The 144179-nt window shown below is 42.3% G+C and overlaps 1 protein-coding gene across 1 annotated transcript; it reads right to left on the bottom strand.

Annotated features, from left to right (window-relative positions):
- Nucleotides 1-50364: 50364 nt before the first annotated feature.
- LOC110533363 (gamma-aminobutyric acid receptor subunit beta-2) lies at nt 50365-142502 on the bottom strand. Its single transcript, XM_021617491.2, has 10 exons — nt 142304-142502; nt 142092-142183; nt 141317-141384; nt 100604-100824; nt 86963-87045; nt 66232-66369; nt 61150-61302; nt 59718-59962; nt 58266-58406; nt 50365-54690 (listed from the first exon to the last, which is right to left on the bottom strand). Exons 1-10 carry the CDS (start codon nt 142384-142386, stop codon nt 54346-54348), a joined length of 1569 nt encoding a protein of 522 aa, XP_021473166.1. The 5' UTR covers nt 142387-142502; the 3' UTR covers nt 50365-54345.
- Nucleotides 142503-144179: the final 1677 nt, after the last annotated feature.

Raw genomic sequence — 144179 nt, 5'->3', positions numbered from 1 at the left:
GAGGGAAAAGTTTGAATTGGGACCCAGAAGTTAGATGTTTGTACCGTTGGGTGTGGGTTTTTTAAATTGTGTGTGAAGATTTGAGAATGTTGAGTTGTTCCAGGAATTGTGTCGAAGCAATTGAGAGAAACTGTAATGTAGTATTTTTCCAATCTTAAACCAATGTTAAATGCCCAACCAGAGGGGGAAAAACTCTAGATCACCTTTACTCCACACACAGAGACATGTACAAAGCTCTCCCTTGCCCTCCATTTGGTAAATCCGACCACAACTCCATCCTCCTGATTCCTGCTGATAAGGAAACATTAAAGCAGGAAGCACCAGTGACTTGGCCTATATAAAAGTGGTCAGATGAAGCAGATGTTAAACTACAGGACTGTTTTGCTATCACAGACTGGAACATGTTCCGGGATTCTTCCGATGTCATTGAGGAGTACACCACATCAGTCACTGGCTTTATCAATAAGTGCATTGAGGACGTTGTCCCGACAGTGACTGTACGTACATACCCCAACCAGAAGCCATGGATTACAGGCAACATTCGCACTGAGCTAAAGGGAAGGGCCTCCGCTTTCAAGGTGCGGGACTCTAACCCGGAAGCTTACAAGAAATCCTGCTATGCCCTGCAACGAACCATCAAACAGGCAAAGCGTCAATACTGTGCAACGATTGAATCATACTACACCGGCTCCGACGCTCGTCTTATGTGGCAGGGCTTGCAAACTATTACAGACTACAAAGGGCCGTGAGCTGCTGTGAGCTGCCCAGTGACACGAGCCTACCAGACGAGCTAAATCACTTCTATGCTCACTTCGAGGAAAGCAACACTGAGGCATGCATGAGAGCATAAGCTGTTCCGGATGACTGTGTGATCACGCTCTCCGTAGCCGACGTGAGTAAGACCTTTAAACAGGTCAACGTACACAAGGCTGCGGGGCCAGACGGATTACTAGGACGTGTGCTCCGGGCATGTGCTGACCAACTGACAGGTGTCTTCACTGACATTTTCTAAATGTCCCTGATTGCGTCTGTGATACCAACATGTTTCAAGCAGACCACCATAGTCCCTGTGCCCAAGAACACGAAGGCGACCTGCCTAAATGACTACCGACCCGTAGCACTCACATCCGTAGCCATGAAGTGCTTTGAAAGGCTGGTAATGGCTCACATCAACACCATTATCCCAGAAACCTTAGACCCACTCCAATTTGCATACCGCCCAAACAGATCCACAGATGATGCAATCTCTATTGCACTCCACACTGCCCTCTCCCACCTGGAAAAGAGGAACACTTATGTGAGAATGCTATTCATTGACTACATTGACTACAGCTCAGCATTCAACACCTCCCTCTGCAACTGGATCCTGGACTTCCTGACGGGCCGCCCCAAGGTGGTGAGGGTAGGTAGCAAAACATCTTCCACGCTGATCCTCAACACTGGAGCCCCCCAGGGGTGTGTGCTCAGTCCCCTCCTGTACTCCCTGTTCACCCACGACTGCATGGCCAGGCACAACTCCAACACCATCATTAAGATTGCAGATAACACAACAGTGGCAGGCCTGATCACCGACAACAACGAGACAGCCTATAGGGGGGAGGTCAGAGTCCTGACCAAGACTAAGGAGATGATTGTGAACTACAGGAAAAGGAGGATCGAGCACGCCCCCAGTCTCATCGATGGGGCTGTAGTGGAGCAGGTTGAGAGCTTCAAGTTCCTTGGTGTCCACATCACCAACAAACTAGAATGTCTTGGTGTGTTTGGACCAATCATGAAGAGGGTACGACATGTCTATTCCCCCTCAGGAAACTAAGAAGATTTGGCATGGGTCCTGAGATCGTACGGCCCAGTACATCACTGGGGCTAAGGTGCCTGCCATCCAGGACCTCTACACCAGGCGTTGTCAGAGAAAGGCCCTAAAATTTGTCAAAGACCCCAGCCATAGATTGTTCTCTCTGCAACCGCATGGCAAGCGGTACCGGAGTGCCAAGTCTAGGACAAAAAGGCTTCTCAACAGTTTTTACCATAACACTCCTGAACAGGTAGTCAAATGGCTTCCTGGACTATTTGCACTGTGACCCCCCCAACCCCTCTTTTATGCTGCTGCTACTCTCTGTCTATCATGCATGCATAGTCACTTCAACTATACATTCATGTACATACTACCCCAATTGGCCTGAGCACTGGTTGCTATCTGAATTGTGACCCGCCACCCGCCACCCACCACCCGCCAACCCCTCTTTTACACTACTGCTACTCTGTTCATCATATGCATAGTCTACATGTACATACTACCTCAATCCGCCTGACTAACCGGTGTCTGTATGTAGCCTCGCTACTTTTATTGCCTCGCTAGTGTATATAGCCTCACTACTGTTTCTCACTGTCTTTTTACCTTTGTTTTTTATTTCTTTACTTACCTATTGTTCACCTAATACCTTTTTTTGCACTGGTTAGAGCCTGTAAGTAAGCATTTCACTTTAAGGTCTACACCTGTTGTATTTGGCACACGTGACAAAAACTTTGATTTGATTAAACAGTCCAATTCAATCTCTCTGAGTTGCAATATGCACCATGTATAACACATTCTTCAGTCTAGTTACGACCAAGTTCTGTCATGGGAGAACATCATGGATTTTATACTTGAAAAATAGCAATTACATACAGCTGTGAATTTACACATTTCCCCGTCAGGATTGCATAAAATTATAGCAAACTTAAATCAAACTGTGTAAAAGAGTGTATGAACAAATATTCAAATCAATGATTGATGGTGTGGAGAATTGCTTCATTTACTGAAATGTACATTTCATTATTTGATGTGGCACCTCAAATAAAATCCCTGAATATTTTAAATCAACCAAATATCTTTTGAGTAGAGGTATGCACAACAGTAAGACTTTTTTCATTCTTGCAAAACAGTTTGCTGCTGAGTGGGATATGCATCGGCTTTTTATGCAGAAACAAGCTTCCATGTGACCAGAAGGAATTAGTCTAGTCACAAAAGGCTGTGGTTCTCTCTCGGCACAGATGCTAGTTTTTTTCCAATTGCCAACAAGCATCGGTCAATACTGAAGCCACTTTTTCAAAACTCTTCACACAGTCTGCATTACCAACATGCATCTTGGCCAAACAGTTAAATTCATCTCCAAAACTCACTCAAACCACTTCATACATGACTCAAAATAAGTTTGTTCGACCGTATTACTGGCAACAATTCTCACTCAGAAAGCATACATTGTCAGTCATAACACACTGACCTAAAAAACACTAACAAGGAGCATTACATAAACACCTTTTCACTTTATTGATTGTACTAAGGTATATGTAACAAGAATGAATTAGAAAAGCAGCAATTTGCTATCTTTGCATATAGTAATTTACTTGTGAAAAATAAAAAGTTGAAACAAAAACAAGAATTCCCAGGCTGCAATAATAATTATCGGGAAAAAATAGTATAATCACTCATACTGTACAGTACTGTGAGGGTTCTAGTTCTCCCTGTCTTGCATTTGGCCACAAGTTCTCATCAACATCACATCTTAGGCCTTCTCTGGTGGTGCATCTTGGAAAGTATCTCCTGGAATGTCTAATCCAACCCTGGCAGTCTTCAGAATAAGTGTCTCCACACCCCGCATTCATGGCATCCAGTAAGGACATCTGGTCATGATGGTGGTCATTAACCTTCCACCTCCAGGCAGAGAAAAACTCCTCTATGGGGTTTAGGAAGGGGAGTACTGACATCCTGGGATGTGCAGCAAACCAGTCTGACTGCAGCAGATTGGTGGAATGCCACATTATCCCACACATCAACGAAGGTAGGGGAGTCTCTTGCCCCTCTTTCCTCCGCTGGCACAAGTCGATTATGCAGGTCATCCAGAAAAGAAATGAGCCTCTGCATTGCAGGGGCCAATGAATGTTTTGTGTAACAGCAAATCATCATTGGACAGTGCTGCACACATTGATGTTAGCTCCTCTCTGGCCTGGGGCATCCACAGTTGCGCTCTGTCCAATCACATTTCTTCCCCTGCGGTGTATTTTTGCCAGGTTGAATCTAGCTTCATCCATAAAGATGAATGTATGTGCAGTTTGCCTGGCTTCCTTCCCCATTACTCTAAAATACAGTAAATCCACAGTTGTACAGTATTATACATTATGCATAGCTGTGTATGTTCCCTGTTTGGTTATTGAACAGACATCTTACCTGGACATGTTGATTACGGTGTACTTTCACACGTTCACCGTTTCTCTCAAAGGGTACAGTGTACAACTGCTTCATCCTTATTTGGTGTTTCTCTAGGACTCTGGCAACTGTCGTTGTGCTGACCGTATTCACATTCCCAACAGTGATATTGTCTGCCAGCACTCTGTCCTGAATTTCCTGCAGTTTTATTGCATTGTTGCCAATTACCATGTCAACAATGGCAATTTCCTCTGCATCTGATAATATTCTGCCTCTCCCTCCTGTGGGAGACAACCTTTGGATCCTACTGAAATACACAAACCAATCAATATATTTCAAAATGTCAGTACATGTAAAAACGTGAACATACTGTATTGTACTGTAATATGTAGTTCAATTATCATTGAAGGATGCACATCTCACCTGTTGTTTCGCCGGAAAATTCGTACTATTGATGCAACTGTTGAAAGCTGCAGATTTGGTTGCACCCTTAAACTGGCCTCTCAGAGAGAGACCAGGGTTTACAACATGGTCAATAATTGTGGCCCTTATCTCATCAGAGACCACCGCTCTTGGTCTACCTCTCCTTTGTCCTCCACGCATTCTCCCTCTCCCTGCCACTCTTCTTTCCCCACCAACCTGTCTTCCTTGATTCATGTTTCCAAACTAAATCATTCCGAAGCCGTCCTCTTTTGTCTGTTTCGTAATGAGACTAAAAACAGGACACTTGGGCAGGGTTTCAGCTGAAATTGCAATCAGCTGTGTTTGGAATGATTAAATATTCTGCTGAGATTTTCTATATGTTTCCATCTGGTAACTGCAGAAATGCACAACATTTGCCATTATTCTGTTTTGAATGTGTTTTTAACAGTTTTGGAAACAGTGTGTTAGTATTTGAAAACATGTGGTGCAAATCTATAGTTTTGCAGGTGATGAAGTATGAATGATAAAAGAGTTCATGGATTTCGGAGAATGTGGTCACTGAATGTGGTCATTGTGTAAAAGCAATGAAAAATTATTCACAGTTTGGTCCACTTACACTTCTGTTTCGCAGACTGTGTGAAGAGTTTGACAATGTGACTTCAGTTTTGACCAACGCATGTTAGCAATTGAAAAAAACTGTAAGAGCACCGAGGCTGCGATTACACAGGCAGCCCAATTCAGATTTTTTGACCAATTATGGGAAAATCTAATCTGATTGGTCAAAAGACTAATTGGTGGCAAAAAAAACAGTATTGGGCTGCCTGTGTAAACACAGCCAATGAGAGCCCTTAGTGGAACGCTGAAGGTCACCGTTGTCTCATAAAGGATTGTGACAAGAGGAAATTAGGTTTGGCCTGATCTATTCAAAAGTAATGTTCATTCCATTAGTGCTAGTCAGAAAAAATCTGAAAAGGCGCCACATCAAATGATGAGATGTACTTTTCAGTAAATGAAGCATTTCTCCACATCATCAATCATTGATTTGAACATTTGTTCATGCTCTCTTTTATACAGTTTGCTTTCAAAGAGGCCAAATAATTATATAATAATTTTATACAATCCTCCGCCAGTACAATCATTGTAACTTAATTGTTGAAATTATGCTGGCTATTAACTGTTTTCTGTGTTATTGATAAGGATAACTATAATACACACTACTGTTCAAAAGTTTGGGGTCACTTAGAGATGTCTTTGTTTTTGAAAGAAAAGCAATTTTTTTTGTCCGTTAACAAACAAGATCAAATTGATCAGAAATACAGTGTAGACATTAATTTTGCAAATGACTATTGTAGCTGGAAACGGTACATTTTTAATGGAATATCTACATAGGCGTACAGAGGCCCATTATCAGCAACCATCACTCCTGTGTTCCAATGGCACGTTGTGTTATCTAATCCAAGTATATCATTTTAAAAGGCTAATTGATGAATTAGGCTTTTAAAATGATAAACTTCGCATGTCGTAAATATTGGACAGGCATGTGAGTTACATTTGAACTTAGTAAATCTTACATCTTAGTAAATGTACAGTTGAAGTCGGAAGTTTACACACACTTAGGTTGGAGTCATTAAAACTCATTTTTCTACCACTCCACACATTTCTTGATAACAAACTATAGTTTTGGCAAGTCGGTTAGGACATCTACTTTGTGCATGACACAAGTAATTTTTCCAACAATTGTTTAGAGACAGATTATTTCACTTATCATTCACTGTATCACAATTCCAGTGGGTCAGAAGTTTACATACATTAAGTTGACTGTGCCAGAAAATGATATCATGGCTTTTGAAGCTTCTGATAGGCTAATTTACATGATTTGAGTCAATTAGAGGTGTACCTGTGGATGTATTTCAAGACCTACCTTCAAACTCAGTGCCTCTTTGCTTGACATCATGGAAAATCAAAAGAAATCAGCCAAGACCTCCGAAAATAATTGTAGACCTCCACAAGTCTGGTTCATCCTTGGGAGCAATTTCCAAATGCCTGAAGGTACCACATTCATCTGTACAAACAGTATTATGCAAGTATAAACACAATGGGACCACGCAGCCGTCGTACCGCTCAGGAAGGAGACGTGGTCTGTCTCCTAGAGATTAACGTACTTTGGTGCGAAAAGTGCAAATCAATCCCTGAACAACAGCAAAGGACCTTTTGAAGATGCTGGAGGAAACGGATACAAAAGTATCTATATCCATAGTAAAATGAGTCCTATATCGACATAACCTGAAAGGCCGCACAGCAAGGAAGAGGCCACTGCTCCAAAACCACCATAAAAAAAGCCAGACTACAGTTTGCAACTATACATGGGGACAAAGATTGTACTTTTTGGAGAAATGTCCTCTGGTCTGATGAAACAAAAATAGAACTGTTTGGCCATAATAACCATCAATATGTTTGGAGGAAAAAGGTGGAGGCTTCCAAGCCGAATAACACCATCCAAACCGTGAAGCACGCTGGTGGCAGCATCATGTTGTGGGGTGCTTTGTTGCAGGAGAGACTGGTGCACTTCTCAAACTAGATGGCATCATGAGGGAGGAAATTGATCTGGATATATTGAAGCAACATCTCAAGACATCAGTTAAAGTTAAAGCTTGGTCACAAATGGGTCTTCCAAATGGACAATGACCCCAAGCATACTTCCCAAGTTGTGGCAAAATGGCTTAAGGACAACAAAGTCAAGGTACTGGATTGGCCATCACAAAGCCCTGACCTCAATCCTATAGATTTTTGGGCAGAACTGAAAAAGCGTGTGCGAGCAAGTAGGCCTGCAATCCCGAGTCAGTTACACCAGCTCTGTCAGGAGGAATGGGCCAAACTGCACCCAACTTATTGTGGGAAGCTTGTGGAAGGCTACCCGAAACCTTTGACCCAAGGTAAACAATTTAAAGGCAATGCTATCAAATACTAATTGAGTGTATGTAAACTTCTGACCCACTGGGAATGTGATGAAAGAAAGAAAAGCTGAAATAAATCATTCTCTCTACTATTATTCTGACATTTCACATTCTTAAAATAAGGTGGTGATCCTAACTGACCTAAGACAAGGAATTTTTACTAGGATTAAATGTCATGAGTTTAAATGTATTTGGCTAAGGTGTATGTAAACTTCTGACTTCAACTGTATATACATACACAACACACAAGAGGCTAGGCAAAATAAAACAAACAGGGATTGATTTGACAGATCCTAAAGCAATACTGTAGACTCTGTAAAAGCCTCTCCATTTCTTCCCTGTGACTGTGTTCCAGCTCAGTATAATTACTCTTAGAACAAGTCTTTGAGAAACATTTCAATAAAACCATCACATAAAAGCGTGCTTCAATAAAATAAATTGACAATCCAGAGAGGGACTTGCTCTGTGCCAGACGTCTTAGTGAAAACCTTTGCTCCAGACTTACATTTCCAATCCCACGACACCCTAAGCGTATTACTGAAAACATTATTTCACTTTCAGACTTAGACTAAAATTGGGATGGGAGAGGGACTGTTGTGTTTTGACAAGCTTCTCTGGGTCTATCCGGACTGCCTTGCCAGTTATCTAAGGTCAAGGAATGGCACAGTGCAGTGTTACATGCGGTATATTGCAACCATGGCAGACTGATTCCCCAAAGTGACAGGCTAATTAGGTATAACGTGTCTAAAAGCATTCTGAACACTCTTGGCTCCATGGAGAGTAAAGGCCAGGTTTAAAAGAGGATCTCCCGATCACAGACCTCCAGAGGGAACACAATCTTTAAATAGGACTTCAGATACTTTTCTCAGAGTATAGCTTGGCTGCTACAGGTTTTCAGAGACATTGTGACAGTCAGGTCGTACCAGGTCATGGAAACTCCTTTAGCCCTTGTAGCTCAAATGCTTTAGCTACAGTGTGGCCCTGGTAGTGAACATTGTTGTTTAAGCCATGCCCTGAAACCACATTCTACACAGGCCTAATTGCTTCCTCTATAATCTATCGGGATAGCAAGTCATGGAGAGCATTATCAGATCAACCCCAATGCCATGCCATTCTCCTACATACAGATCTATACAGCGGGTCAATGTCTAGAGCACTTGCTATTTGCTACTCTCAAACAGAGAGAAGATGGAATGTACTGTATTGTACTGTACATGGCATATCCAGTCATCCCGGAGTCATCTCTTCACTGTTGACGTTGAGACTGGTGTTTTACGGGTTCTATTTAATGAAGCTGTTAGTTGAGGACCTGCGAGGCATCTGTTTCTTCAACTAGACACGCTAATGTACTTGTCCTCTTGCTCAGTTGTGCATCGGGGCCTCCCACTCCTCTTTCTATTCTGGTTAGAGCTAGTTTGCTCTGTTCTGTGAAGGGAGTAGTACACAGCGTTGTATGAGATCTTCAGTTTCTTGGCCATTTCTCACATGGAATATCCTTAATTTCTCAAAACAAGAAGAGACTGACGAGTCTAAGGTATTTGATTCTGGCCATTTTGAGGCTGTAATCGAACCCACAAATGCTGATGCTCCAGATACTCAACTAGTCTAAAAAAGGTCAGTTTTATCGCTTCCTTAGCAGGACAACAGCTTCCAGCTGTGCTAACATACAGTAATTCCAAAAGGTTTTTCTAATGATCAATTAGCCTTTTAAAATTATAAACTTGGATTAGCTAACACAACATGCCATTGGAAGGAGTGATGGTTGCTGATAATGGGCCTCTGGATGCCAATGTATAGTTGAAGTCAGAAGTTTACATACACCTCAGACAAATTTAAACTCAGTTTTTCACAATTCCTGACATTTAATCCTAGTAAAAATTCCCTGTCTTCACCACCTTATTTTAAGAATGTGAAGTGTCAGAATAAAATGTGCTTTTCTTTCAAAAACAAGAGCATTTTTAAGTGACCCCAAACTTTTGAACGGTATTGTGTATACATATATATATTATTTTGGGGGGGTTTGTTTTTTAAAGATAGTTGTCAAACTTACTGGCACCCCTAACAATTCTTATAAATAAAATCAAACAAAATGACATCTGCATTAACATTGTACTTTTTAACATTAATGTAATGGGTGCGTGTTGGTGGCAGGGAAGTCAGGTGCAGGAGAACAAACTTGGTAAAAACTGAGTTGTTTAATAAATGCTGATAAAACAAACAACAACAAAAAAACGTACAAAATAACAAAAGTGGGTTCAAAGCCTGTCGCACACCAACATAGTATATACACAACCACATAAAATCAAACAATCTCCGACAAGGACATGACGGGAAACAGAGGGTTAAATACACAACATGTAATTGATGGGATTGGAACCAGTTTTGAAGGAAGACAAGACAAAACCAATGGAAAATGAAAAATGGATCCACTAGGCTACCCTGCCGCCCAATACTCTACCAACTCAGCCACACGGTACTTTATTAAGTACCAGGACATTTTTGCCAAAAACCTGGTTGCCTCTGCCAGGAGATTGAAACTTGGCCACAAGTGGATCTTCCAGCAAGACCCACAAATTCTCAAGGTTATGGTTAATTGTTCACAAAAGAAAAATTCTCATCTCATTCTATGAACTTGAACCCCATTGAAACCCAGTGGTTTGAATTGAAGAGGGCAATCCATAAGCACAGACTGAAGGATATCAAGGATCTGGAAAGATTCTGTTTGGAGGAATGGTTCCTCCCAATGTGTTCTCCAATCTCAGAAAACATTTTTGAAAAAGGCCCTGTGCTGTTATCCGCGCAAGGAGAGAGTGCCTGAGTACTGAAAAAGGGTTGCCACCCCTTTTATCAATTCTCAAGCACTCTCCCGGTATCTTTTTTTAGATTTAATTGTATCACTTGTTAAACAAAATCTCCTTCTCTGAGCAATTGTATTCGTATAGTATTAATATAAAATAATATATATTGAATACAATATAGCTCAATATTTGTATTATTTATTTCATACAGTCTTTTTTGCTCATCTTTATCAAGGTTGGCAATCATTTTGGCTGACATTTTGGCTGACCTGACTGTAAATTCAAAACTTGTTTTATGCCTCATCGTGGTTTAGTTTTTCTTTTTTTATGTAGTGTCATGAATCATGACTGAATCAAAGCATTGAAGGGACAACATAGGGTTTGTGATGTGAGGAGAGAGAAAAACCTGCAGATGCTCAGCTAAGAGCACACGCTCCATGGGCAGTGTCTGCGCTGTGGGCAGTGGCGCTGTGGATGGCCAAATGGCCAGGCACCACCACCAATATGGCCTTTAGTAAGAGCCAACAGAGACTGACTCATCGCTAAAGGTTTAATCAGAGGAAACACATATGGGTAGAAAATACATCGTATTAACTTTTGCAACAATCAAAGTCCCCATGCATGGAATGGACAGATCACCATACTGACACAAGGAATATCATGGCTCTGGGTAGCAGTGGTTCAATCTTCTCAGTGCAACACTTGGGATAATGGAACAAAACTTATTTCTCACCCCTGTATTGAGGTACATTTTCCAAGCCATATCTTAGTCTTCACAGTAAATCTGTCTGACCCCACACTCTTGGAAAAAGGGTTCCATAAACGTTATTCAACTGTCCCCATAGAATAACCCTTTTTGGTTCCAGATAGAAACCTTTTGGTTCCAAGTAGAACCCTCTAGGGATAGCTTTCTACATGGAACCCAATAGGGTTATACCTGGAACCAAAAAGGGTTCTTCAAAGGGTTGGGGAAGAACCCATTCACGTTCTAGATAGCACCTTGTTTTCGAAGAGTGTGGTGCAGCTGTAAGCAAGTGGATCAGCTGGTTAATCATCACCAGACCTACAATAACACCCCTCCCTACTACTGGCTAACATACAACTTTAATTCACAGAAAAACAGTGATGTTTTTTAAGTTATTTTATTTAACCTTTATTTAACTAGGTGACTACTTTATTTATGTCAAGAAGAATAGCATGCAGAAATCACTAAATGGCCTGAGATGGCTAAAATAACACGCCATTAGATTGCTCAATGTTTCAAAAAGCCTGACGGCTATGACACATAGAATTTCTCAATGTTTCGTAAGGCGTATAACGGCTGTCACCAGGGCAACACAGCATCCCAAAATGGGCACACTACATGCAATAGAAATTGTGCACTTGTAAGGAAAAGACAAAAAAATACAGCATTGGCAACAGGGAAAAGCTCAACAATTGAGACTCATTTCAGGAAATTAGGCGTATGTCGCTCATCAATACTTCGCAGGTTAGGAATTTGAACGTAAACTTTTTTTAAATCAAAATGCAGTTTTTGGCAAAAATGCCTTCTTGGAAATGTGAACTTTCATGTGCCTTAAATAACAAACTCGAATGCCATCTGTAAATATGAATTTTTAAAAATGATTTCAAGCCGAGTTGGTTTAGTTTCGGATTGGTTTGCCACGTAGCTGCTCAGTATGTGTAGGTGATCCTTTCTCACGCATATTGTTTTGAAAGATAGCTCTCCACTTTCTGGAGGACCGAGCTTTGAAATCAGTGGAATGCCTGGTGAAAGCAGAGTACGATAGCTAAAGAGATGGAGAAGATTCAGGCATTCAGGCATTTGATTGCAAATGTGGAAGGAGTCGAAAAGAGAAAGGCTGTTGTATAAAACACCTATCTCTGGATTACATCTTTAAACTAAGGGCAACCATGGCATTCGTGACAGAGAGGGAGAAGCATTCATCCATGTATACGGGTAAGAGATACATTTTGAGATATTATACATTTCTTATTTTGTCAGAAAGTTGTTTTCATTGCAAGTTAAAGCGTACTGTTAGCTAGCTAGCTAACGTTAGCTTGCTGGCTCGCTAGCTAATGTTATGTTTACGATCTGTGTAGTAGTATTATTCGTATCTCAGAGCAATTTGCATTGCTAGTTATAGCCTACTTGGGGATCGGCGTCTTGGGACAGTTGTAAATCATGCAGCGCCTTGTGTCATCATCGCAGATTTTAGAGAAACAACAAAGTTTGTTACATATAAGTGTCTTATATCGGCTTAAAGCTTAAATTCTTGTTAATATAACTGCACTGTCCAATTTACAATAGCTATTACTCTGAAAAAAGATGCCATGCTAATGTTTGAGAACAGTGCCTAACAACAAAAAACTTTTTCACCGTGATAGGTTTGATAAATTCTCTCTGAAGGTGACATGTACTTACATTCTGAAATTTTGATCCGATGACACGGGCAGTCTTCACTTGAACGACTCTAACTTTGTCAAAGAAGCACCAATTGTGGTCAATCAAAGCTAGCTAGATAGCCAATGATCTGGGCTTTACGGGAGTATCTGGAAACCATGTATCTGTCGTAAAATGTAAAAATGCTAAAATTATAAGAATATTCAGTCATGAAGTTATGAAAACTTATAATATGGCCACTAATACTGGAAAAGCTCAATCAAAGTCCAAGTATACAGATTTGACGATATTCTTGCAGGAATATGTAATATGAATGTAAATGTGTTCTTCACGATTTACCCAAATGGAACTGGGTGACTTCACACTAAATGTCATGAAACTTTGCACATACACTGCTGACATCTTGTGGACACCATCGGAATTACAACTAGTGATGGGTGGAACAGGGATCTTTCTGCTGCATTTCAAAGATGGTGGTAGAAAAAAAACGATTGTTTTTTTTCTTTGTATTTTCTTCTACCAGATCTTTTGTGTTATATTCTCCTACATTTACATTTACATTCACATTTCCACAAACTTCAAAGTGTTTCCTTTCAAACGGTGCCAAGAATATGCATATCCTTGCGTCAGGGCTTGAGCTACATGCAGTTAGATTTGTGTATGTCATTTAGGCAAAAATTGAAAAAAGGGGGCTATCCCTAAGAGTATAGCCTAATGTTAGTTAGCTAGCTAACATTGAACCTACTAGTTGATTAGCGTTTAGTTACCCTGTTACCATACAGGTTAGTAACAGTATGAGTTCGGACTATGATTAATTGTTTAGCTACATGTCTAAACAAAAGACTCCATAATGCAAGTAACTATTTTACTGTACTGTACACCTTCTGTATCCTCTGCATGTGACAAATACACTTAGATTTTATTTGACGTTGTGTGTGTTTACCAGAGACGGTAATGTGAAGGACAACATGACCTGCAGCATAGTCAAATTAGGATATAATTTAGAATGGGATCAGAGTAGAATGGGATCAGAGTCTATGGTGATCTCCTTATCAGAAGAGACTGTGGTAATGGTTTCATCCTTGTTTCTCTTTGAAGATGAGGACTGGTCTTCTGCCTCCAGAAGATATATACAGATTCCAAGTTCTAAGATTCTCTGGTAGAATTCATCACACTCACAACCATATTTTCTGTAATTAGCTCGCCAGTAACTTGTAAATAATGATCTTGTTGTGAGTTTAATGACAACTGTATACAGACATGTCGATGAACATAGTATGAACCAGCCTTTAGTCTTGAACTGTTTGGTGCTTTAGTACACGAGCATACTCACTCTTTGGTGCTTTAGTACACGAGCATACTCACTGTTTGGTGCTTTAGTACACGAGCATACTCACTCTTTGGTGCTTTAGTACACGAGCATACTCACTGTTTGGTGCTTTAGTACACAAGCATACTCACTGTTTGGTGCTTTAGTACACGCGCATACTCACTCTTTGGTGCTTTAGTACAAGAGCTTACTCACTGTTTGGCACTTTGCCTCACATGGGAATCCTTAAAGATATGGGTGGGGTTAAGGCTTAAGAGGGTGTGAACGATGCTGAATGGGTGTATACAAAGAGGAGCACTCCAGTAAGTGTACAAAAACATTCAAGGGCCATTTTCTCAGAAGTGGGGTTACAAGTTTATCAACATTCAAAGTAGGATCACTTTCCCATTGTTCCTCAACTGTAGTGTATGATATACAATTTTCTAGCTCTGAGTCTCTACTTTTATCCTATATAAAAAAAAACACTCTCACATTTTCCTACATAAGGCTAAATTGAGCTGGTCAGTCACAATTAACACAGCAAACACGGAGAGTCAGTTAACGTAGGCAAAAAAAAGTCAAAGTTAGTCAAGAATGCTCTAGACAACATGTGATCAGCCTAGCTAACCAGCTCTACTAGAGTGAGTAAAATGTTCAGAGTGAGGTGTTCTCTCATTGACGGGAGGTGGCTAGCAAGCAAGCTAGCCAACTTCAGCTAGATAGCTTGGGTGCTTGGTTGCAGGCAAGCTGCAGAAGAACAAGTAGACTACAATTCCCCATAGTTTATCAGTTAAATTTTGATGGCCAACTAGCTGAAACAGTTTCAGAGATCTGATTGGTTATAGATCTGATTGGTGTAGATCTGATTGGTTATGGTGCACCGGTCTGCGTAGACTCCGGTCCTGAACCAGACAGATGTATTCGGTTTTAATTTCTTGCAGTGTCTATTAATTGTCCAAATGCGCGGCAGCTTTCCCATTCTATATTTCTAAAGATTTTTCCCAAATGCCTTTGTGTACCTGATTCCCAAACATGCTAAGAATTTATGAAGATGTGACCATTTCTTAGTGCTCGATTGTCAGATAAAAAAAAATGTAAGTGTCATATTCTTCCTGGGGGTATATATGAACATATTTCAATAAGATTTCATGTTTCTAAAATGCTGTCAGTTCCTCTTTAAAGACATGGAAGCAACCATTCCTTTTATGGATGTAGATTGCGTGGGTCTCTCTTTCTTTGGTGTCTTGGTAAGCCTGGAGGTCTGGGAGGTCCAGGAGGTCTGGGAGATCTGGGGGTCTGACCAATACCATCGCCCCCCGAGCAGAGGGTCTAGCCACCCAGCTTGCGGCACACGCTCAACAGGAACAGAGGGATGAGTACTACTTGAAAAAAGTTACATTTGGCATCCCACTCACTCAGAAATAGGACTCGGAATCAACCGTTCCTTTTACAAATGGTGGAAGCTTAGAACTCCCATGGCTCCGTTTACGTCCTGCGTAGCCCCAATGAGATCAGCAGCAGCTCCTGAGTGGTACTCCGACACGATCAACCTCGATCTTCAGTTGCGGACCCTGTACAACTGAACTTGTACGCTTTTTAACCAAGCCATAGTCCAGCCCCAACTACCGGTTGGAACCTCGCCTTGTCCATGGAGGCCGACAGACGGGTGTGGCTCCTAATCAACAAGCTATGAAGCTTAACTACAACACTGCTAGCTATGCTCCTGCCGGTACACTCTTACACTGAACAAAAATATAAATGCAACATGCAACAATTTTATTGACTGAAATAAATTAGTAATACATTTAATCTATGGATTTCACATGACTGGGCAGGGGCGCTCCCACTGGGGAGCCAGGCCCAGGAAATCAGAATCAGTTTTTCCACACAAAATGGCTTTATTACAGACAGAAATACTCAGTTTCATCACCTGTCTTGGTGGCTGGTCTCTGACGACCCCGCAGTTGAAGAAGCCGGATGTGGAGGTCCTGGGCTAGCGCGGTTACACGTGGTCTGTGGTTGTGAGGCTTGTTGAAAGCACTGCCAAATTCTCTGGTGGATATTCCTGCAGTCCCCATGCAAATTGTACGCTCCCTCAAAACTTGAGACATCTGTGGCATTGTGTTGTGTGAAAAGACTGCACATTTTAGAGTGGCCTTTTATTGTCCCCAGCACAAGGTGCACCTGTCTAATGATCATGCTGTTTAATCAGCTTCTTGATATGTCACACCTGTTAGGTCTATGGATTATCTTGGCGAAGGAGACATGCTCACTAACAGGGATGTAAACATATTTGTGCACAGAATTATAGAGAAATAAGCTTTTTGTGGATGTGAACCATTTCTGGGATATTTTATTTCAGCTCATGAAACATGGGACCAACACTTTACATGCTGCAATCATCATTTCTTTCTGTATAGAAAAAAGGGTTAAAACATTTTTTTTTGTCTGTCCCCATAGGAACCCAATAGGGTTTTATCTGGATCTAAAAAGGGTTCTTCAAAGGGTTCTCCTATGGGGACAGCCGAAGAACCCTTTCAGGTTCTTGAGAGGACCTTTTTTTCTAAGAGTGCAGGTCCATCGTAGCTTTAAGTCTTTGGGGAAGTGCGATCTGAGTCTCTGGGGAGCAGTTATCAATGACATTTCAATAAGATTCCCTCACATTGTCCAGGCCCCACGTGAATGTGTACAAGTCTATTTAATGTTTGTTCGTGTGACATAGTGTCATAAATCATAAATTAATCAGCATGTGGAGAGTGAACAACATAGGGGTCATGATGTGTGGAGAGAGAGCCTGCTGCTGCTAAGAGCACATGCTCCATGGGAAGCATCCAAAATGGTCAGGCCCCACCACCAATATGGCCTTTAGTAAGAGCCAACAGGGTCTGACTCATCGCTAAAGGTTTAATCAGAGGAGACAAATATGGGTAGAAAACATGTCCGATTAACATTTACATCAGTCAAAGTCCCCATGCATGGAATGGACACATCACCATAGTAACATGAATAATATCATAGGTCTGGTATCAGCAGAGGATCACTGATATAATATACTGATGTGATCCACTGATGTGATCCACTGATGTGATCCACTAATGTGATCCTCTGATGTAATCCAAGAGGTAAACAATTATTTTAGGGCCTGTAGTAAAGCAATGTAATCTGTTTTAACAATTCGAAAGAAAACAGATATAGAAGAGCCTAAGATTGTAAGGGCTCAATAAGTATAGTTATTAACATGTGGTAACATCTGAGGCTTTCAGACAGGTCCAACCCAGATTGTAAAATGTAACAGTAACTGTTTACATGCACCTCTGTGCTAATAGCACGCATGGGTTGTATCAACAATCAGTCTGTGCATGGAACTCTGCATTGTTGTGCATTATCCTCGCTTCTCATTCTCCCAATGCTCAAACTATGAATAGTTGTTTAAATTCAATCTACATGATTGCTCCATGGTTGGCTGGAGGAGACAGTGCATATCAAATCATTCAATGTGTGTGTTTTATGCTGCAACGCAACATCAGTCATTTTCTAGACACTATTTCTTCAGAGAATTTTCATACCTGTCAACCCTATCAAAAAACAGCTAGCTTGTTCCTGTTTGTAATAATTGCTTAAATCTGTCAAGAAAACAACGGTAAAATATAGTATCTTAATATTGAATGACTTGCAAAGTGCAGTAGGAAGCATGTGCATGTTTAAGCTTGTGCATGTGCACATGCATGTGTGCGTGCATGCGTGGTCTTACTAGTGCATGTGGATACCCTGGTAAAGCAAAGAGATTACAGAGATTCCTTCCCACTCACTTCTGTTATGATGGATCTGTTCTCTTCTCCTCTCTTGCAAATCAAATCAAATTATATTGGTCACATACTGTACACGTGACTAGCAGATGTTATTGCTGGTGCAGTGAAATGCTTGAGCTTCTAGCTTTGACAGTGCATAAAGGGAATCTTCCATTCACAACATCCTTCATTCGGTTTTGATTCATTATAGAAAGACCCAATCAGGCCACATCCATATCATTCTGTATGTGATGGGACTTTAGGAGGGTGAATATGTCACTTGGCAAGATTTTTATTTTGTTTGCTGTAAATGAACATGGTCGGACACCCAGCATCTCCCAGCAAAACCAGCCACATGGAGCAATTCCATGCATGACATCAGTTTTGTAAACATGAGTAACTGCTGCCGTATTAAGAAGGGCAGATGGCTATTCTTAGTCATTTTCACATATCAGGAGTCCAGGCTCCTGGCCTCTGCAGAGCAAACAGGTTAGTTAGAGTCCTGCCTCTCCTCTCCGCTTTGGCAGATTAACCTTTCTGATCTCCCCATCCCGGATCCGGGTTCGTGAATACAGACTCAAGCTCATTACCATAACGCAACGTTAACTATTCATGAAAATCGCAAATGAAATGAAATAAATATGCTAGCTCTCAAGCTTAGCCTTTTGTTAACAACACTGTCATCTCAGATTTTCAAAATATGCTTCTCAACCATTGCAAAACAAGCATTTGTGTAACAGTATTGATGGCTAACGTAGCATTTAGCATTAGCATTCAGCTGGCAACATTTACACAAAAAAACAGAAAAGCATTCAAAAAAATCATTTACCTTTGAAGAACTTCAGATGTTTTCAATGAGGAGACTCTCAGATAGCAAATGTTCAGTTTTTCCTGAAAGATTATTTGTTTAGGACAAATCGCTCCGTTTTCTGCGTCACGTTTAGCTATGAAAAAAACCCTGTATCCAGGATTGTGTAAATCTATCAGCAAGCTCATTAGCATAACACAACGTTAACTATTTATGAAAATCGCAAATGAAATGAAATAAATATGCCATCTCTCAAGCTTAGCCTTTTGTAAACAACACTGTCATCTCAGATTTTCAAAATATGCTTCTCAACCATAGGAAAACAATCATTTGTGTAAAAGTAGCTAGCTAGAGTTAGCATTTCGCGTTAGCATTTAGCGTTAGCATTAGCGTTAGCATCCAGCACGCAACATTAACAAAAACATAAAAGCCTTCAAATAAAATCATTTACCTTTGAAGAACTTCTGATGTTTTCAATGAGGATACTCTCAGTTAGATAGCAGATGCTCAGTTTTTCCACAAAGATTCCTTTTGTATTAGAAATAGCTCCGTTTTATACATCACATTTGGCTACCAAAAAAAATCCATAAATTCAGTCCTCAAAACGCAAACTTTTTTCCAAATTAACTCCATAATATCGACTGAAAACATGGCAAACGTTGTTTAGAATCAATCCTCAAGGTGTTTTTCACATATCTCTTCATTGATACATCGTTCTTGGAAACATGCTTTCTCTCCTGAATCCCAGGAGAAAATGCCTGCACCTGAAGATTACGCACAAATTTAGACAAAGGACACCGGGCGGACCTCTGGAAAATGTAGTCTCTTATTGCCAATCTTCCAATGATATGCCTACAAATACGTCACAATGCTGCTAAGACCTTGGGCGAACGACAGAAAGTGTAGGCTCATTCCTTGCGCAATCACAGCCATATAAGGAGAGAATGGAAAACAGAGCTTCAGAAATTCTGCTAATTCCTGGGTGATGCATCATCTTGGTTTCGCCTGTAGAATGAGTTCTGGGGCACTTACAGACAAAATCTTTGCAGATTCTGAAACTTCAGAGTGTTTTCTTTCCAAAACTGTCAAGAATATGCATAGTCGAGCATCTTTTCGTGACAAAATATCGCGCTTAAAACGGGAACGTTTTTTATCCAAAAATGAAATAGCGCCCCTAGAGCTCTAAGAGGTTAACACATAATTATAAACTTGGTGGTAACAGATCGTATACCACGGGTATGACAAAACATTTATTTTTACTGCTCTAATTACGTTGATAACCAGTTTATAATAGCAATAAGGCACCTTGGGGGTTTGTGGTATATGGCCAATATATATCCAGGGACTCCACATTGTGTAGTGCCTAAGAACAGTCCTTAGACGTGGTATATTGGCCATATACCCCCCCCCCCCCCCCCCCCCCCCCCGTGACTTATACAACAGTTTTTAGCGAGAGAGCTCACTTGTTCCCACCTGTAAATGCTGTCCATACAGGAGCTTCACAGCATCCCTCTTCCTTCCACATGCTCATGACAGGATATGGACTCCACGTCTCAGAGTGACCTCATCCTCCCCCCAGTGCACCATGGGAGTTTAACTTGGCTGATTTTACACTGTAAAACTTTTCACAGGCAGTTTGAACTCTGTAACATCATGACTTGGAGTTGATGATGATGATAATACTAATTTTGGGGGTGCTTGTATTTGTCCTGTTCCACAAAAGTGTCTAATGGAAATGTGTTTTTTTGCATATCCCAACTCCCCCTGAGACACCGGCAGGGAGTGGGGTCATCATTGTACAGTGCCCCGGAGCAATTAGAGTTATGTGCCTTGCTCAAGGGCACAGCGACAGATTATAATAAAACATTTTTAAAAACTCACCTTGTCGGCTCCAGTATTCAAACCAGCAACCTTCCAGTTGCTTGACCAACGGTCTAACCTCGAGGCTACCTACCACTTGAAGTCAAGATTATTGCGTGTTCACATGTTTATGACAGAATGTTCTGTAAAATGTACAGTGTGTACATAGAGCATTCCAGGGATAGACAGCATAACCAACATCAAACACTACCAACAATTCATTAAGAATCTATCCTTGGGACATCTTTATCTTTATATCTTGTTTTATGAGCTGAAAGAGGCCCTATCATCCATCTTGTTCTTCCTCATGGGGAGGTTCTTATGGTAACTAGACAAAATAATTTTCCTCAAGGACATGTGCTCAGAGAGGAATACTTTCTTACCATTGTTGTCCAATCTCCTCTTTGATTCATACTTCACAACTTAATAGTACAATTTCCAACAATTGCTGCATGCAATTGAATCATCTTTCCATATGTTCTCTATATTTTGTTACCTTCTCAAATTCAGCTGGAGAGAACTGCTATAGAAATAGTATTTCATAGTATTTCATAAGGCTGGAGCTGGTCAATTATCCCAGTAACTGCCAGTGCCTCCACTCCTCAAGCCTCAGTGACCCAGCACCTGGCAGAGTTGGCGAGGAAAAGGGTGCAGTGATCCTGTAGGAGTGAGGCGGACTTGCCCGCATATGGTGAGGGATCGCAGTGTGAGAAATAATGGATTGACAGCCATGCCTGGTGAATAAAACACACAGGGGAGAGGTGTGAGTGTGTCGGCCCATGACACGCTCCCAGTCCTCTAGCCCTGGTGGCCATGGAGAAATATCTCTGTTGGCTTTGTGCTCGCTTCCTCTATTAAAGCACCATGACTCATTTTCATAAACCACGTGTGTGTGTGTGTGTGTGTGTGTGTGTGTGTGTGTGCTACCATCCACCATCGCTGCCATGGATGGAAGCACATACGTAAAGTACACCGACACACATTAGTGTGCATAGACATTCACATTTAACATAAAAGGACACATGGTTCACATGCATGATGTTGACCGGAAAGAGGTCGAAGATTAGTAAACAGGAGGTATTTGCAAAGACACCATGCTGCTGCCACACGGCCTCCTGGTCTTTCTAGTCGAGAAAGACCAGGAGATTTTAGAGTATTTTGCATCAACTATAGCCTTTTATCCCATAAATGAATTTGGCAAAAATGGCTATTAGTCAATCTAAGAAGTAATTTAGTATGATCAACACATTAAATGTCCTCTTGGCCTTTGGTGATATCAAGATTAAAGTATCAGTGGCCTACAGTACGAACCCCTAGTAAAATAAAACCTACTTGAGGTTTATGAGGTTTCTTCTGTGCCATTCACACATGGCAGGAAAGCTGAAGACCTGTGGGGTGGAGAAGAAGACATGGTATGTGAGCTCACATCAAGAGCATGCGGCTGCTTAATGACAGCAAGACTTTCTGCATCAGCCCCTGTCTCTGGAGCGGAAGGAACAGTTGTCTGATGTGTGGGGAGAATTCTGGGAGGTGATTATGATGAGAGGAGATCCAGCAGGGGGTCCCTACCTCCCCAGGTACCCTGAGGAACAAGCCCCCAGGCAGGGTAGGATCAGTGTCCTCACAGTCTCTCTCTCCCACACCAAGTCCTGACTTTCATGGCTTTGAGGTGGATCCCATTTAACTTCAAACGTACAGACGAAAGGCTCTATTTCCATATTGGGTGTAATGTTTTAGTGACTAAAATGTCTGGTTGTTAGAAAAGTTCTGTACATGCATTGAAGTGTGCTGTAAATGCAAATATACAGGTTGTTTAAATAAACCTGTTTTTCTCGTGTTCATCATTCTTCATAATCAATGCTGTTACCAATGGTTAATGATGTCAGATGTATAGTAATATGCTCTTAGAAAAAAATGTGCTATCTAGAACCTTAAGGGTTCCCGTTACACAGAGGGTTCTACATGGAACCAAAACGAGTTCTACCTGTAACCAAAAAGGGTTCTCCTTTAGGGACAGCCAAAATAACCCTTCTGGAACCCTTTTTTAAAGGGTGTAGAATTACCAATTGAGATCTGAATTGACACTTTGTTCACAGGTGAGTCAAGTGCTGTATGTGCAGAGGAGGACAACACATCTCCTTTCCTATCCACCAGAACAAGCCCATACCTCAGACAACAATCATTTACAGAATCACTAATTCAAAGCACCACTATCTATCCTGGGTTTCCAACGGGATGTGAAGCTCCATTGGTTCTCTTGTTCTTCAGTCATGAGGAGTATTCCCTGGGTTTGCAGTGGTTTAAAAAGTCCCCCCAGCCTTGGAAGGAAGATAAATTAACATTAAATTCTCTGGCAACAGCTCTGGTGGACATTCCTGTAGTCAGCATGTCAATTGCACACTCCCTCAAAACTTGAGACATCTGTGGCATTGTGTTGTGTGACAAAACCACACATTTTAGAGTGATCGTTAATTGTCCCCAGCACAAGGTGCACCTGTGTAATGATCATGATGTTTAATCAGCTTCTAGATATGCTACATCTGTCAGGAGGATAGATTATCTTGGTAAAGGATAAATGCTCACTAACAGGGATGTAAACAAATTAGTGCACACAATTATAGAGAAATAAGCTTTTTGTGCATATGGAATATTTTTGGAATCTTTTATTTCATGAAAACAGAAAGCAAAATGCAGCACGCTGCTGCTCAGGTGATATTTATTTACAACAACATTTTGATCCTTAGGTCTTCATCAGGCATCCAGATCCTAGGTATATCCCATATCTCCAGGGTTCGAAGGTCCTATATATAGGGGCAGTACTCAGTGACATCACTTTCTGAAACAGGAGGTAAAAATATATAACATAGGTTCACAATATTAACATTCAATATTAACCTTCAATGTATCCAAATATATGATCATACACAAGGAATGTGATCAATATTGACAGTAATATATATATATATATATATATATATATATATATATATATATATATATATATATATATATATATATATATATACGTATATACAGTTCCAGTAAAAAGTATGGACACACCTATTCATTCAAGGTTTTTTTTATTCACTTTACTATTTTCTACCATGTAGAATAATAGTGAAGACCTCAAAACTATGAAATAACACATATGGAATAATGTAGTAACCAAAAAAGTGTAAAACAATTCAAAATATATTTTATATTTGAGATTCTTCAAAGTAGCCACAGCTTTGCACACTCTTGGCATTTTCTCAACCAGCTTCATGAAATTTAAAGTTAATTTGTGGAATTTCTTACCTTCTTAATGCATTTGAGCCAATCAGTTGTGTTTGAGCCAATCAGTTGTGTTGTGACAAGGTAGAGGTGGTAAACAGAAGATATCCATATTTGGTAAAAGACCAAGTCTATATTATGGCAAGAACAGCTCAAATAAGCAAAGAGAAATAACAGTCCATCATTGCTTTAAGACATGAAGGTCAGTCAATACGGAACATTTCAAGAACATTGAACATTTCTTCAAGTGCAGTCGCAAAAACCATCAAGGCTATGATGACACTGACTCTCCTGAAGACCACCACAGGAAAGGAAGAACCAGAGCTACCTCTGCTCTAGTGGATAAGTTCATTAGAGTTACCAGCCTCAGAAATTGCTGCCCAAATAAAGGCTTCACAGAGTTCAAGTAACGGACACATCTCAACATCAACTGTTCAGAGGGGGCTACATGAATCAGACCTTCGTGGTCAAATTGCGGCAAAGAAACCACTACTAAAAGGACACCAATAAGAAGAGACTTGCTTGGGACAAGAAACACGAGCAATGGACATTAGACCGGTGGAAATCTATCCTTTGGTCTGATGAGTGCAATTTGAGATTTTTGGTTTCAACCGCTGTGTCTTTGTGAGACGCAGAGTAGGTGAATGGATGATCTCGGCATGTGTGGTTCCCACTGTGAAGCATGGAGGAGGATGTGTGATGGTGTGGGGGTGCTTTGTTGGTGACTGTCTGTGATTTATTTAGAATTCAAGGCACACTTAACCAGCATGGCAACCACAGCATTCTGCAGTGGTATGCAATCCATCTGGTTTACACTTCAAATCAAATCAAATCAAATTTTATTTGTCACATACACATGGTTAGCAGATGTTAATGCGAGTGTAGCGAAATGCTTGTGCTTCTAGTTCCGACAATGCAGTAATAACAAGTAATCTAACTAACAATTCCAAAACTACTGTCTTGTACACAGTGTAAGGGGATAAAGAATATGTACATAAGGATATATGAATGAGTGATGGTACAGAGCAGCATAGGCAAGATACAGTAGATGGTATCGGGTACAGTATGTACAAATGAGATGAGTATGTAAACAAAGTGGCATAGTATAGTATAAAGTGGCTAGTGATACATGTATTACATAAGGATACCGTCGATGATATAGAGTACAGTATATACGTATGCATATGAGATGAATAATGTAGGGTAAGTAACATTTATATAAGGTAGCATTGTTTAAAGTGGCTAGTGATATATTTACATCATTTCCCATCAATTCCCATTATTAAAGTGGCTGGAGTTGAGTCAGTGTCAGTGTGTTGGCAGCAGCCACTCAGTGTTAGTGGTGGCTGTTTAACAGTCTGATGGCCTTGAGATAGAAGCTGTTTTTCAGTCTCTCGGTCCCAGCTTTGATGCACCTGTACTGACCTCGCCTTCTGGATGATAGCGGGGTGAACAGGCAGTGGCTCGGGTGGTTGATGTCCTTGATGATCTTTATGGCCTTCCTGTGACATCGGGTGGTGTAGGTGTCCTGGAGGGCAGGTAGTTTGCCCCCGGTGATGCGTTGTGCAGACCTCACTACCCTCTGGAGAGCCTTACGGTTGAGGGCGGTGCAGTTGCCATACCAGGCGGTGATACAGCCCGCCAGGATGCTCTCGATTGTGCATCTGTAGAAGTTTGTGAGTGCTTTTGGTGACAAGCCGAATTTCTTCAGCCTCCTGAGGTTGAAGAGGCGCTGCTGCGCCTTCTTCACGATGCTGTCTGTGTGAGTGGACCAATTCAGTTTGTCTGTGATGTGTATGCCGAGGAACTTAAAACTTGCTACCCTCTCCACTACTGTTCCATCGATGTGGATAGGGGGGTGTTCCCTCTGCTGTTTCCTGAAGTCCACAATCATCTCCTTAGTTTTGTTGACGTTGAGTGTGAGGTTGTTTTCCTGACACCACACTCCGAGGGCCCTCACCTCCTCCCTGTAGGCCGTCTCATCGTTGTTGGTAATCAAGCCTACCACTGTTGTGTCGTCCGCAAACTTGATGATTGAGTTGGAGGCGTGCGTGGCCACGCAGTCGTGGGTGAACAGGGAGTACAGGAGAGGGCTCAGAACGCAACCTTGTGGGGCCCCAGTGTTGAGGATCAGCGGGGAGGAGATGTTGTTGCCTACCCTCACCACCTGGGGGCGGCCCGTCAGGAAGTCCAGTACCCAGTTGCACAGGGCGGGGTCGAGACCCAGGGTCTCGAGCTTGATGACGAGCTTGGAGGGTACTATGGTGTTGAATGCCGAGCTGTAGTCGATGAACAGCATTCTCACATAGGTATTCCTCTTGTCCAGATGGGTTAGGGCAGTGTGCAGTGTGGTTGAGATTGCATCGTCTGTAGACCTATTTGGGCGGTAAGCAAATTGGAGTGGGTCTAGGGTGTCAGGTAGGGTGGAGGTGATATGGTCCTTGACTAGTCTCTCAAAGCACTTCATGATGACGGATGTGAGTGCTACGGGGCGGTAGTCATTTAGCTCAGTTACCTTAGCTTTCTTGGGAACAGGAACAATGGTGGCCCTCTTGAAGCATGTGGGAACAGCAGACTGGTATAGGGATTGATTGAATATGTCCGTAAACACACCGGCCAGCTGGTCTGCGCATGCTCTGAGGGCGCGGCTGGGGATGCCATCTGGGCCTGCAGCCTTGCGAGGGTTAACACGTTTAAATGTCTTACTCACCTCGGCTGCAGTGAAGGAGAGACCGCATGTTTTCGTTGCAGGCCGTGTCAGTGGCACTGTATTGTCCTCAAAGCGGGCAAAAAAGTTATTTAGTCTGCCTGGGAGCAAGACATCCTGGTCCGTGACTGGGCTGGGTTTCTTCCTGTAGTCCGTGATTGACTGTAGACCCTGCCACATGCCTCTTGTGTCTGAGCCGTTGAATTGAGATTCTACTTTGTCTCTGTACTGGCGCTTAGCTTGTTTGATAGCCTTGCGGAGGGAATAGCTGCACTGTTTGTATTCGGTCATGTTACCAGACACCTTGCCCTGATTAAAAGCAGTGGTTCGCGCTTTCAGTTTCACACGAATGCTGCCATCAATCCACGGTTTCTGGTTAGGGAATGTTTTAATCGTTGCTATGGGAACGACATCTTCAACGCACGTTCTAATGAACTCGCACACCGAATCAGCGTATTCGTCAATGTTGTTATCTGACGCAATACGAAACATCTCCCAGTCCACGTGATGGAAGCAGTCTTGGAGTGTGGAGTCAGCTTGGTCGGACCAGCGTTGGACAGACCTCAGCGTGGGAGCCTCTTGTTTTAGTTTCTGTCTGTAGGCAGGGATCAACAAAATGGAGTTACCAGCCTCAGCCTCGTGGGAGTATAATTCGTTTTTTAAAAGGACAATGACACAACACAACTCCAGACTGTGTAAGGGCTATTTGACCAAGAAGGCGAGTGATGGAGTACTGCAGCAGATGACCTGGCCTACACAATCACCCAACCTCATCCCAATTAAGATGGTTGGGGATGAGTTGGACTGCAAAGTGAAGGAAAAGCAGCCAACAAGAGCTCAGCATATATGGGAACTCCTTCAAGACTGTTGGAAAAGCATTCCAGGTGAACCTGGTTGAGAGAATGCCAAGACAGCGCAAGGCTGTCATCAAGGCAAATGGTGGCTACTTTGAAGAATCTAAAATGTATAGTAACCCAAAAAGTTTTAAACAAATCAAAATATATTTTACATTTTAGATTCTTCAAAGTAGCCACCATTTGCCATGTGTGTTATTTCATAGCTTTGATGTCTTCACTATAATTCCACGATTTAGAAAAATAGTACAAATTAATAAAAACCCTTGAATGAGTAGGTATGTCCTAACCTTTGACTGGTACTGTATATATGCACATACAATATTCAATTAGTATAAAAAAACAATATTTTTGAAACTATAAAAACGGTTTCAAATCGAACTCCTCGTTAAGGCCAAGAGGAGGCATTGTGTTTAGCCTTCGGATCCAGAACAAATCCCTTTGAAGAAGTTTCCTGGTAATGAACCCTACCCTGCGTGACATCTTGACCATTTCTATTCCAATGTATCGCAGAGAACTAATTTGTGTTTATTTTTTCACCTTTATTTATCCAGGTAGGCAAGTTGAGAACATGTTCTCATTTACAATTGCGACCTGGCCAAGATAAAGCAAAGCAGTTCGACACATACAACAGCACAGAGTTACACATGGAGTAAAACTAACATACAGTCAATAATGCAGTAGAAAAATAAGTCTATATACAATGTGAGCAAATGAGGTGAGATAAGGGAAGTGGCGAAGTAAATACAATGTAGCAAGTAAAACACTGGAATGGTAGATTTGCAGTGGAAGAATGTGCAAAGTAGAGATAAAAATAATGGGGCGCAAAGGAGCAAAATAAATAAATAAATACAGTAGGGGGGAGAGGTAGTTGTTTGGGCTAAATTATAGATGGGCTATGTACAGGTGCAGTAATCTGTGAGCTGCTCTGACAGCTGGTGCTTAAGGTTAGTGATGGAGATAAGTGTTTCCAGTTTCAGAGATTGTTGTAGTTCGTTACAGTCATTGGCAGCAGAGAACTGGAAGGAGAGGCGGCCAAAGGAAGAATTGGTTTTGGAGGTGACCAGAGAAACATACCTGCTGGAGCGTGTGCTACAGGTGGGTGCTGCTATGGTGACCAGCGAACTGAGATAAGGGGGGACTTTACCTAGCAGGGTCTTGTAGATGACCTGGAGCCAGTGGGTTTGGCGACGAGTATGAAGCGAGGGCCAGCCAACGAGGGCGTACAGGTCGCAGTGGTGGGTAGTACTGTATATGGGGCTTTGGTGACAAAACAGATGGCACTGTGATAGACTGCATCCAATTTATTGAGTAGGATATTGGAGGCTGTTTTGTAAATGACATCGCCGAAGTCGAGGATCGGTAGGATGGTCAGTTTTACAAGGGTATGTTTGGCAGCATGAGTGAATGATGCTTTGTTGCGAAATAGAAAGTCAATTCTACATGTAACTTTGGATTGGAGATGTTTGATGTGAGTCTGGAAGGAGAGTTTACAGTCTAACCAGAGACCTAGGTATTTGTAGTTGTCCACATATTCTAAGTCCGAACCGTCCAGAGTAGTGATGTTGGACGGGCGGGCAGGTGCAGGCAGCGATCGGTTGAAGAGCATGCATTTAATTTTACTTGTATTTAAGAGCAATTGGAGGCCACGGAAGGAGAGTTGCATAGCATTGAAGCTCATCTGGAGGGTTGTTAACACAGTGTCCAAAGAAGGGCCAGAAGTATACAGAATGGTGTCGTCTGGAGGGTTGATAACACAGTGTCCAAAAAGGACCAGAAGTATACAGAATGGTGTAATTGGATGTCCAGCTTGTACAAAATGAATGCAACCAGATTTTTTGTCTCACCTGTCCATCTTTTATTTCATCTCATGAAACATTGGACCAACACTTTACATTTTGCATTAAACATTTTGTTCAGTATAATAAATATCATTCTATTTGCATAGTGGCATAGAGCAGTAGAGTATAGGAACTTACAGAAGTTGCACACATGGGGATCATTTTTTGAATCCTAGGGTCTGTGAAAATGTTTTCCTTTTATAAATGCATTTCATGCCATTCTGTTTAATTTTACATGACTGTAGACTTAGGTGAATCTTTTTTAATACTGCACAAATAATTGAAATGACAGGCTACTTTGACAATGATAAACTGAGAATATGAGATCAATACAAACAACCTTGTCTTATATCCATCAATAGCCCAGGCCTAGGTGTGTGGTGACACACATATTGTAGACTAGAATATAAATTATATTCCTAAAAATGCTTTCCAGTTCACTGATTCAGTTCACTCGCTGGTGGTGGTTGTTAAACAACATTTGGAAGTTGATCAAATATTTCGGTGGCCTACAGCAGACAGATTAGACTATTGTCTTTACAGCAGGAGCCACTTGCTTTCCAACCTGTGTTTTCCCATGACTGTATTTGAAATATTGCGAAAGGCCTGTTTGTCTGCATGCTGTTCACTGACATTTGCTGCGCGTTCCAGACTGTTGGCTATGCCTTATTATTATAATTTTTTTTAAAGAAGTTATCTCACCTCTGTGGCTAAATTGTAGGCCTTTTCATGGTAGGCTATTCTGAATTATTTAATTTATTTCTGAACAGACAGCAGTAATTTCAGAACTTTGGCAAATGTATTTCAATATATCAGGGGTGTTGCAGCTCCTTCAGAACCCGCCTTGCAGCTATGATTCTATAAAGAAATAAATGACCAAGGTGCAACACTGGAGAGATGAGAGTTGCAGGCTCATGTCTATCAGAGCAGAGAGAGGGAGAGAAATTATAGAAAGTGAATCTCATTCTACTTCTGTTAGATAGACAGATGTGCGTCTCGCACAGCCACTGCCACGTGTTGGTCTCAAACATAGTTTTCCATGTTGTGCAAACTATAATTCCGGGTCGGCCCAACCGCAGTGTTGAAAAAGTACCCAATAATCGTACTTGAGTAACAGTAAAGATATCTTCATGTAAAATTACTCAACTAAAAGTAAGTTAGGCAGTAAAATTCTACTTGAGTAAAAGTATAAAAGTAGTTGGTTTAAAATTTACTTAAGTCTAAATCATTTTGAATTCCTTATATTAAGCAAACCTGATTGCACCATTTTCTAGTTTTTTTTATTTACGGAAAGCCACGGGCTAGTCAGGGTCACACTCCAACATTCAGACATCATTACAAATGAAGCATGTGTGTGTAGTGAGTCCGGCAGATCAGATGCAGTAGGGATGACCAGAGATGTTCGGTTAATAAGTGTGTGAATTTGACTATTTTCCTGTCCTACTAAGCATTCAAAATGTAATGAATACTTTTGGGTGTCAAGGAAAATGTATGGGGGAAAAAGTATAATATTTTCTTAAGGAATGTAGTGAAAAGTAAAAGTAGTCAAAAATATAAATAGTAAAGGTAAGTACAGATACCAAAAAATAACTGCTTAAGTAGTACTTTAAAGTATTTTTTCTTAAGTACTTTACACCACTGCCACACCCAAATCAACTCTTAGAATATCAGTCCCGGGCTGACAATCTACTTTTTCACATAACTTTTTCGGAGAAGAATTAACAAATGGTGAACTAGAATGGACTTTGATAACTTTTATTTGAATTTGTAAAAAACTTTATTTTTACGTTGTAAAAAGTTAAAATGATTGTTCATGTCACTAAAGGTAACGGATCCATTTAAATAGGTTCCGGAACGAAACAGTTAGAAACTGAGAGGTGCCGGATCCTTAAAGTAAGAACTGGTAATACATACAGTGCCTTCGGAAAGTATTCAGACCCTTTCACTTATTCCACATTTTATTATGTTACACCTTTATTCTAAAATTGATTAAATTGTTTTTTCCCCCTCACAAATCTACACACAATATCCTGTAACGTTGAAGAAAAACACTGAAATTTCACATTTACTTAAAGTATTCCTTTACTCAGTACTTTGTTGAAGCACCTTTGGCAGCGATTACAGCCTCAAGTATTCTTGGGTATGATGCTACAAGCTTGACACACCTGTATTTGGGGAGTTTTTCCCATTTTTCTCTGCAGATCCTCTCAAGCTCTGTCTGGTTGGATGGGGAGCGTCGCTGCACAGCTATTTTCAGGTCTCTCCAGAGATGTTTGATCGGGTTCAAGTCCAGGCTATGGCTGGGCCACTCAAGGAAATTCAGTGACTTGTTCCGAAGCCACTCCTGTGTTGTCTTGGCTGTGTGCTTAGGGTCGTTGTCCTGTTGGAAGGTGAACCGTCGCCCGAGTCTGAGGTCCTGAGCGTTCTGGAGCAGAATTTGATCAAGGATCTCTCTGTACTTTGCTCCGTTCATCTTTCCCTCGATCCTGACTAGTCTCCCAGTCCCTGCCACTGAAAAACATCCCCAGAGCATGATGCTCCCACCACCATGCTTCACACTAGGGATGGTGCTAGGTGTCCTCCAGACATGACGCTTGGCATTCAGGCCGATTAGTTCAATCTTGGTTTTATCAGATCAGAGAATCTTGTTTCTCATGGTCTGAGAGTCCTGCCTTTCGACAAACTCCAAGCGGGCCTTTTGGCAAACTCCAAGGTGCCTTTTACTGAGGAGTGGCTTCCATCTGGCCACTCTACCTGACTGGTGGAGTGCTGCAGAGATGGTTGTCCTTCTGGAATGTTCTCCCATCTCTACAGAGGAACTCTGGAGCTATGTCAGTGTGACCATCAGGTTCTTGATCACCTCCCTGACCTATGCACTTCTCCCCTGATTGCTGGGCAGAATTTTAAAAAATTATGACAAATTACATGGTAGCCTACTCTTCTCACACTGACTAACATATCATTAAAGACAACATTGTCCATATAGTTGGCCTACGAGAAGGGGAAACACAAATAGATGACTTTTAAGTGGCACTGACCCAATGATTATAAGGAGTGAATATGGCGCAGTGTGCACTCACTGGGGATATGGCCGATGCTCTCCGCTGGTGCCAATATGTCTACTTTTGTTCGCTCAAATAAGTTAAGAAATTTGATAGCTAAAAGACAGATGACTAAATTCTACAGGGACTTCAGGTTACACTATGAAGTGGATATGAACACACACATACTCAATTACATGCTCGCTTACACATTCGGACTTATACATACACCAAAACACACCTGATCTCACTCTCTCTATATTTTCTCTTGTCTTCTCTTCTCTCCCTCTCTCTCTGTTGTTGAGAACTGTTTTATAATGTAATATGTTTATTGTTTGTCTATCATTTTTATGTATTTGTCTACAAGTTTATACATGTTTACAACAAGCAAGGGGAATATATCAGAATAGGGGCGTTGGGGAATAATAACATATTGTACGGAATACATTTGTACTGTAGTGAAGCCGTCTCTAGAGTAATGCAAGGTCTCTTTCATGATCACGTGAAACGTCAATTGCTATGGAAATGCTGGGACGTGTTTTTCAATGATATTAAAGGTAATTGTGATGCAACTATGACGATGATACGATATGGATTACAATTATCATCATTAATATTAAGGCTATACCCACAACATGTTACACACGTAGACATTCAACCATGCAAATTGGCGGAGTTATTATTTATTTGGACATCAACATTATAGTCTTACTCTTATACAGACATTGTACATACTCTCACTAAATCACATCCAATATCATACACATCAACCTACTCAGATTTACTACACACATAATATCTTGTCTCAATTTTCTAACATCTGTGGCATTGGCTCACAGGCAAACAGGCAAGGGAATAAAACAAATATTGCTAGAACCTATTTCTTGAATTCAAAATATCTGATATTTGAAAGGTCCTTTTTATGACTGTCATAATAAGTCTGATGGCAGTAACTTTACAATCACTAATTATGGTCAATTTAGACGGAATAGTATCTAGTTATGGTACGGGGTGAAATAAGTATAGCCAGTTATAATTGTAACGGTTTAGCAGATTATAAAAAAATAAGATCAGTCTTTACATGGCTAAAAGAAAAGGAATATAACATATACTGTTTACAGGAAACTCACTCTACATCCTTAGATGAAGTTGCATGGAAAAGGAATGGGGTAGGGAAATAGTTTGATGTCATGGACAAAGGAACTCAGAAGTTGTGATGATATTAATGAACAAAAACGTTGATCTGAATGTGCAAATAGTCAGGAAGGATTCTCAAAGAAGGTTGATGTGACTATAACACAGTGTGACTATAACACAGTGTTAAGTACCTCAATGGACCACAAAGGTAATCACTCTACAAACTATCATCACCGTGCACTTAAGGAAATCACAAATATTATGGACCCATTAGAAATAGTGGATATTTGGACGCAGAGGAATTTGAAGATTTTCACCTTCTCCACTGCAGCCCCGTTGATGTGGATGGGGCCGTGACCACTCTGCTGTCTCCTGAAGTCCACAATGAGCTCCTTCATTTGTTGACATTGAGGGATTGGTTATTTTCCTGGCACCACTCCACCAGGACCCTCACCTCCCTGTAGGCTGTCTCGTCGTCTTTGGTAATGAGGCTTACCACTGTTGTGTTGTCTGCAAACATAGAAAGGGAGGAGCAGGATGGAGGCATGATCTGATTTGCCAAAGGGAGGGTGGGGAGGGCCTTGCAGCTGTCCCGGAAGGGAGAGTAGCAATGGTTGAGAGTTTTTGATGCGCGAGTGGCGCAGGCAATGTGTTGATATACCTTCAGTAGAGTTTTCCTTGGATTTGCTTTATTAAAGTCCCCAGCTAAAACAAATGTGGACTCAGGATATGCAGTTTCCAGTTTGTACAAAGGCCAGTGTAGTTCCTTAAGAGCCATTGTGGTATCGGCTGAGGGGAACTATACACGGCTGTGACGATGACCAAAGATAATTCTCTCGGGATGTAATGCGGTCGGCTTTTGATTGTGAGGTATTCTAGGTCAGACGAACAAAGGAGTTGAGTCCCTGTATGTTATCACAATCACACCATGAATCAGAGAGTTCTTTATTCCTGTCTTCGCGATGTACTGAGAACCCAGCTGGCTGTATGGACGGGGACAGCATATACGGAGAGAGCCATGATTCTGTGAAACAGAGAATGTTAGCGAGTAATATACTCAGAAGCAATGGATGATATGCACACCTCCTGAGTTGGACTAAAAGTCCCTCCCGAATACCTCTTCTCCGCCGGTGGCGCCTTGGAGCAGTCTCTGGGATAACCGAATCTGCCTTGGGGGGAACTAACAAATGGTCCGATTCAGGAAAATTGTATTTCTGGTCAAAATGCTGGTGAGTTATAATATAAAAAATATATTAAAAAATACTTAAAAGTTGCTTAGGAGCCATGAATAGGGCCACCATGTCTATGTAACAGCTGACATCTACGTAGCAGTTGATGTTGTGACTTCCTACAAGCCTCTCAGGCTGGTGTTTACAGAACATTAGGTGCTGTGGGATAAATATATAAGTGCCTTCTCAGAGAAGGACCAGGAGTCATTTGCTCTGCTTCTCTCTTGGATCTAGTCTCCCTGTTGCAACATGTATCAAACCAGATAGATTTTTATTGACTCTTTAATTCTCCTGTCTCTTTAATTCACCTGAAAAATTGCATATGTCCAACATTCGCTACTTTACATCCGCAACCTTGCAACACAGGCTCATACATCAAGGCACAATGGCCATTCAAGCATATATAAGATTTATTTGAATGATTATAGAGGCAGAGATTGAACCCTGCCACTTTGTGCATCTCTGTACCATTGTTCTGGATCTTCAGTGTGCAGATGAGAAGCTTAAGGGGGAGGAGTGGCAGCCGCTGTAGACCACTGAAGACTAACTCCAAGCAGCACAGACACGTGTCACTACATGTTGCAACTTTATTGTTGTATTTAAGATTTGTGTGACTGTTCTTGTCTATCAGTGTATCAATGTTTTGTTACTTGTCGTGTTTTATGTTTTTGTGTGGACCCCAGGAAGAAAAGCTGCTGCTTTGGCAAGAGCTAATGGGGATCCAGATAAACCAATACTTCTGCTGCTGAATTTCCACGGAAGGTAGGAAATAGGAGAAGTCCGTCAGACTGTGAAAAACATGATGAAACAAACTAAACCTGAAGGCGCAAAGAGAGAGAGAGAGAGAGAGAGAGAGAGAGAGAGAGAGATAGAGAGAGAGAGAGAGAGAGAGAGAGAGAGAGAGAGAGAGAATCTGAGACAGCAGCTTTTTTTTCTACTGTTGCTATGCTGGCTTTATCAGGGAGAAACCTTTGAATTTCTCATTAGTGGGAGGAAACGTGGTCTGCCTGCACATTGCAGCCTTCTCTACCCAATGTGACACCCTCCCTCCACAGCAATGTGACTAAGGTAGCTCCACATCTCATTAGGAAGCAGTTCAGGGCTACTGTTTCCATGATGCACTGATGATCACTTAAATAATATCATCTGGTTGTTTGAACAAGCTTTAGCCAGGGTGCCACACACACACTCACACTCACAAATTACATACAGTATATTTATGTCTATCATCTCCATCTAACTAATTAATTCACAAGCTAATGTATTATGTAAGTCAGACTTAAATGCAATTGAGAATTGAGCAAACTGCAATTCACAGAGAAATCTGGAAGAGCGTATGCAGTTGCTGAGTGCATGGACTTTCAATATTGTTGAATCAGAAAGGATGATATACAGCCATATTTTACAATGGCACTTTATACTGTAAAGGATAACATTACATTTCCACCTACATTTCACCACCAGGTTGGAAACACCTGCTTTTCTATTACATTTAAAATTGTTGATACAATACATGACGGACAAACGATGTGAATCATGTCTCATCTTTTCCCTTTAGTAGAAGCTCTGCCTGTAAGCATCCAGTTGACGTCATGTTGCTGCTGTAAATGTCAGCGTCTGGATGATTACCCTAGCACCAGACATGTTCTGGCAGACAGTATCTGTGCTCTAATCACAATCTTAATTATTCCGCTGGAGGCAGCCCATTAACATGTTTTCTTCTTAATTAGAGAGGTACAGAGGAATTATAAGAAGCTGCTTGATGTTCCTAGTGAGAAATAAGGACATAAATAAACAAGAGCAGGGAAAAAGACAGAACATTTACATTGTTGCCATAAAACACTCCTTTTTCGGTGCAGTTGCCGTACCAGGCGATGATACAGCCCGACAGGATGCTCTCGATTGTGCATCTGTAAAAGTTTGTGAGTGTTTTAGGTGACAAGCCAAATTTCTTCAGCCGAGTAACTTTCCACTTTCCACTTTCTCCGCTACTGTCCCGTCGATGTGGATGGGGAGGGTGCTCCCTCTGCTGTCTCCTGGAGTCCACAATCATCTCCTTTGTTTTGTTTGCCATTGCGTGAGAGGTTATTTTCCTGACACCACACTCCCAGGGCCCTCACCTCCTCCCTCTAGGCAGTCTCGCACGCCATCACTCTCCTTGATCAAATAGCCCTTACACAGCCTGGAGGTGTGTTTTGGGTCGTTGTCCCACTAAGCGCAAACCAGATGGGACGGAATATCGCTGCAGAATGCTGTGGTAGCCATGCTGGTTAAGTGTGCCTTGAATTCTAAATAAATCACTGACAGTGTCCCCAGCAAAGTACACCCACACCATCACACCACATCCTCCGTGCTTCACGGTGGGAACCACACATGAGGAGATCATCCGTTCACATACTCTGCATCTCACAAAGACATGGCGGTTAGAACCCAAAAATTTTTTTTGCGACTGCACTTGAAGAAACATTGACTGACCTTCATGTATTAAGTAATGATGGACTGTCGTTTCTCTTTGCTTATTTTAGCTGTTCTTGCCATAATATAGACTTTGTCTTTGACCAAATAGTGCTATCTTCTGTATACCACCCCTACCTTGTCACAACACAGCTGATTGGCACAAACGCATTAAGAAGAAAATAAACAAGACACACCTGTTAATTGAAATGCATTCCAGGTGACTACGTCATGAAGCTGGTTAAGACAATGCCAAGAGTGTGCAAAGCTGTTATGAAGGCAAAGGGTGGCTACTGAAGAATCTCAAATATGAAATATATTTTGATTTGTTTTTGTCACGCGGGACTAGGTGGGTGAAGTAATCAGACGCAGAGAGTTCCACTGGGGAAAAGTGCTCTTTATTCCGGCACACAAAATGATAAGCCCAACAATACAGGGTGCGGACAACAACGTGACAACCCAAAAAACACAGGGTGCCAAGTTAAGAAAATAAATCCACCTCTATCTAAAACGCACACACGTAACATAAAGACAATCCCGCACAAAACAAGGGCGGGTCCAGCTACTAAAAATAGGGAAGCTCATTAAACCAAACAACAGAAACATAGGTGAAACTAATAAGACAAAACAAACAGACGAACGAAAAAGGGATCGGTGGCGGCTAGTAGGATGTTGACGACAACCGCCGAGCACCGCCCGAACAGGCAGGGGAGCCAACTTCGGCGGAAGTCGTGGCAGTTTTACACTTTTTTGTTTACAATATGATTCCATATGTGTTATTTCACAGTTTTGATGTCTTCACTATTATTCTACAATGTAGAAAATAGTAAAATAAAGAAAAACTTTTGAATGAGTAGGTGTGTCCAAACTTTGATTGGTACTGTATGTGTCATGGGGTGGCATTAGTTAAAACTTAATTGTACCTAGTACTAACAGAGAAGCACTGCTAAAGTGAGTTAATCATTCATGTTTTTATCCATCCAAACTGGCCATATTGTGGAATATTGAAGGAAATGACACACTATATAGTGTACATTTTACATTAACATCTGTGACTCGTTTCGGGAAAGGAGGAGCATGTCGCACATCACTACTTCACAAGAGAGGCATTTGAACTTGACTCTTTTATTTTTTTATCGAAATACATTTTTGGGCTGAAATGCCTTCTGGAACATGTGAACTTTCATGTGCCTTAATAACAAACTTGTATTCCATCCGATTGGCTGAGATAATGGATGGATGGACATGCCGGGAGATGAGTTTGGATTGGTTTGCCATGTAGCATGCTTCTGTCTATAATGTGAGCTGATTGACAGATCAGTTGGAAAAAGTGATGGGCTACTTTCTGCACACACCATGGTCAGTGTTAACCAAAATGACTTGACACAATGCTGACCAGACAAGATGTAGCTACAAACAAAACCTCTTAGAGCTCTAGGGGCGCTATTTCATTTTTGGATAAAAAACGTTCCCGTTTTAAGCGCGATATTTTGTCACGAAAAGATGCTCGACTATGCATATTCTTGACAGTTTTGGAAAGAAAACACTCTGAAGTTTCAGAATCTGCAAAGATTTTGTCTGTAAGTGCCCCAGAACTCATTCTACAGGCGAAACCAAGATGATGCATCACCCAGGAATTAGCAGAATTTCTGAAGCTCTGTTTTCCATTCTCTCCTTATATGGCTGTGATTGCGCAAGGAATGAGCCTACACTTTCTGTCGTTCGCCCAAGGTCTTAGCAGCATTGTGACGTATTTGTAGGCATATCATTGGAAGATTGGCCATAAGAGACTACATTTTCTAGAGGTCCGCCCGGTGTCCTTTGTCTAAATTTGTGCGTAATCTTCAGGTGCGGTCATTTTCTCCTGGGATTCAGGAGAGAAAGCATGTGTCCAAGAACGATGTATCAATGAAGAGATATGTGAAAAACACCTTGAGGATTGATTCTAAACAACGTTTGCCATGTTTTCAGTCGATATTATGGAGTTAATTTGGAAAAAAGTTTGCGTTTTGAGGACTGAATTTTTTTTGGTAGCCAAATGTGATGTATAAAACGGAGCTATTTCTAATACACAAGGAATCTTTTTGGAAAAACTGAGCATCTGCTATCTAACTGAGAGTATCCTCATTGAAAACATCAGAAGTTCTTCAAAGGTAAATGATTTTATTTGAAGGCTTTTATGTTTTTGTTAATGTTGCGTGCTGGATGCTAACGCTAATGCTAACGCTAAATGCTAACGCGAAATGCTAACTCTAGCTAGCTACTTTTACACAAATGATTGTTTTCCTATGGTTGAGAAGCATATTTTGAAAATCTGAGATGACAGTGTTGTTTACAAAAGGCTAAGCTTGAGAGATGGCATATTTATTTCATTTCATTTGCGATTTTCATAAATAGTTAACGTTGTGTTATGCTAATGAGCTTGCTGATAGATTTACACAATCCTGGATACAGGGGTTTTTTCATAGCTAAACGTGACGCAGAAAACGGAGCGATTTGTCCTAAACAAATAATCTTTCAGGAAAAACTGAACATTTGCTATCTGAGAGTCTCCTCATTGAAAACATCTGAAGTTCTTCAAAGGTAAATGATTTTTTTGAATGCTTTTCTGTTTTTTTGTGTAAATGTTGCCAGCTGAATGCTAATGCTAAATGCTACGTTAGCCATCAATACTGTTACACAAATGCTTGTTTTGCAATGGTTGAGAAGCATATTTTGAAAATCTGAGATGACAGTGTTGTTAACAAAAGGCTAAGCTTGAGAGATGGCATATTTATTTCATTTCATTTGCGATTTTCATGAATAGTTAACGTTGCGTTATGGTAATGAGCTTGAGTCTGTATTCACGAACCCGGATCCGGGATGGGGAGATCAGAAAGGTTAAATGGTTCCAGTCTGCCATGAAGCGTTTATCCATGTATACAGGTAAGAGTCTAGCTACATTTTCAAATATTATACATTTGGTCAGAAAGTCGTTTTCATTGCAATTTAAAGTGTACTGTTAGCTAGCTAACTAACATTACTTATATGATCTGTGTTGTAATATTATTCGAATCAGAAACCCATTTGCATTGTTAGTTAACATTGATCCTAGTTGGTTAGCTTTCGTTACCTGCAGATTCATACTACAGCTATGACAATGTTTGTATTGGTAGAAGTATGAGTTGGGATTATCCAGGTTCATTGTTTATCAAGCTAGCTAGCTAAATGTCTAAACAAAAGTTAGCCAGGTGTGTCTGGGGGTGGTTACGGCCATCTGTTGTATTTCATGATCATGTGTACATGTCTAGACAATAGTGACACATCCACTTAGCTAGATGTGGATGTGGGGTGGTTCTACCATTTCCTTAACATGAGCCATCAATTTAGACAAGTGTGTTGGGTAAATATCATCTAATAATGATAAAATATTTATAAAATATTTTTTCTCTGGACACTTCTGTTTTTGATATTGCTACTATGGAAGTAACCATTTCACTGTACTGTTTACACCTTCTGTATCCTGTGCATGTGACAAATAAACGTAGATTTTATTTGATATAGTATGTGTTTACCAGAGACTGTAAGTGTAGAACAACATGACCTGCACTAAAGTTAGATTAGGATATGGGCCAAGGACTAGATAAAGTGCTTTTTTACCTGGAGATTTTCCTTATTCTAGGCTACTACTTTTACCACTTTTAATCTTGAAATCTTTGGTTATTTACTAAACTGCTCACTCTGTTTAGCACATGGCCTCACATGTGAATCCGGGTGTGAACGATGCTGAATGGGTGTAGACAAAGAAGAGCTCTCCAGTAGTGTACTAAAACATTCAAGGGCCATTTTCTCAAAAGTGGGGTTGCAAGTTTATCAACTTCCAAAGCAGAATTACTTTCCCATTGTTCCTAAACTGTAGTGTATGATATACTATACCATTTCTAGCTCTGAGTCTATACCTTTATACAATGTAAAATACACAATTTGCTACATAAGACCAAATTGAGGCGATCTGTCACATTTGAAAAATTTAGCAGACGCTCGTATCCAGAGCGATTTACATTAGTGCACAACTTTTTACCAGGGCCCATAGGGAACATACACAGCCATTTCAGATACAGCCACTGTTCCTATTGATAAGCCATTAATTCATTTGACTGCAGGAAAGGGCTACAGTACTAAAGCAGGCTTTGCCCTTGGGTCAGTTGGGGCCACGCAGATCCCCAACCAGACACACTACTAAACAGATGTTTCTTAATTATTTAAAATGTTCATCTAAAATTACATACCCAAATCTAACTGCCTGTAGATCAAGTCCTGAAGCAAGGATATGCATGTTCTTGATACCATTTGAAAAGAAAACACTGTGTATTTTGTGGAAAAGTGAAATTAATGTAGGAGAATATAACACATTAGATCTGGTAAAAGATAATACAAAGAAAAAAACTGCCGTTTTTTTGTACCATCATCTTTGAAATGCAAGAGAAAGGCCATAATGTATTATTGCAGCCCAGGAGCAAATTACATTTTGGCCACTAGATGGCAGCAGTGTATGTGGCAAAGTCTTAGACTGATCCAATGAACCATTGCATTTCTGTTCAACATTTTGTATCAAGACTACCCAAATGTGACTAATTGGTTTATTAATAACTTTTCAAGTTCATAACTGTGCACTCTCCTCAAACAATAGCATGGCATTATTTCACTGTAATAGCTATTGTAAATTGGACAGTGCAGTTAGATTAATGCAAATTTAAGCCAATATCAGATATGTCTATGTCCTGGGAAATTTTCTTGTTACTTACAACCTCATGCTAATCGCTTTAGCCTACATTAGCTCAACCATCCCGTGGGGGACCCACCGATCCTGTAGAGGTTTTAAGAACAAATGATTATTTACAATGACGACCTACCCGGACATATGTGACCTGTCCTGCTTGACACGGTCTTTTGTAGCAAAATGTGAAACAGAGTTTTTTACATTGGATAAAAGTAGAGACTCAGAAATATAAAATGTTATATTATACACTACAGTTGAGGAACAGTGGGATAGTTAAACTTGTAACCTCACTTTTGAGAAAATGGCCTATGAATGTTTTGCTACACCCACTGGAGAGCTCTTCTTTGTCTACACCCATTCAGCATCGTTCACACCTTCTGAAACTATAGCCCCGCCTTTGTCAGATTGTCCATTCGTAAATTCAGAGCGTTTCACTCTCGGAGCGTTCAGAGCACACACTGCATGCTCAGGCCAAGGAGTAAGTTTGATCCGAGCGTTCTGTCCTAACAGCAGTCAAGCACCCAAGCTAACTGGCTAATGTTGGCTAGGTTGCTAGCTACTTCCAGATGCAAATGAGAGAACAGCTCACTCTGACAATTTCACTCATTCTAGCAGAGCTGGTTAGGCTGTTTTTTTGTTACCCAGAGCGTTGGTGACTGCAAATGTGCTGCTTTCAACAATTTATTAATATGTTTTTTTACTGACACCGGCCAAATTCTACAGGTGTTGAGCGTTCGTAATTTCGTCAGTTATTTTGCACTCTGGCACACTCAGACGAGAGTGCTCTGAAATCAGAATAGATAGAGGAAATCTGCATGGAGGAATGGGCCAAAATACCAGCAACAGTGTGTGAAAACCTTGTGAAGACTTACAGAAAACGTTTGACCTCTGTCATTGCCAACAAAGGGTATATAACAAAGTATTGAGATAAACTTTTGTAAAGAACTGAAGTGTGTGTGTGTGTGCCTAATTTGTGGTGTTGTTGAAGAAAAGCAATAAAAACATCAGAAGCATCCACCTTCTTAACGGACATCCTGTAGTGGGTCAGAGCCGAAGTCAGAATCAGCATTAAATTAGCTTTAAGTAGATAGGCTCAAAAGCTAACTGCTCAGAAGAGCTCCAGCTAGCTGTTTTTTCAATTATACTTATGCCATTTACTTTATGTTCGTATTCTTATCTTGTATTATTTCTTATTGTTGTTGCATTGTCGAGAAGGAACCTGCAAGTAAGCATTTCGTTGGACGGTGTATATAATTTGTATCCCGTACATACTGTATGACTAATAAATCTTGAAACACACACAAACACAGGGGGTGAAGTTGCCTCCTTTTACCAAGCACAGGGGTGTGTAGCTGCCTCCTTTTACCAAGCACAGGGGTGTGAAGCTGCCTCCTCATCCGAAACACACAGGGGTGAAACTCCCTCCTGTTTCTAAAACACAGGGGGGGTGGCTGCCTCCTCTTCCCAAACACAGGGGGTTTGGGAAGAGTGGCCTCCTCTTTCCAGTGTGGGTCCGTCCTCCAGATAATAAGAAATCTCCATCTCCCTTAGATGAAAATATGACGTGTTCTTGTTGTGAGTGATTCACCCTGCAACAATATATTCTCTATGTTATCTGGGCTCAGCAACCCTTCTATGTGTAATCTGAAATGCTCGGTACTGTAATCCAGGACCAGGGGCTGTGGGTGAAGAGCAGCACAGGGAAGAGAGTTCTCTTGGCCCTGCCAAACATGCCCACATACGGTTTCATGAGTCATGCCGTTCTTCTTCCCTCCTCAAGCAACCCAAGGGATATGGCCAAGTTTCAGCTGACGGGTAGGGCAGATAAGGCACCCGCCGGCGATGCGTCAGTCCCAGTGTGGTGTAAACTGCTAGGCAGCGTTGGTGTGTGTGCATCATCCAGGTGACACCAAGACTCTTTGAGCTGTCTGACAGGAGAGAGTACTACTCTCAGGCATCAGTAGAGCTTCCGTGAGCTTCAGTTTTAATGTAGGCTTCACTGGAAAACATAAAGAAACATGAGCCAACAACATCCAAGCTGTCAGGAACCTCTCCTGACATAGCCATAGCAAGTGATTTTGCTTCGTTTATGGCCTTTAGATGAATTGATGAGACAGGATACTATGATTGAAAAAATGCTACACAAGCCATGATTAGATAGAACAAAGCCCTTGATCTGAGCCCGACAAACATTTAATAGAAAATCTCCAAACAAACACTATTTGTATGCACTCCCACATTGGATGCAGGTGTATTTATGCAATCTAAGTCAACAGGAGTTTACTGCCATGCTACAGCGGAATGCTACAGAGTAATGCTCAATTATGAGTGCTCTGCTGAATGCTGCTAACTATGTTGCCTGGGCCCCAGAAGTGGAAGAACACACATGGGTCTCTCCTCACCCGGGAATTGTCTCTACCGTCAGGACCAAAAAGCACTCTTCCAGCAGATCTCCACATCCCCACTCCCCTTTCTTCCTCTCCGGGTCTCCCCTGGGCCACCCCACACTATTATTATGCACTCATCATGTCTTTCCCAGAGACAAAAAATACACAGATTTTTTTGGGGTGTGAAAACTGCTTCAACTGCAAAGTTTGGATTATCAAATCAAATCACAGTTATGAAGTATGTATTATGATTGTGATGTATTTGTGAATATAAAAGGGCAGGGAGAAGTTATTTGCATAAGGACAAGGGTCTCGGAGGGTTCTCACACCTCACTGATTGAACCACTACATTTTTTAGAGTGCCCATTTTACATATTTTACCAAAACCAAATTGCAAATGTTTTGTTGAGTTACATCCCTCAGGACTCTCTCCCATTACCTCCAACTGCAGGCAGACAGAATAACTTTAAAACCAATGTTAATTTATCCTCTTTAAAAAAAATTGACTTGTTTCAGGAAATTAGGCATATGCCGCGCGTCACTACTTCAGAGGAGAGGCATTTGAAAGTACACAGCATTTTAGGGGGCTGAAATGCCTTCTGTAATGTGAACTTCCATGTGCCTTAATAACAAATGTGGATGCCATCTGTAAATACGAATCAAATTGTTGAATTACAAGCCTAGTTGGTTTTGCCACAGAAAAAGACTGGAACCTTCCCGCTAGCTATGATTGGCAGAGATAATGGATGGGCTGGACATGCCGAGAGAAGAGTTCGGATTGGTTTGCTGTGAAACACGCTTCTGTCTATAACATGAGCTGGTCAGTATGTATAGGTAATCCTTTCTAAAGGGGCTTTTTTGAAAGATATCACGTAGTAGAACTGCACAATGTTGCTCTCCACCGCCAGGTATGATAGCTAATGAGATGGAGAAAAATCTGGTGTTTGATTTCATGTATGCAGAGGGAGTCAAAAAGAGAACACACAGAAGGCAATTGTATGTAATACCCGTCTCCCGATTATATCTTCAAATTAAGGGCAACCATGGCATCTGTGACAGAGAAGGAGAAGCATTCATCCATATATACAGGTAAGAGTCTAGCTACCTACATTTTGTCAGAAAGTCATTTTCATTGCAAGTTAAAGCGTACTGTTAGCTAGCTAGCTAACGTAAAATGACTGGCTCGCTAGCTAACGTTATGTGTATGATGTGTGTAGTAATTTTATTTGTATCTCTAGCCATTTGCATTGCTAGTTATAGCCTAAAGTTAGCTAATTTGCTAACATTGAATCTGGTTGGTTAGCTACCTGCAGATTCATGCAGGGTAGTAACGTTATGAGTTTGGGTTATGGTTCATTGTTTAGCTAGCTAGCTACATGTCTAAATACAAGTCTCCACTATGCAAGTAACCATTTCACTGTACCATTTACACCGTCTGTATCATGTGCATGTGACAAATAAACTGTTCTTCACATCACCGTCTCTGGTAAACACACACTACATCAACTAAAATATACATGTATTTGTCACATGCACAGGATACAGAAGGTGTAAATTCTACAGTGAAATGGTTTCTTGCATAGTTGCAATATCAAAAACAGTCCAGATAAAAATATTTTATAATTATTAGATGCCACTTACCCGACGCACTAAATTGATGGGTGATGTGAAGGAAATGCTGTAATCACCCCCCAGCCACATCTAGCTAAGTGGATGGGTCACTATTGTCTAGACATGTACACATTGTCATAGCTGTAGTATGAATCTGCAGGTAGCTAAAGACCTAACCAACTAGGTTCAATATTAGCTAACTAACATTAGGCTTTATCTAGCAATGCAAATGGATTTCTGATTCAAATAATATTACTACACAGATCATAACGTACACGCAATGTTAGCTGGCCAGCAAGGTAATGTTTGCTAGCTAGCGAACAGTACGCTTTAACTTGCAATGAAAACGATTGTCTGACAAAATTTAAAACGTATAATATCTGAAAATGTATCTAGACTCTTACCTGTATACATGGATGAACACTTCATGGCAGACTGGAACCATTTAACTCCTGTGCAGAAAGTAGCCCATCACTTTTTCCAACTGATCTGTTGATAGCGCCTGCTAAATTCAGGGCATCAACGTTGTTGAGAAAAGTAGCAAAACTTTTGTAGTTCTTGATGGCTAACGATATATTTTTCAAAAACGGTGCAGTAGGACGGACTATCAACACATACTGAGCAGCTCACGTTATAGACAGAAGCATGCTACAAGGCAGACCAATCCAAACTCATCTCCCGGCATCATGGCTAGCTGGAAGGTCCCTCCCTGTCTTTTTCCGTGGCTAAACAAACTAGACTCGTAATTCAACAATTGTATTTGTATTTGTGGATGGAATACAAGTTTGTTATTAAAGCACATGAAAGTTCACCTTCCAGAATACTTTTTTGCCCAAAAACAAATTTTGAAAAAAAAAGAATGTTCAAATGCCTCTCGTGTGAAGTAGGTACATGCAACATACTCCTAGTTTCCTGAAAAGAGTCACATACTGTATGTGTATAAACATGTTAAATCTACATGTGGGGGTGTGGGCATCACCTCTCAAAATGATTCTAACGGTGTTCTATACCACTGATGAGAATGTGACATGGTGGCTGTTGCATCACATGTATAGTTACTTCACCCATTAGAAAGGAGGCTGAATGATCCTCTAAAGGAATAGGTTTTGAGGTTTTTCATGTCGAAGGTTACCCTTCAGTTAGGTTTAAATGTACTGCCAGCACCGGTCTAGCCTTTTCATCACATTCTAACAAAATACTACCAAGTTCCCTTAGGCTTCCGGACCACTGCACCTTCTAGTTCTTCCTGAAAAGTACATACACTCTGTGACTACATCATTTTTTTCCATCAGACTGAAATGCTTTCCCCCATTTTCATTAGACATGAATGGGCTCTGTGAGGGATTTTTGGTTCACACGCTGGGATAGAGCATGTGGATGTAATAATGTAGTTCCCCTGATCAAGCCCAGGAAAAAACAAACAGTGTTACTTTCCATGTCTGTGTCTGCTTGTCAATCACTTTCATCAAGATCGGTTTGAGATGTATCAAATATGTGTTTCTATTGGGAGGTCATTTGGAATTCAAGCAATAACATGATTGGTTTATTGGTTCTGTATGTTTCCAGTCATTGGGGAACATGTGCAGGTTTTGATCCGTTAAGTGTTTTCAGATAAACATAAATCACACACATCATCAAACTGCTTCTATCGCTCCAATGAATAGGAAGTAACACAAGGTGTCTATACAATATGGCTTCAAACCATTCGCTTGGGGACACCAAACAAAGCTCTACTGGTTCTGATGCACATATGGTTTTACTGATGCATCCAAATATAGCTGGCATGTATATTTCTATACTTAAAGCAAATTGTGCATACTTTTCTTTCACAGTACAGAGTCAACCAATACTCAATTACATAAACTAACATTATCATGGCAGCGGACAAGTACTGTAATTCATGCTATGCTCTATCCAGTTTATCTTGAATGGCCTATGTATTGTCATTAGATGTGAGTTAAGAGTAAGGTTAGTGAGCTGGACAGGCTGGTACTACTGCTGATAGGACTAAAGTCAGAGTTTTATTTAGTTACATCTGAAAACACGAATAAGTGCTCAATTGTAACAAAACCACATTCAGTAATTATATTGTTTATTCATAATGGCATTATTTCAAATTCAAGAACCACACATTAGTCAACAGTTGTTCATATTTACACGCAGAGATTGGCTGCAATATATTTATAAATGTGTATACATATATATAATTTCTTTATAAGATTGTATTTGTTTTTTATAGAAAATATCTTTCATCACACAAATTGTTCACTGTCAACATGTTGCCATGACGCTTTTCTTCAACTCTTATGAATTTAGCCAGTGAGGTGGTTTGTATAGAAGTCATCCACTCCACCCAGTTCGTAAGGGAAAACAGAGAAAAGGTAACAAGGTACCACTCATATTGGATTTTAAACGATTCATTCTTAAATAAGAAAGTTACAAAAACAATTAAAGTTCACAAGAAGACAAAAAAACACTATTCATATTTCTACAGGTAGGAATGTGAGGTGAAAACACTACACTTTGAATACTGATATTAAGCTTTGATTCCAAACTATCCACATGCCTGCAGCTGTCTATACAGAGGCTGAGTATGTTTCGACGTAACATACATACACTATCCACATGCCTGCAGCTGTCTATACAGAGGCTGAGTATGTTTCGACGTAACATACATGTGTCTGTTAAAGGGTGCACTGTTAGAAAACAAAGTGCTATCCAGAGCCTTACAGAGTTTTTCGGCTGTCTCCATAGGAGAACCCTTTGAAGAATCCTTTATGGTTGCAGGTAGATCCTTTTTGGTTCCAGGTAGAAACCTTTTGGGTTCCATGTAGAACCTTTAGGGGTTCTATATAAAACCCTTTCTACAGGGGGTTCTACCTGGAACCCAAAAGGGTTATCCAATGGGGACAATCATAGAACCCATTTGGAACCCTTTTTCCTAAGAGTGTGTGTGTGGTGGAGGCAGGTAAAGAACAAAAGGTAGGAATCTCACAGACAGTAAAATGATAAAGGCATGGATAGTGGTTCTACAGGGTTTCAAATAAAGCTTTTCCATCAAACAATCAAGTGGAAAACCTGAACATCTATGTAGGCCTATGTAATGGAGTGAGAACACTGTGCATTTACCCTCATCTCTCTTTATGCATGGATGCATGACTAAATTGTGCTATACCATATACCATAACTTCATACAGAATGTAACAAAATAGGAAACTATATAATGATGCAGCAGATTGATAGACTGATGGACAGAAGCTGAATTCTAGATTAATGGATGAATAACAGGAAAATGATCAGAAGCCTACAGAGAAGACAAATAAACATGGACACATCATAGATTACTCCCAACAGCAGTGGCAATAAACATGTGAATTCATAGATTCTGAACTATATACAATATTTATTGACATTTTTTTTCTCCACAGGTTTTCTTGTATTAAAAACACATTATTCATAGATTTCAGTATAGATCGTGTTCTGGAGGTGCTCTTTGTGAAGAAGAGGGAGGGGTTGCTGCTCTCTGATGTGACACTAGAGGGACTGCCCAGGGCAGGGCAGGATGCTAAGGCTTCATCTGTGAGTGTGTGCCAACATACACTGTCACCAAGATGGTTCATTCAGAGGAATCTTTTTATAGGACTATAGAAATATAAAAATATATGAAAGAAAAACTGCTGTGAGGTACAAACACATTTTTCAAAGTGAAGCCATTTTATGAAGCCAATATTTTGCCAGTTACAGATGTGCTTTTAAAACATCCCACTGGCTGACATACGTACACGCTCTCACACGCAAACACACACATACATATAATACACTGCAAATATAGAAATCAACAAACAGTTGTATTGTAGCATCACTGGGCAGATGAATACGTCTCTGTAACATTTCAGTAGCGAACTGGTTAGTTGTGCGAACCTGAGATGGGTGACTTAACGCTAGCTATTAGAGTCCCATTAAGCTCCTTTATATTTGACCTGTGTGTGTGTGTATGTGTGCATGCAGGTTTAAGTGTGTGTGGGTGTGTGTGTGCATGCAGGTTTATGTGTGTGTGTGTGTGCATGCAGGTTTATGTGTGTGTGCATGCAGGTTTATGTGTGTGTGCGTATGTGTGTGCGGGTGTGTGTGTGCATGCAGGTTTATGTGTGTGTGTGTGTGTGAATGCAGGTTTATGTGTGTGTGCATGCAGGTTTATGTGTGTGTGTGTGCATGCAGGTTTATGTGTGTGTGTGTGCGTGCACATGTATGTGTATCTTTCCAATCAGTGGAACTAGAAATGCTTATACTCCTGCTTACATGTCTCAGCTACCTCAGGCATGTGCTGCAAAATTACATCAACTACATTCTTGCCTTTGATAATACTTGACAATTTGGCAAAAACTGAAGACATTCTGAGTTGAGTCATTAAAACACAATGAAAACAAATGTTTGTTTTACTAAGTGATCGAGTGGTACTCTTCAAAATATTTACATTATCGTTGTCATATCAGCTGAAACCATGACATTGCTTTGCATTCGTCTTACAGTAAAGTACAAATAAGTAAGTTGAAAATTGATTTTAGTCTTCTATTTACAGGAATATCAGGCTCCAATTGAGGTTTACTAACAATACATTATATGTACACCTAGAAACAGGTTTTTGAACACAGCCCTACCCCAACCCTGTGAAAAATCGTACAACACCAATATCAAGACATTTCTGTAGATCAATGTATGTATTAATCATATTCAAGCTTCTACAAATGTACATGTAGATAGAGTGAGTGAACATTAAACAAAATGTAATATAGGGCCATATGAGTATATGTAAATAAATTACACAAACACAATATTGTAATGATACATTAAACATGAGTGAAAAGTAAAAAATAGCCCATATAAACAAATCATTATATAGATATAGATTAGGTTAAATAGCCATATTTAGTATGCATGGTTAATAAGGGTGTATTCAATCAAACCTTTACCGCAGAAAACCACATGGGTGGTAAAATCACTTAGGTCATGTCTTACTATCCTTAATTTTTCTGCCAGAAAATGTATGTTAAAAAAATGTATCATGTTTTTCTGCTGTGCGGGTTTGACTGAATTCCAGCCGTAGTCTCATGTTAATCCTGTATCACTCATCAACTTTATAATCATTCTCTTGATAATGAGTAGCTGCATTTCTATCACCACTTCAAACCATAATAGAATGTTAACACTGCAAAGACACACAGAAAAAAAATCCTAAACAAACCCTTTACTTTCAACCATTACTTGTTCATCCTTATACTGTACATTTAAATGATGTTCATCACGTCACAACAAGAGTGCGATGGCTACCTTTGTTTGGATTGTGTAAAAGTAAGCGTCAGAAGACGCAGAAGCAAGGGCAGAAGCCCCAAAAAAGCCCCAAAAAAGAGAAGGAAGTGGACTTTTGTCCATTGATATTATTGAGAAAAGAACATGCAGATGTAAAGAAGTGAGAAGAAAAAATGCAATACGAATTGTTTTGGGGTGAATACCACGTATGTTGAAAACATGCAATACGAATTGTTTTGGGGTGAATACCACGTATGTTGAAAACATGCAATACGAATTGTTTTGGGGTGAATACCACGTATGTTGAAAACATGCAATTGCACTTGAGGTGATGTCACAACATCTGCATGTAACGATAATTCACATGTTCATGGGGTTGTTTTCTATATTTAATTGTTACCGATCATCTAAGGGAGTCACCAAACACTAAAATGATCAGAAATCACTAATAAATCATTTATAATATTTGTGCAGTTATCGCTGTGTGTGTTTCCATACATTTTCAAGAAACATAGGAGATACATTGTAATGTTCTAGTCTCTCTCTTCTAACTATATCTCTGTTTTGAGGGAGCAGTCTCAAGAGCACCAATAAGTGTTGCACCACCTACTATACAGACACTATGGCTTTTGGATCTGTTTGTCTGCAAAATGTTGTTTTACAAAGTCAGTGGTCAAACATGGTACACGCAACAGTTGTACGATGTACTACTGTGTGTTTCGGTTTCCAAAATGTTTATGACGTTTCTTAATTTCCATTGAATGCTGACTCTACTATTGGCAGTGTTGCCATAAGGTGATCGATCCTTCATGGAGTATTACTAATAAGGTAAACAACCAGACAGGATAGGAGTATTATTACAGTATACGTATAGTAATCAGTTGGCAGGAAATTAGTATTATTACAGTATACTTATAGTAATCATTTGGCAGGAAAGTAGAGTAATGGAATGCATTGACAGGAAATTAGTATTATTACAGTATACTTATAGTAATCATTTGGCAGGAAATGAGTATTATTACAGTATACTTATAGTAATCATTTGGCAGGAAAGTAGAGTAATGGAATGCATTGACAGGAAAGGAGTATTATTACAGTTTACTTGTAGTAATAATTTGGCAGGAAAGAAGTATTATTACAGTATACTTATAGTAATCATTTGGCAGGAAATTAGTATTATTACAGTATACTTATAGTAATCATTTGGCAGGAAATTAGTATTATTATAGTATAAGTGTAGTAATCATTTGACAGGAAAGGAGTATTATTACAGTATACTTATAGTAATCATTTGGCAGGAAAGTAGAGTAAAAATGCATTATCAGGAAATGAGTATTATTACAGTATATGTATAGTAATCATTTGGCAGAAAACTAGAGTAATGGAATGCATTGACAGGAAATTAGTATTATTACAGTATACTTATAGTAATCATTTGGCAGGAAAGTAGAGTAATGGAATGCATTGACAGGAAAGGAGTATTATTACAGTATACTTGTAGTAATCATTTGGCAGGAAAGGAGTATTATTACAATATACTTATAGTAATCATTTGGCAGGAAAGTAGAGAAACTTAATGAACTGATTATCAGAAATAAACATATTATCTTAAGACGACTGTCCATTTTCAATTGAGATTTGGAGCAGCATTGTGCTTTCGTGCATTGTGGTTACTCTTGCCAGCTTGCAGAGCAGCCTTTTCTCTCTATCATACTCTTTGTTTTGTATAGTTACTATCAACACCTGGATATTTGATAAAAAATGGCAGTAATGACAGTGTATAATTTAAGTACGTGGAGCTGCTCAAAACCTTTGTTTTCAAACCCTTGCAACTTCCTGAAGATAATTATATCATGGACTAATTCTGGATGGATCCTCGCTGGAACTGTGATAGATATCATTACTTTTGAAATAATCATATACAAGAGATATTTACACATCATGGTGATAGGAAAGATTGTCTTTTGATGCATCATGAAATGCCTATCATAGAATCCTTAACTGCTGGCTCAATTCATTAGGAATAGGAATTACAAGATGCCATCTGATGTTTCTTAACAAACTAGAGCCAATGTTTGTTTCTGTATATCCATGTGAAGAACAATTATGAGCAAATACATCATATTATCCTGTAATCTTCCGGATATGTGAACAAAGGACCGAAATGGACAAAGGACAATTTTTCAGAGACACGTTTGTGTATTTTTCTTCAATTGATCTTCTACATGATCTATCACTGTATCACTGACTCTTAAACTGATTGAAGACTAATGCAACATTCTCTTTCTCCATTTCTTTCTCAGTTTCTTCTCATTTTTTGCAATATATTCAACTTCTACATTTCAAGTTAATATTCTGTACCTTTTCTGAATGAATACTTTAAGAAAACAATATCAAATCATGAATCAAAGGCTTTGTGATGCATTTATCTGTTAGCTATGCTACAGCATTCAATGTCAACGGCCGATAAACTTTACTTTCTAGTTTCTTCTGTCAAGGTTAGGAATGATGTTTGTTTCTGTCGTCTAAAATAGTATCTACTACACTATCAAACACTTTCATAGAATTGAAATAATGCTTCAAAATTAATAATATGATTTATCAACTATATCAAGGTAGAAAAGGTTGGTTAATCGTAAAACCCTTTTACTATGACTTAATACATTAATACTATGAAAACGTGAAACTTCACAATATAAAGACAAAATAAATTCTAGGATAAATAACATTACATCTTTGAAGTAATGAGTCTTAGAAAAGATTGACCTGAACATGCTTGTAACTGTTTTAAGGAGTGTCTTTGTGGTCTGAGATATTTAAAAATCAATATATCATTAATATTTCTAACTATGTTTTGGCAACAAATTAGATAGAGAGATATATATAAAGATTTTAAAATGTAAAAACATACAAATATATGCAAACAAACGTTTAAAAATGATAAAATACTAAATTCACTAAATATTGTACTTGTAAAATTATAAACAAAAACTCTGGTACAGGCACCATACAGTATATGTTCTGAATTTCTCTCTCTCTCTCCTCTAAGGTTTTCATGTGTTAGCCAGCAATTAAGGTGTTCCAAGGTAAAATGGAGTCAGTCCTGATTTTGTTTTAGTAATTCAGTCTTGTGTTGCAAGAACAAACAGCAAAATGATAACTATTCAGAGAAAAACGAGCTTTGTTGTTTGTTTAGTTCTGCCCTTGCTGAAGTCCATTTAGTTGACGTAGTAGAGCCAATAGATTATGTTGAACAAACAAAAGACAGTGGGGAAGATCATTCTCGACCACTTGTCGATAGAGTTTACATCAGTCAAATCGGGAATGTTGATCTTCAGCTGTGAAGCATGCCTCCGTAGCCGGTTCTTCTTCTGAGGCAGAAGAAGGGTGTTGCGTCCAAAGTTGTGCCTGGCCTGCAGCCCTGCTTTGCGGTACTGCAGGGTGGAGCTGTCATAAGTCAACATGGTGCTCCTGGGGTCACTGAGACCAAGGGTCAGCTCCGATGCTCCCATCTCATTCTTAATTTCTATAGTGCCCAGTAGAATATTTTCATGCGGGTCCATCTACAAGGTGAGAAGTTAAATGTATTATTAGTTATGCTACATGTAATGGATGGACAACTTAACGCTTAATGTCTCCACTATCCATACCAAGACATCACTCTTAAAGATATTATTCTGTACTTTTGTATACTTTTTTAGCCAGTAGTTCTGAAAGGTGCACAATGTCATAGCTCTCTCTCTCTCTCTCTCTCTCTCTCGTGCCTTTTACTAGCTTTCACTCATATGGCAAGGAGATGAAGCTCATTGGTTGAACTCGAATTGCTAGGGGGCTGGCCCACGTGGGGGAAACTGTAGGGAAAATGGTGCAAAAAACTGTCGTTTTCAAACTAGGGATTTCGTGGCTAATTGAGGTAAGACAGTAATTCTGTTCATAGATTATACATGTATGAACTACTCATTGACACATCTAGCCCAAAGCGGGCGATTAAAAAAATACTTAGTATCCGCCAAAGTTGTCTTTCTGTAAGAGCCCCTGAACTCAATTCATGTTAAATCTGGGATGACTTACTGTATTCATATGGAAGAAAACTGACAGGGAAAACAACATATCATATTTATATTGTAGTGTTAACACAGTTTATAATTCAAGTACTAATTGTCTTTTAACAGAAATATTTTCATAATGCAAACAGCAAACAAAACTTGAAAAAACAGATAAACCCATGTTTATGTGGGTAAAAGGGAGCTGTGAGTCCCTAGAATGTGAAAGGCATACTATACTTACTGCTTTGCAGTGAGTTATACTCACTGACAATGTTGAGTTGAATGAACAAAATAGCAGGCACAATTGTTAAATCTAGAATTGGATGACTACAAAAACGGATATAACACAAAGTGTAAACAAAGATGGCGATAACAGATGATAACAACACCAGTGTTGGTCTAAACGATAATGTATGGTAGAGAGGGGAGGATAGAGAGGGTAAGGTGACTTTTTAATCATTCTCAGTGTGAACACAGAACCAACAATACAGATGTAGGATCTTAATTTGTGCCAGTTTGCTACAGTAGAAAAATAATCCTGCAGCAACAGGAAATGTGAATTATTATGTGAATTATAATTTACGTTCATGTTTGTAGGGGTTGATACATTTTTCAAATGGAAAATAACATGTGAAATTTCAAAGTGAAAATTACAATTTCAGGAGCCTTTTTAAACCTCAAACACACTACAAGTTTTACATTTCCTGGAAAATTCTCCTGCAACAGGGTGATCAAACTAAGATTCTACATCTGTAATACAACCTAATCATCCATATCATAATATTCCTGAAATGAATAACACACTAACCAGGTTTCCATCCAATGTTTTTATGCGAGTAAAGTACGTAAGATAAAAAAATGTCATGACAGGCCTGATGGAAAGAGGACATTTACACTTACAAAACAAAACAAAATATGCTAGGTAAGGTAGGATCTTTTTGTTTCTGTAAAATGTATTATGTGAGAAATGTCAGTGGAAATGTTTTTATGCACAAATATTGATAAAATAACCAACATATGGAAGAAAACTCACGGGGAAAGCAGTTTATTATGCTACATATATATGAACTTCACAGGCTAGGTAAAAGTGCAAGGTGATGAACTTGATGCTCCTTTCCAATAAATATTGAGCGTCTTATTCTGGTGACATGATCATCGATGCTTGGCTGCCGTTTGACAAATAAACATAATATCGTTCTTTTGTCCATAATATCTCATGAAGTGTGGGCTATACACGCACTCTATCTGTGAGCTGTTGGCAAGAGCACACATGCAAATACCAGAGTCGCTATATATACAGTATATACAGTGGGGAGAACAAGTATTTGATACACTGCCGATTTTGCAGGTTTTCTTACTTACAAAGCATGTAGAGGTCTGTAATTTTTTATCATAGGTACACTTCAACTGTGAGAGACGGAATCTAAAACAAAAATCCACAAAATCACATGGTATGATTTTTAAGTAATTCATTTGCATTTTATTGCATGACATAAGTATTTGATCACCTACCAACCAGTAAGAATTCCGGCTCTCACAGACCTGTTCGTTTTTCTTTAAGAAGCCCTCCTGTTCTCGTTACCTGTATAAAAGACACCTGTCCACACACTCAATCAAACAGACTCCAACCTCTCCACAATGGCCAAGACCAGAAAGCTGTGTAAGGACATCAGGGATAAAATTGTAGACCTGCACAAGGCTGGGGTGGGTTACAGGACAATAGGCAAACAGCTTGGTGAAAAGGCAACAACTGTTGGCGCAATTATTAGAAAATGGAAGAAGTTCAAGATGACGGTCAATCACCCTCGGCCTGGGGCTCCATGCAAGATCTCACCTCGTGGGGCATCAATGATCATGAGGAAGATGAGGGATCAGCCCAGGACTATACGGCAGGACCTGGTCAATGACCTGAAGAGAGCTGGGACCACAGTCTCAAAGAAAACCATTAGTAACACACTATGCCAGCGCATGTCCAGGCCCGTCTGAAGTTTGCCAATGACCATCTGGATGATCCAGAGGAGGAATGGGAGAAGGTCATGTGGTCTGATGAGACAAAAATAGAGCTTTTTGGTCTAAACTCCACTCGCCGTGTTTGGAGGAAGAAGAAGGATGAGTACAACCCCAAGAACACCACCCCAATTGTGAAGCATGGAGGTGGAAGCATCATTCTTTGGGGATGCTTTTCTGCAAAGGGGACAGGACGACTGCACCGTATTGAGGGGAGTATGGATGGGGCCATGTATCGCGAGATCTTGGCCAACAACCTCCTTCCCTCAGTAAGAGCATTGAAGATGGGTCGTGGCTAGGTCTTCCAGCATGACAACGATCCGAAACACACAGCCAGGGTAACTAAGGAGTGGCTCCGTAAGAAGCATCTCAAGGTCCTGGAGTGACCTACCCAGTCTCCAGACCTGAACCCAATAGAAAATCTTTGGAGGGAGCTGAAAGTCCGTATTGCCCAGCGACAGCCCCGAAAACTGAAGGATCTGGAGAAGGTCTGTATGGAGGAGTGGGCCAAAATAAATAATAATATAACACAAATGTGTTAGTGAGAAAACCATCAGTACAGTTGAAAAACCGATAGAAACCCATTTAACTTGTATCTTCTATTTGGTACATGGGAATTAAACCGCAAAATGTATTTTTAGGTGCAATACATTATCACGCACAGCCTTTTATCTGTAAACAAGTACATTTAATGCAAATACATCTCTGGTGGGAAATTGTTGTTTTTATGCAGATGTGAGAATAATCGCATGAAAATCTGTCACCAATTGGATGGAAACATAGCTCCTGAAACGTATAATGTATTCACCAAAACGGGAAGCTATCCCTCGCTGTTATTTGCTAGATGTTACCATATAGAGCACTGCAGATACGTACATAACATTTACATTTGTTTAGAATGAGCAAACCAGTGTCTAAAAGTGGAGTTCAGGGATAAGGGGAGGACGATGATGATGATAATGATGATGGTGATGGAAACTCTAGGTACAATTTAATAAGTCAAACTATAAAACGGACTCTAAGTGGGTTGTAAATATGTATTGCGTTGTACTGTAAGTTGTCACTCTCAGTTGTTAATCCAGTACCTTATTCTTTTCCTCGCCTAGTCCTATCGCTGCATCGTCCACAAAGATTGGTTCCCACATCGAGTCATGAGCGTCAATATCCCTCTGTTTCATTCTGGCATACAGAGTATCGTCTCTCTGAACTACATTTCCCACCAACCACTGCAAGCATAAAAAAATAATTATGCTCACTTGAGTCAGCTGCCGGGAGAGGCAACACAAAATAGACAATGATGTTTTAGGTAACCATGGTCAGAGAGGCAGTTGCTGTAACTATCTTTTTTTACTCTGAGTGTGTCTTTTACTCACAGTTGAATACAACAATAAACTACTATTCATCTCTTTATTTAAATGAAATCCACAACATCCAAATCTCTATCCAAAGCAAGTTTTCTGTTGTATGAGTCAACCTGAAAACAGACCCTGATACACCGTGTGTTCATTGAGTTGACCCAGTTACCATGTAGATTAGAGAAAAGCTTTTGAAATTCTCCATTCCATTTCGGTACATTACAAAACAGGTCAATGTAATAGGAAGAATACACATCACATTATTCTTCACTTCACATCTCTCTAGGCTCTCCCATGGGTTCTAAAGGCTTCCTGGCCTTTCATTCCATTTCATTTGGACAAAAGAACACAGTGACAGATGTGCTCTGTCTGCCTGTGTTTCAGATGGCAAAGCGCCTTATTTGGATTTCTCACAGGACTGATGTAGGCTCATGAAGGCTTGTTCTCCTTGACGGTAAGGCAGAGTAGCATTAATCCAACCCCCCATTTGAAGTGGTGAAACTATTCCCCATCATGATTACCTTGCTTGTCTTCACAATCAGTCCTTTCAATAATTAAATTCACTTTCAAAAAGTGAAGACGAAAAAGAGAAAACATCAAATTCATATAAGCTGAAGAGTCAAGTCATGGCACTACTTTCATCTGAAAATGTTGGCGTTAAAATGAATGTGTGTGTGTGTTCACAGTGAAATAGTGAAGTTAAGAAAAAAGACTGGACAGGAACAACTAGTACAGTGATTCACGATACAGGAAAGACTACACGTGTAATTATTATACCGTTTGTGAATATTTATGATAAGTCATATTTCTATCAAGTATGTAGTAATTTTTTCTAAATGCGCACAAAGATGATTCAATACCTAGAGCAGGGTTCTCCAACCCTGTTCCTGGAGAGCTACCCTCCTGTGGGTTTTCACTCCAACCCTGTTCCTGGAGAGCTACCATCCTGTAGGTTTTCAAACTACAGTTGTAACTAACTTGATTCAGCTTATCAAACAGCTAATTAATGAATCAGGTGTGCTAGATTAGGGTTGGAGCAAAAACCTACATGACGTTAGCTCTTCAGGTATAGGGATGGAGAGACCTGACCTAACTTGTACCATCTATCCAGTGGCTTACTCTTTAAAATACTGGGTATTCTGTACAGGAAAATGCTGTGTAGGTGCATGGTGTCCACTGTACCTTGTTTGGATCCATTCTCATTTTCTCATTGTTGGCGACAGCTTCTTTCTCAGCCGCTCTCTTCTGGCGCTGGGGTCCTCTGCCGAAGAAGATGTAGTTGACCAAGGCGTACTCTAGCAGGGCCAGGAAGACGAATACGAAGCAACCCATAAGATACATGTCAATGGCCTTGACGTAGGGGATCTTGGGAAGGGTCTCCCGCAGGTGAGTGTTGATGGTGGTCATGGTCAGCACAGTGGTGATTCCTGGGAAAATAACCTGCCCATCATCACCATCACAGATCATCACAGGAGACCAACAATCCACCTCATTAGCAGAGGACTCCCACAGAGAGAGAAATTCAACCTTGACCTTAGATCTGAGTAGGCTGCTGTGACTGACAAGAAAGCCCCTGCTGGCTTTCATTACCATTTCTGTTCAATGAGTCGTGACAGTCAAATTGGAGGTCAACTCACTGTTAAAAGGGACTTTGGTGTTATCTACTTTTATGTCGAAGCTTACTAATGTCTTGTTTCAACTCAATTAATATGACACAGATTATTCTTGCTTTTTTTGGCATTGACTCTGCATGCATTCTGTAAATGACATTCTTCATTGTCCACCTCTGATTCTGATATAAACTAAGCATTGCATCCATACACAATTGCAATGCACCTCCCACAGCTGTATTTGTTGTAGAGTTAGTGTCTATAATGCCTGAAAGCAGGACAGGGTCAAACGATTCATAAACAGAGGTCTGATCTGGGTTGACCCTGTCCAGCTGACTCCATGATTAAGCATTACTTCTGGTTTTCATTAAATCCCACACATGCTTCCCTCTTGGATAAATAAATGCAGGCCAGTCTCCAATCAGGGAGAGTACTGCTCTTGTCGAGGGTGCAAGCCAGAGGGAGGGGTGAGAGAGAGGGGATCTTCCTACATCCCACGCACCACAGACCTCATGGTCTAGACTTACGTAATGAAGGATGACAGCGAGAAAATGTTGACTTCCAAAAAAAGGGGAACAAAAAAACGCAGAGGCACTCAAATCAAAGTGGAAACAAATCACTTCAGTCATCCATCACTCTCCTTTAGGAAGCGTCTCGGTTGTTTTGTTCTGCAATGCTGCTACATCATGCCTTTTTCTCCATTGTCGTTGGTAAAAGGCTAAAGTGAAACTCCAACATAAAACAAACACATTTTTTTCTCCTTCCTGAATTCAAGCGAATATAGTTTGGCAAGACTATTATAGGTGAGACTATTATAGATTAGATTCAAAACCAATATAGATATTTTTTAAAAAGACACAGCACAACATCCTGTATTTTTATGACATAGTGTTACACTATGGATTCCCACTAAGGAAACCATGCCTCAAACGTTTGCTTTGGCTAAGGTTCTCATTAGCTTAGTCACTGGTCACATGACAAATCCATGACACACAAGTCCCTACCCAAAGCCACTCTGGCAGCGGAAGCGTCATAGTTGATCCAGAAGGAGACCCAGGAAAGGATGGTGATCAGGATAGAGGGCATGTAGGTCTGCAGGATGAAGTAGCCAATGTTCCTCTTCAGCTTGAAGCTGAGGGAGAGTCGGGGGTAGGATCCTACAGGGAGAAAGATCAACATATAGACGTTGTTAACGTAAGACGACACAAGATTAACATACCTGACATACAGGTGGTGTGTCTGCTGGGCTTGTTGCAGAATAACTTTCTATTGATTTTACATTGCTTTACGTTTGCCTCCAGAGGCTATCACTACAGTATATGGTTGACAACCTACAGTATGCCTGACAAAGGCTGCCTGAAGGGTCCCACTCCCTGTTGAGGCTGATCCAAAACATCACCGGCGGAGAAGAGATACCCGGAGTGGACTTCTAGTCTGACTCAGGAGGCGCACACACCACCCACCACTTCCGAGTATATTACTCGCTAATGTTCAGTCTCTAGATAATACAGTTCATTAGCTGAGGGTGAGGATTACCTTCCAGAGAGACATCAAAGATTGTAACACACTCTGTTTCACAGAAACATGGCTCTCTCAGGATATACTGTCTACGTCCATACAGCCCGTTTGGTTCTCAGTTCATCGCAGACAGGAATAAATATCTCTACGGGAAGTACAAGGGCGGGGGTGTATGTTTCATGATTAACTACTCATGGTTTGATTGTGATAACATACAGGAACTCAAGTCCTTTTGTTCACCCGACCAAGAACACCTCACAATCAAATAGCGACCATATTACCACCCAAGAGAATTCTCTTTGGTTATAGTCACAGCCGTGTATATTCCCCCTCAAGCTGATACCACAACGGCCCTCAAAGAACTTCACTGGACTTTATGCAAACTGGAAACCACACATCCTGAGGCAGTATTTATTGTAGCTGGGGATTTTAACAAAGCATATTTGATGAAAACTCTGCCGAAGTTCTATCAACACCTCAACTGTAGTACTCACGCTGCTAAAACATTCAACCACTGCTACTCCAACTTCCGGGATGCCTACAAGGCCCTCCCCCGCAATCCATTCAGCAAATCTCCATTTTGCTCCTCCCTTCCTATAGGCAGAAATTGAAACAGGAAGTACCCGTGCTAAGGACTATTCAATGCTGGTCTGACCAACTGGAATCCACGCTTCAAGATTGTTTTTACCCGGACTGGAATATGTTCGGGGTAACCTCCGAGAATAACATTGACGAATATACTGATATGGTAACTGAGTTAATAAGGAAGTGTATAGGAGATGTTGTAGCCAAGTCGCAAACCCCAACGTCTTGCTTCCGGACAAGCTAAAATCCATCTTTGCCCGCTCTGCGGATAACACAGTGCCATCGGCGCGGCCTGCTACCATGACTGTGGGCTCTACTTATCCATGGCCGACGTGAGTAAGACATTTAAGCCAGTTAACCCTGCTGGCCCAGACGGCATCTCCAGCCGCGTCCTCAGTACATGCGCAGACCAGCTAGCTGGTGTGTTTACGGACACATTCAATCTCTCCCTATCCAAGTCCGCTGTCCCCACATGCTTCAAGATGACCACCATTGTTCCTGTACCCAAGAAAGCAAAGGTAACTGAACTAAATGACTATCACCCCGTAGCACTCACTTCTGTCATCATGAAGTGCTTTGAGAGACTAGTCAAGGATCATATCACCTCTACCTTACATGATACCCTAGACCCACTTCAATTTGCTTACTGCCCCAATAGATCCACAGACGATACAATCACCATTGCACTGCACACTGCCCTATCCCATTTGGACAAGAGGAATACCTATGTAAGACTGCTGTTCACTGACTATAGCTCGGCATTCAATACCATAGTACCCTCCAAAGTAGGAAATAACACCTCTACTTCACTGATCCTCAACACTGGGGACCCACAAGGGTGCGTGCTCAGCCCCCTTCTGTACTCCCTGTTCACCCATGACTGCGTGACCACGGACGCCTCCAACTCAAAGATCAAGTTTGCAGATGACACAAAAGTAGAAGGCTTGATTACCAACAACAACAAGACAGCCTACAGGGAAAGGTGAGGGCTCAGAGTATGGTGCCAGGACAATCAGCTCTCACTCAACAAAACAAAGTAGATGATCGTGGACTTCAGGAAGCAGCAGAGGGACCACCCCCATATCCACATCGACGGGACCACAGTGGAGAAGGTGGAAAGCTTCAAGTTCCTCAGCGTACACATCACTGACAAACATACAGTGTGGTGAAGAAGGCGCAACAGCGCCTTTTCAACCTCAGGAGGCTGAAGAAATTTGGCTTGGCACCTAAAACCTTTACAAACTTTTACAGATGCACAATTGAGAGCATCCTGTCGGGCTATATCACCGCCTGGTACGGCAACTGCACCGCCCGCAACCGCAGGGCTCTCCAGAGGGGGGTGCGGTCTGCCCAACTCATCACCGGGGGCAAACTACCTGCCCTCCAGGACACCTACAGATCAAATCAAATCAAATGTATTTATATAGCCCTTCTTACATCAGCTGATATATCAGTGCTGTACAGAAACCCAGCCTAAAACCCCAAACAGAAAGCAATGTAGTTGTAGAAGCATGGTGGCTAGGAAAAACTCCATAGAAAGGCCAAAACCTAGGAAGAAACCTAGAGAGGAACCAGGCTATGAGGGGATGGTCAGTCCTCTTCTGGCTGTGCCGGGTGGAGATTAACAGAACATGGCCAAGATGTTCAAATGTTCATAAATGACCAGCATGGTCAAATAATAATAATCACAGTAGTTGTAGTAGTAGTAGTACTACCAGTAGTAGTAGTACAGCACCCGATGTAACAGGAAGAACAACAACCACCCAAGCCACTGCCTGTTCACCCGGCTATCATCCAGAATGCGAGGTCAGTAAAGGTGCATCAAAGCTGCAACCGAGCGGCAGAAAAACAGCTTCTATCTCAAGGCCATCAGACTGTTAAATAGCCATCACTAGCACATTAGAGGCTGTTGCCTATATACACAGACTTGAAATCACTGAACACTAAATAAATGGAACATTAGTCACTTTAATAATGTTTACATATTTTGCATTACTGATATAATTTGTATATACTGTATTTTATTCTATTCTACTGTATTTTACTCTATGCCGCTCTGATATTGCTCGTCCATATATTTATATATTCTTAATTCCATTCCTTTACTTAGATTTGTGTGTATTGTTGTGAAATTGTTAGATATTACTTGTTAGATATTACTGCACTGTTGGAGCTAGAAACACAAGCATTTTGTCATACCATAACACTTGCTAAACATGTGTATGTGACCAATAACATTTCATTTTATTTTATTTTTTGTTTGCCTCCAGAGGCTATCACTACAGAATTTGATTGACAACCTACAGTATGCCTGACAAAGGCTGCCTGAAGGGTCCCACTACCTGTTATCATTAGCAAGATATCTGTCGGGGAAATACTCAACAGAAAGAATACTTGTTCTGGGTCTAACTTTGTGGCATCAGCGTTCTCATGCATTATTAGGGTTATGACTATCTCTAAATGTATGAAGAGAGGGCTTCTTTGCCTGCCTAGGAGAGCACTACATTTTTTCTTATCTAGGCTTTATTTGAAATAAACCCAGCAGACTGCTGTATGGCAGCATTGCTTGAACACGCTCATATATATTATTATATCATATATTGGGTCCTTTGGGATTGGGATGTATTTTGGTTAGGTTGTATTATTACTACAATGGCAGGTGAGGGGGACCGTTAGAGCTGACATCAAGAAGGACCCACGGTATAAGGAGCTGAGGAAAAGCTAAACAGAAGGTGCAAGAGGAAGAGAATGTGAATGCATTACAGAGTGGGTATAAAACCGCCTCCGGCACACTTCTCCAGTGAATAGTTCACAGTTAGTTTTGACGTTCCCGTTAGTTAAAGATTTTCAGTGAGTTTAGTGTGCGACGCACAGCATATAGAGATGCAGGCAGGGTTTCCTCAAGGACTAATGAAACAGTGGGGGTGTTAAGGTTACAGTCTGGTTAATAAAGCAACAAGGGCATTTGTTGGTCTTCACCACAACATTGGCGGAGGGGGTGGGGGGGTATTTGATAAATGCCAACCATTTCTGCTGATGTGTGCTTCTCCATGTAACCTGAGGGTCAGCCCTTACTGGTCTCAGCAGGCTGCTGTATAAAATGGTAATCCCCATCCTCAATGCCTAAGCAGTGCAGTCACAGCCCATATAGAAAGGGATGAGCTGTAACTACTATACATTCTTTATGCATCAGAAAACATTGGGTTTACCAGTTCATAGGGACACATGAGCTTCATAAGGTACAGGACAAGCTGTAATTGTTTGACTCACTCTGTGTAATTGTACTGCTCCCATTCAATAAAGTTATTTCCCCGAACCCCTACATACACTGCCACTGTCCTATTGCCTGCTTGCATAACAAATTCATGAAAATAAAAATAATGTAGATTATGAATAAATAATTCAATAAACATTTTTTTTTAATAAGTCATGAGCATGCTCCATTTCTGAGAAGGGGGTGGCCTCCATTTTGCCTGTGGGGCCTGTGCCAGTTCGGCTAAAGCAGGAACATCCCACATCCATTCCGGAACCACCACAGGGTCACCCTTTGCCTCTCTCTCGCAACCCTACATTATTCTTCCACCTTAATAAGAACCTCGCTCTCCCCCTATGGGGGTAATGTCCTGGAAACGGCATGCATGTGCCAGATTGTCAGAGGAGCCCCAATGTCAGAGCATCTAACTGACCTATAAATGGATGCAATTTACCAGCCAGGCCCTTAGTCAGCCCCATGGTCCCTGCACTGCACAGCGAGGGCCTCGAGCTCAGCTTGGGCCATTACAGAAAACCAGATAGACTGATGTAACACGGCATTTTCTGGAAAACGACATGACATCCTACTCAGAAACTGGCCAAGGATTACCTTGTAACAGAAGCACTTTTTTTGTCTACTCTGCAACCTTTGTATCTGTACTTAGCTATAACGATGAGTAAATGGGAGAGAGAAGCTTAATATAGGGGCCAGTTGGTGCATAAGACATCACCTGTAGAGAAGACGACATTCTTAGAGATGAGTTTGTGGTCCACGATGGAGAACTGTGGTAGTTCTATTCTCTCCACCCCCGTCACAGCGTTATGACCTCCTCGCCAGTAGAACTCTATGTCATCAGTGGTGTACCCATCTGAGGACGAGAGAGGAGGCAGGGCATTTTATGGAGAACACAAGGGCACACAGCCAGTCAGAAATATAATGAACGTGTATGTGTCTCCAAGGATTATTCAATTCAACATATACAATTGTGGGCAAATAATCATCATATAAGGCACACAAAGACTGTTGATTAAATCAGAAGCATTGTAAATACTGTAGCGTCAACCTAACATGTCTGCCACACGGAATAGACAGAATAGAGAAGATTTAAACAAAACAACCACAATATGAAGTCAACTTTTGACCACAATGAGATTTTTTTTTTTTTTAACTGAGCATAAATACAGAAATAAAACAATGTTATTTTCTATGCCTCAGTGCTTACTCAATTAAAACTCATACAGAAATTAGCAGCCAGCAGACTCTTTACCTTTATTTAACTTGGCAAGTCAGTTAAGAACAAACTCTAATTTTCAATAACTGCCTAGGAACAGTGGGTTACTGCCTGTTCAGGGGCAGAACAACAGACTTGTACCATGTCAGCTCGGGGGTTTGAACTTGCAACCTTCCGGTTACTAGTCCAACGCGCTAACCACTAGGCTACCCTGCCGCCCGGGTGAGCTATTGAGCTTATAAATTTCCAATTATTTGTTTTTCTCCATCAGAGAATGAAACTGGTCCTTGCATAATCCACTTCATAATCTAGTGGTCAATTCGGCTGACTCCAGGGAACTGTGTGCATGCATTATAACAGAGACAAGAAAAAGAGATGGAGGGTTCTGCAACACTCCAAATCGCAGGTTAATGAATGAGAAATAAATAAGGTGTTTCTCTCTTGTCTCTCTCCTAATCAAACAAAACGCTTCCTCCTCATAATGACTGGTAATCAAAATGTGCGTGTGTGTGTTTATGAATTTGTGTGTGTGTATTTGTGTGACTGTGTGTCTGCATGCCTGCATGTGTGTATGTTTGTGTGCATGCATGTGTGTGTATCTATTCATGTGTGTGTATCTATTCACATGAATATGTATGTGTGAGAGCATGGTGCGTGTGGTGTGGGCTGAGTGATATTTGACAGGACTATTCAGGAACTCTCATTGATTAGTCCCACGCAGGCCTTCCCTTTTTCTTCCTCTGTCCTCTCACCTCTCACCCTCACCCACTCTACAGAATGGACTCTTGGAAAGCCCTCATAGAGAGAGTATGGTAACATCAAAAGGTTGGGGAATGGATCAATATTTCCCTTTCTCAACGAGTTGAAAGTGTCCGTTGGTACTTAAAGAATATGATGTCAGATCAGCTGTTGTCTGGGGCATTATATCTGATGATAGGACGACATAAATTGTATCTTGGAAAGTCTACACATTCTAGTTATCAGATTCACATTGAACTGTTAGGCTATTTAAATGTTTAAATATAAAACTATTTGTGAAAATATTGTAATTTCAGCCTCTTAAATAAGATAATTGTTTCTTAGTAAAACGTAGGCCCACTCAGTGGCCATGCCCAAGTGAACAGACAGTGGTTGAGAACTATGAAACACGCCCTTCTCTCCCTCAGTACAAAATCCCTTTGACAGAAGTCAAACTTAGTTCCCGATGACGTGAGGACTGGTGTCCATACGTTTAAAAGTGCTCATTTCAACTACAACCAAACGAAATTAACATTGAGTTCCAGAAATGTTAGGACTGCTGTCCTAACATTTAAAAGGGCAAATTTCAACGTGGAGGTGACGATCACCACACTGAAATGGTGAACTTCGACTAGACCAGCCAGAATACAGCACGAGCTGATTATGTCAACTTGGTATGAACTTTGAACTATTATTCACTAAAGAAGTGATACATCCTAGACGTCGACTTATCAGCTGCAGCTGTAAACGTACGTGGCCTAGGAAAGGACCATCTATCAAAGTTCAGCTCAGAGTAAATATATATATCTTGCATTTTCCTTTTCTGAATGGGCAGTTATTAGAATGCATAACATTCTGTATTTACGGTAGCATAGCTTCTCAAGGTCTGATAGACCCAATCCCTTTGTCCCTCAGTCTTCCCACTCTTTCATTCAAACCCAACCCCCTTCCTTTGTGGAAGGGTTAGCCTACTAGGGGCTTTTCATGACATGATTAGTAATCGATGTGTGATCTATCCTGTGTACATATATGTTATCCTGTGTGATTATTTAGGTATTTAGTAAATAAATAATTAAGCCAATTTGTGTGTTGCTGATTCAATTTATTATCAAGGGTTCGTGTAGATAACCAAGTACTTACGACAATCAGAATGAGACTGATTGAGGTGACGATTAATAATGGACTACTATTGATATAAAAGATCTTCAGATCTTTAAGAGAGTGGATTTGGGAGATAACCTCTCTATTAATGGTTTAATTGTTACATTATTTAATTCAATCACGAAATCAATTAAACGTTAGGTCATGGATTTGATAGAATAGCATGTCAAATAATTTAATCATAGTCAGACACGACATCATGATGGTACAGTATGTGTTTCATTGAAGCTATTTCGAAGAGGCTGTTAAGAGCTATTTGTTTTTTGTGATAGATCGTTAAGTTAGGTAATACAGTATATACAAGTCAATATGCAGTTTGCAATTCTGAAATCAAAGTTCATTTGCAATAACCAACGCGTTATTATTATAGAGCCTACACAATAAACATCCTTCCAACCCCTGCTATAGAGATGGCGATATCAAGTCGCTGCTTGGTTGGTTGGGCTTCTCTGATCCACTTAACTCTATTGAGCCCGACTTTGCAAATTATATTTTGCCTCCATTTGCTGTCATAGCTTTTTCATCACTGCATTTGGCTTGATTGGATCCCCTTGCAGAATCAGTGATGCACAAGAACTGGAAGGAAGGAGGGAGAGAGGAGAAAGTGAGAAGAGGACTGAGGAGAAAACGCCCTGCCTTTCTACATAGGCTGGGTCTCCCTTGTCCCTGGTTGACTTTAATTTGAACTCTTAAGGCAGGGATGGGCAACTCCAGTCCTCGAGGGCCTGATTGGTGTCACACTTCTTCCCTATCCCTACCAAACACAGCTGATTAATCAAATTACATTCTAAAGATCATCATTCTGAAGATCATGATTAGGTGATTATTGGAGTCAGGTGTGTTAGCTGGGGCAAAACTGTGACACCAATCAGGCCCTCGAGGACTGGAATTGCCCACCCCTGTCTTAAAGGATAGATGGCTATGCTAAGCTAACACAAAGTATCTTCCCATAGACTCACGGGTTTGGGAGCATCAAATGTATCTTGATAACATTGTTAGAGGTAGCATAATAGGCCCATCTGACTAGAGGCATTTTATAAAGCTAATAAAATAAATTCTGAATTGATTTTGTTTTATTTTGCTAAGGGAGACCTTTTAAGGAGTGTGGTGGGAGACTTCACTCATCATAATATACTGTAACGTGACTTCAAACAACATTTGGGCTGAAACCAGACATTCAAATATGTCTCTGACTGGAGCTGACTGGATTAGAATTGAACAACACAATCTCACACTAAATATGTACAGAAAGTGTTTCAACAGACATTGTGCGTTTTTGTGTGGCTTAACTCATGTGAAAATACACACATTTTTCTCCTACTTAAATCTTAGGAAAATACACATTTTTGTGTGACTTCATTCATAGGAAAAGTCATTTTTGGGGGGCAAACTTCGGAACAATCATTTGAAAGTTATTGGAGCAATGCATGATGGACAATGGTGTTCTACACTGCCTTTTTTGTGTCCCATATTTATCTACAGTGCCTTGCGAAAGTATTCGGCCCCCTTGAACTTTGCGACCTTTTGCCACATTTCAGGCTTCAAACATAAAGATATAAAACTGTATTTTTTTGTGAAGAATCAACAACAAGTGGGACACAATCATGAAGTGGAACGACATTTATTGGATATTTCAAACTTTTTTAACAAATCAAAAACTGAAAAATTGGGCGTGCAAAATTATTCAGCCCCTTTACTTTCAGTGCAGCAAACTCTCTCCAGAAGTTCAGTGAGGATCTCTGAATGATCCAATGTTGACCTAAATTACTAATGATGATAAATACAATCCACCTGTGTGGAATCAAGTCTCCGTATAAATGCACCTGCACTGTGATAGTCTCAGAGGTCCGCTAAAAGCGCAGAGAGCATCATGAAGAACAAGGAACACACCAGGCAGGTCCGAGATACTGTTGTGAAGAAGTTTAAAGCCGGATTTGGATACAAAAAGATTTCCCAAGCTTTAAACATCCCAAGGAGCACTGCGCAAGCGATACTATTAAAATGGAAGGAGTATCAGACCACTGCAAATCTACCAAGACCTGGCCGTCCCTCTAAACTTTCAGCTCATACAAGGAGAAGACTGATCAGAGATGCAGCCAAGAGGCCCATGATCACTCTGGATGAACTGCAGAGATCTACAGCTGAGGTGGGAGACTCTGTCCATAGGACAACAATCAGTCGTATATTGCACAAATCTGGCCTTTATGGAAGAGTGGCAAGAAGAAAGCCATTTCTTAAAGATATCCATAAAAAAGTGTCGTTTAAAGTTTGCCACAAGCCACCTGGGAGACACACCAAACATGTGGAAGAAGGTGCTCTGGTCAGATGAAACCAAAATTGAACTTTTTGGCAACAATGCAAAACGTTATGTTTGGCGTAAAAGCAACACAGCTGAACACACCATCCCCACTGTCAAACATGGTGGTGGCAGCATCATGGTTTTGGCCTGCTTTTCTTCAGCAGGGACAGGGAAGATGGTTAAAATTGATGGGAAGATGGATGGAGCCAAATACAGGACCATTCTGGAAGAAAACCTGATGGAGTCTGCAAAAGACCTGAGACTGGGACGGAGATTTGTCTTCCAACAAGACAATGATCCAAAACATAAAGCAAATTCTACAATGGAATGGTTCAAAAATAAACATATCCAGGTGTTAGAATGGCCAAGTCAAAGTCCAGACCTGAATCCAATCGAGAATCTGTGGAAAAACTGAAAACTGCTGTTCACAAATGCTCTCCATCCAACCTCACTGAGCTCGAGCTGTTTTGCAAGGAGGAATGGGAAAAAATGTCAGTCTCTCGATGTGCAAAACTGATAGAGACATACCCCTGATTTGTTAAAAAGGTTTGAAATATCCAATAAATGTCGTTCCACTTCATGATTGTGTCCCACTTGTTGTTGATTCTTCACAAAAAAAATACAGTTTTATATCTTTATGTTTGAAGCCTGAAATGTGGCAAAAGGTCGCAAAGTTCAAGGGGGCCGAATACTTTCGCAAGGCACTGTATATAAAAACAAAAACATGTTAACATCACAATACTGTTAATCAACCAGGTTGTCACCGAAATACTTATAATATAATAGTATCCTTCATTTTTTAACGTTTTTTATTAATGCCAATGCTCTCCTATGCTTGTTTTTCCTCAATATTTTGGGATACTGGTGCAATGTCGGATTTTATGAGGGTTGCCAGATTGGAGTTAAAAGCCATATTTGTCTGTACGTTACGTTGGTATAAATGATTCGGAAGACAGGTGCAGGAATGCGTGATAGGGCTTTTTATTCAGCCCCAAATTATGGTGTGCTGTGTAAAGGCACAGGGATGAAGACCAAACAAACCCCATAACAAAAACAAAGGGTTGAAACCCAAACAAAAGAGCGAGGAGTACCTCGAATAAATAACACAAGTGCACAATGATTAACACATGGGACGAGACCCGCAATCATCTGCGCAATCCACAAAGGCATGAAAGCCCAAAATATACAGCACAGGTACTCATACGCACCAACGGATATAGTAACATTCCTGCTTACAAGCAAAAATTACAGCAGGAAGCACCAGTGACTCGGTCTATAAAAAAGTGGTCAGATGAAGCAGATGCTAAACTACAGGAATGTTTTACTATCACAGACTGGAACATGTTCCGGGATTCTACCGATGGCATTGAGGAGTACACCACATCAGTCACTGGCTTTATCAATAAGTGCATCGAGGACTTCGTCCCCACAGTGACTGTACTAGAGGTCGACCGATTAATCAGAATGGCCGATTAATTAGGGCCGATTTCAAGTTTTCTTAACAATCGAAAATTTGTATTTTTGGGCGCCGATGTTGCCAATTTTTTTATACCTTTATTTAACTAGGCAAGTCAGTTAGGAACACATTCTTATTTTCAATGACGGCCCAGGAATTGTGGGTTAACTGCCTTGTTCAGCGGCAGAATGACATATTTTCACCTTGTCAGCTGTGGTGATCCAATCTTGCAGCCTTACAGTTAACTAGTCCAACGCTCTAACCACCTGCCTCTCATTGCACTCCACGAGGAGCCTGCCTGTTAAGCGAATGCAGTAGAAGCCAAGGTAAGTTGCTAGCTAGCATTAAACTTATCTCATAAAAAAACAATCAATCATAATCACTAGTTATAACTACACATGGTTGATGATATTACTCGTTCATCTAGCGTGTTCTGCGTTGCATTAAATCGATGCAACGCTGGGGGATGATTTAATGAAAGCGCATTTGTGAAAAAAGCACAATCGTTGGACGACTGTTTTTATTTATTTATTTTTTATTTATTTATTTATTTTACCTTTATTTAACCAGGTAGGCAAGTTGAGAACAAGTTCTCATTTACAATTGCGACCTGGCCAAGATAAAGCAAAGCAGTTCGACAGATACAACGACACAGAGTTACACATGGAGTAAAACAAACATTCAGTCAATAATACAGTATAAACAAGTCTATATACAATGTGAGCAAATGAGGTGAGAAGGGAGGTAAAGGCAAAAAAGGCCATGGTGGCAAGGTAAATACAATATAGCAAGTAAAACACTGGAATGGTAGTTTTGCAATGGAAGAATGTGCAAAGTAGAATTAAAAATAATGGGGTGCAAAGGAGCAAAATAAATAAATAAATTAAATACAGTTGGGAAAGAGGTAGTTGTTTGGGCTAAATTATAGGTGGGCTATGTACAGGTGCAGTAATCTGTGAGCTGCTCTGACAGTTGGTGCTTAAAGCTAGTGAGGGAGATAAGTGTTTCCAGTTTCAGAGATTTTTGTAGTTCGTTCCAGTCATTGGCAGCAGAGAACTGGAAAGAGAGGCGGCCAAAGAAAGAATTGGTTTTGGGGGTGACTAGAGAGATATACCTGCTGGAGCGTGTGCTACAGGTGGGAGATGCTATGATGACCAGCGAGCTGAGATAAGGGGGGACTTTACCTAGCAGGGTCTTGTAGATGACATGGAGCCAGTGGGTTTGGCGACGAGTATGAAGCGAGGGCCAGCCAACGAGAGCGTACAGGTCGCAATGGTGGGTAGTATATGGGGCTTTGGTGACAAAACGGATTGCACTGTGATAGACTGCATCCAATTTGTTGAGTAGGGTATTGGAGGCTATTTTGTAAATGACATCGCCAAAGTCAAGGATTGGTAGGATGGTCAGTTTTACAAGGGTATGTTTGGCAGCATGAGTGAAGGATGCTTTGTTGCGAAATAGGAAGCCAATTCTAGATTTAACTTTGGATTGGAGATGTTTGATATGGGTCTGGAAGGAGAGTTTACAGTCTAACCAGACACCTAAGTATTTGTAGTTGTCCACGTATTCTAAGTCAGAGCCGTCCAGAGTAGTGATGTTGGACAGGCGGGTAGGTGCAGGTAGCGATCGGTTGAAGAGCATGCATTTAGTTTTACTTGTATTTAAGAGCAATTGGAGGCCACGGAAGGAGAGTTGTATGGCATTGAAGCTTGCCTGGAGGGTTGTTAACACAGTGTCCAAAGAAGGGCCGGAAGTATACAGAATGGTGTCGTCTGCGTAGAGGTGGATCAGAGACTCACCAGCAGCAAGAGCATACAGCAAGACTGTACTTAACCATAAACACCAATGCCTTTCTTAAAATCAATACACAGAAGTATATATTTTTAAACCTGCATATTTTACTAAAAGAAATCCAGGTTAGCAGGCAATATTAATCAGGTGAAATTGTGTCATTTCTCTTGCGTTCATTGCACGCAGAGTCAGGGTATATGCAACAGTTTGGGCAGCCTGGCTCATTGCGAACTAATTTGCCAGAATTTTACGTAATTATGACATAACATTGAAGGTTGTGCAATGTAACAAGAATATTTAGACTTAGGGATGCCACCCATTAGATAAAATACTGAACGGTTCCGTATTTCACTGAAATAATAAACGTTTTGTTTTCGAAATGATAGTTTCCGGATTCGACCATATTAATGACTAAAGGATCATATTTCTGTGTGTTATTATGTTATAATTAAGTCTATGATTTGATAGAGCAGTCTGACTGAGCGATGGTAGGCAGCATCAGGCTCGTAAGCATTATTTCATTTCCAGCAGCTCTTCGCAAGCACAGCGCTGTTTATGACTTCAAGTCTATCAGCCTAATGGCTGGTGTAACTGATGTCAAATGGCTAGCTAGTTAGCTGGGTGTGCGCTAATACTGTTTCAAACGTCACTCGCTTTTAGATTTGGAGTAGTTATTCCCCTTGGCGGTTTTTGTGGAGCGATGGGTAACGATACTTAGTGTGACTGTTGTCTGTGTTCCTGGCTCGAGCCCAGGTAGGGGCGAGGAGAGGGACGGAAGCTATACTGTTACACTGGCAATACTATAGTTCCCATAAGAACATCCAATAGTCAACGGTATATGAAATACAAATGGTATAGAGAGAAATAGTCCTATAAATAAAATATTAACTACAACCTAAAATCTCAAACCTTGGAATATTGAAGTCTCATGTTAAAAGGAACCACCAACTTTCAAATGTTCTCATGTTATGAGCCAGGAACTCAAACTCAAGCTTTTTTACATGGCACATATTGCACTTTCACTTCTCCAACACGTTGTTTTTGCATTATTTAAAGCTAATTGAACATGTTTCATTATTTATGAGGCTAAATGGATTTTTATTGATGTATTATATTAGGTTAAAATAAGTGTTAATTCAGTATTGTTGTAATTGTCATTATTACAAATAGATAAATAAAAATTGTCCGATTAATCGGTATCTGCTTTTTTGGTCCTCCAATAATCGGTATCGGTAACGGCGTTGAAAAATCATAATCGGTTGACCTCTAGACTGTACGTACATACTACAACCAGAAGTCATGGATTACAGGCAACATTCGCACTGAGCTAAAGGGTAGAGCTGCCGCTTTCATGGTGCGGGAAACTAACCCGGAAGCTTACAAGAAATCCTGCTATGCCCTGCGACGAACCATCAAACAGGCAAAGCTTCAATACTGGGCTAAGATTGAATCATACTACACAACGCTCGTCTTGTGTGGCAGGGCTTGCAAACTATTACAGACTACAAAGGGAAGCACAGCTGCGAGCTGCGCAGTGACACGATACTACCAGACGAGCTAAATAATTTCTGTGCTCGCTTCGAGGCAAGCAACACTGAGGCATGCATGAGAGCATCAGCTGTTCCGGATGACTGTGTGATCACGCTCTCCGTAGCCAATGTGAGTAAGACCTTTAAACAGGTCGACATACACAAGGCTGCGGGGCAAGACGGATTACCAGGATGTGTGCTCCGGGCATGTGCTAACCAACTGGCAGGTGTCTTCACTGACATTTTCAACATGTCCCTGATTGAATCTGTAATACCAACATGTTTCAAGCAGACCACCATAGTCCCTGTGCCCATGAACACAAAGGCAAAATGCCTAAATAACTACAGACCCGTGGCACTCAGATCCGTAGCCATGAAGTGCTTTGAAAGGTTGGTAATGGCTCACATCAACACCATTATCCCAGAAACCCTAGACCCACTCCAATTTGCATACTGCCCAAACAGATCCACAGAAGATGCAATCTCTATTGCACTCCACACTGCCCTTTCCCACCTGGACAAAAGGAACACTCCCCAGGGGTGCGTGCTCAGTCCCCTCCTGTACACCCTGTTCACCCACGACTGCATGGCCAGGCACGACTCCAACACCATCATTAAGTTTGCAGACGACATAACAGTAGGCCTGATCACCGACAACAACGAGACAGCCTATAGGGAGGTCAGAGACCTGGCTGGGTGGTGCCAGAATAACAACCTATCCCTCAACGTAACCAAGACTAAGGAGATGATTGCGGACCATTCTCATCGACGGGGCTGTAGTGGAGCAGGTTGAGAGCTTCAAGTTCCTTGGTGTCCACATCAACAACAAACTAGAATGGTCCAAACACACCAAGACAGTCGTGAAGAGGGCACGAAAAAGCCTATTCCCCCTCAGGAAACTAAAAAGATTTGGCATGGGTCCTGAGATCCTGAGATCCTACAGCTGCAACATTGAGAGCACTGGCTGCGTCACTGCCTGGTAAGGCAATTGCTTGGTCTCTGACTGCAAGGCACTACAGAGGGTAGTGTATACGGCCCAGTACATCACTGGGGCTAAGCTGCCTGCCATCCAGGACCTCTACACCAGGCGGTGTCAGATGAATGCCCTAACAATTGTCAAAGACCCCAGCCACCCCAGTCATAGACTGTTCTCTCTACTACCGCATGGCAAGCGGTACCGAAGTGCCAAGTCTAGGACAAAAAGGCCTCTCAACAGTTTTTACCCCCAAGCCATAAGACTCCTGAACAGGTAATCAAATGGCTACCCGGACTATTTGCATTGTGTGTCCCCCCCAACCACTCTTTTTACTCTGCTGCTACCCTCTGTTTATCATACAAGCATAGCATATTTAACCATATCTACATGTACATACTACCTCAATCAGCTTGACTAACTCGTGTCTGTATGTAGCCTCGCTAATTTTAAAGCCTCTCTACTGCATATAGCCTGTCTTTTTACTGTTGTTTTATTTCTTTACCTACCTATTGTTCACCTAATACCTTTTTTGCACTATTGGTTAGAGCCTGTAAGTAAGTATTTCAGTTTAAGGTCCACATCTGTGGTCACGAATCCTACCGAAGGTGGCTCCCCTTCCCGTTCGGGTGGCGCTCGGCGGTCGTCGTCACCGGCCTACTAGCTGCCACAGATTTTTTTCCTCCCCCTCCTTGTCTGTTTATTGGTTACACCTATTGTTCATTTGGTTATTAGTTGGGCTTTATTAGCCAGCCGGCCCTTGCTCTTTGTGCGGGATTGTTCTATGTGTACTTGTCGTGCACGCATGTTTGTCACGGCTGTTTCGTGTACGTGAGCTGTTTTTTGGATACAGTTTAGTTCCCCACCTGTTCGGTGTATTAAAGACGTGCCTACTCTGAACTCTCTGTCTCCTGTGTCTGACCCCTTCCTCCACTACACTCCGGACATTACACCTGTTGGATTCAGCGCACATGACAAATACACTTTGATTTGAACAATAATCGACAAAACCATAGTGAACAAAGGGCACGTATACAGTTGAAGTCGGAAGTTTACATTCACTTAGGTTGGAGTCATTAAAACTTGTTTTTTAACCACTCCACAAATTTCTGGTTAACAAACTAGTCGAGTCGGTTAGGACATCTACTTTGTGCATGACACAAGTAATTTTCCAACAATTGTTTACAGACATATTATTTAACTTGTATCACAATTCCAGTGCATCAGAAGTTTACATACACTAAGTTGACTGTGCCTTTAAACAGCTTGGGAAATTCCCCAAAATGATGTCATGGCTTTAGAAGCTGCTGATAGGCTAACTGACATCATTTGAGTAAATAGGAGGTGTACCTGTGAATGTATTTCAAGGCCTACCTTCAAAAACAGTGCCTCTTTGCTTGACATCATGGGATTATCAAAAAAAATCAGCCAAGACCTCAGAAATAAATTGTAGACACAAGTCTGGTTCATCCTTTGGAGCAATTTCCAAACGCCTGAAGGTACCACGTTTATCTGTACAAACAATAGTAAGCAAGTATAAACACCATGGGACCACGCAGCCATCATACCGCTCAAGAAGGACACGTGTTCTGTCTCCTAGAGATGAATGTACTTCGGTGCGAAAAGTGCAAATCAATATCCCAGAAAAACAGCAAAGGACCTTGTGAAGATGCTGGAGAAAACAGGTACAAAAGTATCTATATCCACAGTAAAGAAAGAAAGAAGCCAGGAAGAAGCCACTGCTACCAAAACCGCCATAAAAAAGCCAGACTATGTTTTGCAACTGCACATGGGGACAAAGATCATACTTTTTGGAGAAATGTCCTCTGGTCTGATGAAAAAAATAAAATAACTATATAATAACTAAATAACTAAATAACTAATAATAAAATCAATGAAAGTTCCAGAGGGATCCGTGACACTGTATTATTTGTGTGTGTGTGGTATCAATGAAAGTTCCAGAGGGATCCGTGACACTGTATTATGTGTGTGTGTGTGGTATCAATGAAAGTTCCAGAGGGATCCGTGACACTGTATTATGTGTGTGTGTGTGGTATCAATGAAAGTTCCAGAGGGATCCGTGACACTGTATTATGTGTGTGTGTGTGGTATCAATGAAAGTTCCAGAGGGATCCGTGACACTGTATTATGTGTGTGTGTGTGGTATCAATGAAAGTTCCAGAGGGATCCGTGACACTGTATTATGTGTGTGTGTGTGGTATCAATGAAAGTTCCAGAGGGATCCGTGACACTGTATTATGTGTGTGTGTGTGTGGTATCAGACACTGTATTATGTGTGTGTGTGTGTGTGTGTGTGTGTGTGTGTGTGTGTGTGTGTGTGTGTGTGTGTGTGGTATCAATGAAAGTTCCAGAGGGATCCGTGACACTGTATTATGTGTGTGTGTGTGGTATCAATGAAAGTTCCAGAGGGATCCGAGACACTGTATTATGTGTGTGTGTGTGTGGTAACAGACACTGTATGATGTGTGTGTGTGTGTGTGTGTGTGTGTGTGTGTGTGTGTGTGTGTGTGGTATCAATGAAAGTTCCAGAGGGATCCGTGACACTGTATTATTTGTGTGTGTGTGGTATCAATGAAAGCTCCAGAGGGATCCGTGACACTGTATTATTTGTGTGTGTGTGTGTGTGTGTGTGTGTGTGTGTGTGTGTGTGTGTGGTATCAATGAAGGTATTTGATTGGGGAATGGAACACCTATTCACGATGGGAACTTAATTCATCAAAACATGTGGGGAAACAGAAGACCTGTAGAAAAACATCTGTTTGGTTTAAATTTCCCTGGTGCAACTCCATGGTATTTGCCACTATAACGAGTCTGGACTATGACCAATTAATCCATATCAATGCCGTTAAACAGGATTCATTTAAAATAATGAATTATGTTGGCTTACACTTATGGCACTACCAAGGATGTTTCATGATGTTTATTACGGTCGTGTCAATCGTGTAATATACTTAGGCTGTTGTAACAGGGCATATGTCAGCATTGTAGACCTACTGTCTCTGCCCAGAGGCCTACTAGGCTTTCATGACAACAGCTATTAGAGCTCACTTTGTCACGTAGGAGCCCTGGTTTGAGTCCCTGTTGCAGCTTTCACTTTCTTCTGCTACATTGATGGCAGCGTTGGTACCACCTCCAGCTCACGTCTAGTTATGATATCTAGTGGTTGAAAGCATTCTGTTTTTCAACATTGTGCTGGGTGTAGTTACATTGATATATCTAGTGAACAATGGATAAGCAACAATGGATAAGCAACAATGGGTGTGACAGATAGAAGTAGTCACTACAGGTGTGATCAAGCCTTACATCAAAGTTGCCTGAAGCTGAATGGAAAGTGCTATGCCCTGACCAGTTATTCAGAAGAAAATCCTCTGTGACTGTCTAATTTGCATAAGTTAACTTACCAGTGTGGACCCAAAACAAACACATTCTACAGATTTAGAAACTACCTGTTTAATGTGTTATTACAACCATGGTGTTATGTTGTTGCGGAAGCTTATATATCTAATAACCTGACAATGATCCACATCATCTGGGTAGACAAATAATGGAAGTGTGTTAAGCAGCAAAACACAACTATCCTTTTTTTAGGATGCAAACCAGTAATATGAATCACTGTTGATCCATCCTGTTCTGATCTAATGAGATGGATGTAGGATTTTCTACGGCCTAGAATTGAGGCATTTCACAGTCATGAAGGACGAAGCAAGGCCCCTCTTGTTTCTCATTGGCGAAGGCTGAACTCAAGTTAGTATGTCAAATTTTCTTAAACCACTTTGCCCAACATGTTATATACCCCAGAGATTGTAAATAAACCCCTTTTAAGGTGGTATAACTTGTATCATTATTATAGGGCTGTGAAACCCATAGCCGAATGGCTTCAGACTGAGCATGTCTCATTGGAAATTGCTGCTGACATTGAACATAGCTTAGGTTTAGGGTATATCATTAATTTCACACTCTCCCATGCCACTATTACCAATATCTTATACCCCATAGGTTGTAAATAAACAATTTTTAAGGTGATATAACTTGTATTGTTTTTACAGGGCTGTAAAACACATGGTTTCAGACTGAACATGTCTCACCATTTATTTACGGAGAGCAATTTCCATTTTATGACAGGTAGTGTCCATTTATTTACAATAGTGTGTTGATTAATTATTGCTTTCTTCAGTGGAAATACAGAATATGTATAAAAATGCCAAATATACCAAAAGCTAAATTAATCAGAGATTTATGACTATTTAACCATGCTAATCACTACTGAAACATGCAAACTACAAACATTTAACCAGTTAAAGATAATGAATACATAACACATATTTTATTAAAAAGAATTAATACAAAAGAGTTGGCTGTAATATGAGAACAAACAAAGTGAGTGTGTGTATATGTGTGTAAGTGTTTGTGTATTATGGTGTGTATTATAATTTCCCATCATAAAAATGCATCCCCATTCCCCAATAAAATACCTTCATCAATACCAACAAAACAAATCTGGCAACCCTTATAAAATGTATCATTGCCTTGTATTAAATGCATTATGAAGAAAATGTTGTAAGGTAGGCTCCATGAAATATGAAATGCGTTATGAAGAAAATGGTGTAGGCCTATTGTTGCCTACATGAAAAATGGGCCTTTCTGACTACAAGTGCACCAGTATCCCAAAGTAGTAAGTGAAAACAAGCATAGAAAACAGTATTGGCATTAATAAAATACAAAAAAATGTAAGGCTACTATTATATTATAATTATATTCGGTGACAACCTGGTGGATTAACAATATTAGGTTGTTAACCCGTTTGTTTTTTATATGAATAAATGTGGGACACAAAAAAGGCAGTGTAGAACGCCATTGTTCTAATAACTTTCAAAAGATTGTTCCGAAGATTGTTTCTCCAAAACGTATGTTCCTATGAATTAAGTCACACCAAAAATGTTGTCATTTCCTACTAATTAAGCCACACAAAAAATGAGCAAAAACACACTAAATCTGCTGAAATACTTGTTGTACATATTTGCACGAATTGAGTGTTAGATTGTGTTGAATTTGAGCAAATTGACAAGTGAATCCTGGAGGTTTGCTCTCTTAGGGCCAAATACTAACTTGAGAGGTGCGCTTCACTTGGAAACTGTGTAAATAATATATTCCTATTGAGTTACACAGATGGATTTCCAGTTAGGATACATGGGAAACCTGTGGCCTCCAACAAATTAAAACTTACTTTATAGGAGTAACTAGGAGTTACACACATCCCTTGGTTTATACAGGAATACACCATCATCAAACTTAAATGAAAAGTAAACCAAAAGCAGAGGCCAAGCCTAATTGAAGTCTGTAAAGTATACATTGAGTCAGAGAGAGTCTCAGAAATGCCATCAAAGGGCTACACTGGGTGATTTAAGAGCCAAGTTTCAGACTTAATGCATGGGAAGGTCTGCTGCTCTTTTCAAATTTAACTGGAGAGAACACAGGAAAAGTCAGAGTCTCAAACAACTGACGCTTTTTCCCCTGCATGTGCTTGAGAGGTTCCTCTAAAATATAACTAAAATTAATGTTTGATACCCAAGGTTCAAAGTTACTTTAATCGTATTCCTGGTGTCCAATTAAAAGTGTCTCTAAAGTCCGACAGCGCGCAGCGAGCTGTCTTCAGTTCAGCTGGTTGGCAAACCTGCAGGAGCTGTGATGGGAAGATCTAAGGCGCAGAAAAAACTCCAGTGTGCAAACTGTTCAGACCCCAGAGGACATTTGTGGTTTCTAAAATAGGATCTGATAGCAGTGACGCTCCGTACGTTGTGCACTGCTGGTGCAGAAAATGTAACTATTACTTGGTGGAATTTTGAGCTTAGATGAGAGTTTCATTGTGACAACAGCATAAAAAAAAGGCCCGTTTATTTTTTTGCTGAGTGTATTACAGAAGGTGTGAATTAAGTATACTCTATACATCTGGCAGCACGATTTATACAGTGGACTAGTCCATACAGTATGCTTTACTAATGAAATACTGGGTGCGTGTGAAATTCATGAGCATGTACTATACTACATAACTACTATAACATTTTGAGTTTGACATTGTTGAATAATGCAGTCCAAGGTTTTCATTTCCTAGATATAGGTTATGTGGCCTATTGTACTACAGCCCAGATTTGCAAACATTATAGAGAAGCTGGGAAGAAACAACACAACAAATGTAGCTTGACAGGAGGTGTTTTTTAAGGTCATAAACTAACCCTCATGCAATATTGCTGAAAGTCACCCAGCACTGTGCAGTGACATGGGTCAGTTGTTCTTTAATATAAAGTAGCCACACACGGCCACTCTGCTAGACATACTGTGTTGTTGTGTTGACGTAAAAACAGCAGTTAGACAACAAAAGTCACTTAACACATGATTCGATGAAAAAGGCATTTCCCTTAAATTACACATTAGTGTCCCTGCCCAGCAATGAGCCACATAGAGGAGAGACAGACTATCTAAAATAACTGCTTCCACTGTCCACCTTGAGGGCACAAGTCTCATCTCATCACACTCCTATTCCCAGGAGGGAACAAGTCCGCTCAAAAGATGTATTTCATTACAACCAAATTAGTATGAAGACAGAGGGGCTTATAACTGGAACAATTTATAGAAGGGGAGACTAAATAACTGCATCACACTAATTGTATCGTGCATATTAAGTGCTCACACTAATGATTAAAGTCATTTACACAGAAGTGTTGAATAGTCATTTTTGCTTGTAGGCTTATACTCTATCTAGGGGACTCCTTTTATCCTGCCAAACTTTCTGAGGCTTTATCCTCTCTTCCCTCCTTCCTTCTGAACCTGACAAGGCTTTCATCTGACACTTTGTGATATAGTCAGAAGGTGTCTGAACAAGCAACACATCAGCTCTGATAGGGATAAAGAAAAATACACATCTACATGGAGCTGAAAGACTGTATTCCAAACACATGCATGCCTAAAACAGACAGATAAGACAATAACGTTATTATCCCCACGGGGACATGGTGTTTGCGGCTCTGTGTACAATAAATACAACCAGTGTGATTCTTACAGTAGGTGATTCAATGGTACACTACTAAACACATTATACACATCAGAACATTGTCAACTACATTGTCAAGTGTAGGCCAGCCCACTGGACCTGCTAGTGATTGTCATTCAGCAGCCTTATTGGCACTAAGATAAAGGACTGTTTCACCTCATATAAAAATGAAAAATAAACACTTAACCAGCCCCCCCTCCCTCTAGCTCTGACATTACTGATAACTATGTTATTGGGAAAAATGTACTTTCTATGCCTGTGATATGTGGTTGTCCCACCGAGCTTTCTTATGAACACACTAACTGTAAGTTGCTCTGGATGACAGTGTCTGCTAAATGACAAAAATGGAAACGTTTGACTATATTTATTTTATTCCTTGGTGCCCTGGTATAGAGCAAGGATTCCCACACTTTTTCACTAGGGCCCCCCTTACAGCATTGGGGAACATACCGCTCGCCCCTTGCCCCCTTGGCACGCGCCAAGTCCATTTCTATGGGCACAAGCACTGTTCATGACACAAACTGTTCACACCCCTCTTGTTGGTGGAGAACATTTTGCAGGTTTAAAGATAATTTCCTGCAATTTTACACATTTTGTCATGGGATGCAAAGAAAATGTTGCAGTTTTAAAGCTCATTCTATACATCTAAAGTGTATTCATGTGATATTTGAGGGACAAAAAAATTACAACAAAATCTACGGACTAAAAAACTGACATGGGCTAGTTTATCTGGACATTTCCGACAATACTGTAGGTATCTAAGGTATGCAAGGACTAACGTGACAAGAGGAACTGATGATGCACTACCCCATTTCTAGTCCATTCTACTATTACAACTTTCAAGAGTCATTTTAAAGCCTGAATTATAAAATACTACTTCATCAGCATCTCATTTCACATTTCAACACCCACTTCCTAGGGGACTTTTAATTGGGATTTACAACATGCCCTTTGAGTATGTTTCTTCCCTCCTATTCTGTTTTATTCAATAGGCAGCAGACCTTTACAAGTTACAAAACAAGAACATTATGATTCATGTTATATCAATGCTTCTTTGTATGTTAATTGAATAATTATAATAAATGGTGGGGTTTTGTTTGCAGCACGATGCGGCAACAATAACCTTTCCTGGAAAACGTAATATTCTGCATTTAAAGGATGCTAATTAAATCAGGTTCAGCTATTTAGTTTTAGTCCAAAACAATTACACAACTAATTTGAATTTGATGAAAATCTGACATAAAATAAAAAACACTTGAAAGTTCTGCTTCTACTGTCAAAGCTGGTTAAGGGAGATAGGTGCAATCAACCTGTCATGCTCCCTAGAAAAAACACCAGAGAGAGAGAGAGAGAGAGAGAGAGAGAGAAATATGGGGGGAGATAAAGAGGAATATGGGGGGAGATAAAGAGAAAGAGGAGAGGGGAATCAAGACAAGATAGACCAGGACGGCTGCCAAGTTGGAAAAGCAGCACATCAGATCACAAAGGTGTCGGGTCTACAGAGCCAGAGCCCACGTCACATTGCAGCTTCACAAACTCCGAATCCAGCAGCACAGATGAAACAGGAGAGGCCTCAGGTGTTTTTAAAAAACTTTATCAGGGAGAGATGCATTACATATTCGCTTCACACTGTCACTGTTGTGCCCGGCAATAAGTCAGCCACTGAGGGGAAGGCTATGTGTTATAGAGCTCAATGTTGAATAACTAAGTGTCCTGTGAGGCTCTCTGTCCCTGGCTGTAATGCCTTCAGTCACTGAGCCATGTCCAGGATCACACTGGAACTAACGTTTGCCTCCCCAAAATCTATACCTGACAAAGTCAAAACAGGTCACAATTAGATTTGACTAGGCCATTTGTGTTCACAATGGTTGCACAATGTTCTTGGGTTCTGTCAAGATGATGGTGAACATATTAGGATAATGCAAACGTAGTGCTGTTACCTCATGCTTTTGTGTTGCGTGACCTCTCAACTTGTAGATTCATTGAAGAGGAGAAGATGATAACGGATATTTTTTATTGAAACATTTGTTTTCTATTTAGATTTATTCAAGTGATTAATGTTAATGTCAATGACTAAATTAGATGTATTAAAGCCCCATGCAGTCTTTGTAATTGAATTTTTAAATCACTGTATGTCTAATAAAACACTGTGTTTATTTAATGAAGATAACTCCAAAGTATTTGTTCTTGTTAATTTCTTGTTAATTTTGTATATTTACATATACAGATTGGCTGATAGGATGGTCTAGAGCCCACCCCTTTACCCAGATGCACAGTCATTTGTCTTTTGTAATCAGATCACATAGTGATGTCGTGACGTAGGCCAAAGGTTCCATGCCACCTGAACAGGCTGGAATTCCAGGCATTTCTTTCAAACAGCTCTTACACAAAAGGGCATTATTATCATTTTCATAATTCCAGTGTTATTTCGACCTCGTAGTGCGAAAATGTCATCAAAATATGAAACAAGTTTTTAACTGCACTGCCCCTTAAAGGTTAATGAAAGCCCTTAAAGCATTTACCAAGCTGTTGAGAAAGGAGTACACTTTTCAAAAAGCAGCATATAAAGTAGACCTTGGCAGCCTTTTGTCTTAATATCTGTACATCATTGTAATGCAGAAATCCCTGAATTTCTGAAGTGATGCGACATAGTTTTCTTGAATTGGGTGCTTTAGGTTTCACTGACAAATCTACCGACAAGAAACACTATTAATTTCCCTCATGAGGATTAATTTACTGTACATGTCCATGAGTAGTTTTCAATGCTTGAGATATTATTGTGTTCTAGTAACTGACTTGAAGTTGTGTCTTCAACTTTGTGGATTCCTTATACATACAGTACTAGTACAAACCATTGGTTTGGCACAGGTTGTTTCCAATTCATATCAATTCAAATAAAATTGAAGTGAGTTGAATTGAATTGAAAGCGAGAAAGATAGATCAACTGAAATGTAATTGAGTTGAATTTAAAGTGAGGAAGATAGATTAAATTAAATGTAATTGAGTTGAATTGAAAGCGAGAAAGATAGATCAAATGAAATGTAATTGAGTTGAATTGAAAGCGAGAAAGATAGATCAAATGAAATGTAATTGAGTTGAATTTAAAGCGAGAAAGATAGATCAAATGAAATGTAATTGAGTTGAATTTAAAGTGAGGAAGATAGATCAAATGAAATGTAATTGAGTTAAAATGAAAGCGAGAAAGATAGATACTCACAGCTCTCTATCTCCAGTGTGCAGTTTTGTTCGTCCAGCGGATATCGTCTCAGGTCCATCATACAAGCTGCTGTAGTGGTGATCCTGAAGGGGAAAAAGACATTGTCAAGAGTCAGTACAGACCAAGGATGTCATTTTGAAGGTTCAGGCGGTATTGCCGATGGGATCCCAACTTCACGCTGTACTTTCTTAAGTGGAGCTTTAGGACCAAGGAACCTGGGCCGAGTAGCATGAAGACATTAATTATTAGCTACAATCAAAATCTCAATCAGTATCTGGTGCCTGTGTCTAGCAGATAACTACATCCTTGAAGCACAGGCACATATGGCTACTTAATGGCTTTTTATAGCAGCGTCAGGAGGTTCTTCATAATCTATTGCTCTCATATCTTGTCAGTGCACAGATGAAGTTAATAGTGTGATGAAGTCGACAATAACCGTGAGCTGATATCGATCCCCAGTTAAATCAACGTTGGGTAAATCTCTACATTATCTCCACCTTGTTTAGCAGCTACAGTACATCACTGCTGCAGCAGCACTTCCAGCAAGATATTAGACAATTCAAATAAAGAGCTAACTCATTTTCAATGTTTCCCAGGCACGTGGCAAAGAAAGAAAACACGAACAACCTGGGATTTAACAGCAATGGACTTTGCGGAACTAACCGGTCTACAGTGGTGTTTCTGTAAATAGAACAGGTGAGTAAAGCCTACAGCTGCACGCCTCAATATTCACTTTTCCTCTAGCCAACTCTCATTATGCAGTAGCCTGTGATGTCAGATAAATAAGCACTACACGACTATAGAACCACTAAACAAGCCCTACATGATTCTGCATCAGTGGGTGCAGCCCATGGATTTAAGGATTAAAAGGCCAAACCTAATCCTCGTCCTAGATTCTTAAAATAATCAAACTGTACAGGTTCCCTTTACCTGGGAGGTGAATCACAGACTCGCTCACTACAGGGATTCCCAGGCCAGCTACTGATAATAGCCCCACACTATCTATATTCCAGAAAGATTTGTCATTTAAGCAAATGCTCTTATCCAGAATGAGTTACAGAGGTGATTGCATACATTTTTCATACGTTTTCAGAATTATGGTCTTCAGTCAACTAATTAGCTGAATCAGGTGTGTTACTGAAGGCATGGAATGAAGCCCAGATAACCAGTAGTTCTCCAGGACCAGTTGGAGAGCTCTGATGTAGTCGGATCATAAGCGACCTTGTGGTCTAACTTGTAAAAGCAATGCTGAAAGGGAATATATTATTCTAAATAACCTAAGCACATCAAATACGTTAATATGAAAGTAGAATTGCCTTGAGGTCATATGTGAAAGCATACTCTATGTATGTCAAAGGGTAGGCCTAAGCGTTCATGCTAGTAATTGTAAAAACTTACAGTCCATCTCTCATATTCTCACTGACAGAGCCCACTAACAAGACATAGATATCCCAGGGAGGCAAGAGATGAGGGTGATGGTGAGAGGACAAACTCTTTTCATCTTGTAAAGATCTCAGCTGCCAGAATCGGTTGAGTGGGAAGAGTGCCTTAGGTGGAAGTCTACTGGCACAACTCAACGAGAACAAAGAAAATGGATGCCGTGAATACCTTGTGAAGAACATGTTGAGATCTCGAAGTCAACTTCTCGTGCCCTCTAGTCAGTGTTGTGAAGATAACTTATTGACTGGAAATTAACTTGAAAAACAGAGCTGCATCGTACAGTAGAAAATATTGCAAATAGTTCTCTGCAAATGTGTAGCCTCCTGCAAAAACTGTCTGATGTGTGTTTTAAATATTTACTGCCTTAATATCCAGATTATTAACATAAATGTCAATTTCTTCTCTTGCAGTGTTCATTGTCACCAGCATTAAAGATCACTCAGGGAAGTCCTTCAAATGACAAATGGAAATCATATAACCCTGGAAAGGTGTGGAATGGATCTAGTTATAGGCCCCAGCTGCCAAACCACCAATAAACCTGAGCACTAATTATTTTAGAGGCCAAATACTGGTAGGCATAAAGAAGGTTGTCCAATCAAAAATGCATATTTTGGCCAATGGGTAAAATAATATGTTAATTGTGTAGATAATACTCTAAGAAAACCGATGGTCCAAACGTCATGTCTCATAATCGGTCTTAAAAGTGATTGGGGTTTTTACTCTTGCAGGGTGGCAAAAATGAGGGTGACTGAAGTAAGCAAGTTGTACAGCATCACGTCAGCTAGGCTGGATGCTGTGCGAGAATAAAGGCTTTTTGACTCACTTTCCCGTTGAACTCATCTTCCGTTCTTGAATCCACAGGACATAAAACAATAAAAAGGTACGATAGATTTTGAGACATGACATTTTAGTATACACTTCATATTAATGAGAATTTCCTGTTCCTTTTAGAAGGCTTCTCACAAAAACAAGGGTGTCTGTCACGCCCTGAAATTAGAGAGTTTTTTTATTTCTCTATTTGGTTAGGTCAGGGTGTGATTTGGGTGGCATTCTATGTTTTCTATTTCTTTGTTTTTGGCCGCGTGTGGTTCCCAATCAGAGGCAGCTGTTTATCGTTGTCTCTGAATCGGAATCATACTTAGGCAGCCTTTTTCCCACCTATGTTGTGGGTAATTATTTATTTTCTGCGTGTGTTTGTGTGCGACACGGTCGTGTCACGATCGTGTCGGTTTCTGTTTACCTGTTTTTTTTTTGGTGAAAGTTTCACTTTATTAAAAGATGTGGAATTACATGCACGCTGCTCTTTGGCTCATCTATGACAGGGAGTTTGAAGACAGTGAACGTGACAGTATCTCTGTGAAATTTTAATGGAGCACTGTGCATACAGCAAGCCTTTTATTTTCAGCGTTTTACATTCAATTCAGCTCCTGTCATGCTAACACCTCACGTGAAATCCTCAAAAGTTGCTGCGAAAAAGCGGCACCGTTCTGTCAACAGAGCCCGGTGCTTACTAACGGATGTATTAGGTCACGAAACCTGACATTTTGGATATGCTTTTGAACAATTCAGAACATGAATAATCCTATTTGTCTTGGAAAATATATTTTATAACATAAGGTAGTGAAATTTCATCACCAAAGCAGGTTTTCACCCACTCTGAGCAGAGTAGGTGGACACCCTACATAAAGATCTATAAGTGTATAGATTAAAATCTTCAGTCCATCTGGGGTGACCTGTCATTTCAACTAGTTTCTTGTTATGAGGTCATTTTTCAACCAGTTTTGCCCGCTGAGATGTTAAGCACACTAGTCTGCTGACTTTGATCACATAAACAAACTCACATTTTCCACAGTCTGTGTATGTGTTTGTACACACTCCTATTTGTAAGCCAAATGTCTGACCTACTGTGATGTTCTTTTAGAAAACACAATGCACTCTGAACGCATATTTAATTGGCTTTTAGGGTTGTGAATACTTGGCCGCCTTAGTTTACCCAGACTGAGTAGAATACTTTGAGAAATGTATTCAAACGGTAACTTTGGAGACTTGTCAAACATTTATGCAAGGTCTTGTGTGACCCAAGGGGGACAGGGCACCTTAAAAGCAAATGACTCTCTGTCTCTGTATACTGGGGGGCTTAAAAGGGGGAACACTCTGCCCTGTTGCAACTGGTTCAGAAACCTTGGGAGAGCTCTAGTTTGTGAAATTCAGACTCAAATACTGAATATATTGCATGTTTAAATTAACATTTGATTGTTTTCAAAATGTGTTATTTAGTGCCAACACAGGGGACTTTTTATATTTGTACAAGGGGCCTGCCAGAGATTGCGTCAATACCATTTCCATCAGCAACAGGAGCATGATTCTACACTCTGTAAGTAAGACAGAATGGTTACTTTTCTTATAACTAGGGGACCAGAGTTGTTCTTGATTAGGTTGGTGGTCAGGAGAAACCTCTGGCCGGAACAAAGTCAATCATCCACAGAGGGCAGGGCAGTCTTTATCATACTGGAACTGGTCCGAGTCCTACACTGTAATACCAGACATGAGTGAATAGATAAGGTCAGTGTATTCATCAGGCAGAAGCAGGAACAGAAGGAGTTGATAGATGGTGAGTTATAGGGAGTCACTCTCTCTGGCTGTGGTCTTGCGTGAGAAGGTGGATGCCCACAGTGGGTGCTGCCAGCCAGCCACGGATCTGCACGGCACCATGGGTAATCGTCTAAGCACAACTGACGACACTGATACATCCCGGCCAGCGGAGAGGCTCAACTTGGAGCCCAATCCTCTGTGGTACAGCGGAGAGATAATCCCCTCCTCCCTGCCTCCTTCACACTTGTCCCTCTATATCACCCACCATCGTCCCTAGACTGCAGCCGAGCTGAGGCAAGGTCAATGCATCCTTCAGCTCTGCTCCACCACAGGAGTGAGCACAGGGTACAACACCCTCCATCTCTAGACACAGTCTGGAGATCTGGGCCAAGAATCACAGTCTGGAGAGCTGGGCCAAGAATCTACTATAAGTTAGTATCTTGGTCAACCACTAGTTGATTTCAAGTACCAGTAACTGGGCCATCTGGGTGCGCTTGGGCCTTTTCTTCATATTTCCCATTAATCAGAATGACGGGTGTTCTCTCATACCCTATTTCAGGTAGCTACATAGTTGACGTTAGCGAGCAGGTCATTATTAGCTAATTTGCCACAAATTAAATATGTATTACCATTGAATTATGTGGTGTTCTTGCGCACATTCAGGGGGCACACTTATAGTCGTGTTCTTTAGAATAGCACATTTTAGTGAACACATTGTTCCTCATCACCGTCCTTCTCTACCAGAGAGATAACAGGCAACTTATTTGAGATCATGAAAGCAGACCAAAGAATGGTTGATTGATGCTCTCACAGTGGTAGCAATGCGAAAATACTTTTGCATGAGTAAGCGGCTGTCAAACCTACATCATCACATGATGAAGGGTTTCAAGTGTAACATTTACATGCCGCAGAACGTCCCTTTATGGTACCTGTGATGAGAAAACATCTAATTTCAATACACTGAACACCTACTGTACTCTATTGTACCTATGTCCCCACTGGACTACACAGTGAGAAGGATTGGGGTTCTGTGAAATGGATCATCAGACAGTGGAGTGTCCCATCAGATAATCTCCCACCAGGGAAACAGAAAACTAGGCCTGCAGATTCCCCATCTGATGTCACTTCGCCTGTCAATTGCCTTTGTTTATTTCTCTCAGATAATGTAGCACTGATCTACAACACTAGAGAAAAGGTTCCAGATATCAATCACAACTTGATACCTTGACCTATCATTAGTCTGATATAGGCACCATCCTGCCAAAATAGATATGGTAAACAGAAGCGTACAGAAGGGAGTATGGCAGTGATTTGAGGCCACATACAGATTGGGGTTGTATTTCTGTGTTTTATTTTTTAATGTTTTATTGAACCTTTATTGAACTAGGCAAGTCAGTTAGGAACAAATTCTTATTACCAATGACAGCCTACCAAAAAGCAAAAGGCCTCCTGTGGGGACGGGGGCTGGGATTTAAAATAAAAAAATGAATAAAATATAAATATAGGACAAAACACACATCACGACAAGAGAGACCTAAGACAACAACATAGCAAGGCAGCAACATAACATGGTAGCAGCACAAAACATGGTACAAACATTATTAGGCACAGACAACAGCACAACGGGCAAGAAGGTAGAGACAACAATACATGACAGCAGCCTCAACTGTCATTAAGAGTGTCCATGATTGAGTCTTTGAATGAAGAGATTGAGATAAAACTGTCCAATTTGAGTGTTTGTTGCAGCTCGTTCCAGTCGCTAGCAGCAGCAAACTGAAAAGAGGAGCGACCCAGGGATGTGTGTGCTTTGGGGAACTTTAACAGAATGTGACTGGCAGAACGGGTGTTTTATGTGGAGGATGAGGGCTGCAGTAGGTATCTCAGATAGGGGGGAGTGAGGCCTAAGAAGGTTTTATAAATAAGCATCAACAGTGGGTCTTGCGATGGGTATATAGGGAGGACCAGTTTACAGAGTGTTACTCTTATATCGCCTCAAGGGGCTAATATTTCCAACATATTAGGATGGAATAATACTATGAAATTGTGAAAATTATGATAATGCTGTTTCAGCCTGTTTTGGTGGGATGGAGTATTTTTGGTGGGATGGAGTTTAAATGAGATAATAGACCAATAACCAAGAGAGTTCCAAACCTCTCTGACAATAACAATTTCCCCCTCCCCACTCAGACCACTCCCAGACAGTCCCAGCTAACAATTCTTGCTTAAGAAATAGCTTTTTGCTAAGAAGCTATTTTTGTTTCAATTTTTGCAATTTTAATTGAAAACAATCACTGCAAGGTACTTACTTAATTCTTACCAAGAGATAGAGATAAAAACAGCTACATTGGACCTGTAACAGGCCAAACTCTCGCATAACACAGAGAGTCTTGTCACAAAGCCAGTTAATATCAATGAAGAAATGAAAAAATATATATATTGCTTGCTGTTTCAAATTACACACTCCAGACGTTTTGCACCCAGGAGTGTGCATGTTCCTTAAAGCCTCCAAGGTTGAGATGGATGTTCTCTTTCCGCCTGCGGTCACCCTGTCTTTGTCAGCAGTCATTTCCCTTTGATGCATCTTTTGAAGGTTTCTGACTTCCAAGTGTTTAACCAAGGAGCAAATTGCCGGTTACTTGCCAGAAACTTTCTGATCTCTGTGTCAAGATGGATTCAATGGGGTAGAACTTAAGCAAGCGCCTTTGGCACAGTCTACAAAGGAATGTGTACACATACAGTACAGTGGTAGGCCAGTGGTAGGCCAGTGGTAGGCCAGTGGTAGGCCAGTGGTAGGCCAGTGGTGTGCGTGTGTGTGTGTGTGTGTGTGTTTGCGCGCGAGTGCGTGCGTGCACACGTGAATGTTTTGTGTGTCTCTGTGAATATTTGTTTTAAGTATTAATTTTAAGTATCATTTTCACGTTTCCAACATAACCCTTGGTTGCTTGGTTACTGACTTGCTTATGGTAGTCCATCGTATTCGATGATGACTTCCACTTCTGAGTTAACGATGAATCCTTTGGTGACTGTAGAGTCCAATCATAGCCCTGTGCAGCTGGCTTGTAAGGGTCTGATTAAGGGCTCCCGGTGCATTCACTCCTGCCCCATCACCAGACACCCCAACTCAGACTTTAGTCCGGTTTCCGGTTGATGGCTGGTTGATGGCTTCACCGAGGTCAGAAGTGGATAACCGTGCAAAATAAGTTATTTAAAGTGCCGCTGAGGGTGTGCAATCCCCAACAGCACTACTTCACTGCAGGAAGGTGAAATTCCAGTGGCAAGGATGACCAGTATCTTCCACAGCTGAAGGAGGCTGCCGGAACACCAGTCTGTCGGAGGCTGCCGGAACACCAGTCTGTCGGAGTCTGCCTACCGCGCGTCGCCAGCATGCTGAGCACAAGGCAGCGGGATGGTGGTTGATGGCTACTAGGACATGTCCACACAGATGCATCTCTGGGGCCAACTGCTGCTCCGAGATCCCCTGCCAGTTAGGCTGGAGTTTCAAGACAACCAGTTAACGTGTGGCGCCGCGAGGAGGCCCGACAGGAGTCTTGGTCATTAAGAGGCTTTGTACCAACAAGGGGAGACTTGTGCATGAAGCTGCTCCCCAATTCACCACAAGGGCTAGCCGGAGGCAGCGAGCTGTAAGCAAGAGTACCCAAGCAACTGGTGAGCGGGCATACAACTAACCTCTACCTAGGCACTACTGCACTAGACACGTCACATGCACCCTGCGGTTGCTGGCTGGTTACTGACTACAAGCGGTGCCAACTGAGCCCCATATGGCTGTCCACCTACTGTGACCTCAAATGCCAGATGGCGTGATGGGACACTGGCACAGGCTCAGTGTACTCCGTGTACAGTGTGGGATCTCACTAGGATCCAGAACCCCACTGGAGCTTCAGAAGTTTGAGGTCAGAGCAGAGGCCTCAAGGAGGAAGAGGGACCAGGGCCGTAGGGGAAGGGGAGAGAGAACAAACAGAACAAACAGATTCCACACGTCCCATCAGCTCACATCTACTGCTGTCTGTTCTAGTTTCACACACAGGTATCAGCACATCTCCCCTGGACATATTTTCACACCATATTGAGGTCATTGTGTGTGGTCACCTTGGGTTTCCTACTGCTGGTCTGTTCTGATGACTGTTTGTGACATGGGTTAATGTTATTTCTCATGGACACAAACCTGTCCAATGCTAAAGCGTCATTCCCCATTCTATGAGAGCAAATACATAATTATTACAGATGTAGGATCTTAATTTGAGCCAAAATCCTGCAGCAACAGGACATGTGAATTATTATGTGGAATATAATTAATGGACATTTTTGTAGTCTGAAATTTCAAATTTCACACTTCTAACGCCTTTTTAAAACTCAAATACACTATAAATTGTACATTTGCTGCAATGCAGGAAAGTGCTCCTGCAACAGGACAGTCAAATTTAGAAGCCTGTTTAGAAGCCTGTTGGACCTAGACTTCGCGCTCTGGTACCGCTTGCCGTACGAGTGCTACAGGTCGGTAGTCATTTAGGCAGGTTACCTTAGTGTTCTTGGGCACAGGGACTATGGTGGTCTGCTTGAAACATGTTGGTATTACAGACAGGGAGAGGTTGAAAATGACAGTGAAGACACTTGCCAGTTGGTCAGCGCATGCTTGTAGTACATGTCCTAGTAATCCGTCTGGCCCTGCGGCCTTGTGAATGTGGCCCTGTTTAAAGGTCTTACTCACATCGGCTGCGGAGAGCGTGATGTCCGGAACAGCTGATGCTCTCATGCATGTTTCAGTGTTACTTGCCTCGAAGCAAGTATAGAAGTAATTTATCTCGACTGGTAGGCTCGTGTCACTGGTCAGCTCTCGGCTGTGCTTCCTTTGTAGTCTATAATAGTTTGCAAGCCGTGCCGCTCTTGCTGCTGGTGATTCTCTGGTCCACCTCTACACAGACGACACCATTCTGTATGCTTCTGGCCCTTCTTTGGACACTGTGCAAGTGTGGCCTCCAACTGCTCTTAAAGGCAAGTAAAACTAATGCTCTTCAACCGATCGCTGCCCGCACCTGTCCACCCGTCCAGCATCACTACTCTGGACGGTTTTGACCTAGAATATGTGGACAACTACAAATACCTAGGTGTCTGGTTAGACTCTAAACTCTCCTTCTAGACCCACATTAAGCATCTCCAATACAAAATTAGAATCAGCTTCCTATTTCGCAAACAAAGCATCCTTCACTCATGCTGCCAAACACACCCTCGTAAAACTGACTATCCTACCGTTCCTCGACTTCGGCGATGTCATTTATAAAATAGCCTCCAACACTCTACTCAGCAAATTGGATGCAGTCTATCATAGTGCCATCTGTTTTGTCACCAAAGCCCCATATACTACCCACCACTGCGATCTGTATGCACTCGTTGGCTGGCCCTCGCTTCATATTCGTTGCCAAACCCACTAGCTCCAGGTCATCTACAAGACTTTGCTAGGTAAAACCCCACCGTTCACTGGTCACCATAGCAGCACCCACCCGCAGCACGCGCTCCAGCAGGTATATTTCACTGGTCATCCCCAAAGCCAATTCTTTCTTTGGCCGCCTTTCCTTCCAGTTCTCTGCTGCCAATGACTGGAACAAACTGCAAAAATCACTGAAGCTGGAGACGTATATTTCCCTCTCTAACTTTAAGCATCAACTGTCAGAGCAGCTTACTGTACATGTAAATAAATAGCTGTACCTGTACCCAGCCCATCTGTAAATAGCACACCCAACTACCTCATCCTCATATTGTTATTTTTTACTCTTTTGCACCCCAGTATCTCTACTTGCACATCACCATCTGCACATCTATCACTCCAGTGTTAATGCTAAATTGTAATTATTTTGCCACTATTGCCTATTTATTGCCTTACCTCCCTAATCTTACAACATTTGCACACACTGTACATAGATTTTTCTATTGTGTTATTGACTGTACATTTGTTTATTCCATGTGTAACTCTGTGTTGTTGTTTGTGTCACACTGCTTTGCTTTATCTTGGCCAGGTCACAGTTGTTAATGAGAACTTGTTCTCAACTAGCCTACCTGGTTAAATAAAGGTGAAATAAAGTTTAAATAAATAAAAATCCCGGAACATATTCCAGTCTGTGATAGCAAAACAGTCCTGTAGCTTAGCATCTGCTTCATATGACCACTTATTTATTGACCGAGTCACTGGTGCTTCCTGCTTAAATAATTGCTTGTAAGCAGGAATCAGTAGAATAGAATTATGGTAAAATGTTCCAAATGAAGGGCGAGGAAGAGCTTTGTAAGCGTCTCTGTGAGTGGAGTGAAGGTGGTCTAGAGTTGTTTTCCCTCTGGTTTCATATTTAACATGCTGGTAGAAATGAGGTAAAACGGATTTAAGTTTCCCTGCACTAGTCCCCGGCCACTAGAAGCACCGCCTCTAGATGAGCGTTTTCCTCATTGCTTATGGCTCATTGAGTGCGGTCTTAGTGCCAGCATCAGTTTGTGGTGATAAATAGACAGCTACGAAGAATATAGATGAAAACTCTATTAACATTTTCACTGTGCATTCTGTCATCTTCTAAGGAGCGAGAGAGACTTCTATTTTACCTCAAGTCACCCCCGGTGCTGGGCACATGCAGTGCTAGCAGTACTATCAATTCTCCATATTTTCTCTCTATACTTCTTTTGTTTTTCTTGGACGAGTGTGCTTTGTGCTCCTCTGCAGTAACTCAGACAACAGCTACTTGAACAAAGAGCAATCATGTTCAAAACCACAGACTGTACTGTAGCCGATCGAAGCTTGTACAAACTTACAGAAAGGCACCTTCCTTAACTTCGCAAATTCTGTTGTTTTCTCTTTTCAATTACTTTCCTTTGAAAAGTCAATGAGCATCTTTATTGTTGAGCTGGAGCTATATACATTCCTTTGAAGGAGTGAATTTCAATTTTCAATATCAATCCAGGCTGCAAGTTATATCGGTAGCAAAAACACTGTCTCTGAATGTCAACAAAAGGTGCCTCATGAAAACACACTGGAGCACAAAAGCCTGTGGTGTTCTCTTTGTAATCACTCTGCAGGTGAATTGGCAGCTCAATAGCGAATAAATTAGTTTGGCCAATTTGAAAATGTAGAATATTTGTGCACAGTGGCTGCATCAGCGATCAGGAAACACTGACTTACTGAATCCAATTAGGATTCCAATTAAAGAGGCAGTGAGCAGTTGAAACAATGACAAAGCATGCTCCCCACCCCTGTTTTGGTAAAAAGCTGAGGGATGGGGCTGGGCTGTCTTGGCTGGAGACAGCCTAGCTCGGTAGGGCTAGGCTATCTCAAGCCGAACGCATACGCAGACTTGAAACCCAGAGTTGTCTGTATTGCGGTATGGCCAGTCATTTTGTGTCTACCTGTCCCTTCAAGGGACCTAGCTCATTCGTTAGAGTGATGGGTCTTAAAGATAATTGTTCTTTTCCCCTTACTCGCCCCCCTCTCCATGCCACCCTGCTGTGGCGCAACCAGTCCAAGTCTCTCTAGGTACTCATTGACTCGGGGGCCGATGTAAGTCTCACGTCTGTTACCCTGGTGTCCGAGCTGGGCATCCCCATTCAACCCCTCTCCATTCCCATAGGTGTTAGTGCACTGGACGGGCGCTCTATAGGCCGGGTCACCCACTAGACCACCCCCGTCAAGCTACGAGTATCAGGGAACCACAGCGAGATGATCCAATTCCTGCTTGTTGAGTCTCCGCAGGTTCCCGTGGTATTGGGATTGTCTTGGCTCCAGCGACACAATCCCTCCAATGACTGGGCTATTGGTGCCATCGTGGGCTGGAGCCCGTCCTGCCACACTCATTGCCTGAAGTCAGCTCTGTCTGCTCCGGGTCGTCTTCCTGGGGACTTGCCCCAGACCTGTCTGCCCGCTCTGCAGAGAACCAGGACCTCCAGGAAGGTTTCAGTAAGGCCTGAGCCACTTTGCTTCCGCAGCACCCACCGGTATCCAAGAAGGTCAAGCCTGAGGCACTGGTACGCCACTATAGTGCCGCGGCTACACCTCCGGAAGACAAAAACCTCCCCCCCCCCGCTCCAAGATCATTAGCCCCTCTGCTCTTTGTCCTCTGTTGCTCCGCACCCTCCGTATTTTTCCTACCTTTTCTGTGTCTACAATCAAAACCATGTCCGACTGCCCCTTGTCTTCTGTTTCTAGGCTCATCCCTCCCCCCGTGTCATCGATGGCCAGCCACCATACATGGTGAGAAGCCTCCTGAGGGTTCCACCACGTGGCAAGGGTTTCCAGTATCTGGTTGACTGGGAGGGTTATGGCCCGGAGGAGAGGTGCTGGGTTCCCGTTAAAGACATTTTGGACTCATCGCCCTCATCGCGACTTTCACCACCGGCACCCAAGTCAACCAGGTATCCACCCAGGTGGAACGCCAGGTGGCGTCCCTAGAGGGGGGGGGGGGATATTGTCATGCCCTAATCTGTTTCACCTGTCCTTGTGCTTGTCTCCACCCCTCCAGGTGTCGCCCATCTTCCCCACTTATCCTCTGGGTTTTTATACCTGTGTTTTCTGTCTGTCTGTGCCAGTTCATCAAGCTTACCAATGTTTGTCCTGTCCGCTCCTGTCTTTCCCCAGCCTCTCTTTTCTCGTCCTCCTGGTTTTTGACCATTGCCTGTGCTGACCCTGTACCGGCCCGCCTGACCACTCTGCCTGAGCCTGCCTGCCGTCCTGTGTCTTTGCTCCACCTCTGGATTACTGAACTCTGCCTGTCAATGACCCTGAGCCTAACTGTTGTCCTGTACCTTTGCTCCTACTCTGGATTATCAACCCCTGCCTGCCTTGACCTGTCGTTTGCCTGCCCCTGTTTCAATAAACATTTTTCTTCACACAGTCTGTACTTGAGTCTTAACTTGATAACTGATAGCTTTAATAGTAGTGCTGCATGTAATCAGGAAGTAAGATTAGGTAAGGTTATAGGATAGTAGAGGACAAGGTTTGCAGGTCCCTCTTGTCTGATAGGACAAGGACCTCGAAAGGCTAATAACTTGAAGCTATCTAGCCTCAGCAATAATGTGGCTTCTATGGTCGACGCATGTAATAATCAATTAATCACTCCATGAAACAATCGTCTAATTGCTCTTTGTTGCAGAGGAATTACATAATGTGGCGTGTCGAACGCTAAGCCAACAACACATAGTGATCATAGTGCGGGGGGTGGGAGTACGTATAGATGTGTGTTTGTGTGTGTGTAGGGCAGGGCAGGGGGAAGATGGAAGCTAGAGATACAGCGGACCACCCAACAATCTGACATCCACATCCAACCTGACCAATCCTCAGACAGGCTTTTCAGTTGACAGATGCTATTGTCTAGAGAATCCTGTCATTTGTTAAAATGAATCTGGGGAAAATTCAAGGATATGGACCATACGCTCTTATGCGGTTGGCTAGTTAGACGGATGACTATGAACGATGACTAAGTCAACCAGCTCACTAGGTTGCCTTCATTGGTTAGAGTTAGGGATAAGCCACATCCCTAAATTCGTTTCAGATATCTGCGTAATTCTCCTAAGTAATGCCAAGTCATTTAAAAAAGATGTATTATGAAACATTACAAACATTACCTCAGGCTATAGAGCACGGTTCCATCTGGATGGAGTCGAATCATTCTGTTTTTCACTGTGACACCATGGACAAAAGACTTCTTGTCATTTAGGAAGTAGGTGTCTGGGACCCACAGCTGATCCGCTACCCGGTTATCCAGGGTGAGATTGAGGGGAATCTCCGAGTAGGATAACCGCTTGTCTCGCCAAGCTTGCTGGAAATACATAGTCAATGTATAGTCCTGGAGGTGAGAGAGAGAGAGAGAGAGAGAGAGAGAGAGAATATTATATAATATTATATACATATAGATTACTGGGGCCCAGGGATCAGGATGTTAACTCTAGATCCCATTTGACTAAATGTGTTCAAAGATCTTCCCACTACCTTTCAGATCACTTTCAATATTAGATGATGTTAACTTGAAAGCAGAGGGATCATGTCAGGTAAAGGGTGACTAAGTGGTTCAGGGAGGAGAGAGAGGGAGGAGTGAGAGGGAGAGAGAGAGAGAGGAGAGGGGAAAGAGAGAGGAAGAAGAGAGTGGGAGGAGAGTGTGTGTATGAACCAGGGGAGAATCATTCAAGTTAACTCAACATGAGTTTGTGGCCTGTGACCATGACTCTTTGACAGAATTCTAGACCTCTCTGTGACCCTCAAAACATTTATTTTGGCAATAAATTAATATTGGTTTTCAAAGTAAAAATCATATGTCCTCGGTTGCAACACTCACTACCGAGTTTCAAACGGCCTCTAGAAGCAACGTCAGCACTATGGTATGTGTATTGTACATCTGTGTACTGTAGATATATAGCATCATCAACAAGTTTAATAGAAAAACAAGCTATAAAATATGACCCCACATCATATATACTGACTACTTCAGGTTTTTAACATCCTCAGTAACTTAGCCTGGTCCTGACTCCTCATAAGCAAGTTTATTGACTTATGAGTTAATGCAAATGACTAACAATATTCTCCATTAAAACGACATTTGACAAAATTAGAGCTGAAGAGCCCTTTGCATTTCAGCTGAATAATCATGTGGGGTTAGTCAAGGAGCATTGCAAAATTGTCAGAGTGAATTTGGAACAAACCAACACCCTGCTCCTGTCACGCTAACAATAAGAAGCACAGCAATCCATCCATCCATGAAAAATAAACTTGGGGAGACTTGCTGTCTCGGGGCACTTTTGTCACGACTGGCTCATCTTCTCCCAACACAGGATCTCAGGCCGAGCATTCATTTTCCATATGCCTGTTGGTTGCGAATATGATGACATCTCTATATCTACTGGGCTAAACGGACTGACTGGGAAGGGGGGCTTGAAAGCAAAGATTGTGCCAGTGAGCTATCGTCACGTGACTCACGCCCAGTATTTCCCTCCATTTCTCCCCACATTAACTCAGTGTTTTGCTGCAAAGTTTGTTCCTAACATGTTTGCTGCCATAACTATGTTATCGCTAGTCCTGTAAAACATTGTGTATTGTAACATTGAAAGAACAAATGAGTCTGGGTATCATTATCATAGTTTTTTTATGTTTGTCATTCCTTTTCCCGGTTAATGTTTTCATTGTTTATCGTAAATCCCCTATTTATATTGAGTAACGTGTTCATTGTTGGTCATTGTTATGTCAATTGAGCAATAGTATTGCATTCGAGGTGTGTTAACACTGTCTATTTAAAATACTAAAACGGGGCCAAACTAACCAGTCAGCCTGGACCTATATTATCACGGGGCCAAACTAACCAGTCAGCCTGGACCTATATTATCACAAGGCCAAACTAACCAGTCAGCCTGGTCCTATATTAACAAGGGGCCAAACTAACCAGTCAGCCTGGTCCTATATTAACAAGGGGCCAAACTAACCAGTCAGCCTGGTCCTATATTAACAAGGGGCCAAACTAGCAGGTCAGCCTGGATCTATTTAACAAGGGGCCAAACTAACCAGTCAGCCTGGTACTATATTTACAAGGGGCCAAACTAACCAGTCAGCCTGGTCCTATATTAACAAGGGGCCAAACTAACCAGTCTCCCCGGTCCTATATTAACAAGGGGCCAAACTAACCGGTCTGCCCGGTCCTATATTAATAAGGGGCCAAACTAACCAGTCAGCCCGGTCATGGGCCAAAGGTAAGTAAGGGCACAAGAAATGGAGACACTGGTGTGTCTGCTGATGGCTGGTGGCGGTTGAGGATAACATACAATACTGTACTAAACAGGCCACTGCACGTGCAGCCTTCCAACACTTGAGATAAATCCCAGTTGATCAGACATTATGTAGTTTGTGAAGACTCCATGGCAGCAAAGCCCAGCACACGTTGTTAGGCACGCGAGTGAACGCAGCGAGCGATATTACATTTCCCTCTCCACTCATCAATACACACTAGCATCTAATCAAATCAAATGTTATTTGTCACATGCGCCGAATACAACAGTGAAATGCTTACTTACAAGCTTTTAACCAACAATGCAGTTTTAAGAAAGATAAGTGTTAATAAAAAATTACAAATAACAAATAATTAAAGAGCAGCAGTAAAATAACAGTAGCAAGGCTCTATACAGGGGGTACCGGTACAGAGTCAATGTGGGGGGCAAAAGTCAGTTGAGGTACTGGAGGTAATATGTACGTAGGTAGAGTTAAAGTGACTATGCATAGATAATAAAAAGAGAGTAGCAACAGCATAAAATAGGGGGTGTGGGGGGACAATGCAAATGGTCCAGGTAGCCATTTGATTAGCAGTTCAGGAGTCTTATGGCTTGGGGATTGAAGCTGTTAAGCTGTTAAGAAGGCTTTTGCACGCGTACCGTGCGGTAGCAGAGAGAACAGTCTATGACTAGCGTGGCTGGAGTCTTTGCCAATTCCTCTGACACCGCCTGGTATAGAGGTTCTGGATAGCAGGAAGCTTGGCCCCAGTGATGTACTGGGCCGTACGCACTACCCTCTGTAGTGCCTTGCGGTCGGAGGCCGAGCTGTTGCCATACCAGGCAGTGATGCAACCAGTGCTCTTGATGGTGCAGCTGTAGAACTTTTTGAGGATCGGAGAACCAATGCCAAATCTTTTCAGTCTCCTGAGGGGGAATAGGCTTTGTCGTGACCTCTTCACGACTGTCTTGGTGTGTTTGTACCATGATAGTTTGTTAGTGATGTGGACACCAAGGAACTTGAAGCTCTCAACCTGCTCCACTACAGCCCTATTGATGAGAATGGGGACGTGCTCAGTCCTCCTTTTCCTGTAGTCCACAATCATCTCCTTTGTCTTGATCACGTTGAGGGAGAGGTTGTTGTCCTTGCACCACACGGCCAGGTCTCTGACCTCCTCCCTGTAGGCTGTCTCATCATTGTCTGTGATCAGGTCTACCACTGTTGTGTCATCGGCAAACTTAATGATGGTGTTTGAGTCGTGCTCTTTGCTATGATCTATTAAATATTAGGCATGGGGTTCTTCTCTCTTTCTGATGAGAAAGTCTCTTGAAGTATGAACTCTCACTTTTGGATTTGACTAGACTGATCTATCATATCAATCCGTCTGTGGTCCATGTACTCTACAGACAACACATCACAGTGAGATATTGTGAGACGAGCTATGTATAGGCTCTAGTGTCTGCACTGTACCACAGTACCATGTTCAGTGTTGCAATATTAGAAAAATAACTTGTTACCACATTATTAGTACTTTCTGTGAAGACCCTGCAATAGAAGTGATAGAAAATTGAATGAACAGGCATTGTGTGTTTGTGTGTGAAGCAGGTTGGATTAGAACAGCAGTATTCACATCATTATGACATCTTCTGCAATATGATTGAGGCTGGTGTGAGCTATTAGATAATCACTGTAGGCATTTCCTGCAATACACTGCATCTCTACACCCTACTTCACCCAGCTGTCAAAACTTTGGACAGACCCCACATTTGAATAAAGAGTGTATCATGGCTGTGGCTTGTTAGGCTGAGGGATAAAGAGTCCCCCTTGTCATCCCATTGCTGGTATTGTATGGAAACAGTGGTACCTGAGAGGGGAGGCTTGCTTGGCATGATGAACCAGATGATATCTCTCTAGAGGAGAGGAGTGTTATAGGCTCCATCTCTCTGGAGGAGAGGAGTGTTCTAGCCTCCATATCTCTGTAGGAGAGGAGTGTTATAGCCTCCATCTCTCTGGAGGAGTGTTATAGCCTCCAACTCTCTGAGGGAGAGGAGTGTTATAGCCTCCATCTTCCTGTAAGAGAGGAGTGTTATAGCCTCCATCTCTCTGGAGGAGAGGAGTGTTATAGCCTCCATCTCTCTGGAAGAGAGGAGTGTTATAGCCGCCATCTCTCTGGAGGAGAGGAGTGTTATAGCCTCCATCTCTCTGGAGGAGAGGAGTGTTATAGCCTCCATCTTTCTGTAAGAGAGGAGTGTTATAGCCATCTCTCTGGAGGAGACCAGTGTTATAGCCTCCATCTCTCTGGAGGAAAGGAGTGTTATAGCCTCCATCTCTCTGGAGGAGTGTTATAGGCGGAAGACTGCACTAGCATCGAATAGTCCCCACGATATGCAACTTTTCAGGGAAGTCAGGGACCAATACACACAGTCAGTCAGGAAAGCAAAGACTAGCTTTTTCAAACAGAAATTTGCATTCTGTAGCTCTAACTCCAAAAAGTTTTGGGACGCTGTAAAATCCATGGAGAATAAGAGCTCCTCCTCCCAGCTGCCCATTGCACTGAGGCTAGGTAAGACCATCACCACCGATAAATCTATGATATCCGAGAATTACACTTTCCTCCTGGCTACTCCAACCCCGGCCAACAGCTCCGCACCCCCCGCATCTACTTGCCCAAGCCTTCTCCTTCATCCAAATCCAAATCCAGATAGCAGATGTTCTGAAAGAGCTGCAAAACCTGGACCCGTAAAAATCAGGTGGGCTAGACAATCTGGAACCCCTAAAATTACCTGCCGCCATTGTGGCAACCCCTATTACCAGTCTGTTCAACTTCTCTTTCGTATCGTCCGAGATCCCTAAAGATTGGAAAGCTGCTGCGGTCATCCCGCTTTATAAAGGGTGTGACACTCTAGACCCAAACTGTTATAGACCTATATCCATCCTGCCCTGCCTTTCTAAAGTCTTCGAAAGCCAAGTTAATAAACAGATCACTGACCATTTCGAATCCCACCGTACCTTCTCCGTCACGGGTGCACCTCGGTCACGCTCAAGGTACTAAACGATATCATAACCGCCATCGATAAAAGACAGTACTGTGCAGCTGTCTTCATCGACCTGGCCAAGGCTTTCGACTCTGTCAATCACTGTATTCTTATCGGCAGACTCAAAAGGCTTAGTTTATCAAATGACTGCCTCGCCTGGTTCACCAACTACTTCTCAGACAGAGTACAGTGTGTCAAATCAGAGGGCCTGTTGTCTGGACCTCTGGCAGTCTGGGGGTGCCACAGGGTTCAATCCTCGGGCCAACTATTTTTTTCTGTATATATCAACGATGTCGCTCTTGCTGCGGGTGATTCCCTATTCTGTATACATCTGGCCCTGCCTTGGACACGGTGTTAACTAACCTCCAAACAAGCTTCAATGCCATACAACACTCCTTCCGTGGCCTCCAACTGCTCTTGAGCGCTAGTAAAACCAAATGCATGTTCTTCAAACGTTCGCTGTCCTCACCCGCCCGCTCGACTAGCATCACTACTCTGGATTGTTCTAACTTAGAATATGTGGACAACTACAAATACATAGGAGTCTGGCTAGACTGTAAACTCTCCGTTCAGACTCATTTTAAACATCTCCAATACAAAATTAAATCTAGAATCGGCTTCCTATTTCGCAACAATGCCTCCTTCAATCACGCCGCCACACATACCCTCGTAAAACTGACTATACTACCGATCTTTGACTTCGGCAAAATAGCTTCCAATACTCTACTCAGCAAACTGGATGCAGTCTATCACAGTGCCATCCGTTTTGTTACCAAAGCCCCTTATACCACCCACCGCTGCGACCTGTATGCTCCAGTCGTCTGGCCCTCTCTACATATTCATCACCAGACCCACTGGCTCCAGGTCATCTATAAGTCGATGCTAGGTAAAGCTCTGCCTTATCTCAGCTCACTGGTCACAATAACAACACCCACCCGTAGCACGCGCTCTAGCAGGTATATCTCACTGGTCATCCCCAAAGCCAACATGTCCTTTGGCTGCCTTTCCTTCCAGTTCTCTGCTGCCAATGACTGGAACGAATTGTAAAAATCGCTGAAGCTGGAGACTTATATTTCCCCCACTAACTTTAAACATCACCTATCTGAGCAGCTTACTGATCGCTGCAGCTGTACATAGTCCATCTGTAAATAGTCCACCCAATCTACCTACCTCATCCCCATATTGTTTTTTATTTACTTTTCTGCTCTTTTGCACACCAGCATTTCTACTTGCACATCATCATCTGCTCATCTATCACTCCAGTGTTAATTTGCTAAATTGTAATTACTCCTTTTTACGCAAATTACGCCATTTGCACACTGTATATAGACGTTCTTTTTTTTCTATTGTGTTACTGACTGTACGCTTGTTTATTCCATGTGTAACTGTGTTGTTGTTTGTGTCGCACTGCTTTGCTTTATCTCGACCAGGTCGTAGTTGTAAATGAGAACTTGTTCTCAACTAACCTACCTGGTTAAATAAAGGTGAATTTTTTTAAAAATTATAAATAAATAGCCTCCATCTCTCTACAGGAGAGGAGTGTTATAGCCTCCATCCCTCTAGAGGAAAGGAGTGTTATAGCCTCCATCCCTCTAGAGGAGACGAGTGTTATAGCCTCCATCCCTCTAGAGGAGACAAGTGTTATAGCCTCCATCCCTCTAGAGGAGAGGAGTGTTATAGCCATCCCTCTAGAGGAGAGGAGTGTTATAGCCTCCATCCCTCTAGAGGAGTGTTATAGCCTCCATCCCTCTAGAGGAGAGGAGTGTTATAGCCTCCATCCCTCTAGAGGAGTGTTATAGCCTCCATCCCTCTGGGGGAGTGTTATGTTATAGCCTCCATCTCTCTAGAGGAGAGGAGTGTTATAGCCTCCATCCCTCTAGAGGAGTGTTATAGCCTCCTTCCCTCTGGAGGAAAGGAGTGTTATAGCCTCCATCTCTCCTGAGGAGACGAGTGTTATAGCCTCCATCCCTCTAGAGGAGACGAGTGTTATAGTCTCCATCCCTCTGGAGGAAAGGAGTGTTATAGCCTCCATCCCTCTGGAGGAGTGTTATAGCCTCCATCCCTCTGGGGGAGTGTTATGTTATAGCCTCCATCTCTCTAGAGGAGAGGAGTGTTATAGCCTCCATGCCTCTAGAGGAGTGTTATAGCCTCCTTCCCTCTGGAGGAAAGGAGTGTTATAGCCTCCATCTCTCCTGAGGAGACGAGTGTTATAGCCTCCATCCCTCTAGAGGAGACGAGTGTTATAGTCTCCATCCCTCTAGAGGAGAGGAGTGTTATAGCCTCCATCTCTCTGGAGGAGAGGAGTTTTATATATTTTATTTATGTGAGCTGGGCTTCCTGTGATGAAGACAATTATAGTCTCCAGACTCCCTCGCAGCTGTTGGCTTTGTATTGAAAAATATCTTTAACAGATGTCCAATGGTTCAGTGTGGCCCTTACCGCGGTCTTAAAACCAAACTTCCTCACCTTCAAGAGTATGAGTATGCAATATGAAGTTTGAAACCTGAAGATCTTTTTAATTTCTACCTTTTTAAAGTTTCCCCAAAAATGTATTTCTCCTCTCAGACTCAAGTGCTTCAGGCCTAACATGCTGACCACAACGCTCTCGTCACGTGCGCCTGCATTGCCAGGCGCTAAAATAGAACTTGTTTGACACGCTGCATGTCCCGCCTCTCCCATCTCCTCATTGGTTTTTAGGAGCATATACCCACCTGGGTGATTGAAAGATGAACTGAGGTCCACACTCCAGTCCAGTTGGTGGTGGTAATGCACCTTAAAGTTGGTTGCCAACCGCCATATAAAGTCCAAAGAAGAAGAAGAAGCCTGAAGGAGGAGAGATTACTAGAAACAAACTCTGTTTACCCTTTTATCTGTGGATTAATTGTAGTGGACCTTGTGCATTTCAGGTAAAATAACAACCCAATGTTTATATACCAGGACAAATTAGCTAGCAACAGCAAGCTAACTAGCTAAATTGCCATACATGTTTAATGCTTTTCGACCTGTCCCCAAATGAATATAGTTGGTTCGAAGTTCGTTAAGATATTTCAATTTGCATGTCCTGATCGCGTCTGTTGTGGGTGAACAAAATCAACACGCAAGCGCAAGTGCATATGCTGTCTGCGGGCGGTCTTCACAGAGTGCTAACTGAAGAGACACGTAGGGACACGGGCCAGAACCCAATACCTACAGACTGCTGCTCAATTAGAAATGTTCACTCAGCTGCTGACAGGAAAGTTTTCATTACAAATACTATTATAGTTGTGCCGGTTGGCGCGAGCGACTATGGCATCTATTGGTTGAAGCTCAATGTTAAATAATAATCTCCTTACCATCATGTCTAAACCAATATAACACCAACGACAATGAAACTGTGCAAATCATCTTGATTGGAGCGTCACAACACACTCCCCACCTCTTGTCATGATCAGTGCTTGACTTGGGCCGGGGCTGTCTGGAGCGCCATACCGGCATCTCATCTCCTTTATAAAACAAAGTGGCCTATCACCTGCCCTGATTCACACACAGCAAAAAAAAGGTTGATCGAATTGGATTTAAGGCCAGATCTGCATTGAATAGCAATGGAGAGTGTGCATTCATATCCTGATTATGCTTTGTTCAAGATTATTTGACACTAGTCTGTGAATTCGGTGTCTCCATGGCAGTAGACTGTTGGAGTTTGAGATTGCACAGATAAGAATGCGCCACCCTGAATGCGCAGAATGCGCCATTCCAAGTTGTCAAATGAGGGTTCTTATGGTCATGAAAATCGTGGAAAAGTCATGGATTTGTATTATTGTGTTTTCCTTTTTAAATATATTATCAATCACATAAAAATCTACATATGAGCCATGATCAGAATTAGGTCTACCCTTCATTGAGAGATATTTCAGCATTAGGTAGCCTGTACAATAATGATAGACTAACTAAGTAGACAATTTAAACCATAACTAGCCATGCTACAAGCTATCTCGCTAGTTAACCTTTTAACTACAGGCCTAAAAATGAATGTTATTGACTAATTTTTGCCTTTCCACCAGCACTATTGAAAAATTACATCTGACACCGTTATTTTAAAGCAGGTATTCCACTTATTAAACTGTAGACTATGTAATTCCGATAACTTTCTTCTAGGAATAGCCTAATTGGCAAATAGTTTCCATTCTGTGCATGAATATTTTGCCTTGTAAGGTTATAGATAAACATGCCTTAGTTAGCTGCCTTGCTTTAAAGTAGCTTACCTTATCAAGTGTATCCCTGATTCATTGAATGAAGGAATAATTATATAAAGACAAAAGTATTTGGTTGTGATGTTGCAATATTTTATATCAAGGGTGGCCAATGATTCTCCAGGAGAGCTATTGGGAGTGCAGGCTTTTGTTCCAGCCCCACTCTAATACACACCATTGTAGCCTAAACATCAGCTGCTCAACAGGACTTTGATAGGCAGACTCGGGTGTGGTTCAGGGCTGGATCAAATTGCTTTGGTTTTTGCCCAAGCACTTCACGGCTGACTAAAATCATCAAAGTTTGATGATGAGTTGGTCATTTGAATCAGCTGTGGTTATTTGAATCAGCAACAACCAAATCATGCACCCCGGGGGGCGGGACCGAATTTGGGAAACCCTGGTCTAATGAACCCACATGAAAAAAGATATCTCCTGCACCTCTTTCATCCCAAATCAAGCACTGAGTACGCTTCCTCCTCTGTCAACACATCAACTGTTTAAAAGAAGTAAACGTTCAATCAGTGAATGAACCAAAAAGGGACATTTTGACCATTCTCTTTCATGTATAGTTTTTGACACCCCCTCCCTTTCCCGAGATACACCCCCTCCCTTTCCCGACATACACCCCCTCCCTTTCCCGACATACACCCCCTCCCTTTCCCGACATACACCCCCTCCCTTTCCAGACATACACCCCCTCCCTTTCCCAACATACACCCCCTCCCTTTCCCGACATACACCCCCTCCCTTTCCCGACATACACCCCCTCCCTTTCCCGACATACACCCCCTCCCTTTCCCGACATACACCCCCTCCCTTTCCCGACATACCCCCCCACCCTTTCCCGACATACACCCCCTCCCTTTCCCGACATACTCCCCCTCCCTTTCGCGAGATATACCCCTCCCTTTCCCGACATACACCCCCTCCCTTTCCCGAGATACACCCCCTCCCTTTCCCGACATACACCCCCTCCCTTTCCCGAGATACACACACATTGGAGCGCACAAGCACGGTGTGTGCTTATTTAATTTATTAGGTTTCTCTTAAAAGAGACTTTGGGTTGGTTGGGCATTGTTGAGTGGCAATGGACAGCGAGTGTGATATGTAATAGTACTAGTCCGCGTGTCTTTCTACTACGGAGGAGAGAATGGTAGAAGGACCCACTCTTAAACTCTCCATTAAGATGTCGTTGCCCTCATCTGTTAGATGCATGCCATCCCTACGGTATCCCTGCAGGCTTTTTTGTTCAAGCCCAGAGCTACCTCACCTGATTCTACTACTCAGCTGTTCATCGAGACCTCAGCTGTTCATCGAGACCTCAGCTGTTCATCGAGACCATGAATAGTACAATCAGGTGTGGTAGAACTGGGCTTGAACAAGAAAGCATTCATAACCCTGTAGCTCTTCAAGAGCACTTGTGGTCATCCCTGAATTGTATTTACAAAGTTTACTATGTCTGATGAATGTACGTTTGATTGTAAATTGTATATTTAAGCAATAAGGCCCAAAGGGATGTAGTACATGGCTTTGGTCTGAAGGTGAAAAAGAAAGGAAATTCATGAGCACCACATTGCATACTTCACCCATGATCTACCAAGGTTTTCCAGCACCACAAGGCCTACTCCACCCATGCTCTACCAAGGTTTTCCAGCACCACAAGGCCTACTCCACCCATGCTCTACCAAGGTTTTCCAGCACCACAAGGCCTACTTCACCCATGCTCTACCAAGGTTTTCCAGCACCACAAGGCCTACTCCACCCATGCTCTACCAAGGTTTTCCAGCACCACAAGGCCTACTTCACCCATGCTCTACCAAGGTTTTCCAGCACCACAAGGCCTACTCCACCCATGCTCTACCAAGGTTTTCCAGCGCACAGATTTGACCTACTACAGTACCTATGTTGGTCTATTGCACTTCCAACAATGTGTAGGTTGTATTAGGCCGTATGTTTTTATAGACATAGGCCTATTTTAAATGTGTATTATTGTTCTTATTGCCACAAAAAAAAATACAAATACACGCAACTTTAAGCTACACAGTCATTTGTCAGCGGTAATGCACTGTCAATTGATCAGCACAGCAATTTATAAAACAGGACCATGTTTGAAAAATAAGTGGTTCTGAGCTTATGTCAATTTTCCGCAGGTAAGCTAACGGTTCCAGAAATCAGCAATGCAGACAGGCTCTATAGACCTCTATATATATGAATGACTGTGTCCAACACACCCCCTACTGATGTAAAAATAGGTTATTCAAAATATGAATGTATTGTTAAAATAAAGATTCATGGATATACAGGTAAGGCATTACGACAAGACAAAACAACTCACTCAATCAAGCCTGGTAGTCTTGTAAGTATAAAAACCAAGCTTGCTTTCACATCATATAAAAGCTTGAAAAGGTAGTGGAATGGGGTAATGTCTGAGTGTGGGGTGGAAAGACTGCAATACTTTACCTTGTTTGCGGTACAAATCACATCAATGTGGGAGAACATCCTCTAAGAGCAAAAATTGGCTGTTTGAGGAGGTTTGAATCCTAAGCAACCTACATGCACATTGTTTGAAGTACAATAGACCATCATAGCTCCTGTACTTGGTCAAAGCTGTGTGCTAAAAACCCTTGGTAGAGCATGGGTGAAGTAGGTATTGTGGTAAATCGTGTGAATTATCTTTATTTTTAAGCTTCAGACCAATGCCTACTTCTCAATTAAAATGTAGGTTTTTTGTTTTAATATTCAACAGGGATTAATCAAGTCTCCACATGTATCATTGTATAACCCTGTTCCATATCGCCGCAAATTGTATTTCAGATACAGTAAGTCCTCTTTCCATGCTATTGCTGTGTTTTGTTTCTGTTGGACACGGAGATTGAAAACAACAATGACAACAACAAAAAATATTGTTGAGTAGGCCTGGCACGACTGTCCTCGTTGGGCCAAAAACGCTGCAGGCACAATTGGTTTATTAGACACAGCCTCGGGGGAGAGATGATGTCACTGTCTCCCCCCTTCCTTCATTTCTGTTTCTCTCTATCTCCTTCCCTCTCTCCTTTTATTTCTTCCCCATTTCTGTGACTTTCCATATCTATCTCAGTACAGAAACCTCTTGTGTCAAGCCACGTGCCTATGCTGAAGAAAATAAATCTTCTGACAATTTCACAGCAAGTATGTGAAGTCTGATCATTATTTCTTAATAAATAGGGAGTCACTGGAGCTACACTATCCATAAACTAGCTGGTGTTGGATCATGTTGGAAAGTGCTAGAAGGTTTTAAAGGGTTCATGATAAAAGCTGAATTGGAATATCTCACACTGCATGGCAACCAAAGCCTGGTGGTTTGTAAGACAAGGGGATTTTAATATGCTGGTATGTAAGACAGGGAGATTTTAATATGCTGGTATGTAAGACAGGGGGATTTTAATATGCTGTTATGTAAGACAGGGGGGGTTTAATATGCTGGTATGTAAGACAGGGGGGGGTTTAATATGCTGGTTTGTAAAACAGGGGGATTTTAATATGCTGGTATGTAAGACAGGGGGGTTTAATATGCTGGTATGTAAGACAGGGGGATTTTAATATGCTGGTATGTAAGACAGGGGGATTTTAATATGCTGGTTTGTAAGACAGGAGGATTTTAATATGCTGGTATGTAAAACAGGGGGATTTTAATATGCTGGTATGTAAGACAGGGGGATTTTAATATGCTGGTATGTAAGACAGGGGATTTTAATATGCTGGTATGTAAGACAAGGGGATTTTAATATGCTGGTATGTAAGACAGGGGGATTTTAATATGCTGGTATGTAAGACAGGGGGATTTTAATATGCTGGTTTGTAAGACAGGAGGATTTTAATATGCTGGTATGTAAGACAGGGGGATTTTAATATGCTGGTATGTAAGACAGGGGGATTTTAATATGCTGGTATGTAAGACAGGGGGATTTTAATATGCTGGTATGTAGACAGGGGGATTTTAATATGCTGGTATGTAAGACAGGGGGATTTTAATATGCTGGTTTGTAAAACAGGAGGATTTTAATATGCTGGTTTGTAAGACAGGAGGATTTTAATATGCTGGTTTGTAAGACAGGGGGGGTTTAATATGCTGGTATGTAAGACAGGGGGATTTTAATATGCTGGTATGTAAGACAGGGGGATTTTAATATGCTGGTATGTAAGACAGGGGGATTTTAATATGCTGGCATGTAAGACAGGGGGATTTTAATATGCTGGTATGTAAGACAGGGGGATTTTAATATGCTGGTATGTAAGACAGGGGGATTTTAATATGCTGGTATGTAAGACAGGAGGATTTTAATATGCTGGTATGTAAGACAGGAGGATTTTAATATGCTGGTTTGTAAGACAGGAGGATTTTTTATTGCCCAGCGACAGCCCCGAAACCTGAAGGATCTGGAGAAGGTCTTTATGGAGGAGTGGGCCAAAATCCCTGCTGCAGTGTGTGCAAACCTGGTCAAGAACTACAGGAAACGTATGATCTCTGTAATTGCAAACAAAGGTTTCTGTACCAAATATTAAGTTCTGCTTTTCTGATGTATCAAATACTTATGTCATGCAATAAAATGCAAATGAATTACTTAAAAATCATACAATGGGATCTTCTGGATTTTTGTTTTAGACTCCGTCTCTCACAGTTGAAGTGTACCTATGATAAAAATTACAGACCTCTACATGCTTTGTAAGTAGGAAAACCTGCACAATCGGCAGTGTATCAAATACTTGTTCTCCCCACTGTAGTTAGTGAGAAGATCCATCCTTCAACCAGATGTCCACAGAACGGTCTAATGTTAACTCACTTCAGTCAATGGAAAAGCTTTTAAAACAGGCACATCCCTTCACTACCTTACTCCATTCACACAGCCTAGCCTATACAGCAGCACTGCTGACTATCCTAAAAATAGACGACAGATTTATAACCATAGCCATATACCGTATGTCCACCCAGTCCCCTGGGATACTTGTGTCTGGGTATGTGTGGGATTCAGACTGTCTTTGAACAACAGCTTATCCACACTGCACAGAATATCTGCCATGGACTGCTATTTGTTGCCCCAATGCCCTGTGAAAAGAAACACAGTAAAAAATGCTGCAGGGTGAAGTGGAGAACCAACCATAACCAATCTCAACGTATAGAAATGTCAGTCTCAATGCAGCGCCATATATGTGTGTGTGTGTGTGTGTGTGTGTCATGTTCATTTGCAGGATGTTTCACTCTTCAGTTACTGAGAACCCGAGCAACAAAAGAGCATGTTCTGGTTGGATGATTGGATTTCCAGAGGGCATTATTCATCACTGAGCACTAAACCTCTTATTGGGGTCTGTCAGTTTTTTGTCTTTCACAGATGATTTCCTAAGTATAGCCTGTTGGAGAGTAGATGGCATTTCAGGAAGGCACAATCTCTCTAGGGCCTTTTTACTCCTTCATTATTTAGACATACACTGAGGGTACAAAACATTAAGAACACCTTTCTAATATTGAGCTCCACCCCCTTTTGTCTTCAGAACAACCTCCATTCGTCGCAGGCATGGACTCTACAAGGTGTCGAATGCGTTCCACAGGGATGATGGCTCATGTTGACTCAAATGCTTCCCAAGTTGGCTGCATGACATTTGGGTGGTGAACCATTCTTGATACACACGGGAAACTGTTGAGTGTGAAAAACCCAGCCGTGTTGCAGTTCTTGACACAAACCGGTACACCTGGCACCTACTACCATACCCCGTTCAAAAGCATTTAAATATTTTCTCTTGCCCATTCACCCTCTGAATAGCAAGGCTTAAAAATCCTTCTTTAACCATCTACACTGATTGAATTAATGTTTTGTGCACTCAGTGTAACATTCAGGGCTTTTAAAGGTGAATTTGACTGTTTGTGATTCCAGAGCACACGCCAATAGCTCTGCGGTTGGCACCAGTGCAGTTAACTGACTGTATGCAATTGATTTGATATGATTTGTGCATCTGCAGACCTTTTTTGTTTCCCAGAATGATGTTGACTTGAGTGGCAATTTATGTGAACAGGGAGGAATGAGAAATGGGGGTAAATGATTAGGGCTCTTTACACCAAGGGGAAGAGGGGAAGTTGTCATTTATGGACATCAGAATGTTAGCCAGCCTAACATTAGAGAAGAGCCTTTCTCTCCATGCTATTTCTCACACTAACTTGCCTCTCATCATCCTCGCTCACTCTGTGTGTGTGCGTGTGTGCGTGCGTGTGCGTGTGCGTGTGCGTGTGTAGCCTAAGTATCAGTGCAGCTGTGTGTATGGCTGAGTGTGGGTCTGTGTTGTGCGTTTCAGAGGGTTGTTCTGCCAAGCTTCTGCCTTTCCATAGCCTCCAAAGCTATAGACAGCTGTCCTCTGACTCCCACACACAGAAAATAATACTCTTAAGGAAACATAGCTGGGAGGCTGTGGAGGTCGGAGGAGCAGCCTTATTGCTATTCCAGTAGCGTAGCGAAAGCAAAACCCAATCTCATATTGTCAACAACGAGATAATGCAATACATTGACATTTATGGATCGATGTCAGGAGGCGAGTTATCATCATGGAAAAGGCCACCCTGCTGTTTCTGACCCACATTTCTCAGTCAGCATGGATCGGCCACTCTTGAGGCTTGCACATACATCCCTGAACAGGAACACCCTTGAAGAAGCAATAACTCCTCTCAGTTGGTGTGACTTACAGGAGAGGGTAGGAGGCTTCGCATCAGGGGGGGGTAATGACAAGTACAAGGAGAACCAAGGAGTCAGGTTATTTCTGAGAGATTGAATCTTTCCTCACAAGCACATTTCAAACCTACCTGGGACAAATCTAAAATCTAAAATCAGCTAATGATTAGGGACAAACTGTTGGTCTAGGTTTGCTGTCAAACCTAGATCTCATAAATACTGCAAACAGTGTTCAAATGAAACTCAAAGTAAGCGTCGTAATTACATTTACCCTAAAGATCCAACTTTCAATAATTGCATTCTTTTAAACGTTGCATTCTTCTCATATTATTCACCAGTGTGTGTGTGTGTGTGCGTGCGTGCGTGTGGGTGTGCTGGGCAGAGAATGACATCTGTCAGTCTTGATACTTTGGAGGGGATACACTTCAAAGTATGTGGTAGAGCAGAATTGGTGATTGGCAACATTTGACTCTGACTGAGATTATTTCAGAGGAAATAAAACTCAATTTATGCTCGCTTTTTACTGGCAAACTGTACTACAGAAAGGATATCAAATTGACTACCCCTCTCAAAACATCCAGTTCCCTGAATTCAATCCATGTGATAAACCCTGTTGTTCTCTTCCCATTTCTCTGTATATCCCACTGAATTCAATCTGGGATTGTACAGTGGGTATTTAAGATATGAGAGAGAGACACAGAGACAGAAAGAGAGAGACAGAGAGAGAGAGAGAGAGAGAGAGATAGAGAGACAGAGAAAGAGAGAGAAAGAGGGAGAAAGGCAGAAATCCGTCCTCTCCCATATGGAACAGCCCACATCCTCCTAGGAATGAAGTAAATGGAATAATGACAGGTGGATGATACGGGTGGGCATTGGGTAACCCTGACACACACCCACTAATCCTCCTCCCTCCACGCCTCCCTCCGTTTCCACCACCTTTTAGTTAGCTCCCTTAGCTGCTGTTTTCAACTTGCATAATTAAAACTAGGCAATTGTTTTGGGGATCAGCTTTAGCATACAGTGTCTTGCAAAAGTATTCATCCACCTTGGCGTTTTTCATATTTTGCTGCATTACAACCTGTAATTTAAATGGATTTTATTTGAATTTCATGTAATGGACATACACAAAATAGTCCAAATTGCTGAAGTGAAATTTAAAAAATGACTTATTTCAAAAAATTCTACAAAATAAAGAATGTAAAAGGTGTCCGTGCATATGTACCCTTTGCTAAGAAGCCCCCAAATAAGATCTGAAGCAACCAATTACCTTCAGAAGTCACATACTGTAATTAGTTAGATTGCACACATTTGGACTTTATTTAAGTGTCACATGATCTGTCACATGATCTCAGTATATATATATACACCTGTTCTGAAAGAACCCAGAGTCTGCAACACCACTAAACAAGGGGCACCACCAAGCAAGCGGCACCATGAAGACCAAGGAGCTCTCCAAACAGGTCAGGGACAAATTTGTGGGGAAGTACAGATCAGAGTTGGGTTAAAAAAAAATATCCAAAACTTTGAACATCCCACGGAGCACCATTAAATCCATTATTTAAAAAAAATAGAAAGAATATGGCCCCAAAACAAACCTGCGAAGAGAGGGCCGCACACCAAAACTCACGGACCAGGCAAGGAGGGCATTAATCAGAGAGGCAACAAAGAGACCAAAGATAACCCTGAAGGAGCTGCAAAGCTCCACAGCAGAGATTGGAGTATCTGTCCATAGAACCACTTTAAGCCGTACACTCCACAGTGGCCAGAAATAAGAGTGGCCAGAAAAAAGCCATTGCTTAAAGAAAAAAATAAGCAAAGATGGTTGGTGTTCGTCAAAAGGCATGGGGGAGACTCGGAAGGGTAGCTTAGTGGTTAGAGCGTTGGACTAGTAAACGGAAGGTTGCAAGTTTAAACCCCCGAGCTGACAAGGTACGAATCTGTCGTTCTGCCCCTGAACAGGCAGTTAACCCACTGTTCCTAGGCCGTCATTGAAAATAAGAATTTGTTCTTAACTGACTTGCCTAGTTAAATAAAGGTAAACAAATAAAAAATAAAAAACATATGGAAGAAGGTACTCTGGTCAGATGAGACTAAAATTGAGCTTTTTGCCCATCAAGGAAAACGCTATGTCTGGCGCAAACCCAACCATCATGCCACGGGGATGTTTTTCATTGGCAGGGACTGGGAAACTGGTCAGGGAAATCTGTTTCAGTCTTTCACAGATTTGAGACTGGGACGGAGGTTCTCCTTCCAGCAGGACAATGACCCTAAGAATACTGCTAAAGCAACACTCAAGTGGTTTAAGGGGAAATATTTAAATGTCTTGGAATGGCCTAGTCAAAGCCCAGACCTCAATCCAATTGCGAATCTGTGGTATGACTTAAAGATTGCTGTAAACCAGCGGAACCAATCCAACTTGTAGGAGCTGGAGCAGTTTTGCCTTGAAGAATGGGCAAGAACTTGAGTGGCTAGATGTGCCAAGCTTATAGAGACATACCCCAAAATACTTGCAACTGTAATTGCTGAAAAAGGTGTCTCTACAAAGTATTGACTTTGGGGGGGGGTGAATAGTTATCTACGCTCAAATTTTCAGTTTTTTTTTGTCTTATTTCTTGTTTGCTTCATAATAAAACATATTTTGCATCTTCAAAGTGGTAGGCATGTTGTGTAAATCAAATGATAAAAAAACCCACAAAAATCAATTTTAATTCAAGGTTGTCAGGCAACAAAATAGGAAAAATGTCAAGGAGGGTGAATACTTTCGCAAGCCACTGTAGCTACTGACCGCTTGGCCCAGAGAGCACCTAACTTCTTCTTTGGTTCATTTTCCTGTCTGCTTCCTCTTGAGGAAGAAAAAGACCAAATCAGGAACTTACAAATCAAATCAAATCAAATTATATTGGTCACATACACATGGTTAGCAGATGTTAATGCGGGTGTAGCGAAATGCTTATGCTTCTAGATCTGACAGTGCAGTCATATCTAACAGTTTCACAACATATACCCAAAAAACATGTACATCTAAGTAAGGAATGGATTAAGAATATATACACATATATGTCAGAGCAACATTGGACTAAGATACAGTGACATAGTATAGAATAGTCCTCTCACTGTCAACTGCGTTTATTTTCAGCAATGTTTAAAAATACATGTTTAAATATTTGTATGAACATGTCTTCTTGTGGTGAAGTAGAGGCGGACCAAAAAGCAGCGTGATTATATTGATTCATGTTTAATAACAAAAAGGATAAACACGAACACTACAAAACAACAAACAAGGAAAACCAAAAACAGCCCTGACTGGTGCAAACCACAGAGACAGGAACAATCACCCAAAAAAAAACAGTGAAACCCAGGCTACCTAAATATGGTTCCCAATCAGAGACAATGACTAACACCTGCCTCTGATTGAGAACCATATCAGGCCAGACATAGAAATAGACAAACAAGACATCCAACATAGAATGCCCACTCAGATCACACCCTGACCAACCAAAACATAGAAACATTCAGAGCAAACTATGGTCAGGGTGTGACAGAACATAACAAGATTCAACAACTGAGACATGAACTGAACAAGTTCCATAGACATGTGACTAACATAAATGGAATAATGTGTCCCTGAACAAAGGGGGGGTCAAAATCAAAAGTAACAGTCAGTATCTGGTGTGGCCACCAGCTGCATTAAGTACTGCAGTGCATCTCCTCCTCATGGACTGCACCGGATTTGCCAGTTCTTACTGTGAGATGTTACCCCACTCTTCTACCAAGGCACCTGCAAGTTCCCAGACATTTCTGGGGGGAATGGCCCTAACCATCACCCTCTGATCCAACAGGTCCCAGACATGCTCAATGGGATTGAGATCCGGACTCTTCGCTGGCCATGGCAGAACACTGACATTCCTGTCTTGCAGGAAATCACGCACAGAACGAGCAGTACGGCTAGTGGCGTTGTCATGCTGGAGGGTCATGTCAGGATGAGCCTGCAGGAAGGGTACCACATGAGGGAGGAGGATGTCTTCCCTGTAACGCACAGCATTGAGATTGCCTGCAATGACAACAAGATCAGTCCGATGATGCTGTGACACACCACCCCAGACCATGACGGACCCTGCACCTCCAAATCGAGTACAGGCCTCGGTGTAACACTCATTCCATTGACGATAAATGCGATTCTGACCATCACCCCTGGTGAGACAAAACCGTGACCCATCAGTGAGCGAAGGAGGTGTTTAGCCTGTTCGGATGCAAGACGTGGCTGGTTTTAATTTTATAATCCGTAATTGTTTGTAGACCCTGCCACATACGTCTCGTGTCTGAGCCGTTGAACTGGGACTCAACTTTGTCCCTATACCAACGTTTAGCCTGCTTGATTGCTTGAGGGGGGAATAACTATACTGGTTGTATTCTTCCATTGTATGTAAGACAGCAAGCTAATGTTTTACCAGTATTTTTGGGGCAATTGTCTAAGAGCAACATGGTTACAGGTTTACTCATTAAATGCAATCATCCCCTCTGAAGAGAAATACAGTGATGTGACAAGTCTCTTTAGATACAGTGCATTTGATCGTTGACAACAGTCAATTCTTTAAAAAAAATGTTTACCGAGCTAAACTCAGTGTGGGAAAAACAACCAACAGATACAGCTCGTTCAAAGGTGGCTCGGAGAATAGCCAATCAGAGTCCTTGATGACATAACGCATTGGGACAGCAGAAGGATGACACTCCATCTCTTGACAGCGTGAGCAGCAACACCTCATCTCGCCTCTGTACATCACACTGTGTCTGACTGATATGACTACCACTGCAGTCACAGGCACAGCGCTAACACTCCATACGAAATAACTGTGTGCCGCAGCTACTTCACACTCAAGCCTGCAAACATACTGTAGCTTGATTCTTCTAATAATGCACAGTAACACTGGAGTGGTTATCTTTACTTTCCACAACACACGCAGAGAGAGAGAGGCAAGTAGCTCAGGGTAGAGCATGTCTCATTCCAGCTATAGTATTTTTACTGTTGCAGTCTTTTGTGGTCTCTCAAGAGTCAGAGTCGATTGGCAAATTAGTATCTGATAGTGGGGGTATTGATATTGAATCCCTACAGTGCTATATAATTATGAATTAGGTTTTACTTATTGTTTCTACACATTCATAGGTAAGAAATACTGGACTTCCTTTCCAATCTTTACCTTACATCCTAGTCCCACAGTCTACTGAAAACCCCATGAGAAATATATGAAGAGAAATACATCAGTCAGATGTGTCAGCTACTTATCCAACAGACAAATCTAGGTTTGTGTGTTCATTCACCCCAGTACCATATTCACCCCAGTACCATATTCACCCCAGTACCATATTCACCCCAGTACCATATTCACCCCAGCACTCAGTAACAGAGAGAAAGTCACATGTTAGAGGATACATACCAACGAGCAGTGTTACTATTAAAGATAAAGAAATAGAGCGCATTTAGTTTGTGCTGCCTCACGAACAGCACAGAGAGAGTGGCACTGGCGGCGATTAACCCACTTTCATCTGTCACTCCGTCTAATCTATTCCGTAGCGCAGGCCTTGGCCATTATCGAACGCTGCTAGAGGACAGGTGGGGAGATTATCGTTCCACAATGAGTGGCACAAGACAATATGTTCTCAATTCCCAACGCTACTGTGTGACAAGCAAATATGACGCAGCAGCAGCCAAAGTGCTAAACATCCCAGCTCATCGTTCACTGACAGCAGCACCTCTGAATCAGTTTATTACCACTGTAGACTAACCACAGGGAATCGATTACATGCCTGCCTTCCCTTGACATTTGGAGCACAGTCCCTAATTGCATGATAAGCCATCTCTGCTGCATCATTAATAATAATGTAAGCAGCATATCATTAGTGTTTGTCACTGTGCGTGTGATTGCTGCTAGAGGAGCATGAGGGTATAGCTAGACTACAGTCCCCCTAGCCGTTCGATGCTAGAGGCTCATCCAGCAGCATTCTGTCAGACTGTCTATGTTCCTTCAAGGCTAAACACCCTCCTCTAAACACCCTCCTCTGCTGCTCCCAGCTATCCCAATCTCACACTCACCATGGGTACCATAATTTAGGCCCCATAGGAATTCCTTTGTCATCCTAACACATCTCTTAGCTACAAAATGCTGAGTTTCAAAACTATTTCCAATACTTTCAAGGGTTTTCCAATCCTTTCCATGATTCCTGAAATGAGTTCTAGGGCCAGCTGTCTTTCACAGCTGTGAATCCAAGTGTTTTCAGCTGGCACCCATCAGCATTAGAGAGCGATGTAGCATGAGAGTAGGTCTGAAACTAAAAGGTGGAGTGGGAAGGAGAGATGGCAGGGGAGGAACAGCAAGCAGCACATGATACAGGATATGTATATGTATATGAAGAGTGGATGAAGGGGGAGAGAGGAAGCAGGTAGGGTGTGCAGACTGTTGTGGACGAGCGACGCATAACACAGTATTTGAGAAAGCGAAACAACATGAAAAATAACTTGAACAGACAGTATAGAAACTTGGCATAGAGGGTCAGGGTCAGCAGATGTGGGCCTTACTGACGATGAGCAGGTATAATTCTGGTACTATAAAGCCTCTCCCAACTTCAGCCCAGCTAACTCAGCACACAGGCATAGTGAATTGACAACTAAGAGTGGCTGTAGCCAGGGCCAATCAACAGTGATTCTAGAGCAAGTTAAAGCTCTAGGAACAAATGTTAAATGAGTGACAGACATTCTCTTTGTCACTCCCTCTGTCTCAATGCAATTCCTGCTAGAGAATTCCCCGGTTCACATGCCTGATAATAATGACTGACAATGACAGATAATGGTTGGTAATGACAGGCATTATCATCTACAGCCTGTGATAGGAGCACAGTTAAGTCAGACTTATGCTAGCTAACTAGGCCTACGTCCCGGCAGCTGTTCAAATTCACCAGCCCCGTCAGTGTCCCAAAAATGACCAACAAGAGGATAACCAACAGTTCTAGGGGGCCCCACAACCAACAGTGTGTGTGAACCTAGTCACATGATTGTAATGGGCAAGCAGGTGGCCCATTGAACCATATAATGGCTGAACTATATAATGACACTAATACCATATAGACTGGACTTTACAGCCTGTATGTATAATGAGCCATGAGAAGCATCCCTTAGCAGAGCAGACAAGTGGGTGCCTTCAACAATTAGAAGTCAAGTTGATAATTATAGTCTTGTTGAATCTGCAGTGTGAACTTCCTGCCATGAGTGCTCGAGACAGTTTAATTTGGGAGTGTTCATCTTGTTGCATCTAATTAAAAGCAGAATGTCATTGTTTAATTGTATGGAAATAATGTGGCCACTTACATACACCAAGACCACCGAAAAAAATGATCAATGTTTGATGATTACGATTTCACATTTGACAATGTACTAGATACTACTGTATTGTTCTGCAAGCACAATACACAACAACCGCATGTGTCTGTATATCCAGACGACTCAGAAGACCTTTTCCTATAATGAATATTAAAACCCTATCATGTACTGTAAGGTGAGGACGAAGCTCAACATGCAGTAGGACCACAGTCTACCATTAGAAAGACCTCTTAGCTTTCAAACATCATTTTTAAATGGTGCTTGATGGAAGCCTGCGTGCTGGAATCTCCAACGTAATAAATCCACTAAGGCAAATGATTCACACGGAAACATTAACATTTCCTATCCGAATCGCAATTGCCTCTTAACTGTAACAAGCTGCCATTTGTTTCATTAACTATAATAATAAAGGCTGGTGTGCTGCATATACAGAGAAGAGGTTTATAGCTTTTCAGATATTCATTTCAGTAAAGCTGGTGAAATGAAAGAGGGACATATCAAAGCTCAGAGGCAGCCATTATGACAATTAATGGCTGACTTAACATGTGTTATGTTAAGTCAGCCATTAATTGTCATATAGCTCGCCTTAGCTTGTGACTCATATGTGTAATGGAGGAGATGGTCATGTGACATGGCCCTCCACACATCTCTTCGCTGGTAAAAAAAAATCTACATAGCAACTGTCACGTTCTGACCTCTATTTCTGTTGTTTTGTATTTATTTAGTATGGTCAGGGCGTGAGTTGGGTGGGCAGTCTGTTTGTTTTTCTATGTTTTGGGGCATTTCTATGTTTTCGGCCTAGTATGGTTCTCAATCAGAGGCAGGTGTCATTAGTTGTCTCTGATTGAGAATCATACTTAGGTAGCCTGGGTTTCACTGTGTGTTTGTGGGTGATTGTTCCTGTCACTGTGTTTGTCGTCACAGGATAGGACTGTTTTGCGTTCTCACATTTCTTGTTTTCGTTAGTTTGTTCATGTGTAGTGATTTATTAAAATATGAATAACCACCACGCTGCGCTTTGGTCCGCTTCTCCTCCTCCTACAGACGAACGCCCTTACAGAATCACCCACCGCAACAGGACCAAGCGGCGTGGTAACGGGCAACAGCGGCACAAGGAGGAATGGACTTGGGATGATGTGTTGGACGGCAAGGGTTGCTACACATGGGAGGAGATCCTGGCGGGAAAGGATCGCCTTCCATGGGAACAGGTGGAGGCAGCGAGGAGAGCAGAGGCAGCCGGAGAGAGGAGCCGGCGATATGAGGGAACACGGTTGGCAAGGAAGCCCGGGAGTCAGCCCCAAAAATTTCTTGGGGGGGGGGGGCTAACAGGGAGTATGGCTACGCCAGGTAGGAGACCTGAGCCAACTTCCTGTGGTTACCGGGGGGCTAGAGAGACCGGGCAGGCACCGTGTTATGCTGTGGAGCGCACGGTGTCCCCAGTGCGGGTGCACAGCCCGGTGCGGTACATTCCAGCTCCGCGTATCGGCCGGGCTAGAGTTGGCATCGAGCCAAGTGCCATGAAGCCGGCTCTACGCATCTGGTCTCCAGTGCGTCTCCTTGGGCCGGCTTACATGGTACCAGCCTTGCGCACGGTGTCCCCGGTTCGCCTGCATAGCCCAGTGCGGGCTATTCCACCTCGCCGCACTGGCAGGGCGACCGGGACCATTCAACCGGGTAAGGTTGGGCAGGCTTGGTGCTCAAGAGCTCCAGTGCGCCTGCACGGCCCGGTCTATCCGTCACCACCTCCACGCACCAGCCCTCCGGTGGCAGCTCCCCGTACCAGGCTGTCTCTCCGGCCCATCCTTGCAGGGGCTCTCTCCTCTCCAGCGCTGCCGGAGTCTCCCGCCTCTCCGGCGCTACCAGAGCCTTCCTCCTCTCCAGCGCTGCCGGAGTCTCCCGCCTGTTCGGCGCTACGAGAGCTACTCAGTCCGGCGCTTCCAGAGCCTTCCTCCTCTCCAGCGCCGCCAGTGCCGCTCGTCAGCCCAGCGCCGCCAACGCCGCCCGTCTGCCCAGCGCCGCCAGTGCCGCCCGTCAGTCCGGCGGTTCCAGAGCCTTCCTCCTCTCCAGCGCCGCCAGTGCCGCCCGTCTGCCCAGCGCCGCCAGTGCCGCCCGTCTGCCCAGCGCCGCCCGTCTGCCCAGCGCCACCCGTGCCGCCCGTCTGCCCAGCGCCACCCGTGCCGCCCGTCTGCCCAGCGCCGCCAGTGCCGCCCGTCTGCCCAGCGCCGCCAGTGCCGCCCGTCTGCCCAGCGCCGCCAGTGCCGCCCGTCTGCCAGGAGCCGCCAGTGCCGCCCGTCTGCCCAGCGCCGCCAGTGCCGCCCGTCTGCCAGGAGCCGCCAGTGCCGCCCGTCTGCCAGGAGCCGCCAGTGCCGCCCGTCTGCCAGGAGCCGCCAGTGCCGCCCGTCTGCCAGGAGCCGCCAGTGCCGCCCGTCAGCCAGGGGCCGCCAGTGCCGCCCGTCAGCCAGGTGCCGCCCGTCAGCCAGGTGCCGCCCGTCAGCCAGGGGCCGCCAGTGCCGCCAGTAAGCCAGGGGCCGCCAGTGCCACCAGTAAGCCAGGGGCCGCCAGTGCCGCCAGTAAGCCAGGGGCCGCCAGTAAGCCAGGGGCCGCCAGTGCCGCCAGTCAGCCAGGGGCCGCCAGTAAGCCAGGGGCCGCCAGTGCCGTCAGTCAGCCAGGGGCCGCCCGAGCAGCTGCCCCTCTGTCCAGAGCAGCTGTCGCCCCTCTGTCCCAAGCTGCTGCCGCCCCTCTGTCCCGAGCAGCTGTCCCTCTGTCCCGAGCAGCTGTCCCTCTGTCCCGAGCTGCTATCGCCCCTCTGTCCCGAGCTGCTATCGCCCCTCTGTCCCGAGCTGCTATCGCCCCTCTGTCCCGAGCTGCTATCGCCCCTCTGTCCCGAGCTGCTATCGCCCCTCTGTCTCGAGCTGCTATCGCCCCTCTGTCTCGAGCTGCTATCGCCCCTCTGTCCCGAGCTGCTATCGCCCCTCTGTCCCGAGCAGTTGTCCCTCTGTCCCGAGCAGCTGCTTCACCTCTGTCCCGAGCTGCCCCTCTGTCCCGAGCAGCCCCTCTGTCCAGTGGGGTCATTGAGAGGGGTGGCCATGGTGAGTAAGCCAGGGAGGCGGACAATAAGGCGGACTAAGACAATGGTGAAGTGGGGTCCGCGTCCCGCGCCAGAGCCGCCACCGCGGACAGACGCCCACCCAGACCCTCCCCTATAGGTCAAGGTTTTGCGGCCGGAGTCCGCACCTTTGGGGGGGGGTACTGTCACGTTCTGACCTCTATTTCTGTTGTTTTGTATTTATTTTGTATGGTCAGGGCGTGAGTTGGGTGGGCAGTCTGTTTGTTTTTCTATGTTTTGGGGCATTTCTATGTTTTCGGCCTAGTATGGTTCTCAATCAGAGGCAGGTGTCATTAGTTGTCTCTGATTGAGAATCATACTTAGGTAGCCTGGGTTTCACTGTGTGTTTGTGGGTGATTGTTCCTGTCACTGTGTTTGTCGTCACAGGATAGGACTGTTTTGCGTTCTCACATTTCTTGTTTTCGTTAGTTTGTTCATGTGTAGTGATTTATTAAAATATGAATAACCACCACGCTGCGCTTTGGTCCGCTTCTCCTCCTCCTACAGACGAACGCCCTTACAGAATCACCCACCGCAACAGGACCAAGCGGCGTGGTAACGGGCAACAGCGGCACAAGGAGGAATGGACTTGGGATGATGTGTTGGACGGCAAGGGTTGCTACACATGGGAGGAGATCCTGGCGGGAAAGGATCGCCTTCCATGGGAACAGGTGGAGGCAGCGAGGAGAGCAGAGGCAGCCGGAGAGAGGAGCCGGCGATATGAGGGAACACGGTTGGCAAGGAAGCCCGGGAGTCAGCCCCAAAAATTTCTTGGGGGGGGGGGGCTAACAGGGAGTATGGCTACGCCAGGTAGGAGACCTGAGCCAACTTCCTGTGGTTACCGGGGGGCTAGAGAGACCGGGCAGGCACCGTGTTATGCTGTGGAGCGCACGGTGTCCCCAGTGCGGGTGCACAGCCCGGTGCGGTACATTCCAGCTCCGCGTATCGGCCGGGCTAGAGTTGGCATCGAGCCAAGTGCCATGAAGCCGGCTCTACGCATCTGGTCTCCAGTGCGTCTCCTTGGGCCGGCTTACATGGTACCAGCCTTGCGCACGGTGTCCCCGGTTCGCCTGCATAGCCCAGTGCGGGCTATTCCACCTCGCCGCACTGGCAGGGCGACCGGGACCATTCAACCGGGTAAGGTTGGGCAGGCTCGGTGCTCAAGAGCTCCAGTGCGCCTGCACGGCCCGGTCTATCCGTCACCACCTCCACGCACCAGCCCTCCGGTGGCAGCTCCCCGTACCAGGCTGTCTCTCCGGCCCATCCTTGCAGGGGCTCTCTCCTCTCCAGCACTGCCGGAGTCTCCCGCCTCTCCGGCGCTACCAGAGCCTTCCTCCTCTCCAGCGCTGCCGGAGTCTCCCGCCTGTTCGGCGCTACGAGAGCTACTCAGTCCGGCGCTTCCAGAGCCTTCCTCCTCTCCAGCGCCGCCAGTGCCGCTCGTCAGCCCAGCGCCGCCAACGCCGCCCGTCTGCCCAGCGCCGCCAGTGCCGCCCGTCAGTCCGGCGGTTCCAGAGCCTTCCTCCTCTCCAGCGCCGCCAGTGCCGCCCGTCTGCCCAGCGCCGCCCGTCTGCCCAGCGCCACCCGTGCCGCCCGTCTGCCCAGCGCCACCCGTGCCGCCCGTCTGCCCAGCGCCGCCCGTGCCGCCCGTCTGCCCAGCGCCGCCAGTGCCGCCCGTCTGCCCAGCGCCGCCAGTGCCGCCCGTCTGCCCAGCGCCGCCAGTGCCGCCCGTCTGCCAGGAGCCGCCAGTGCCGCCCGTCTGCCCAGCGCCGCCAGTGCCGCCCGTCTGCCAGGAGCCGCCAGTGCCGCCCGTCTGCCAGGAGCCGCCAGTGCCGCCCGTCTGCCAGGAGCCGCCAGTGCCGCCCGTCTGCCAGGAGCCGCCAGTGCCGCCCGTCAGCCAGGGGCCGCCAGTGCCGCCCGTCAGCCAGGTGCCGCCCGTCAGCCAGGTGCCGCCCGTCAGCCAGGGGCCGCCAGTGCCGCCAGTAAGCCAGGGGCCGCCAGTAAGCCAGGGGCCGCCAGTGCCGCCAGTAAGCCAGGGGCCGCCAGTAAGCCAGGGGCCGCCAGTGCCGCCAGTCAGCCAGGGGCCGCCAGTAAGCCAGGGGCCGCCAGTGCCGTCAGTCAGCCAGGGGCCGCCCGAGCAGCTGCCCCTCTGTCCAGAGCAGCTGTCGCCCCTCTGTCCCAAGCTGCTGCCGCCCCTCTGTCCCGAGCAGCTGTCCCTCTGTCCCGAGCAGCTGTCCCTCTGTCCCGAGCTGCTATCGCCCCTCTGTCCCGAGCTGCTATCGCCCCTCTGTCCCGAGCTGCTATCGCCCCTCTGTCCCGAGCTGCTATCGCCCCTCTGTCCCGAGCTGCTATCGCCCCTCTGTCCCGAGCTGCTATCGCCCCTCTGTCCCGAGCTGCTATCGCCCCTCTGTCTCGAGCTGCTATCGCCCCTCTGTCTCGAGCTGCTATCGCCCCTCTGTCCCGAGCTGCTATCGCCCCTCTGTCCCGAGCAGTTGTCCCTCTGTCCCGAGCAGCTGCTTCACCTCTGTCCCGAGCTGCCCCTCTGTCCCGAGCAGCCCCTCTGTCCAGTGGGGTCATTGAGAGGGGTGGCCATGGTGAGTAAGCCAGGGAGGCGGACAATAAGGCGGACTAAGACAATGGTGAAGTGGGGTCCGCGTCCCGCGCCAGAGCCGCCACCGCGGACAGACGCCCACCCAGACCCTCCCCTATAGGTCAAGGTTTTGCGGCCGGAGTCCGCACCTTTGGGGGGGGGTACTGTCACGTTCTGACCTCTATTTCTGTTGTTTTGTATTTATTTTGTATGGTCAGGGCGTGAGTTGGGTGGGCAGTCTGTTTGTTTTTCTATGTTTTGGGGCATTTCTATGTTTTCGGCCTAGTATGGTTCTCAATCAGAGGCAGGTGTCATTAGTTGTCTCTGATTGAGAATCATACTTAGGTAGCCTGGGTTTCACTGTGTGTTTGTGGGTGATTGTTCCTGTCACTGTGTTTGTCGTCACAGGATAGGACTGTTTTGCGTTCTCACATTTCTTGTTTTCGTTAGTTTGTTCATGTGTAGTGATTTATTAAAATATGAATAACCACCACGCTGCGCTTTGGTCCGCTTCTCCTCCTCCTACAGACGAACGCCCTTACAGCAACTTTATGGGTAATAATGATATAATAATAATGAACAGGAACTCCCCACCTACTCACTTAAAACTACCAAATAAAGTATATAAAATAACTAATAAACTTTTAAAATTTCTAACTTTCCTCAAGATTCCTAAATCTACAGGTTTCATATTACAAAAGAAGTATTAATGATGTAAAGTGTAGAGGGCAATCTTCAACATTCTCATTACTATCACGAAATAGCCTCACCATGTAAACGGTGACATACCAATCTTCAACATTCTCATTCCTATCACGCAATAGCCTCACCATGTAAACGGTGACATACCAATCGTCAACATTCTCATTCCTATCACGCAATAGCCTCACCATGTAAACGGTGACATACCAATCGTCAACATTCTCATTCCTATCACGCAATAGCCTCACCATGTAAACGGTGACATACCAATCTTCAACATTCTCATTCCTATCACGCAATAGCCTCACCATGTAAACGGTGACATACCAATCTTCAACATTCTCATTCCTATCACGCAATAGCCTCACCATGTAAACGGTGACATACCAATCTTCAACATTCTCATTCCTATCACGCAATAGCCTCACCATGTAAACGGTGACATACCAATATTAGGAAGGTAATATAGCCATAATGAGGCCGTGTAGTATTGCAGGAAATTAGCTTAAATGTTTTTAGTTTTTTTAAATCTCAGCCCCCATGGCAAAATGTGTGGAATTGCAGGAAATTAGCTATTGAACAGCAACATTTTTGGTCAGAGCACACCCACTACCACTACCACGCCTCTCCGCAGAGTTCCACAGAAGGAAGAGGTCAACAAACTGGTTTCAATTTCACTTTTCAATTAAACTACAAAAGTCTAGTGTCTTTTCGATACAATCAGCAAAATAGTTATCTGAGACAAACACAGACTATGCAAAACAAAAGTTCCCCTGAGAACCCTGTTCTGTGACACACAGAGGGATATGCTGGTTCTATCATCACCAAGGCTCCCAATAACTCAAACTCCAGAGAGTATAGACATCAAGACCAACAACAGTTTCATCTGTTGACCAACTCATTGGTAGTTTTATACAGTGCCCGCCAGAGGTTTGGACACACCTATATAGTAACCAAAAAAAGGTGTCAAACAAATCAAAATATATTTTATATTATAGATTCTTCAAAGTAGCCACCCTTTGCCTTGATGACAGCTTTGCACACTCTTGGAATTCTCTCAACCAGCTCCATGAGGAATGCTTTTTCAACAGTCTCGAAGGAGTTCCCACATATCCTAAGCACTTCTTGGCTGCTTTTCCTACACTCTGCGGTTCAACTCATCCCGAACCATCTCAATTGGGATGAGGTCGGGTGATTGTGGAGGCCAGGTCATCTGATGCAGTCCAATCACTCTCCTTCTTGGTCAAATAGCCCTTACACAGCCTGGAGGTGTGTTTTGGGTCATTGTCTTGTTGAAAAACAAATGAAAGTCCCACTAAGTGAAAACCAGATGGGATGGCGTATCACTGCAGAATGCTGTAGTAGCCATGCTGGTTATGTGTGCCTTGAATTCTAAATAAATCACAGACAGTGTCACCAGCAAAGCACCCCCATACCATCACACCTCATCCTCCATGCTTCACGGTGCGAACCACACATGTGGAGATCATCAGTTCACCTACTCTGCGTCTCACAAAGACATGGCGATTGGAACCAAAAATCGAAAATTTGGACTTATCAGACCAAAGGACAGATTTCCACCGGTCTAATGTCCATTGCTTGTGTTTCTTGGCCCAAGCAAGGCTCTTCTTATTATTGCTGTCCTTTAGGAGTGGTGCCAGTCAAAAGCAATTCGACCATGAAGGCCTGATTCACGCAGTCTCCTCTGAACAGTTGATGTTGAGATGTGTCTGTAACTTGAACTCTGTGAAGCATTTATTTGGGATCTGCAGCAGAGAGAACTCTGCGTCTTCCTTTCCTGTAGAAAATAATAAAAATAAAGAAAAACCCTTCAATGAGTAGGTGTGTCCAAACTTTTGACTGGTACTGCATGTGTAAACCTTATGTCATCACTATCTAAACTGTCTTTTGTCTGTCTCTCTGAATAAGAGTGAACACTCCTCTATGTTGTCTGGCTGACCATTCACTGAGCATGACCTCCGGCCAAACTGACGTTTCCTCCATCAATAGAGTAGAGTAATTAAATGCAGGGTGAGTCATCAGGGAACCTCTATGGGGATCCCCTTGAAAGAAGTGGAAGCCCTTGAGAAAGCCTACAGTGTGGTAAAGGGAGGGGGTGGAGATGGTGAGGGAGAGTGGGATGTAAGAACGTAAAGCCATCATCATCATAATGAATCAATGTGCTGTGCATTTGCATTGATAGGGAACTCATTATTAGCATACATATGAACAATCCACTTGATATTACACTTTCTTAAATGTACTATCGAGCGAACGAGTGGATATACAATTGATCCCAAATTCTACAGGGACGTATCCAAACAAAAGCTAATGAATTATGTAAAATGCAGTATGTGCTGATGTTGCTCTCCTCTCCTTACCCACATAAACCCACTCTCTCTTGTGAATTCCCTCAGCATATACTTTTCCCTGAATGATACATGCATATGCAATATATACAAAGCCAGTGGGCCTGCCTGTGACAGTGCTATTTGTTGATGGGCCCAGCAGTGGTTATCTCCCCTGGCTGTCAGGTGGAAGAGGCAGGTGAAACAGGCCTGAGGTAAAAGGCCTTTGAGTGAAAGGGAGCCAAGAAACCATTACAGGGCAGGTGAACTGAAAATGAAACCATTCGCCATGTAACAGGCAGTACGTCAAAGCCTGATGAAAAAAACTATAAAGAATAAAACTGAATATTTTTTATTAGTTAAAAATTTTTCAGGAAATGTAATTCATGGCAGTTTAGTATTTTTACTAAAAGGGATTACGCAGTATTATTAGGACCTTTAACTGTTAAAAAGACATGTAATGTCTCAGTCAGGATTACAGGCTAATCACAAGAATCACATGAAGAATGAGAATCGAGTAGATCGGGGGGGGGGGGGGGGGGGGGGCGACAAATTTATTAGCCTTCCCTGTGAAACTTCTCTTCCACTTGTTCCTTTCTAAAAGGCTTTGGTTGACAAACAGTTAGCTTTACACTAGTCTCTGAAGCCCAGGCTTCGCTCGCTTAGTCAGCGAGACAAGATTTGGAAGGATGGCTTCTCGATACTGTACATGTCATTGAGCATGTCATTGAGTACAGAAGACTAGCCCAGCCAAGACAGATTATTCACTATCAACATGTATCATAACCCACAGTAAAGATCATCCCTAATGTTGTTGAATAACCCACAGTAAAGATCATCCCTAATGTTGTTGTATAACCCACAGTAAAGATCATCTCTAATGTCGTTGTATAACCCACAGTAAAGATCATCTCTAATGTCGTTGTATAACCCACAGTAAAGATCATCCCTAATGTTGTTGTATAACCCACAGTAAAGATCATCTCTAATGTCGTTGTATAACCCACAGTAAAGATCATCCCTAATGTTGTTGAATAACCCACAGTAAAGATCATCCCTAATGTTGTTGAATAACCCACAGTAAAGATCATCCCTAATGTTGTTGAATAACCCACAGTAAAGATCATCCCTAATGTTGTTGTATAACCCACAGTAAAGATCATCTCTAATGTCGTTGAATAACCCACAGTAAAGATCATCCCTAATGTTGTTGAATAACCCACAGTAAAGATCATCCCTAATGTTGTTGAATAACCCACAGTAAAGATCATCTCTAATGTCATTGTTTAACCCACAGTAAGGATCATCTCTAATGTCATTGTTTAACTCACAGTAAGGATGATCTCTAATGTCATTGTTTAACTCACAGTAAGGATGATCTCTAATGTCATTGTATAACCCACAGTAAGGATGATCTCTAATGTCATTGTATAACCCACAGTAAGGATCATCTGTAATGTCATTGTATAACCCACAGTAAAGCAAGGCATGAGCTTCTGTTTCAATGGAACCATCATTGCAGAAAGTACATACACGTTTATATAGGGGAGTGTTTGTGTGTTGAACAGTGTCAATAGAGAGACTGTAGCACATATGCATGTGCTTAATCTCGGTTAACCCAGAACTAAAGTCTTGTGTAATTGGTCAGATGCTCGATTACGTTTTGGGTTCATACAGCGTGTGTTAAGAGAAGAGATCACAACCTGAACGAACAGTTCCATCCTCTCTCTTTGCACGTAACTGGCAAGTCTATGGCCCAAGTGTCCTCTCCCCTTCCGAAATGCGAAAGATGCTAGCACCTGCCAAATCGTGATTTATCCAAAGCACCAGAACTAATACTGCCTGTTATCTCACGCATATCATTGTATCATGACAGATCTTTGGTACCATTTATGTTAATCTGCACACGAGAGATTAGTATGTGCCATACGTAGGACTCTACAGTAGCATCTAGTCTGAAATATCTTCTACATCCCTTACGGAGATAACCTCTATTGCATTTTGTCCATTACGTAACGCAACAGTCATTTCACATTACAACTTGATGAGTAATCATGACTGGAGACCAGCAACATATTAGGGGGCCAGGGATGAGCCAGTCAGACCAACCCTATGACCAGTCCTACAAAACTGATACATCCCCACGCACAGGCTCTATTGTAGACTTTATCCAAAGGCTTTTTGAAAGGCTTATGCTATTGGCTAGCCTAGTCCCATACAGCAGCCAATATGTATATCCTTGCCATGGTTAAAGCACAAACAGACTGGACCATTAGGCTAGCAGTATGCTAATTAAACGTCATAATGCTAAAGGGTCAATGTGACAGAAATTACTGCTGCGCTCAGCTAGCATAGCTAGCTATGCTAACTAACAATACCAGCTTCATGAGTCATGTCAGACACATTGTAAGTGATGACAGCACAGTAATAGATTGAAGTTCCTTTGTTTATTTCAATATATCTTCTGGAGTTTCTCTTATCATCCATCCACAGATTAAATCAGGTCATTTATAATTCAATTAAAATGGGTAAATATCTCATCAACCCACGGTGATGGGTCTGTGATGCAAGCCTATTTCACTCCTATTCCAAACATATTGAACAACCACTCACTAGTCACTGCTGTTCTGCCCACAGTCGCGAAACAGATTCAGACTGCATTAGATGAAGAGAGAATGTTGTTTTAAACCTCTTCTGACTGGATGAGAGATGATGGATCTTCTTTCTGTATATACTTCCTCTCTTGATTCAAAAGCCCATCAATAAACCATCATAACACAGACAAATTCAGACTCAATTAAAGATTTGCCATAGCACTCAGACTACAATATATGAAACGTATTACAATAAATGTGTCCAGCTATGCCAACATAAACACGCCTTGGGCAAATGTTACTCCACATTATAAACTGGGTGGTTTGAGCCCCTAATGCTGATTGGCTGAAAGCTGTGTTATATGAGACCATGTAGATAGGGTATGACAAAACATTTATTTTTACTGTTCTAATTACTGTTTCCTGTTATTTTTACTGTTTATAATAGCAATAAGGCACCGAAGAAGTTTGTGGTACAGTATATAGCTAATATACCATGGCTATGGGCTGTGTGTCTGCTTTGTGTCACGAATAAGAATAGCCCTTAGCCATGGTGCCTTAATGCTTAGTTATATCTCTCAATCACTAAAATCATACAGTATAGTCATCCTTTGATACAGCACAGTCTGTTCTGAACCGTGATATCTGGATCTCGTCAGCTGCCATGAGTTGAATGTGTTGTGCTCCAAAATGGAGGGCTCTGCACTCTGAACACCTTCTCAAGTGATCAATAAGCTCCTCTTGGCCTTTATCTACATCAATAATGGTATTTCTGTTGTTTGGCTCATCCTCATCAGTGTGTATTTCTTTCCCTGTGGATACTGTTGGCATAGTCTTCAACAATAAAATGACTCCGTCAACAGTAATATGGCTCAACGTGGAAGAAAATAAGAAAGAAAAAAAAGAAAGAAATTGCACTATAAAATACAGTGGAGGGCAACACTGCACTAGATACTGTAGGGCAACACTGCACTAGATACTGTAGGGCAACACTGCACTAGATACTGTAGGGCAACACTGCACTAGATACTGTAGGGCAACACTGCACTAGATACTGTAGGGCAACACTGCACTAGATACTGTAGGGCAACACTGCACTAGATAATATAGGGCAACACTGCACTAGATACTGTAGGGCAACACTGCACTAGATACTGTAGGGCAACACTGCACTAGATACTGTAGGGCAACACTGCACTAGATACTGTAGGGCAACACTGCACTAGATACTGTAGGGCAACACTGCACTAGATACTGTAGGGCAACACTGCACTAGATACTGTAGGGCAACACTGCACTAGATACTGTAGGGCAACACTGCACTAGATACTGTAGGGCAACACTGCACTAGATACTGTAGGGCAACACTGCACTAGATACTGTAGGGCAACACTGCACTAGATACTGTAGGGCAACACTGCACTAGACACTGTAGGGAAACACTGCACTAGACACTGTAGGGCAACATTGCACTAGACACTGTAGGGCAACACTGCACTAGACACTGTAGGGCAACACTGCACTAGATACTGTAGGGCAACACTGCACTAGACACTGTAGGGCAACACTGCACTAGATAATGTAGGGCAACACTGCACTAGATACTGTAGGGCAACACTGCATTAGACACTGTAGGGCAACACTGCACTAGACACTGTAGGGCAACACTGCACTAGACACTGTAGGGCAACACTGCACTATATACTGTAGGCAACACTGTACTATATAATGTAGGCAACACTGCACTAGATACTGTAGGGCAACACTGCACTAGATACTGTAGGGCAACACTGCACTAGACACTGTAGGGCAACACTGCACTAGATACTGTAGGGCAACACTGCACTAGATACTGTAGGGCAACACTGCACTAGATACTGTAGGGCAACACTGCACTAGATACTGTAGGGCAACACTGCACTAGATACTGTAGGCAACACTGCACTAGATACTGTAGGGCAACACTGCACTAGATACTGTAGGGCAACACTGCACTAGATACTGTAGGGCAACACTGCACTAGATACTGTAGGGCAACACTGCACTAGACACTGTAGGGCAACACTGCACTAGATACTGTAGGGCAACACTGCACTAGATACTGTAGGGCAACACTGCACTAGATACTGTAGGGCAACACTGCACTAGATACTGTAGGCAACACTGCACTAGAGTCTACCACTTAGCCAACCATTCATCACCTAAGAGTCACTAGCTACCTGGAGTTGCAGTTTGTCTTGTTTTCTGGGTGTTCTATTGTGTGTCTGTCTCTAAATCATATGAACCATAAGCAACATGAGGTGCATGACCTTCCCTCCAACCTCACAGGCTGCCGCTCCAAATGGAGAGGCCTGACCCCAAGGATTTACATCGCCCAGCCTTACATCTAACCTTTGCTCTCTTCCCAGGGCCGTGTGTGGAAGAGCACGCAGGAGCAGAGTACCTTTCGGAGGGAACATGCATTCAAACACAGGCCTATTATATACCTGGAACGCTGGATGAACATACAGTGAGCTCCAAAAGTATTGGAACAGTGACAACATTTGTATTGTTTTGGCTCTGTACTCCATCACTTTGGATATGAAATGATACAATGACTGAGGTTAAGGTGCAGACCGTCAGCTGTAATTTGAGGGTATTTTCATCCAACCTTTTAGAACTTACAGACCTTTTTGTACCTAGTCCCACCATTTTAGGAGACCAAAAGCATTGGGATAAATTCACTTATATTTTTATTACAGTAGTCAAAAGTTTAGTGTTTGGTCCCATATTCCTAGCACGCAATGATTACATCTCGTTGTGACTACAAAACTTGTTAGATGCATCTGCTGTTTGTTTTGGTTGTGTTTCAGATGATTTTGTGCTCAATAGAAATGAATTGTAAATTATGTAAAGTGTCAATTTGGAGTCACTTTTATTGTAAATAACAATAGATTATGTTTCTGAACACGTCTACATTCATGTGGATGCTACCATGATTATGGATCATTCTGAAGGAATTGTGAATTATGACGAGTGTGAAAGTTATAGACGCACAAATATTATATCCCCAAGACATGCTAACCTCTCACCATTACAATAACAGGGGAGGTTAACATTTTTGGGAGGATATGATATACAGTATGTGTGTCTGTAACTTTCTCACTCATCATTATTCACGATTCATTCAGGACTATCCATAAGCATGGTATCCACATTAATTTAGAAGTGTTTAAAAACATATCCTAGTCACAAGCGTGATGTAATCATTGTGTGATAGGAATATGGGACCAATACTTCACTTTTGATTACTTTATTAAGTTAATTTAACCCAATACTTTTGGTCCCCTAAAATGGTGGGACTAGGTACAAAAAGTGCTGTAATTTCTAAACGGTTCACCCGAAATTGATAAACACCCTCAAATTAAAGCTGACAGTCCACACTTTAACCTCATAGTCATTGCATAATTTCAATTCCAAAATGCTGGAGAACAGAGCCAAACAACCAAAAATGTGTCACTGTCCCAATACTTCTGGAGCTCACTGTATGTGACTCGTGGCACATTCCAACCACAGACCAAGTAGCTGTCCACCACAGCTCCCTTTGCTGGCTTTAATGAATTTACATTGTCTGAGGTAGGTAGAGACATAGTGCTGCTAGAGTACCATGGAGGACGGTAGAAAAGGATAGGTTGTCGGTAGAGATGAGAGAACTGGAAGTTTTCTTTCAACCAACTATGTGTTCTGAGTTGATAGAGAAGAAGAAAGCATCTGAATCCCTGCTGTGAACTTAAGAGGACATGAAAGAGGGGCCACCAGAGAGTCATATTTGGACCTTTGCTGCAGGAATGGGGAAACACCTTGCGATCTGGCCTCGATGGGCTAGAGTGTGGAAACACCTTGCGATCTGGCCTAGATGGGCTAGAGTGTGGAAACACCTTGCGATCTGGCCAAGATGGGCTGGAGTGGAGAAACACCTTGCGATCTGGCCTAGATGGGCTGGAGTGTGGAAACACCTTGCGATCTGGCCTAGATGGGCTGGAGTGGGGAAACACCTTGCGATGTGACCTAGATGGGCTATAGGGCCAAAGCTCTTGAGCAGATATTGATAAAAGAAACAGGCTTTTCTTGTCCATTGATAGAATGGACTCTACGAGGCCCTGCTGGAGATGACGTATGATTTGGTGCTGCCTGTATTGCTGCCTGTTTCCTCTGGTTGACTGGCCAACTGGCTGGCTAGCTGACTGGCTGGCTGTGAGTGGTACAGCTATGGAGAATGTGTAGTGAGATCTATCACTAATCCTGTTCCTTTAGGTGCAGTGTGAAAGTCCCAACCCAGAGATAAGAGGGTGATGGGCCAACCACAGAGGACCTAGAAGAGCACAATCCCTTTCCTGTGTTGACTTCCAGCCTGGCTTTGTGGATTAGCACAACGCTGTAATAGTCGCTGAGCATATTTGTTGAAAGCATTAAAGGTAAAATCATTACCTAAAACAATAACCCAGCTGCTTCATTCAGGGGTTCAGCCAACCAGGAGCCATGGATTAGGCCGTTTATTAGGAGATTAAACATAACCAAGGCCAGCTTTTTGCCATCACACAGGGGTCGTCACATAAAGGGAGTGTTTCCCATGAAATGCCATGAATGACGAGAGTCCACATTGCCACAGGGAGGTGCCTACCTTGACAAAACCTTCAGTTCATGGTGCGTTGGTCACTCACTTTGGTTACACAGTGAAAATCTGTGTTTAATCCAGATGAATGCATGCAGAAGTCAGAGCCAGACAAATAAAATGTAGAAGGCACTAGACCAGTGATCTATGATAAATGGAGGACAAGGGCAACTTCCACCATTAAAGACTGTTTGTGAGCAATCATACATCTTGTTAATCATACATCTCGTTTTAAACAATAAACCCAACTAGAATTGCATTTGGTCTGGGGGACGAATACAATGACAACAGTTTAAACTAAGACCTTTGGGTATTTGTGCCAAAAATAGCCAGTTGGGTGCTCTTAACTTCATACTATGAGGAGCCCCATTTCAACTGGAAAAAAGACATTTCCCACTGGACACACTGGTTGAATCAACGTTGAAGTGACGTCCGTGCCCAGTGCCCGCTATTTCATCCCAAATACAGTCATTGCAATCCTACTCAACAGAAATCTAAATATATGTATTCATAACATTATTTATATGCACAGAGATAATAATCATGTCCATTTCAGTGTCATTAAATGGGGCCTTATCCGTCTTTTACAATGGAGGCGTACCTTTTCCCACAACACTCAAAATGTACAAATGACAAAACAACCAAAAAACACGCTAATAGCACAGATTAGCAGAGAGATTGGCATGGTGACAGGAAGCATAATCATGGATTTTGTCAAAAACATTCTCAGAGGATTGGTGTAGGGACCATTCCTCTCAGGCAGAGCCCAAAACCCTGTCTCTCTCGACTGACGTGCAGTTCTGACTAATAGCACTAGGGGATGCTCTTGCATGAAGCAAAACTTTTGCCTCCACTTCAGTATGTACTTCATAAATTCCTTAAAACGTTAGTAAATACTTCCACTACATGTAAACACATTACAAAGACTTAAACCACAGGTATGCAAGATGTTGTGTTCATCCATTACGGCAGGAAATTATATAATCAACTGCCATAAATTGATATGCAGGTTACAACCTGAAACGTGTTAGGAAACATTCACAGATGTGAAACTCTGTTATGGGTGAATTAGCAACAACATGCACCTAATGGCTAGGCGTATCGGTGTTAATTTAAAAAGGTCGATTGTCATAGCTCTGAGAAGACTACATATTTTAGCATTGGTTTGACTGGTAACCTACTCCATGCAGTGCACTGGGTTTCCTTTAGGAAAGACAATGCATATAATATTAGGGCAATGCCCACAAACCATTGGGAGAGTGATAATCGAGTACTTACCATATTGACTTCAGATACCATATCTATGCTGGCTATGTCTATATTCATCCCCACTCCCACAGGGGGACCTAGAACAAACCAACAAAACGGGCCGTAATGTTAACCATTTAATGATTTTTGGTTTATAACATTAATATCATAAACCACAAATGTAACCCTTTGCATAGCAACTGCCTAGCAGCAGCACACGAGCAATCAGTCATTCATTTATTGTCAGCCAGATAACACGATACAATATGGGATTTCAAAAAGCAGGTGCGCACGGTGTCTCTGATGTTTCTTCACAAAACACAGTGCATGGTGTTCATTACGTCTAAATGCTTCCGATTAAATTGGAATTGTATACCTATGTCGACAGCTTGTATTTGTGTAAGCACCCAGCTAAATGTCAAGGGTTTTACACCTGAATAAAGATATAGCAACGTTCGTAAGGTAGACACCAATCGCCAACATAACAATGGGTTAGGGAATTTATCATCTCATTCCATGACACTACAGTCAAAAGGTGTATCATTGATTGAGCCTACAACTTCTAATAACCTTCTAGTATTGTGTTAAAAAGTGATCCTAATCCGTGTCGTTAGCACACGTGGAACGAGGTGGCCCGATGTATGTATAGGCTACCTGGACAAACTGAAGGGTAGGCTACGTGCGTTTAACTTTAAAAAATAAGACGAGGGATTTGGAGGATCTACACAATTAGAGCAACAACTGAGTGTTATAGGGCTGACAACAGAAAAGTAAATTACAGTTTGTATTAAATTAATTTAATTACCTCCAAAATCTGGCCTCAAGCGAATGTCATATCCTTTCAACAGTCTATCCACCGTTTCTTTTACGATTGACATATTGCTAGGGTCATTGACCCTAGAGAAGGAGAAGGAATACATTCTTAGATGTGCAAGCTTCCAAAGGCATTATTGAAGTGTTTTCTACAGTGTATAACATATTCATTCGAAGTGAAGAGCATCTAAGCCGACCACTTACCTTTGCGCACAGACCACAGCCACTATTACGAGGAAGGTCCAAACCCCAAAGTATCTCATTGTTCTTATTCTCAACACCGCCATAGTTTTGATATGATTTTGGATTTCAGTGAAGACAGACGTGATCCAACTTATTCTGGCCAGTGCAGTAATTCCAATGTGTGGCGCATGCGCATGCTTTACCACAACATCAAGGAGCAGTGGCTACTGATGCTGGTGGCAGAGCAATTTCCAGGACAGATATTTTTTTATTTAATGGGAAAGTGAAGCCAACAAGTAAGTGAGGCAAACGGATGCTTCTCCCTCGCCATTCAATATTTAATAAAACTGTGAAATAAACGTAATATAGATTAACCTTTACTTTCTTTATTTTCTTATATTCCGTTAATACACGTGGTTTATTCCAATAAAGAGCATGTTTTAAAACTACAACATGCTGAACGAAGTGGGAACATGGGAAAGAGGACTAGGAGAAATTAGGATGAGGTGTTGCATATGCTACTTTGTCTAACATCAATGCACGCATTTACAGATTCGTGGTTGTTGCACCCTGATAATGTTGGAGGGGAGCTATGTGTAGCCACAGCTCCGAGAGCGCGCGTGAGGGCTTTTAAAGGTGTAGAATGATGAGCAGAAATATTGTTAGGTAATCATCGGATTATTTGTTAGTTGTTTGTTCAAAGGAGAGGGGGCAACATTTCTTATAGTACCTTCAAACACTACATGTATAGCCTAAATAAACCTATAATGGCATTTTTGAAAACCTCTTGGTCAATCAAGGAAATGGTCAACTCCCGTGTGGATCTGTCCATGGTTCTGAAATTAGAGTTAAGGATGTTGCGTGGTCAATCTGACCTCTGCATTGGCTGTGCAGCATTTCAAATCAAATCAAATTTTATTTGTCACATACACATGGTTATCAGATGTTAATAAGAGTGTAGCGAAATGCTTGTGCTTCTAGTTCCGACAATGCAGTAATAACCAACTAGTAATCTAACCTAACAATTCCACAACTACTACCTTATACACACAAGTGTAAAGGGATAAAGAATATGTACATAAAGATATTTGAATGACTGATGGTACAGAACGGCATAGGCAAGATGCAGTAGATGGTATCGAGTACAGTATATACATATGAGATGAGTAATGTAGGGTATGTAAACATAAAAGTGGCTAGTGATACATGTATTACATAAAGATGGCAAGATGCAGTAGATGATATAGAGTACAGTATATACATATACATATGAGATGAGTAATGTAGGGTATGTAAACATTATATTAAGTGGCATTGTTTAAAGTGGCTAGTGATATATTTTACATCAATTCCCCTCAATTTCCATTATTAAAGTGGCTGGAGTTGAGTCAGTATGTTGGCAGCAGCCACTCAATGTTAATGGTGACTGTTAACAGTCTGATGGCCTTGAGATAGAAGCTGTTTTTCAGTCTCTCGGTCCCTGCTTTGATGCACCTGTACTGACCTCGCCTTCTGGATGATAGCGGGGTGAACAGGCAGTGGCTCGGGTGGTTGTTGTCCTTGATGATCTTTATGGCCTTCCTGTGACATCGGGTGGTGTAGGTGTCCTGGAGGGCAGGTCGTTTGCCCCCGGTGATGCGTTGTGCAGACCTCACTACCCTCTGGAGAGCCTTACAGTTGCCGTACCAGGCAGCCCGACATGATGCTCTCGTTCGTGCATCTGTAGAAGTTTGTGAGTGCTTTTGGTGACAAGCCGAATTTCTTCAGCCTCATGAGGTTGAAGAAGCGCTGCTTCGCCTTCTTCACAACACTGTCTGTGTGGACCAATTCAGTTTGTCTGTGATGTGTACGCCAAGGAACTTAAAACTTAATACCCTCTCCACTACTGTCCCGTCGA

Source organism: Oncorhynchus mykiss, chromosome 10 (assembly GCF_013265735.2).
Source record: "Oncorhynchus mykiss isolate Arlee chromosome 10, USDA_OmykA_1.1, whole genome shotgun sequence".
Lineage (NCBI taxonomy): Eukaryota > Metazoa > Chordata > Actinopteri > Salmoniformes > Salmonidae > Oncorhynchus > Oncorhynchus mykiss.
This window is presented reverse-complemented; position numbering and strand designations above follow the sequence as displayed.

Coding starts and splice junctions, on each gene's coding strand:
- LOC110533363 (XM_021617491.2), bottom strand. CDS start 142,386: ATGGCGGTGTTGAGAATAAGAACAATGAGATACTTTGGGGTTTGGACC. Junction 100,825..141,316: donor TGGTATCTGAAGTCAATATG/GTAAGTACTCGA, acceptor TCTCACCTCCAG/GACTATACATTGACTATGTA. Junction 87,046..100,603: donor ACCGTGCTCTATAGCCTGAG/GTAATGTTTGTA, acceptor TTTCCCCTTCAG/GATCACCACTACAGCAGCTT.